The sequence below is a fragment of the Martes martes genome (assembly GCF_963455335.1).
Source record: "Martes martes genome assembly, chromosome: 10".
NCBI classification, from domain to species: Eukaryota; Metazoa; Chordata; class Mammalia; order Carnivora; family Mustelidae; genus Martes; species Martes martes.
In genome coordinates, this window is record NC_137898.1 from 39135561 (window position 1) to 39279739 (window position 144179).

Here is a 144179-nt window from a genome sequence, read left to right on the forward strand (position 1 = left end):
TATCCAGTCTTGTTTTGACCCCCTTCTCTCTACACAGGTTGATTTCTAATAAGCTCTCTATTCCTCAGACTGCATCTCACTGTATGCATCTGGAGAATCCATGGTGCAAGACGTGACTAATCATATTTCTCCCATCACCACCACCCCATCATCAACCACTCCTCCCACAGTTTTCCTTGTGTGTGAAAGTTGTTCAGAAAACAACAAAATCAAACTTTGGAAGAATCATCCTTGGTGACTCCCTGCCTCTCATACTCCACATATAATATTTTGTTTGCTATCTTTTCAAAATTACTCACAATTTTGAGTGGAACCTCACAATTACCTCCAAAAGTATCACACTCATCCAAGACACAAGCATCTCTCGCCTAGATTATTGCAGTAGTCCCCTAACAAGTCTCTTTGCACTAACAGAACAAAAGTGATCACTTCACAACATAACTTAGATGTTGATGTTTTTTGGCTGAAAACCTTACAATCATGGTAATCAAAACTGGGACAGTGCCCTCATATAATTTTGCCTTTCATTATTGGCTTAGTCTATCACATGATTTTGTGTTCTGGATAACTGAAGTTGCATTTGTGTAACAAAAAATCAAATTGACTACATGATACATAAGTCATATGGAAAGAGGGGATATAGTCATATAAATGAGGTCTAGAAACACATACAGATATGTGCTAATTCATTGACTCAGCTTCAGAATCTGACTCCTGATAACCTGAAAAGCAAAGATTGTAATTCTTCATTTCACAGCTATTTTTTTATATTTTTTAAAGATTTTATTTATTTATTTGAGAGAGAGAGTGAACGAGAAAGAGAGAGAACACAAGCAGGGGGAGCGGCAAGCAGAGGCAGAGGGAGAAGCAGACTCCCCGCTGAGCAGGGAGCCCCATGTGAGGCTGATCCCAGGACCCGGGGTTCATGGCCTGAGCTGAAGGCAGAAGCTTAACTGACTGAGCCACCCAGGCACTCTCATTTCACAGTTATTACTTCAACAATCTTTATTTCCTAGGTTAAAATCCTTATAGCTACCTTAGAATTAAAAATGGTATCTTAAAGATTTCCCAGAGGAAATTCATTAGTCCTAGAAGTTAAATGCTACATGAAAGCTCACAATATAATTTAATATGAGATCCAGAATTTAATCAAAATTAATGATTTCCATTAGGCAACACCTTGTCTTCCTGCATACACTCCCTATTAACAATGGATGCAACAATGAATTATCTGGTCAGGTTGACCTCTTATCACCATGGGCCACATACTTAAATTGATTATATTTTCCCCAAGGGCCCTAAGTCGTCATATACTTTAGTCTCATTTGTGAGCATCACTTTTTACTATCTAAATATGAAGTCAAGTTTAAACAATGAAAGTAAATAAAATATTTGATAATAGTGGGAGCTTAAACTAGAGGCCATAAAGAATCTATGGTGAATAGAATCTTCATTATTATGTATCATTTTTTGGCTATGAAATTGATTGACAACTTGAACAAAAGATTATATTGGCTGTATCAATTTAGTCATCTTTCTTTCTTAAAGCATTTTCTACACTCTACCCTAAGGTAAACAAGGTCACTAGATACTCTGATCTGGAATCAGTCCAGCTCATTCATCACATTTAGCCATTTTATCTACCTTGCTGTATAAAGCAAACAGGGGAATGATAGAGTTTTCATTTGATTAAGTGAAATGGGTGTTAAAATGATTGGTGATAATAATAATACAGAGAAGATAAGAGAGGGGAAGGAGCAGAGGGGAAGGAGAAAGAGGAGCAAAATTAAATTTAAATGAAGTCGCATTTTAAATTAAGTCGCAAAAACCAGAATTCAAGCACACATCAGCTTGTCTCCTAAAACAACTTAACCTTGATCTTACACAACTTTATTTATTCATTAGGGCATCACACTTACCCAACAGAACCTATTAAATGGTAGATATTTAATATAAAGTGAAGATTATGTTATACAATAAGAAAGTTTTTCATCATGGTATTTGACTTTTATATTAATAAAAGTATTAATTTTAAAATTAATTTAAATTTAAATTTAATTTAATTTAAATAAAATAAAATTTTAAATTTAATTAATTAATAAAAGATCTTAATAAAAGATCAAAGTACTGTAGTCAGAAAAAATCTAAATTTTAACTCCACTTAAATTTGAAAGTTAGATTAATGTATTTTATTTTCCTGTATAACCAGAAGAAAAGCATCTCTATTTATAATTTTACAAATGGTCTTTATAATTCAGCTCAGTACCTGAACTAATTTATCCTGTGTTCTAGTTCTTTATACTTCTGCTCTTCTTGCATTTATTCAACTCATTAAATTGACATCTTTAGTTTGAATTTCATTTTTTTTAAGGTCAGAGGCAAAACAAAGATCCTGTGGATCCTGTTGACTATTTTGAGGAGAAAATAGAAATCTCAACTTATTAATATCATATGATTTCAGATTATTATTGATTATGGGTAAAGTCCAACACGGACCAAGACTCAGATTAGATTTGCTCTATTAAATTAAAGTTAGATTAAATGAATGAATGATTGTGTTATCATTAGTTTTATCATAATCAACAGATTTTTGAAAAGGAAGTTCTTCTTTTACATTTCTAGAAATTAGGATGAATGAATTAAGGTTAATTATCAGGTGGTAAGTTAGGGGCAGTATGCATTATGGTTTGTAGAAATAAGCCTACCCTAGGCATGGTTAATGAGAAAGGAAAATTATATGCTGGCTAATTGAACACAATAATAAAAAATTCGTAAAAGGAAGGAATTCATAAATTAAAAAATTAAAAAATTTAAAAAAATAAACACATTTTAAAAAATGTGCTTATTCAATAATGCTAATCCTAATATGGAGGATATATAATTAAACCATTTTAAAAGTTTCAACCCTGGAGATGTAATTTGTTACTATTTTCACTAGGTATGCATTGATAATGACCTTTCTCCATTCTCCACCATTCAAATTAAGTTCAATAAAACTGTAGGCTAAGGCATTCCATGCTTTGGTATGTCTACAAAGGGTGAAATAGTGAGCCTATGTGTGATTCATGAGGCATCTGGCTCAAGCAATTTGTCCATAAGTTGCCAGGCAGATTCTTTGTCTACCATCTGCTCTCCTACTGTCTAGTCTTTTTTATTTTTCCAGTAATGATAGGCTAGGTGTTTCTGATCATGACTTAACTGATCTCTCTCAACTTTATCCCTTGCCTAATCAAGAAAATAAAATCTTTTTTTTTAATAAAATAAAATCTTTTACTCGTATTTCCTACTTGCTTTCTCTGTAGTTAACCATCAACTTACAGTAATTACAATAAATTCCAGGTCACTGCTGCTTAAGCAGTCTTTAACTGATCCTTCACAGGCTGACACAACTCTATACCATTTGTGTTATATGTGTATCCTTATTTGAGGATATTTGACTTCCTGGTGTTCTTAATTCCTCATCACTCATCCATATGGTTAGTGCTACTGATTCGGCAATTATTGTTCAAGATAGGATAAAATGTATTATGTGTCCTACAACATACTTACACACACACATTTAGATAGAGTATACCGAGATTTCTGAGTTGAATTCTGAAATAGTGTCATACACACACACACACACACACACACACACACACACACACCCATAATATCAAGGAAGACTGGCAAGTATATATAAGCCAAATATGTCATATTAGAGAAGTTACGTATAGGCTATATTCTACTAAATTGAGAGCATAATGTCAACATCTTTATGATATTCTGTCTACCCATCTTATTGTCTTTTATAAGTGAACTTTGAACAGATATATAAGTTCTTTATTTTTTTAACCTAAAAAATTCCTATTTTTCTCTTTAGTAGTAGAGAAATCTCATCTTTGACTCCATTTTTAAAAGATACCAAACAGGTAGTGGCTAAAATATTACATAATTCTTATGCTTTGTCTTTTTAATTTATCTTTCAAAATATTGGCCATCAAAAGGATTAACTTATCCCCTACTCTGATTTGGCTTAGACTCAGATTTTTATTCCAAAATGATCTTTTTAAGAAACAATGTAGTTTTCTTTAGATTATCTATATTCTCAGCTTTTCATTTATCTGTCTATGTTTATCTTAACCCAAAACTTACCAGTTAGGGGCACCTGGATGGCTCATTTGGTTAAGCATCTGCCTTTGGCTTGGGTTATGATCTTGGGGTCCTGGGTTGGAGCCCTGCACTGGGTCCCTGCTAAATGGGGAGTCTGCCTCTGCCCTTCTCCCCACGCTCCCACCCCAGCTTGTGCTCTCTTTCTCAAATAAATAAAATATTTTAAAAAATGAAAATCTTACCAGTTATTTTTTATTGTTAGAGACGATAAAAAGACCTATGAACTATTATTTTAGTCTCCCCAAGTTAGAATCATATTATTTAAGGAGCCATTTACTAATTGGAAACATGGAACTAAATTTCAAAGACCTTTTTTCCCTGTGATCCAAATTCCAAATAGTAAAAATAGCAAGGTTGAAGTGAGCAGGTTCTTTAATGTTACAAATGTCACTTTCCAAGTTAGTCTCTTTTTCAACATAAACGGGTAAGACCTTTTTTTTTTTTTTTTAAACTGCTGATTCCTTGAGTGCTTTGAAATGGAACCTGCCTATTCTGATATATCCATTTTCTTTTGCTTTATCCTATCAGTTCTCTGGTGCATAGGAAAGTTTATTTAGCCATCAGAATCTATCATTCTGCTCCCTTCGCTTTTCAAGGACACTCAGCTTCATGTGAGGCCAGTAGTATTCATAATAAAGACAGCCATTCTTGTCATACATTGGGTGCCTCCTTTTATGGAAGTACTGCTAGTAATTTTGGATATATTATTTCTAATCTTCCCAACAATCACACATGGTAAATATCAGGGTCTCCGTTTTATAGAAAAGCACAAAGAGGCTCCAGAGTTTGTATAACTAGCCTACAATTACACAGTTAATAATATAGACTGGATGTGAACCCAGTCTGTCCGTCTCCAGGACACATTAAATTTCCACTCAGTGGCAGCCTCATTTTCTTAGGTGATATCATTTCCATTCTTCACCTTTACCACCCCCTGTCTAATTTCTCATCTTTTTAAGCTACCTATATCCTATTTCTACCTATTTGGACCCATGTATCTACATATCCTCTATTGGCAATCTTAAATTTATTCAGTAAAAAATGTTCAGTAAAATATCTTCCTTGGATGGGATAGAAAGCTGTCTTCAGAATCAAGTCCTGTAATCTGCATTTATAATTCCGTGTACCCAGATATCATGTTTCCTGGACTACTGGTCCACTTTCTAGATTCCTGTCTTTAATCTAAATGGTAAATAACTCTGGATCCTTGGCTACTCACTTAGATGAAACGGAGAGCCTTAATTTTGAGCCTCATAACTCCTTGCTTCAACATTTTCTTCTTGATGAAAAAGAGACTGGAATAATGACCAAAGTTTTGACTTTTATGTGAGACATCTGAATTTGGAGGTCCATCTATGTTGTAGCAAATAGCGAGATTTTACTCTTTTTTTATGGCTGGATAATATTTCATTGTGTATACATACCATTAGTCTATCAATGGACACTTCTGTTATTTCCATATCTTGACTATTATAAATAATAGTCATGGTAATCCATATATCTTTTCAACTTAGTATTTTCATTTTCTTTGGATAAATACCCAGAAGTAGAATTGCAGAATCATATGATAGATTTATTTTTTAATTTTTGAGAAGCCTCCATACTGATTCCCATAGTGGTCACACCAACAGCCACCAACAGTGAATGGGATTCCCCTTTCTCCACATCTTTGCCAACACTTGTTATTTCTTGTCTTTTGATAATAGCCATTCTAACAAGTTAAGTAGAATTTATTCCAATGATGCAAGAGTTATTCAATATTTGCAAATAAATCAATGTGATACATCACATTAACAAGATAAAAGATAAAAACCATTATGACTACCTCAAATGGTTGCAGAAAAAGCATTTGACAAAGCACAACATCCATTCAGAATAATAATAAAAAAAAATCTCAACAAGGAAGTAGCAGAAAGAGAAATTAAGAAAACAGTCCCTCCTCTGGAACAGGGATCTGCTGCCTAGGTCCAGCTGGTGGCCCTAGTCTCACCCCATAGCACAGTCCCCAGCTTTGCTAGGGAGAACAATGTTACCTCCTCCAGGACAGAAGGGGTCCTGGGACTGGAGTTGTGGCAGGGTGCACATGACTGTGGCCTCTGGTTGGAAAGTCCCCAAGTGGTGCAGGATGGCTCCGGGGTCAGAGGGTGGTGGGGCACCCATGAAAGGGGCCATGTCTAATGGGGTTCACAAACTGCGGAGCCCAGGCAACAGAGTTGTGAAGCCGGTGGTGTCCAGCACACCTCTGGTGGACTTCTTGATGCAGCTAGAGGATTACATGCCTATGAACCCAGACGTAGAGACTAGTTACAACCTGAACCACACTGGTTTTGAGGTCTCCAACCCACGCTTAATTTGACTCATCTCCCTAGCTTCCCAGAAATTCACCTCAGATATTGCCAACAATCCCATATAAGCACTGCAAAATGAAGGGCACAGCTTCTGGCAGCTCTCCAAGAAAAAGCAAGGAGCACTAGTACACTGTAAGCATGGAAGACTTGACCCCTGCCCTCAGAGAGTATGGCATCAATGTGAAGAAGCTGCATTCCTTCACTTGAGCTTCCCAACCCAAATGTATTTGTCTGCCCCTTGTCCCTATGCAAGCCTGTTTTCACAAGAAAACTTTACTGTGACAGGCAAAAAAATTAAATTAAATTAAAAAAAAAAAACACAATCCCATTTATAATGGTACCGAAAGGAATAAAATACCTAGGAATAAACTTAACCAAGGAGGTGAAATAACTGTACGCTAAAAATTATAAAACATTGATGAAAGAAACTCAGAGTTTTGTCATGAATCAAAAAGTGTAGAGATCAAAGTACACGTTGAGGTATAGAAATGTACGATGCCATCTTATTTATAAAATGGAATAATGAAAGTATCATTGATACAAAGCCTGTGTCAATTTAGAAGGAGTGTCTTGGTCTTCCAGCAAAGTCTGGAATTTTGAAGTTTGAATGACTTCTTGAGATCATTTAGCATGGCTAATTTTCTACATTTGTATTATTAAAGATTTGGACAGTATGAGGTTATTTTTCAAATTAACCAGGAAATAAGCCAAGAATTTAGTTCTTCAAACCTTAGCTCAGTTTACTATCTAGAATATTCCCATTTATTCATAAAAGCCTAAACACATTATTTCTAGATCATGGATATGGTGCCCTCACACACATCTTAATAACAAAAACAAAGTTTTCACAAATAGGGTGATGTTATTTCTGACTATTTTTCAATATCTTCTGCTACATAAAACTGGTCTCCAATCCTCAAACTAATCTTTAAATTTTTGTCCCTCAATTATTTGTGCTTTGTTTTGTTTGTTTGGTTGGTTGGTTGGTTTGTCTTCTTGTCTTTCTTCTCCTGGGGAGGAAAAATTAGTATGGGATTAGTGATATAATATATACTTATATACTTATAAGAATTACCAATTATTTATTGACTCTAACTGAGATTTATAGCATAAAAAGAATAAAGTAATATAAATAAAAGTAATTATAATAAGTTCCAACTGATTAGTGACCCTTGAACAACACAGGACCTAGGAACACCAACATCCCCACACAGTCAAAACTCCACATATAAGTTTTGACTCCCCCAAAACTTAACTACTAATAGCCTACTAATGACCAGAAGACTTCCTGAAACAGTAGCTTACCATATATCTTGTACATTATATGTATTTTTATTTTATTCTTGCAATAAAACAAGCTAGAGAAAAGAAAATGTTACTAAGAAAATTTTAAGGAAAATATATTTATAATACAGTACTGTATTTATCAAAGAAATCCATGTATAAGTGGACCATGCTGTTCAAACCTGTGTTTAAGTGTCAACTGTATACAGAATTTTAACATCTTTCAAAACACTCTGATGAATTTAGTCACATCTAATTTTTTTTCATTTAATTTTATTTCGTTTCAGTGTTCCAGAATTCATTGTTTACGCACCACACCCAGTGCTCCATGCAATACATGCCCTCCATAATACCCATGATCAAGCTCACCCAAGCCCCTACCATCCTCCCCTCCAAAACCCTCAGTTTGTTTCTGAGAGTCCACAGTCTGTCCTGGTTTGTCTCCCCCTCCTCTTTCCCCCAACTCACTTCCCTTCTCTATCTCCCAATATCCTCCTTGTTATTCTTTATGCTCCACAAGTAAGTGAAACTATATGATAATTGACTCTCTCTTCTTGACTTATTTCATTCAGCATAATCTCTTCCAGTCCCATCCATGTTGATACAAAAGTTGGGTATTCATCCTTTCTGATGGAGGCATAATACTCTATTGTATATATGGACCATATCTTCTTTATCCATTCATCCCGTTGAAGGGCATCTTGGCTCTTTCTATAGTTTGGCAACTGTGGCCATTGCTGCTATGAACATTGGGGTACAGAAGGCCCTTCTTTTCACTACCTCTGTATCTTTGGGGTATACCCAGTAGTTCAATTGCAGGGTCATAGGAAAGCTCTATTTTAATTTCTTAAGGAATCTCTGCAGTGTTTCCAAAGTGGCTGCACCAACTTGCATTCCTACCAACAGTGTAAGAGGGTTCCCCTTTCTCCACACCCTCTCCAACAACATGTTGTTTACTGTCTTATTAATTTTGGCCATCCTAACTGGTGTAAGGTTGTGTCTCATTGTGGTTTTGATCTGAATCTCCCTGATGGCTAATTATGATGAACATTTTTTCATGTGCCTGTTAGTCATTTGTATGTCTTCTTTGGAGAAGTGTCTGTTCATGTCTTCTGCCCATTTATTGACATAATCACATCTAATTCTTATAACAACTTTGTGAGTCAGAATTTATGGCTTGCATTTTAACAATCAGGTAAGTAAATCTTAAAGAATGTTTACTTAGTGGCAGTGATGAGACACCAGAGCTCTGACCAAAGCCTGAGCACTTTCTAGGACTCGCCACCACTGTTTTTTAGTATCTTAGCATGTGTGCATCCCTCATCTCCTCATGTTCACGTTCCCTATGCAATTTAGACTTACATGCATGGATTTGGTTGACAAAACACAGAATAGCAGAGGGAACTAAATTATATTGTAATAATATAAATGCAGCACCATACCTCTTATCCAAGCAACTTCAATATTAGACACCACATAATTTATATCTTGTTAATTCCAACATGACTTGGTCCCTCTAGACAGTGACTATAACAATATTGCATTAACTATGAATGTATAATAATCCAAACTTGTTATTATACCATGCTCATGGTTCTCCAGAGAACCATTTCATTCCACAAACCCTGACCTTGCCTGCAGCCACTGAAACAGATTATTTTTTTTATTTTCTCTAATGTGGCATTACTTTGTCTTTTGACAGGGTTTAATTTTGGAAACAGGTGGATGTAATTTGGCATTCAATCTGTTGATAAAAGTTGATCATCAAGTACAATTGTATGTTCTTAATTTCATGTTGTTACTAAAATAAATAAACACGTAATAAATAAATAAATAAATAAATAAAGACTTTTAGGACTCATCCCATAAAATCTACAAAAAAATAAATGAAATAATTTAAGAGCTCTATTGACCAAATTCTCTTTAAACATTTGTTGGCAAGTCATTAATAAAAGAAAACTTGAGGGGTACCTGGATGGCTTAGTCGGTCAAGGTTCCAATTCTTGATTTCAGCTCAGGTCATGATCTCAGGGTCTTGAGATGGACCCCAGGATCAGGCTCTGTGTTCAGCGGGGAGCCTATTTTAGATTCTGTCTCTACCTCTTCCTCTGTCCTCCCCCATTTACCCTCAGTCTCACTCTCTCTCTCTCTAAAATAAATAAATGAATCATTTAAAAAAAAAGGTAAAAATTGAGAACATGCTATTAAACTACACTTTTTCCTCCATTTACTAATTTTAAGATTTTTAATGCCATCATTATTTGTGAAGACAAGATCTTGCCTCTGGCCTTATATTAAATGAAACACAACATAAAAAGGGCATCCAAAAACAGAGTGAATTTCCCAAATATGACAGTCCACAGAAAGAGTATTTCTGTTTAAAAAATTTTTTTTCTTTGTACTGCACTGACAACCACTGAAACACAAAGGGACTTCAGGAAATTTTCTGATGAATTGTAATTTTTAGCTAGCTTTATCTTTGATGCCAGAGTTTCTTTAATTACTTTTAAAGGATTTACAAAGTCTTTTCAACGAGAAGATGGTGTCGGTAATCCCCTAAATTCCCATTTAGATTGAGGTTGATTGTAAAAGTAGAATGAGCAACAAGAATCAATCCAGGATCTTCAAATGGAAACAGCAGGTTTTTCCTCTGAAAACCCATTAATTAACTGTGGGAGGCTTCGTATTCCATCCTGCTCCTGTTGGATGCCATCTCCCCCAACTTCATTAAGAGAAATGACTTGAAGAAGTTTCTCAGAATAAGAAATGAAAAATAAACTGCATTTTCAGCTTCTGTAGGAGACATCATATTTACCCACAGAAATGGTCAACAGTGATCCAACCAGTAACAACAGTGCAGGAAATTCATATAGAATAAATAGGCTTCTTTTGGTGAAAGTCTTCCTAGCACACATGTACCATTGTCAGCAAAATGTGAGGAGTAGAAGCTTCACCCATGGCAAAAAGAGCTTTTTCATCACTGGAGACAATGGGTCTTTCTCCTCCTCATCATCAATCATCATTAATCATCACCATCTTCATCATCAATCTTCATCAATCATCATTATCATCATCATCATCATCATCACCTTTACATCTTCATGACTAACACTTGCTGGACATGTTGCTACATTCTATGCAGTGTTCTGAGTACTTTACATACACTAATTCATTTAATTGTCATGACATTCCATGAGGTACAAAGCATATTATATCCATATCACAGAAGGAGACCTGAGGGTCAAAGAAAGAAACTAAGATGCAAAGGTTTCCATAGATTGTAATTAGTTACATTCAGAATTCAAGATATGCCATCTGACTCAAGAGCTTACCTCTAAATAACTAAACTCTCTTGACTCCGTGAGGTGGCTCTAGAATCAGACAGAAGTGGGTTAAAATATGAAACTCATCATTCATTAGTTTGGAGACATTAGTTTGAAGTCAAGTAACAGACATGCTGAGTCTCATTTTCTTCATCCAGAAAGTGAACAACTAATAATACCTATTTCACAAAGATGTGAAATTTTTTTAAAAGATTTTATTTATTTACTTGACAGACAGAGATCACAAGTAGGCAGAGAGGCAGAGAGAGAGAGAGAGAGAGGAAGGGAAGCAGGCTCCCTGCTGAGCAGAGAGCCCGATGTGGGGCTCAATCCCAGGATTCTGGGATCATGACCTGAGCTGAAGGCAGAGGCTGTAACCCACTGAGCCACCCAGGTTCCCCAAAGATGTGAATTTTAAATAAAAGAATTGTGAATATACTTCTGAAAGTTAGGATTAACTTTAAGATATCAAAATAATGCTTTAGTAATTAGTGTTGTATGTGTGCATGTGTATATGTGTGTGTGTGAATGTGACAAGAAGTGTTAATCAAATTTAATGTTTCCTCAGAGAATAATTTAGCTCTCTGAAAATCTTGGTGATTAATCAGGAGTCAAGAAGGCTTTTAATTTAAGTGTTTAATTAATTTAGCTAATGGGATAAACAATACAAGAGGACCTAAGAAGTGAGGCAGCTCAGGGGTCCATATTTTTGGTACCCTTAATTCTACTCCAGAACATCACAACCTTTTTTTTTCCCCCCTTTTTCGTCTTAGTTCCCATTCTTTATTCTCCCATATTCTTTTTATTCTACTTTTATTTTAAAGATTTATCAGGGGCACCTGGGTGGCTCAGTGGGTTAAAGCTTCTGCCTTTGGCTCAGGTCATGATCCCAGGGTCCTGGAATAGAGCCCCGCATCTGGCTCTCTGCTCAGCGGAGAGCCTGCTTCCCCCACCCCCTTTGCCTACTGTGATCTCTGTCTATCAAATAAATAAATAAAATCTTAAAAAAAAAAAAAAAAAGATTTACCAGAGTTGGAATCAGGGTAACAATGGAAAAGTCAAGTCTCTTCTCCACCCTGTCTCCATATACACACTTAAAGTCCTGAGGTAATAACCCTGAAAGATTTTCACCCACCCTGCAGATTTGCTCACAAGGGATTGCAGGGATATCATAAAGGAGCTCTGAGGCATTCTCCTGCCTTATTCAACATACAAGACTCCTTGACTCTCTGTCACATCATATTATTCTGCAGTGTTTGCTTCACACTATAAATTTGACAAAGATTACAAAGCCAATCACTTCTGTGACATTATATTATCATCAAAAACTGCTGAATGGCTCAAACTCAGGACAAGAAGATCAGGCAGAGACTACTGAATTCACTAGATCAGCATAAATGGAGAAGGAGTGGGTGGATATTCACCCTTAGCATTTTCCATTCAACCACCAGTGCCTCTGGGAATATGACATGTAGTTTGCTTTTCTGATTGTATTCTCAGACATCCGGAATTCCTCCCTCTTGATGCAAGACTAAGTAGTGACATCAAGACTACGGATCTTTATTTTTAAAGGTTTTGAAAATCATGTAAATTGTTCTGATGGTATGGGTTGGAAGTTCCTAAAACATGAGATTAACAAAAAAATAAATGATTTCTCCAAAAAGTTTTCCATCAGAAAATTTCTATTTTCAGCTTTGTCTTGAAATACCTCTCACTGTCCCCTTTCTAAAGGTTTGTTCTGTCAATTTTTTTTTCATTAAAACGATTTTGTGATTGTAGTTTTACTTGCAAATAAATCACCTAAAACCAATTACGTATTCTGTATGCATTTCCTCCCACAATCAATAAGATCGGTAGTGAAAGGGCTAATTGGATCTATTGGGGTTCCTCTTTATTTCAGGCTAGTTCCTAAAGTTAATTGTTTTTAGTCTAACTCTAAAATATAAATTTGCCAGAAGGGCATTTCTTTATAATCTTATTTCTTCTGAATAATCATGTAGCATAAGAAAATATCAGCCCGCCAAATCAATATAAAGCTTCTCAAATCAAAGAGGCAGTGGTGAAAGAATTTCTAGAAATAGGTTTTCTTAATCATGGTAGGTAAGTAGATCAGTTACATCAGTGCTTTAGAATAAAATTGTCTTCCTCCAAAGAACTAATGTTCTATGCTTTCAAACCTCCTCAACACTCTACTAAAGTCACCTTTTATTCAAAGCTTCCTCTTGTGGTGTGTTTATTAATAATATTTATGAATTATGTGTTTCTTACTGTGATCCAGGAACTATGTGTTATGGACTGAATTGTGGCTCTCCAAAATTCATAAGTTGAAGCTCTAACCCAGTATGACTGTATTTGGAGATGGGGTCTTTGGAAAGTAATTATGGTTAAATGAGTTCATAAGGGTGGGGCCTTAATCCAACAGGACTTGTGTCCTTAAAAGAAGAGGAAGAGACCAGGGATGCTACATAGAGAGGAAGGTCATTTGAGAAGGAGATGGTTCTCTACTGTGAGAAGATGGTTCTCTACAATCTAGAAAGAGAGGTCTTACCTGAAACCAATCCACTGGCATTTTGGATGTCTAGTCCAAAGAACAGTGAGAAGATAAATTTCTGTGTTTTAAGCTGTCTAGTTTGCAGTATTTTGTTATGGCTACCTTAGCTGACTAATATGTTCTGATACTGGAGAAGGTGTGATTATTACCAGCTCTTTGTACATGAGGCTTAGAGATGCTAAGTAAAGGTCCCAAGATCACACAACTATGTGAAGGACACATCTGGACAACTTTTACCACTGCATGAGAATGGACTAAAAAAGCATGTCCTTGGATGTTTACTAATAAGAATTGACCAAGATGGCCTTAATAGTTCTCTCAGCTTGACTGAACTTTAGACAGCATTCTTCCTGAAAATAGGCTGTGACCTCTCCATTTCTTAGAGCATCTGCTTTAGAAAGTTTGCAATTGTATATAATGGACACATTATTTGAAATTTTTTATGTATGTATGTATGTATTGTATGTATTGTATGTATGTATGTATGTAAATCTTCAACACTTTTACCAGTTTTATAATCAAGGAAAGTCTTTCTCAACAGCTTGGGAACCATCTTTTTTGAAATGTAAGCAATGAAAGAAATAGTGTCCCCAACTCCCAGTCTTCATGGATGGTTGGGACCTAACTTAAAAAGGAGCAATTACACTTGGCCTAACCAAAACAAAACAAAAACAGTTGCCAACATGGGTGGGACACCACATGCTTTCCACCTGCTGTTGACCAACTAACATCATGCAGTACTTTTTCCACTGGCTTATCCCAGCACTTCAGGGGGCTCCCAGCTTTTGTTTCAGCAAAAGTTGAGTTCACTGTTTCTCCCCTATTACATTTGTATCAAGGCTTCCTTGCCTGCTAAACTGTCTAGGGCAATTTCTGCATTGACAGACTTTAAAAGGACCCAGAAACCAAATATCTGGAATAGAATGTCAGCAAAATTTAACTTTTTAAAATATATGAAGAGGGGAGTGACAAAGTGGAAGAGGCTAGGACGCAGGCACCTGGAAATGTGTGTTCAGAGGCTGTCAGGAGTAATCATGCAGATATTTGGGTCACTGCAAAGTAGAGCAGGAAGCACCCAGTTTTTAAAATGTGTGCTTCAGTTTGAATTCCCCAGAGGTATACCCTAAGGCAAGGATTCAAGTGCAAGTAGCTTGTTCAGGATGTGAAAGAAACACCAGTAGTGGAGAATTAAGGCTGAGAAAAGGCAGCAAATAGAGATCATTTCTTCAAGCCAGCTAATCAGTGCATGAAGGTTAATCTCTCATGAGAAACTCTGGAAATCAGTGTAAAATGCACCACACAAATTGTGAAGGACCTGAAATATTTGTGCACCAGCTCTTGTAGACACTGAGGGTCAAGGGTGTTAATTATCAGTATTTCTCTCCTTGTTCTTTTCCTTATCAAGCCTTCTCCCAGACTCTAATAAATGTATCACCTCAAGGACAAAATATTAAGGAGAAAAAATTTTTCTAAGTCAAAAGTTCTCCAGAAGTTACTGTGTTTTCATATGAATGTTATGGCTTAACCAACAGGAGGAATTTCTTAGAATTATTTTATTTCCATTAGGAGGAAAATTAATGTCTGTTTTAGTATCTTGGCCACGTTATACGGTCTACTTACTTAAATCCTTTTGTATGGAGGAAAGACAAATCCTTAATAATACTTATGTTGTCATTAACACACTTTCATATACATAAGGCATGAGGCATAATTTAGAAAATGAAGATGAAACATAATGCTATTTATCATATGAAAATGTTCCAAATTAACTCTCTTGCTTATTACATTAAAGACCTTAAAGCTAACAAGCTATTTTGCCATAAAGGATTATATCTTATATGTACATATTATCTCCATATGTGCTGTCTATACATATACAACATATTTTTTTTTTCTTGGACAAGCAACTTAGGTTATTTTTCTGTAAAAGGGGGATAGGAAAATCTTACCCTGCCAGAGTGTTGTTATGGAAAAAAACTCACACAATTTGATTGAACATGACTTATCACTTCATCATCTCCTTTCTATCTCAACCCGAACCCAAACCTACCGCCCCAGATTCCAAGCACATCCTTTCCTCCTTCCCTATACATCACTGGCCACTTTTAATGGCAGTCTTGTCTTCTTTGGCTCTCAAAATATTTAAGTGTTTTTTTTTTTTTGCTTTTTTTGTTTTTATATGTATAGAAATAGATTAAATAGGAGAATCCCAGTCAACTTTTAAAGTAGGAGAGAAATAAATAATACCCCAACATATGTGGACTCTCTAGCTTACTCTCATATTTTGTCTCAAAGCATTAAACTCATTGCGAATTATTTTTCGCTCAAAAAAAAAAACAGTAACAGAACTTCTTTCCTTTTAAAAAATTTTTCTGTGGAAGGAGATGAGCTACAGAGTTTCATTCCATGTAAAATAGTTGGCTTTGCTCAAAAGAAACCCAGTTAAAAAGGAATTGCAGATATAAAAGGGAAAAATAACAACTTAACCCAATCTTTCAAAAATCTTCAGTGGATGATACTGACTTTTTCTTTTGGAAAAAATTTTAAAAATAATGATAATAGTGATTATATTGTCATCTTTTCCTGAATCTGCAATAGCAAAGTCGAGTTCAGAACTTTTCTCTTTTACACTAGGAATGTCAGCCATTTGACTTTCATATGTCTGCAGACTTGCAGCTGATTACAAGGTAGTTAAGTCCTGAGTAATTGACAGCCTTTCTTTTTCTTTAACTAAAGTAACCAACAGCCATTTACCTTTTAGAATTCAGAATTTGGGAATTATAACTAAAAGCTGTCAGAAATCAAAGGAGAAGAACAATCAGCCCTGAGGGGAAAAAGTGATCAATTTTATTTAAAAATTGATCAAAATCAGTATTGAATACTGAGAAATAGAGCCAGTTTTGTACGATTCAACCTAATACATGAAATAGACATACAACTTTTCATGGATCCATGCCATGACAGCAACCATTCTTCTATGGTGAAGTTTCTTAAAATCCATTAGTACAATTTACAAAATTCTAGGTCATTCTGTTAAGTATAAAATGTATAGCTTTTCATCCATTCGATAAATATTCATTGAGTGACTAAATGTGCCAGACCATTAAGAAAACAAACAATATCCCTGCTCTTGTGATGTTTAATTCTAGTGTATAAGAAAATAAATAAGAAAAATAAATAAGACATTATAACATATTGTAAATAGCAATAGGGGCTAAGGGGAAAAATGAAGTAGAGAAGGAGGATACTGTATATAGGAGTAATGGTTTCAGTTTTAAAGGTAGTTTCGAAAGGCCTGAAGGAAAAGTGAAGACCTAAAGGATTGAAGGGATGATGTCATGTAAATGTCTCTAAGATATAATTTCAGGAAAGCTGGACCATAAGTACAAAGGCCCTGAGGCAGGAGTTTGCCCCATGTATGAAGAAGCCAAGGTGGACAGAAAGGAACGGTCTATAGGAAACACAGGAGGAGAAAATTCATATGGTAGACCAGACCAAATTGTATCTTATGAATTGTAATGACTTTGATTTGTATGTTTTTAAGATTTTATTTATTCATTTTATTTTATTTATTTTTAAAAAGATTTTATTTATTTATTTGACAGAGATCACAAGTAGGCAGAGAGGCAGGCAGAGAGAGAGGAAGGGAAGCAAGCTCCCTGCTGAGCTGAGAGCCCGACGTGGGGCTTGATCCCAGGACCCTAGGATCATGACCTGAGCTGAAGGCAGAGGCTTTAACCCACTAAACCACCCAGGCGTTCCATTATTTATTCATTTTAGAGAGAGAAAGAGATTGAGCGTGAGTGGTAAGGGACAGAAGGAGAAGGAGAAAGAATTTGAAGCAGACTGCGGCGAGTGCAGAGCCCAACGCAGGTCTCAATGTGGGGTTTCGTGCGGAGCTCGATCCCATAACCAGGAGATCACAACCCAAGCCAAAACCAAGAGTTGGACACTTAACCAACTAATCCACACATTTTCCCCCTTGATTTGTATTTTATGTAAGAAATTAAGGCACTGGTGGCTTTAAGTGAAAGAATAACATATTGTCCATTTTGACAGTCTGACTCTGACTTCTATGGTAGGAATAGATTTTGGAGGCAAAATTGAAACGGGATGACAAGCTGGAAGGCTATTCCAATTTTTTCAGGAAAGAATGTTGTTGCTTTGACCTGGTGAGTAATGGAGGTGGTAAGAGTAAACAGAATATCTATTTGATTGTAAATGCAGCTGTAGGATTTCATCAAAGTACCAATTTGGGAACTGAGAAAAGGTGAGCAATTAAGAAAGATTCCAAGAGTTGGCCCGAGAAATAGGAAGAATAGTGGTTCAATTAACTATTTGTACAAAATTTTAGGAGGAGCAAAATTGGAATAGAAAGATTGTAAATAAGTTGATTGTGAATATACTGATCTGGAGAGATCTATTAGTCAGCCAAGAATTCCATATGTGGGTCTGGAATTCAGGGAAAGTTATTCCATTTGACATATATATTCATTAGCAGAAACTAGAAGAGATGACCTAGATATAAAACTATAAAATATAAAAGTCATGAGGACAAATAGAATATTGGGTAATATAAACTAAAAAAACATTTTTTTACATAGTAAACGTTTCTGCCAAATTTATTGTGGATATTTCTTTGATATTGAACATCACCTTGACATTCTTATTTATAGAAAAGCACAGGTCAGAAGAAGAGCTTACAAAGGATAAGAATAAACTGCCTACCTTGGAAAAAAAAGGCCTCTTCAATTCCCCTTTCCACTTCTAAGCTCATTGTTCACAAGTAAACTAAGACTCTAAGAACTCGATCTACATCAAATATCAATAAACTTCAATTTACAGCCTGTCATGCAGCCATTTGGTGGTTGATCTTACATGCACCCAGCTGCCTTCAGAGCTGAGCTTCTGTTTGGAGCAATCCATTGAATCACTTGACCTTTTTACACCTTTGAAGAATAAGGATAAATTGTTCCTTGGCCCACTTCATGGAGACAATGTGACTATCTATGGGGTTATGTCTGAAAAGCAATTTGGATGTTTCACCAAAATAAATAAATAAATAAATAAATAATAAAAAGGATGTTCGATGTTTTCAAAGCAAGTCTCTATACCTTCTGGCCAGAATCTAAATAGTGGATCCATGATATTGGATTATTTTTGTATATTTACACAAATTGGGAAACATGGAAAATCATTTGTTATGTGAATAAAGGAGACATATATCCTACTGTGGCCCAAACACAGCTGTATGCCTCTCTCAAAGGGTCTCTAATGAGTAGAGAATGATTTCTTAAGCATCCACTAGGTTCAAACATCTCTTAAAGAAGCACACGAAACCCTCATAAGGGCACTAACTCCGGAAAAGCACTCTCTCCCTTGTGTCCAGCTACACCCAGTTGCTCAGGTTATAAATCCAGGATTCATTCTAGTCTTCTTCAGCGGCCCTTTTCAATACACCCACAAGCGCTCCACTCTTCTTTTTCACCATCTTTTCTATCAAATCCCTTCTCTTCATCACGGTATCCGCTTTACTCAAGGCAGCCATTATTCCCTTGCCATGGTTTTCACATCTCTCTGATCTCCTTGCCTTCAGGCCTATGTTCCCCATCGCTTACGCCATCTGCACAGCCTATGTGGTCCCATTTGGTCTTTCCTCTAATACTTTCATCCAGTCCTATACTCTTTCACTCTCTCACTTACAGCCTTTGCTTCAGAGGTGCTGAATTACTTTGACTTCTCTCAAAGCATAACTTTGTTTCACAATCTGGGTATTGCAATGTGCTCTCCTTCCTTTTACAATGAGAGTGGGTATAGGGAGTTGTCGGGAGTCCTGGCTTCGAAATCAAGATGCTTGTACTCAAATTTCAGCTCTATCCTGTTCTGTCTTTATGGCCTGAGCTTGGGATCCTCATTAGTAAAAAAGAGAATATTACCTACCTTAAGAGCAGTTTTTAAGACTAAAGGAGATAATTAATTCACTTAGCACATATTAAGGAATCAACAGTATTAGTTTTTATTTTTATATTTTTGCCAAAATATAATAATCCTCAAATTGCTTATTTCCTTTCTGTGAAACCTTTCCGGCCACCCTGCTTACACTGCTTCTATTATAAAACTGATCACTCCCTTTTTCGTTCTACTTCTCTATAGTACATAGACAATAATTCAACCTCACAGGTGCTTGAAATGATTGTTTGGTCATCTGTCTTGTGTGCTGAATTATGAGAACTTCTTGAATGTAGTTGTTGGTCTTAGTTATTCCAGTATTTCTATTTCTGTGACAAATTCTGGCAAAGAATAAATACTTAACAAATATGTATTAAAGGAAAAACTTAAAAGTATTGTCAGGCTATCTCTGTCCAAAGATACCCAAGAGATACAGAATGAACCTCTCCTCTTTACTCCTGGGTAATGCAGGACACCCAAGACTTTCAGGGAAAAAATGAGCATTTTTTTTCCTTATTATAAGTGTTAATGTTCTTTTTCCTCACACTTTAATAACTTGTCTGTGGAAGATGGCCCTTTTTGTCTAACTTTTATTTTTGGAGCAATTTTTCTCTTATTTACCACTGACTTCTTTGTTGACCCACAAACCTAAAATGATTTGTTCAACTAAAGATTCCAAAGGGGGCTTGTGATAGATACAGCTTAGCACTTGCTGGAGGAACAATTTATATAAAACAGGTTAGGAGCTTTAAAAAAAAAAAAAAAGATCGTATTTATTTGAGAGAGAAAGAGAGAGAGAACACAAGCAGAGGGAACTGCAGAGGGAAAGGGAGAAGCAGGCTCCCCGCACGGCAGAGAGCCCAGCACAGGGCTCGATCCCAGGACCCTGAGATTATGGCCTGAGCCACCTGGGTGCCCCACGTTAGGAGCTTTTACTTTGCAAAATCTTTTTAGTAGCTAAACTATTTAGGAGCAATACTGATTATGAGTATGCTGGCTTTCCTGAACCTAATGGTATCATAACTTGAGAGTAAAAGACCAAAATGCTTTTATTTTTAGATGGAAGTATGTATTTAATTGGAAATATGTTCCATTCTCCATAATTAGATCCCAAAACAAGTTTCTCTAAAAATAAGATGACCTTAGTGGACCTCTATCGTAATTATTATAATTTCATTACCAAATACTAAAATATTGCTAAAAATTACTAAAATTAAAAAATTTACAAAATTTAAGTAAGTGAGCTCTTAAAAGTCCATTGATGTTTAATTCCTAAGGTCAATATTTCTAGCATTATGTCTAGAAAGCGTTTGTCTGTTGACTTTGCTGTGTGCTAAAAGAAATAAAAATAATGTGTCTTAGGCCGTGATCAAAAGATTTAATCATGAGTTTAGCTTCAGGCATTTTGCAGAATATTGAACTGGGTTTCTTACTACCTGCACATTTGTCCTTGGCAAATGAGTTAAAAATATCATCAATAATAAATTGTATTTGCTGCAATAATAAAACCTCTCAGTCCTATGGAGCCATATAAACACAAGGTGAAGGTGTACAAAGGTCTTCTCTGAGGCCTTCTAGGGGATTCTTGCCTCTTTCAGGAAATCTGCGAGCTCCTTAACAAAGCACCATCTCTCCTAAAGCAAGAGCCTTCTGTCCTGCAGCCTCCTAGTCTCCCATCTCTCAGTTGCTTTCTGAAGAGTCAGCACATCTCCTAGTGTATCAGGTTTTAAGACCTTGACTCTCTGTATTATCAAAATAGCTTGGGGGAAGAGCCTCCTGTTAAAGTTGGGAAGTAATTTTTTTGCTTTCCAAGTCAATTAAGTACCAATCGGAGATCCAAGACCTAGATCAGAAGTATTTAAAAGTTCAGTGTCTGAATGTATAGACAGCAGCAGTCAAAAGGATATCTGTTTCCTACAACCAGTAAGTTGAGCCTAGGACAGAAATACCAATTAATTTTTAATTGGGTTGTGCATAAGCGAATATTTTCAAATACTTTTATACTATTGTAATATCTTGCAATCACAGATTTTGCCTGTTTCAAGTGGTGTCTATATATGAGATCTTTGATATATGTGAGCCGTCAAATAAGAATGGCTGGTTACAATATCTTCTGGACTTCTACAGGACAAATTTGAAATAATCTGGCAAGAAAAAATTGAACATGTATACAATGCCTACATTTGCAACAAGATTTTAGAGGTAAGTATTATTTCTGGTACATCCTTTTAAAGCCAGGGTATACAAAATTATGTCATTCATTTCGGACTATAGCCCATCTTTATTGATGAGCATTATTTGGGCTGTTTTCAATTTTTTTGTCTTTTGTATAATATTGTGATAAACTTTTGTCTACAAATATTTTCATACATTTTATGTGGAATGACTTCATAGAAAATTAAATTCAAATATTAAGGAGAATCCAAATTTTCAGTTTGCAGATAAAATTGTTATATATTTTTAATAAAAGGGAAACATTGAAAACTGTAAACAGTATTAGAACTAACAAAATAGTTCAGTAAATGGCCTGCAAAACAGGGAAATGTGTATGTATAGAGCTTTTCTATAGACTATCAATAACCAATGAATAAGTGGAATTAGAAAAAAAATCCTATATAATACCAACAAACTATCAAATGAAAGCATATTTGGGGACTTTCATATCTTAAGAATGTTAAATTTTGGTTTCATTTCAAAGGAATACACTTAAATATTATTTATTAAGGGATTAACAAAGTCTCAAAAGAAATAAAGGAATGTACTTTCATACTTCAGATGGAAGTTGAAATACATGGTCTCTAATACCCCTTTGAGTGTTATTATTCTAGAACTCCATTTTCCATACCTCTTTGTATGTAAACATGAGGAAGCATGATTTAGAGTATTGTTGAAGGGATGCATTAACAAAACAGAGAGCAAAATATAAGCTCGAAATTGCCATAAAGTGTGCCTTTCTGCTGGAGGGACTAATAAACATGAATCATGGAATGAATTAGAATATCTTCTATAAATTAGTTTAGATCAACAAAGAAATACAATTTTTAAGTTAAATAACACTGGATACTTCAAATATACTTCCTTATTGTTTATCCTCAGAAAGATAGTTTCCCAAATTCATGTAATTAGTAAATGGAAGAACAAAATTCAATTCTAAATCTTTTCACTGAGCATTTATGTTTCTGCTCACAGTAAAACTATCCTCTACCATTTCCTAGAAGTTTTTACAGCAGTTTGCAGTAAAGTATATACTAGCACCATTACTGATTAATGTACATTTACATGGTAAAGAGAATGATGAGGAATGACATCAGGAGGACATCAAAACAGGAAACCCAGGATCCTCCCCTCCCTGCTTCCAACAAAAACATCAATTCAACAATTCATACACAAATAGCTTTGTGAAACATCCAGAAATCAGTTGAGGGACTCCTGCTCTCCAGGCATGCACAAAACCAGATACATCCAAGCCGACTACAAAATTTGAGATACCTTCCTACTAGAATTCTCACACCCCAGCAGAGCACAATATGGCTTCACTTCTGATATTTACCCAAAAGAACCAAAATCAGGTTCTTAATAATATTAGCACTCTTGCAATCATTGCAGCTCTATTCCCAGTAGCTAAGAGGTGGAAACAACCTTAATGTCCTTCTGTGGATGAATGGACAAAGGAAATGTGGCATATACATACAATGGAATATGTTTTAGTCTTAAAAAAGAAAAAAAAATTCAATATGTGACAACATTTCAATATGTGAACCTTGAAGGCAACACACTAAGTGAAATGTCAGTCACTGGAAAACAAATACTGCATTATTCCACTTGTATGTGGAATAACAAAATAGTCGAACTCATCGAGTCAGAGAGTTGAATGGTGGTTGCCAGGGCTGGGGGGAGGGGGCAATGGGGACATGCTAATTAGCATGCATAAAGTTTCAGTTACGTAAGATGAGCATGTTCTAGAGATCTTCCCTACTGCACCGTGCCTATAGTGAACAATACTGTATTATACACTTACAATTTTTTTAAGATGCAGATTTCATGTTAAGTGTTTGTACCACAATAAAATAAAGTTAAACTTTTAAAAACAGCATGACAGGGTGCCTGGGTGGCTCAGCAGGTTAAAGCCTCTGCCTTTGGCTCAGGTCATGATCCCAGGGTCCTGGGATCGAGTCCCGCATCCGGCTCTCTGCTCATCAGGGAGCCTGCTTCCTTCTCTCTCTCTGCCTGCCTCTCTGCCTGCTTGTGATCTCTGTCTGTCAAATAAAAATAAAATCTTTAAAAAAAAAGAAAAATAGAATGACAAAGTTTGGAATACACTATAGCAATCTCCTACCCCACCCTCCTCAACGCCAGTCTCCAACATCTAGAAACGGCCACTTTCTGTTTTCTTACCTTCTACTTCCATATTTCTTAGTAATATATATGATGCCATTACTGATTTTTGAATTTTAGACATTATGCATTGACTTCCAAGAATGTTGCATGAGAATTTAGCTCTCTTGTATTCCCCTACTCATACCATTTCAAAGCCTGTAAGCTTTCTTCCTCTATTTTTCAGTATAACAATTTGACACTTTTTGATCAAATCATTATTTCGTGTTTTCATTACTGCGGTCATGTAAATGTTTGTCACAGCTGGGCCACATTAAGAACTCTATTATATTTCTTTTCTTATCTTTTTGTTGTTGTTGTTGTTCAACTTTAATATTACATGGAGTTATTTATTGTCTTTCTTTTACATTTCTAAAACTTCTTTTGTTTTTTATATCTACAAATGATACATCTCAAGGTATCTGATACATAGTAACTTTTTATAATAAAGCAAGACTTTGGATCTTTCTTTGCCATTTTTAAATCATCTTATTCATTGCTCACAATGAACACATTCATTATGTAGAGAAGAACTATTTTATAAGTTAAAAAAAATAACTACTAACAGCTTAGATGGATTAAAGTAAATTGTCTGGGGTCTGTAAGCAGCAAGTGACAGAAGTAGTTTTGGCACTGGAGTTCCTGAGGCCAAAGCCTTTGTCAAGTTCATTATAACACAGCTGATTCTCAGCCTGGTATTTCTCCCTCTTCTGGCAGATTTTCTCATTAGCTACACGTGTCAGCATTGGTCTCTGACGTTTCTCGTCATTTACACTTAATACGTTGGGGAATTCACATTATGCACCAAATAATTCTCTGTGTGATTCTATTGGCAGCATAAGAGGCTCAGCGAATAGCCCTACTTTGATGCTTGAGCACACCTTACACCTTGGAAATTGCAATGGACAACTTGATTGGAATGAGGTGCTGGTCTATAATGAGTCTCGCTATGTGAAAAGCCTTCCCTGGGAATAGAAAAATTATTCATGAAGAACAAGAGCTCAGTGACTTTACACTGTCCTATCAAGTACTCTGAGAGCTGATTATAATCAGACTAGAATGGATCAAGGTAATTAAAGCTGCTACCAATAAGTATCAAGTCATTTTCTCCTTTAGAGTTGGAATATATATGCTTAGCAGGGAAGGCAAAATTTTGCCTCTGTCACTGGGAAAAACAGGTATTCTGGGCTTGGCTTGTTCAACTCTGAGTCATCTTGCTGTCACCACAGCACAAATGTGTTTTCTACATGAGCTTCTCCACTCCTGTTTATTTAGACCTTGTCGCTCCTTCAGGAACCAGGGCTTATTCCCAATTCGCATTATAGACTGCACAAAACACAGCAATAAAGACCAGGATGTCTAAAAGATTAAACTGTATGACAATGCTGACCACAAACCCAGCAGTTTTATATATTTCAAAGAAATATTTTTTCTCTGAAATCAGGTTGATTTTTTTTCCTTCTCTCTCTCTTTCTCTTTTTTTTCATTAACATATAATGTATTATTTGCCCCAGGAGTACAGATCTGTGAATCATCAGGCTTACACATTTCACAGCACTCACTATAGCACATACCCTCCCCAATGGCCATAACCCAGCCACTCTATCCCTACCCCCCACCCCACAGCAACACTCAGTTTGTTTCCTGAGATGAAGAGTCTCTTATGATTTGTTTCCCTCCCAATCCCATCTTGTTTCATTTTTCCCTCCCTATCTCCCACAACCCCTTGCCCTGCCTCTCAAATTCCTCATATCTAAGAGATCATATGATAATTGTCTTTCTCTGATTGACTTATTTTGCTTAGCATAATACCCTCTAGTTTCACCTACATCATTGCAAATGGCAAGATTTGGATTGGAAGAACAAATATTGTGAAAATGTCTATGTTACCTAAAGCAATCTATACATTTAATGTAGTCCCTATCAAAATACCATCATTTTTTTTCCAAAGAAATGGAACAAATAATCCTAAAATTTATATGGAACCAGAAAAGACCCTGAATAGCCAGACAAATGTTGAAAAAGAAAACCAAAGTTGGTGGCATCACCATTCCAGACCTCAAGCTCTATTATAAAGCTGTAATCATTAAGACAGTATGGTACTGGCACAAAAACAGACACATAGATCAATGGAACAGAATAGAGAGCCCAGAAATGGGCAGAAATGGGCAGAAGGCACGAATAGACATTTCTGCAAAGAAGACATCCAAATGGCCAACAGACACATGGAAAGGTGCTCAACATCAATCAGCATCAGGGAAATACAAATCAAAACCACAGTAAGATATCACCAGTCAGAATGGCTAAAAATCAACAAGTCAGGAAACTACAGATGTTTACGAAGATGTGGAGAAGGGGGTACCCTCCTACGCTGTTGGTGGGAAGGCAAGCTGGTGCATCTTCTCTTGGAAACAGTATGGAGGTTCCTCAAAAAGTTGAAAATAGAACTACCCTACAACCCAGCAATCTCACAACTGGGTATTTACCCCAAAGATACAAATGTAGTATTCTGAAGCAGCATAAACACCCAAATGTTTATAGCAGCAATGTCCACAATAGCCAAATTATGGAAAGAAACTGGATGTCCATCGACAGATGAATGGATAAAAAAGATGTGGTGTGTATATATACAGTGGAATACTATGCAGCCATCAAGAGAAATGAAATCAAATTTATTAGCTTTTCTAAATTTGGGGCAGTCAAGAGATCTGAGAATGCTTTGAATATGTATTAAATAACCCTATTCCAATCTCTAAATGCTTAGTCTCTAAATTATAACACATCTGTAAAATTACCCACACATGTGTGTCTATGTATACAGGTAAATATTTGTATTTCTCTCTCTATGTTCACATGTGAATATACACAGTCTTTGAAATATTATAAATTAATGAGAAGGGGAAGAAAATCATTATATGTGTACCAGGCCCTAACAACTCACATTCTTATATTTCAGCCTCAGTGTCTTGAGAATTAGACATTGCATCTGTTACAGAGAAAAAAAAAAATAGGTTCCAAATGCCAAATAACTTGAACAAATGCATGCAGATAATAAATAGTTTAGCTAGGTCTCAGCTCCTAGTCCCTCTGTCTCCAAAAATCCCTCTTTTGCCTATTATAGCCCATCACTACTTAAACTTCTTAAACTTATTTTTGCATATAAAGTTAATATATGTTAATTCAGTACAGGTATCTATCAATTACCTATCCACATCCCCAGAGGGTGAAATGTTGATGTAACATTTACATAGCATTTATGTGTCAGGACAAAACAATGCCTGGCATCCTCCATTCCTGGCAACAACATAAAATCTGTGATGCTTTACAAACTGATAAATATAAGTTAGTGTTGTGCTTATTGTATGAGAATGTGAGCCCTGAAGTTAAAGCAAAATATGGTTGTCATCTTGTGGTGGGATCCCCAAGGATTGTTTCAGAAGACATCATTCCCATCATAATGCCTCTGCCAGTGATGTCCCAGTGCCTGTGTGGATGTGCTGCGGGGGGCGGGGGGGTGTTACCCTGCAGAGGGATGAGCCCTTCACAACCCACATACAGGATCTTGCTGTCTGGCATCCATTCAAAGAAAACTTACAGATAATTGACTTCATTTTCAATCCTGCCCACCTTTCAAATTGTTGCTCTTCTTTTTTAAATCCAAGTAGGGAGAAATGAAGAAGCTAGAACTTAAGGCCTGCTAGGAACCACAGAGATTAATCACTTAGCCCATTATGTATGATGATAACCTACACTCCAGAGACTTCATAGAAATTCCAGTAACTGCTTTCTGAGGATGCTGTTTAGTAATTAGTGTTATTATAACAGCATAGGAGGGAATTTGGGATTTGTAGAGGGCTTTTGCTGCTCCTAGGACCCTAACGCTATAAACCCTGCTACTCAGATTGAATTGGTTTAGTTCTTAACATACTTGCAATGACAATTATGAATCTAATAGCAATGACTGTGTACTGTGTCTGTACTACACAGTTTTTGTGCATTATGTCATTTATCTTCACCACTAGCCAAGGTAGCTTAATTCCTAGGAGGTCAACACCATCTTTTCTACTTTCAGTTTTGATTAAAATATCCTTCCTATCTTTCTTCCTTTAACTTTTAACTTAGCAACTGGCCCTCAAATTGATAGGTGGCCACTAGACTTAACTAATTAAATAGTATAGTATTCTAATTAGGACTAAAATCATTATTCATTAATCAAAGGGCCTTCTGCAGAGTCCATTCATATTTTACAATTAATCCATTTGAGACCAGAATGTTGAACAAACATTTTAAATCAATCATGAGTTCACGCAATGCCCTGGTATAGTTGTGGCTAAAATTCAGGTATGAAACTAAACAGAGACAAGATGGCATTAATTCATCATTCCCTACTTCTCTCCCCCAAAGTATAACTTTCAACTCTAAGTCAGAGAAATATAGCAAGAAATAGACAAAAGACAATTCTGAGAGTTAAAAAGAGTAATTCAAATTGGTTGAAGACTTCAGGAATAGAGAGGCAGCATAGCAATCCATGGCGTCTTACATCCCCCCATCCTAAGGAAGGCAATCCAGATCCAATGTCTTCTGATCCTAAAACTAGCATTAGGAGACCACCTAGAATAGGTTCAGTCCTATTGGGGTTGAACAAAATTTCCTGTGATAACACCAAGCTGAACAAGCAAGGCAAATGGAAAAACAGAAAATCTTAGCAAAGAAATAAAAATCACTAAAAAAAAAAAAATCTCATGGAATTTATGGAACTGAAAAATACAATAACAGAAACCAAAATCTCCCCTGTTGGGTTCAATAGTAGAATGGAGTTCACAGAAGAGATAACCAGTGAACTCGAGGGCAAATCAATAGAATTTACCCAATCTGGGGCATCTGGGAGTCTCAGCCCATTCAGCATCTGCCTTTGGCTCAGGTCATGATCTCTGGGTCCTGGGATCAAGACTTGCATTTGGCCTCCTGCTCAGCAGGGAGTTTTCTCTCTCTCTCTGCCCCTCTGCCGTGCCCCACCACTCATTCGAATAAATAAATACAATCTTTTTTAAAAAAAATAGAATTTACTCAATCTGAACAACAGAGAGAAAATAGACTTACAAATCAAATGAAAGAGAATCAGTAGAACATTAAAGAGATCAAAAGGTTGTATATTTCAAGTCTCAGAAGAATTGAAGAATGTTAAGCAGAAAGAGTAGTAGGATAAAAGGTGAAAATTCTCAAATCTGGGTGAAAACCATAAATTCAGGGAGCCTGGCTGTCGCAGTCCATGGAGCATGAGATTCTGGACCTTGGGGTTGTGAGTTCAAGACCCATATTGAGTGTACAGATTACTTAAAAATAGAATCTTGGGAAAAAAAGGCATAAACTCAAAATGAATCTCAAATAACATAAACCCAAGTAAATCCATCAAGATACTTTATAATTAAGGTTCTGACAATTAAAAAAAGAAAAACTTGAAACCATGTGTTATACTGTTTTCTATATTCTGCTCCATTCTTAATCACTACAGCTATAAATCTTGAAATTCTAGAGTGATCCCTCCATTTTATTCTTTTTAAAAATTTGTTTTAACTATTCTAGAGTTTTTGTATTTCTATAGGAAATATACCAATAAAATATGATTTTGACAAAGGTGTAAAAGCAATTCAATGGAAGGATTTTTTTTTTTTTTCAACAAAGGCACAGGAGTAGCTGGATATCCTGGGATGGGGGTAGGGGACCTTGACTATCTCACAACTTACTCAAAAAACAGAAGACATTATGGACTGAAGTGCAAAATGTGAAAATATGACTTTTTAGAAAAATTCGTAAGACTTCTACTGGATCTAAGGCTAGGCCAAATGTTCTTAGAATTGACACCTGAAGCACAATTTATAAAAAGAAAAAAATGATAAATTATGACATTGAATTAAAAACCTCATTCTGAGAAGTCCTACAGGAATTTATAAAACAAGCTATTAACTGCAAGAAAATATTTGAAACTGCATTTCTGACAAAGCACCAGTACCTAGAATACCTAAAGAACTCTCAAAACTCAACAGTAAAAAAACAAATGATCCAATTAAAAATGAATAAGAAAATGTTTGAACAAGCATTTCATCAGAAAGGATATACAGATGACAAATGAAAACATGAAAGATGTTCAATGTAATTAACCATTGAGGAAATGCAAATTAAAGCCACAAGAAGATATCACTACTATGTTCCTATCAGAAGGCCTAAAATATAAAATAATGACAACAGCAAATGCTGGTGAGGATATGGAGAGTCTAGATTATTTATACACTGCTAGTAGGAATACAATAGTGGAGTCTCTCTGGAAAAGGGTTTTTTTTTTTTCTGTTTTGTTTTAAATTAAACATGTGATTTCCAAATAACCCAGAAGTCAAACTCAGATATTTACCCAGTGAAGTAAAAACATATGTCTGCACAAAACTTATATACGGATGTTCATAGCCAGGTTATTTGTAACAGCGCAAAATAGAAAAAACTCAGATACACTTCAGTGGGTGAGTACACACCACCATGAAATATAATTCATCAAAAAAAGGAACAAACTATTGATACACACAGCTCACTTTAATCTTCAAAGAATCATGCTGCATAAAAAATGCCAATTCCAAAAGGTTACATGCTGTATGATCCATTTCTTTAATATTTTTATAATGAAAAAATTAAAGAAAGGAGAATATAGTAGCAGTCACCAAAAGTAGGAGGATGGTGGTAGGTATGGTTATAAAGGGGGAACATATGGTGGAAAGCAGTCCATACCTTAACTGTATCAATGTCAATACCCTAGTTGCAATAGTGCGCTCTAGTCTTGCAAAAGGGGGAAATCTGGATAAAGAGCACATCTGCACTGTTTCTTCCAAATATATATTTATGTGCAATTACCTCAAAAAATTAAAAATAATTTAAATATTAAATTATATTTATACATATAATTAATATTTATTAAAAAATAAACTTTCACATTTCAATAAGAAACATTAACACAAACAGCTGACAGTCTAAAAACTTATTTCGATTCTAGCACATTTTCTAGATTGCAATTACCCATGACCTAGAGCGATGAGCATCTTAGAATGAGATATTTGATGCCACACTGCATTTTGATTCATTTGGTTTAAACTAAGGTTAATTGTGTCACTCACAAAGTCCCTTAGAAAGGACAACTACAGATTTGCTAAAGCCAATGGCCCATTAATGTCATCAGACCCCAGCCCTTTTCATCTTTCTTCTCTCCCACGTTCAGTGTGTCAGCTCAGTTCTTCTCTTGGTCATAATCGATCAACTAAATACTGGGCATTACAGGCCCACACACAACTTCTGTCTGTACAAGAAAGTAGTCTTTTCATTGTTTCTCTTTAATGAGTGAGAAAACATTCCCCAAAAGTCTCTTCCAGCAGACTTTCTGTTACATCACAGGGAAAAAAAGAAAAAAAAGAGGAGAGTAGAATTACCATATTTGCTTGAACTAATCAGTATCTCCCCTAGTTTTATAAAACACGTATGACACAAAATACAGACTTTGTTATTAAACAAATTTTGGACAATAAGTAGTGTCTACTACAAGTGAACAAAACTAACAGTATCTTTCTTCACTTGTAGGGAAGTACTGAATAAACCAGCTGTTAGGGGGTCCAGTCCAGACTCAGTTTCAAGGTCTCTGCCTGACATTGGCTAAATCCTACACCTTCTCTGGTTTTCAGTTTTATGATCATTATTACATACTGAAACTTGGACCAGTGATTAATGATCAGCAGTTTGCTGGGCAATTTCTTGGGTAGCATTTCACTTGGACAATCAGTAATGATAACGTTGAACTAAGAATAGACATAGATGAAAAATTGGAGTTATTTTTGATGCACTATTGTCCTTCCCTTTAATTATTAAAAATGATATTTCACATATGTCAATATTTTACATATTTCTGAGTGACAGTACTCTGATTTCCAAAAATGTGTAAAGGTTGAACTCAGTAGATAGATCCTCCTATATTAACAGTTTGTCAAACTCTAAAGAAATCAGTTGATTTTGAAGGGTCAAAAATCTGTGGTATGTACCATTTTGCCTAAGCAAAACGATGTACAAGTGATCTGAATTTTCAAATGGACCATTTATCACTTTCATACTGGTTTAAGCCCTAGCCTCAAAACCTTGGAACTTATTATTATTTACTGAGCATCATAGCAAAGCTATCTGATGCCAGTACATTAACAGATAATTCAATTATGTTTTTTGGTGGCCTACTCTCTACCAGACAGAAGCCTGAACATGGGAGATATAACAAAGGATAACATATGGCTTTTTTCTTAAAATAATTCATTGTCTAATGCAGGAAGACGAATAAGTACATTAAGTCATATTTCAGTACGATCAGGCTGATGATAGGAACTTAAGACAGTACCGAAGAGAAAGTTAACTCTCTCTGAGACCGTCACAGCATTCCTAATGTTAGACTAAGGATTCAAACTGAGTCAAGTATGATATATTTGAGGCTTCCAGGTATATAAAGCGTAAGGCAGCGCTATCACAGAATAAATCACAACTAGAAGAGACATTCATCTAGCTTCTTCATGTTAATGATCATAAAACTGAAAGCCAGAGAAGGTGTAGGATTTAGCCAATGTCAGGCAGAGACCTTGAAACTGAGTCTGGACTGGACCCCCTAACAGCTGGTTTATTCAGTACTTCCCTGCAAGTGAAGAAAGATACTGTTAGTTTTGTTCACTTGTAGTAAACACTACTTATTATCCAAAATTTGTTTAGTAACAAAGCCTGTATTTTGTGTCATACCTGTTTTATAAAACTAGGGGAAATACTGATTAGTTGAAGCAAATAAATCCACACATGCGTTTATCCTCATTATAAGCAGAATGTATTTACCCACCCGTGAAACTTGGGGCATGGCCATGTACCTTACTTTGTCCAATCAGATGACAGACTTGACTACATCAGAGACTTAAATTATGTTTCCATGATGGCTATGCTCTTTGTTATCTATCCTTTCCCGTGAGAAGAACACAACTTGGTTAACTGCTGGACCAAGGAGGACTAGAGATGCATAGACACAGATCTGAGCAGAATCTACAGCAAAGAGCCAAATAGTGATCCACTCTACCTATATCCACCCAAGTCAAGCTGGTTCACAAATGAATAAATAAGAATAAATCATTGTTTTAAGTTCTTTGGGGTGGTTTGTTATAGAGTTTTCTTATGGTAATAGCTCACTGATAAATCTGAGTTGGGGCTTTGCTAAGGACAGTGTGACAAAGAGAAAAGTAAGTGGTAAATACTTGAGACTTGAGAAGGGTTGCAAAGAGGCAATTAAAAAGATGACCTACGAAATTTAAGATTAATAAAAAGAAATGTATGGACATTAGTTGGTGTGAGTTAAACCATTCAACAAATAATTTTTGTTACCTACATTCCCAAAAGACTTTGGCAGATAATTTAGGAGAAACCTCTTGATTAACACATTCTTCCTCATTGTCTCCTTTCCCAAAGGACCTTCAGTGTTGTTGGAGATGTGTGTGTGTGTGTGTGTGTGTGTGTGTGTGTGTGTGTGTAGAGAGAGAGAGGGAGTTATTTATATGTTTATTTCAAAATCTCTTTAGATAAGCACCAAATAAAAGATATAGACCAACAAATACTCTAAACACAAAAAGGAAGATGTCATTGAGATCAAGAATGATTAGCAATAGCTTTCCATAGGAAGAGACCATGATCTTGGTAAGATTCAGGACAAAAGGACCATAACATATGATCTGATCCCTGCTTTCTTGTCCCTCCTTAGTTCTTCCAGGCCACTAATCCATGTTCCCAATGGCAGGAGTTAGATATCATTTCTTTTTCTTTGTTCCCAGCACAGAAAAATCTGAGTAGTGCTTGGACCTACTTTGAGGTAATTAAGGACACTTAATATCCCCAATTCCTAACACAGTTCCTAGCACATTACTAGAACTCAACATGTATTTATTGAATCAATCAATAAATCAACCAGTCAATAAGTGAAAAAGAATGGTAAAAGTTATTTCATTTATAAAAGTTATTTCATTTCAGCTTTGTTGCTGAAAGCAAAGTTTTAGTTAAATTTCTTTCATGAAAAATAATGTATATGACATGATGATTACCACAGATGCGTCACAAAACTGTTTTAAAACCAAGGTACAGTTCAAGAAATGAAAGTGATTAGATAATAAACAAATTTCTCTTACTGTTATCCAAAAGTAAAATAAATTTTACTCAGACACTATATAAAATACTTGAGGCGTGCCTGGGTGGCTCAGTGGGTTAAAGCCTCTGCCTTTGGCTCAGGTCATGATCCCATTGAACCCCATATCGGGCTCTCTGCTCAGCAGGGAGCCTGCTTCCTCCTCTCTCTCTGCCTGCCTCTCCGCCTACTTGTGATCTCTGCCTGTCGAATAAATAAATAAAATCTTTAAAAAAAAACGAAGAATACTTGAATTGTCAGCAAGTGCTTTTTCTCTCTGCTTAACCACTCTACATTATGAATAAAATGTTAAATATTTCCTGTGTTATCCACATCACCTGCAAATTGTTAACAATAAAATGCTGAAGAACTATTGGTCATCCAAACCTCTCTGAAATATGAAACCTTACATCAACTGTCAAACACTGACAGCCATCCTCAGTGTAAACATTTGGGAAAAAGGTCACAATAATGAGTTTCTTACACTGTGTCAGAATGTGATATTAAAACTGTACTCTTTACAGTTTGATGAGAAAGGATGTTTCCAGTCTGACAAAAGTGATTTCTTTTTAATGACAGAAAAGTTTGAGAGCTGGGGAGAATGAGACATAAGAAAGACAGGGAGAAGAGACAAAGACACTCATTGAAACGTCCTAGAATTGGAAGCTGTGCTGTTAATTCCCTCTATGATTTTGGGTGAGTCATTTAACTTCTTCGATTTCCATTACCCTGAGAGCATAAGATATAAGGACTGGATTGATGATTCCCAATGTTCTTTGAAGTTTTAAGATTCTATGATTCTCTGATCCATCTCCAGATTTATAACTAAGTAATGACAGGGAGAAGATCTTACTGCCAAAGCTAAGGTAGGAAAATTTAATTTTATTTAAATGTAAAGACCCCTGTCTTTTAATATATTGAAGTAGTTATGAGATATCTAGAGGGTTTGATTTTTAATGAAGATCACAGGTGATTTCTTTATGAAAAAACCACAGAAAAGTCTTGCCTTAAAAAGAAATAAGCCTATTGGCAAAGCTCACCTTGGCTCACAAAAGCACAATGTTTATATTTAAAAAGAGAATTATTCATGCATCTGATATTTGAGACCTTCCCTATCCTTTTCTGTAATGAGATTTCAAATATTCTGGTCTTTTAGACAGTCTTTCTAAAAGCTCAGTTTACTGTTTCTGTTTCAACTTTCTGAACCAACTACCACATCTTCAATTGTGAACTAGTTAGAGAGTAAGAAATTCATGTGTCTCTGGACACTGCTAGTTGCTTCTGAGCCTATACAACCATTATGTCCAAAATATAACCGTCCACCTCTAAAATCATGTATTCTAAAACAATATGTCAAACATCTCATATTTATTACTGTGATAAATAGAAAGATAAAGTCACTGTTTTCTATGTGGTGGTTTTTAACCAAGTCTGCAATTTGGCTCTGGTCCCTTCTCTTGAATCTAGCAGGCCTGAGTGACTCAATGTAAAGAAGAGAATGTGTTCTAAGTAACACTGGGTGTCTTCTGAGTCTAGGAGAGAAAAGGCCGTGCAATTCCACCTTGCTCTCTAGGGCTGATTGCTCTTGGGAAATTTTTCTCAAAGTCCAGCCATCGTGCTCAGGAAGTCCAGGCTGCATCATGATGCAATAGGTGATCCAATTCAGAGCTCCAGGTAAACTCAGCCTTCTGGTCACTCTGGCCATGTGCTAACTATATGGCTGAAGAAACTTCCTCATGATTTCTGGACCCAGCCTTCATGTCACCTTGAGCTTTGGAGTCTTCCCTGCTGAGGTCCCAGAAGTTATGGAACAAAGACAAGCCACTGCCTAAATTTTTGTCTCACAGAATCTGTGAGCCCAGTAAAATGGTTGTCTCGTGCCACTAAATTTTGAATGTTGGTTGGACAGCAATAGTAAAAGCACTAAATCCTAACTTTGTCTTATCTGCCCTCCACTCCAGATCACCATTATGCACTTTACCTTGGTTTTGTGTCTCCATCTCAAAGACTGTCTTCTCCAAAGAGTCTGTAAATATTTGGGCAGGCACGATGGAAGCTCTCTTTCAGGCTTCTCTTTGTTGGCTCCTCACATCATTTGACATTTATCATCCCTTAATAAAAAATTATTCAAATTTTATGAGGCATTTTGTAATTCTATCCCAAACTTTGAAATCTGAATATCATAAGCTTGGTAAGGGAAGAATAAATACTTTATCTTTCCCATTTACAGACTTATTTTGTTCTTCTCTATTTCTGAGTAGAACACGTGACAACAATTAGTTTTAGTTTTAGAGAAATGTCCTTTTAATAAAATATAATTTAATAAGCATTACGAAATGAATGATTTTTTTTTTTTTTTTTGGTCTGTAACAGGGCATTCAAAGGCATTGTGCCTTTTAATCTTCCCCAAGCACCAATTAAGAAAAGTTGGGCAGATTGGTGTATTTCCAACTCATATCCAATTCTATTTCAATATGAGACTTGCTAAAACTTAGTAGTAATATGCTTAAGCAGTACAATTAAGGAAAGACTAAAGAAAAGGAAAGGTACATAAATGACATGACAGATGATTCATGAATCATTTAATTTTTACCAAAAAATCTCCCCAAAATATTATTTTGTTTTTATTTCACAGTCACAAAATATGAAACTCAAAGCTGAATGACTTTCCCAAAGTCGTTCTTCAGTAAACAGGGAATCCTGAACTCAAACCTCAGACTCTGTAATTTGAAATGGATTTCACTTTATGGAGCAAAATTGTGCATACAGGGTCAGACCAAACATAAGGTGTGATAATGTTCACGAGGTCCTCAGCATAGACAAAATAAAAGCAATTATGAAGCATTTAACATTTATTGAGAGTTGTATTGTTTTATGTCCTCTACTAAATAAAGCATTCTTAGAGGTTCTCGTTTTTACCTATGAGGCAACTGAGACTTAGAAATTTGGAGTGACATCACCAAGGTTATAGAGCAGGAGAGTTGGGGAAGTAAGTTTCTAACCAACCATTCTGGCTCTAGAGCAAAAGTCTTTATGTTATGCTACCTTACACCTCTAGTCTTAAGGAAAAAGAAGAAAACGAAGCAAGTTTTCAGCTTTGTTGACAACTGCAGAGAATTATTTCGGTACACACAGATATTAATCCATTGTTAAAAATCATGTTCTTCAAAAAGACGTATTCCAAGCATGCCTCACACAATTACCTTTCTTATCTGTTCAACTAATTCCATTAATATAATCAACTTTCAACCTTGCTAATTGCAAGATGCAAAAGCTGCTGGTTTAGTATAAGGACTTTGAAGCCTCATGGCTTTTCTTCCTTCTTTATGCCTTTCTCTTACAGAAAAACCCTGATTAATTACATCTTGCAGATGTCACAAGTTCACAACTAACCCATCTTGTGGTATTTAAAACAATGCATTATGACTTTTTCTACTATACTGAAGACTTAAGGGCAGGCAAATGTAATCAATTATGGCAGATTTGAATCAAAGGATTTATTTAGGTATTTTTAATTAATGAAATACACAGATTCTCTAAAGTGGTCTCTACTCCTTTTGTAACTTCTGATTTTTCACTCAAGAAATCTCCGAGAGAGGCATTTATGATTCTTATACACAAAATAGTGTTGTAACATTCTAACCTCTCGCCCTTCCCCTGACTCCTCTCCCACATCACTTTGCCACTGTCCTGCTTCCTCTCAGTGCTGCCCCACTCTACCTTCTCATCAAGAGGAAAAGGTTTTCAAGAGTCTTCCAGATTTTCAGCATGTAAGAGAGAGCACATGTTGCTACAATTTCAGTCTGTCCTTTGATGGATGAAACAGTTACTCTACTCAGCAAAGGGAAATAAAAATAAAAATAAAAACAAAAACAGCAAATGAAGGTCAAGTATCCACAGCCCATTTTCTTTGTGGTTCTTTTACCAAGGAAATTGGCAACACTCCTGCTGAGGCGTTCAGTTCCAGATTCTGCATCTCAACAGGCTGCAAACAACAACAGAACACCTGCATAGGAAACTCTCTTGGTTTGCCTTTGCAGAAACACCTTTCCTGTTTGTCTGTGCAGAAAATAGACCCCTCAGTTTTTCATGCACTGTTCTATGCAAATAACCTCATGGAAGTGTGATTCATGATCTCTGGGATGAACATCTATAAAGCAGGCTGAGAGGGTCCTAGATGCCGGTCTCAGGGTTGAGATGTATGAGAAAGACCCAGAGAAGTTTGAAGTCACGTGCTGCTTTGGGGAAGAAGGGAAGGACGATGAGAAAGTCACCTGTGCGATGTCGATGCCATCATGGGAGATTCTGCCATTGTGGAAAGAAGTGAGCTGAAAAGAAGAGGTTTCAGCTGAGTCTGGAAGAGACAGTCCATCTGTGTGGGAAAATGCTTCTTGGGGTGACCCGGCTGAAGTGGGGACTGAGAGAAAAAAGAAGTCAATCCCACCGTTTGCCCTGAGAAAATGAGGTCGGCTCACACTACCCTCTCCGCCCTGAGGACTCCAGAATAAGTTGGAGTCTGTCCTAAAGTGATAAGGGGTTTTGTTGGGAGTTCAAGCATGGTTGTTCAGTGATTGGCCGTGGGTTTCAATTGGGTGTTTTATTTTTAGACTGTCTGCTATCTGGTTCTTTATTTGTAAAGTAGTAGTACCAGGAGAATGATGTGAACCCTGGTTTCCATGGAGGAAGTGATGGGCTTCTTAGAATAATCCTTTGGGCTGGTACAGACTGAAACCTACCACTCAGGGATAAGTAGGAACCATGCCTGGGCCCCTTGCTGAGGAAGGTATTGGCTAGCAGATCTTACCTGCTGGAGCAGGGTAGGGAGGAAAGTTGTGATTAGGCCACTTGAGGTCATCCCACTTGACCACATATCATAATATTCAGCCTGAATTAGCCATATACCACTGAGTTTAGAAGTTTGGATGCCAGAGACATTGAGTGATAACCTAATATCTTCTGACTCCCAGTCCTATTTGTGTTTTAATTCATAATTTACTTACCACTTGCTTTTTTAAAATATCTATATCTATATCTACCTATATAATTCTGTAGGTGTAATAGATATAGATAGATACATAGATTTTTTTTTTTAAAGTAGGCTCCATACCCAGCATGAAGCACAACACAGGGCTTGAACTCCCTGAGATCAAGACCTGAGCTGAAATCAAGAGTTGGATGCTTCACCAACTGAGCCACCCAGGAGCGCCTATAGTACTTGCTTTCTAAAAGGGTTTATAGGACATCTGGGTAGCTTAGTCCGCTAAGTGTCTGCCTTCAGCTCAGGTCATGATCTCAGGGTCCTGGGTTAGAGTCCTGCATTGGGCTTTCTGCTCCATGAGTAGCCTGCTTCTCCCTTCCTCACTCCCTCTGCCTGCCATTCCCCCTGCTTGTGCTCTTTCTTTCTGTGTTAAATACATAAAATTAAATAAATAATAAAAGGATTTATAGTGACATACCATAAAGTGTACATGAACAATAAAGTTACCAAAATAGAAATAAAGAGCTAACATTTGAAAAGTTATACAGTGTAGAAAATTTTTTCCATATAAAGGCATGAAATTAATGAAGCAAGATTCCAGAGAGCTTAACTTGCACAGACCTTTTCTAAGGTCCTAAAGGTGCTCTAAAGAAAATGTGTTCACATGGTTTTATGTTTTTGTCAAATATGCAAATATAAAATATTTTCCATGAAATCAAATTATGACTGCTTTTTATTTCCACTTCAACTTCTCTTATAACATTCTACTACTTACAATCTTCATGGGGGCTTTTGATATCTAGCTATTTGATATTTGATATCCCGGTGGACCTGGAGATAGATTCAATTTGGATTTAGTGACGTTTTCTGTACCTGCAGTCATATCTATACATAACTACATTAGCTTCCCTGATAAAAATGGCTCCTTGGACTTTTACCACTCGTTGTGCCAAAAAAAACCTGGGGAAAATGATATCAAGGTCAAGGGTCAAAAGTGACGTTGCAGTGTGAACATGCCCTACAGTGTGTGGCAGGTGGTAACAGAGTAGAGACAGGGTTTGAAATATATTGAATAAGAACTTGGGATTTTTTTCCCATATTTTATGACACTTATTTTAAAGAAACTTGATAAGTATTTTCACAAAATTGACAACAATCCTAGAGATTTCCAAGACGTCGCAAATAATAAGGGTTTTTTTTTTTTAGCTGAAAATAACTTTTCTAAACTATCAATTTAATTCCTACCTAATTCTGACCTGTGTGATTTCTATAATAAAGTTCTATTTTCCATCTTTATTTTGATTAATACCCTATCTTTCTGGAAATGGCTGGCTGGATATCTTCAAAAGCATTAGAATACATTTGGAATTTGATTTGGTCTGACATAAAATATATGTTCTGGAGATTGAAAATATATATTAAAAGTTTTAGGGGGACTCATGGAATATTTAATATATTTGTGTGTGTATGTGCCTGTGACGTTATTTTATATAGTGTGAAGAGTTAGTTTCAGAAATGCACATTCAATTTTTCCCAAATGAAAAGGCTATAGATATTTACAAGATATTGAAAAATTGTTTTCAATTTTCTTCCTCTGAATGAATATACACAAGTATTTTTGGTAACTAAACATCATCATGAATACAAATTGTGGCATTGTATAAGAAAAAAAATTGAAAGATAAATTTGAGACCTTCTGTATTGGGAGAGGGACATACCCTCTCAAGAGCAAAGGAGAAAACAAGGTCTGGCCATCCAAAAAGAAAGTTGTTATTATCCTTATGTGTGAAAAGTAAGGCAATTGTGTGGACAATAAAACTGATGATTATCAGCGGTACGATCTAGCAAGTGAAATAAAGCCCAGAGAGAGTGCTCTCTGCCTGAGGATTGAAAGAAACAGGTCAACAGCAACAAACTGCCACAGATTAAGAAATACAGAATAGGGCACCTGGGTGGCTCAGTGGGTTAAAGCCTCTGCCTTTAGCTCAGGTCATGATCTCAGGGCCCTGGGATCAAGCCCCACACGAGCTCCACATCGGGCTTTCTGCGCAGCAGGGAGCCTGCTTCCCCCTCTCTCTCTGCCTGACTCTGCGTACTTGTAATCTCTGCCTGTCAAATAAATAAATAAATAAAATCTTTAAAAAAAATACAGACTATTTTCAAGTATGATTCAAAACCTATTAAGTTACAGTAAGTCAATATAGGGCAAAATATTTCCCCATAATTTAAAATCCTGACATCAAAGAGCAACTGAAAGTATAAGCTAGTGCAATGGTAAGGTCATGTTTCTGAGTGAAAATCTTTATTAACAGAGAAATTTTTGAAATTCAGATATGAGAGAGAGAAACAGAGAGAAAGAATCCATCACGGGCAAATATAATGCAATGTAAATTAATAGTATATTAAAGAAGAACAATTAGGGGCGCCTGGGTGGCTCAGTGGGTTAAGCCTCTGCCTCCGGCTCAGGTCATGATCCCAGGGTCCCAGGATCGAGTCCCGCATCGGGCTCTCTGCTCAGCAGGGAGCTTGCTTCCTCCTCTCTTTCTCTCTCTGCCTGCCTCTGCCTACTTGTGATCTCTGTCTGTCAAATAAATAAAGAAAATCTTAAAAAAAAAAAGAAGAACAATTAATGGTTATTGCTGAGGTTCTACTAATTTCTCCAAGGTAAAAAATTATTTTCAAATTTCTCAAGCTACACCCTAATGTAGAAAAAGATCTATACTGCAAGCCTTAATTTTGATCAATTTTGTTTTCACACGGAAAATCTTCGGAGTGCATTCCAGGATGAACTGCAGTGAGAATGTATTTATATGTCTTCTGGATAACTGAACAATAAATGTATTAATACATAGGGTATTAAAATTTGGTCATAAAATTGGAAAGTATTACCAAAAAACATTTTTAATCATCATAACAATATGAAAATGTTAATATATACTTGATTTTTTACGGTTTTTATTAAACTCTAATAATAATCAAAAATTTTCCAAACAACACTTAAAAATGAGTTTGTGTGTTTGTTTTTTAAAGCCTACAAGAAAATTACCCTATGCTGATGTTTCTTATTAATTTAGTAGCTATACTCTCCACTCTCTCTACTCTGAGCCTGGGTGACTTAGCTGGTTAAGCGTCTGCCTTTGGCTCAGGTCATACTCCCAGGGTCTGGGGATGGAGTCCCATGCCAGGCTCTCTGCTCAGTGGGGAGCCTGTTTTTCCTTCTGCCTACTCTGCCGGCCACTCCGCCTGCTCACGCTTTCTCTCTCTCTCTGACAAATAAGTAAAATCTTAATTTAAAAAGATATATATATATGCATATATAAATAAAATCTTAATAAAAATATATATACATATGTATAAATGCATTATACAGATTTGTATCTGTAAAATCTCTTCTAGAGAAAAGGAAAATAAAGCATACAAATGGAAGGATAGTCATTCCTAAGAGATTCCTGTGTCCTAATCCACTGAGTCTGCGAATATGCTAGATTATGCAGCAAAGAGGATTAAAGATTGCACAAGTACAAGACTGCACAAATATTGAAGTAAGGTCCCTAATCTACTGGTCTCAAAATAGGGAAAATATCCTAGATTATCCAGGTGTGACACATATAATAATGTGAGTCCTTAAAAATGGAAGAGGGAATAAGAGGAGAAAACCAGAGAGATGGTAGCGAGAAGAGAGGTTGGCCCAATATTCCTAACTTTGAATATGGAACAAGGGACTCATGAGCCAAGAAGAAAGAGTGGCCTCCAGAAGCTGGAAAAGACAAGGCTCTCTTTAGGGTCTTAAGAAAGATACAATTCTGCAGACAGCTTGACTTTAGCCCAATGTGATCTGTATGAGATTTCTGACCTTCAGAATTGTAATATAATATATTTACAAGCTTTAAGCCTCCACATTGGTGAAAATTTGTTACAACAGCAACAGGGTACTGTTAGAAGCATAGGCAGTGACTAATATGCACAGACATGTATAGCAAAAGGCAAAATTTTAAGCCTGAAGTTCTCTGTCTCGAATTCTTTTTCAATTTTGTCAATGTAAATTCTTTAGTTGTATTGTTCTTATGGTTGTAATCTTGTAAAGGAAATGGCTGGCTTGAATTGAAACTTTCTTTAGTGGCATGACGGTATCCATTTTTGTAGTTATTTTTAAGGTAAACTGATGAGCCCTAAGATTTCTGAGGAACATTCTTTGAGGTTCTTTGATGTTTGAGGTGGTCATGGAGGGAATAAATAGGAACTCTTAATGCTTTACCGTCTCTCATTCTTTATTTCCAGTCACCATTCCAGCTGCCCAATGTTTGTGCATTTTATTGTTTGTACTTTCAGATAAGGTTTGTTTTAAGAAATATGTCACATACATAAAGATATAAATTGGAATAATACTGAATTTTTGAACTAAGCTACAGTTCTATGTCTCTTGTCTACGTTCTTATGAGTTGTCTGCTGTCCCTTATGTTATTTATTGTCAGATGCCTGCCTCCAGCAGATCTCTTCTGAGTAGACTGTTTCTAGCTTCAATTTTTGAATGGCTGCACACTGGGAAACTACATAATCGTACTCAGCACACGAGAGTCAAAGTTCTGAATGAGAGCCTACAGAAAGAAGCCACGCATTTAGAAGATTTTAAACATACTCAGAGACTTTTTCACACACACATGCCAAATAAATTCAATGACCATTTTTGTAACGATGCCTTGAATGGTTCTGCCTTGGAAAAGCAGGAAAGATGTCAGTCTTATTTGATACTGCAGACCCTGTTCCTGGCACAGGAAGACTAAGGAAACATTTCTATTGGGCTGGATTTGTGAGAGGGCTGACATTGCTAAAGCAGGGTTTGTTAAATGTCTTACCACATCTTTATGTTTCCTTATATAGCAATAGATCTGAATTTATACTCTGTATATGTAAATGTGATGTTCGCAAGCTATGTTCTCATTCAAATTACGTTTATATTTTTTAAATGTGTTTATATTTTTATAAATATTTTTAAATTTGTTTATATTTTTTAAATGTTTCCTTGGGCTTTTTTTTTGGGGGGGGAGGTAAACACATCCTTAAGATTTAATCAGCTATGGCATATCTTGGTCATTTGATTATAGATGTGCAATATTAGGATTGGATGATTAGAACAGGCTAAAAATGGATAATTAGAATGGGTACTAAAAATGATTGGGAAATGCAGTAAGGAAAAATATTTTTCTGTTTTTCTGTACCTTTGTGGTTGAACCAATCCTAAAGATTGTCCTGCAACAAGAAATCAGTGTGGGGACTTCCAAAGCCGACTATGTGGATGTAGATATAGTCATGTGGCTGTTGTTAGTTATATAATCTTGATGGAAAAAATCTAATTAAAAGGTTTTCACATATAATCTAAATTTGTGTGACCTCCATAGATTTTAGAATTCCTAAGTGCCAGGTTTAATATTTCAGATTCCCTTCCTTACAAATGTAAAAAATCTCTCTTTCAACAACATCCCAAGCATATAGCTAAGAGGGATTTGAAAATTTCTTTATTTTGACAAGATGATATACTTTGGGGAAAGCTATATTACTTATACATATTAAACAGATATTACCAATTCAGTGACAGCAAGATAATGCGTAACAGGTGCCAAGTTATGCAACTTGGCATTTCATTATGTTCTCTGTAAACACTGTAAGAGTATCACTTTATGTAAAACTTCATTGAGGTACTCTAGGCATATTTTCAAATGAACGCTAGATAAAGCAGCTTCTAGGCCTCTCCTGTTTCTTCTCAAGGTCAAGAGTTTGGCTTTCTTGATTGACTGAATGGATGTAGGCATGACTGCAATGTAGGCTAATCTCTAAAACATGAGAGAGAAAAACAGATATCATGTGAGGAGAATGAGAAATGCCTGCTTGTAATATGTCTCCCCTGTCTGATTGAAATTTCAACATTAGGTGAAGTCATTGTCTCTACAATCCCTCAGTTAATATATAACTCAACGCAAATATTTAGAGTACCTACTCTATGCCAAACACTCTGGAATCCCAGCCAGATTCCCTAGGAGATATTTCAGAAAGGCAGCATATAATAGAGACTACTGTTATCTTTCACCATAGGCTGCCCTCCACCATGACTTTGTCTAGGGGACTTTAATTCATGATTAATACACACAAGAGAAAATCTACCGCCTGATTTCATAAGATGTTCTAAAACAGTCAAATCTAAGCTATGGTGTTAGACATCAGAACAGTTTTACCTGAGAGAGATGGTAGGGCTTTCCTGAAAAGGAACTCAAGATAGCTTTTTGGAGTAAAGGAATGTTCATTTCATAGGTATATGCATTTGTCAAAACTCCCTGAACTGTAAACTTAAACTTATACATTTCTCTGTGGGTAAATTATACCTCAAAAAAAAAAAAAGTATCTTATTTCCTTTTTGGTAAAGGAAGAGACATAAAACCAAACCAAACCAAAATGTAATTACAGTAGGAAGAAAGTCATTTTGACTACAGAATTAGAGAAAGCTCTCATAATAAAAGTGAATTTTGAGGTGGTCACTAAAGGAAAATATTTAGTCAGATATTGATGATTGAGGAAATGGTAAGAACAAAATGACTTATTTAAAGCACAGGGAATCCTCAGGAAATAGGAGATCTGTTTTGTTGGGCAGTAGGCTAAATATATGATCACAGGAATGACTTGGAAAGATGTCACTGGATACTCTAAACATTAGGTTAAACCGTGTGGAGAACTGTGGATCATTTTCACTCAGGAAGCCTTAACTGAAACTCTACCATCATGCATTAGAATGCCTGGCATATCAAATTAATGATTAATGACATTAATAAGAGAAATTAAGACTTTATTTTTTAATTTTTTAAAGAGTTTATTTATTTGAGAGAGAGAGTGAGCAAGAGAGAGAACATGAGCAGGGGGAGCATCAGAGGCAGAGAGGGAAGCAGGCTGCCTGCTAAGCAGGGAGTCTGATACAGGGCTGGATCGCAGGACCCTGGGATCATGACCTGAGCTGAAGGCAGATGCTTCACCGACTGAGCCACCCAGGTGCCCTGAGAAATTAGGACTTTAAGTAAAAGAGGCAAAGAAGTCAAAATTCGTGCTAATGGGAAAGAGTGTGCATGTGATTGTTGAGTGTAGGGATGTGTGTGTGTGTGTGTGTGTGTGTCTAACAACTGGAGTAGTAGCAAATATTTGCATAGCAAGTACGCTCTGCTAGGTTCTGTGGAGAACACTTTTCATTTATTTAATGATTTAAACAGAATAGTCATCCTACGACTGAGTTACCTTTATAATCTTCATCTGAAAGGGGAGAAAATTGAAGTACAAGGAGGTTGAGAAACATGTTCAACGTCACGTGTCTGGTAAGTAATCAACCAAGTTTTGTTTCCAGGTAATGTGAGCATCAGTGTTTACAGTCCATCACAGCGATGGCACTATTCCAAGAAGAGGCACAGGCCAATCTCTTGGACAAACGTGAAAAATGAAAGGGGAAATTAGGACAGATTTTGAGTGGGGGCTCTGCTGAAACCAATGCACATGAATGAAGACACTCGGGTTCCCTCCAGAAGTATTCTATTCTGATCCCCTGGGTACTGGCACACACCATGGGGGGCTGGGCATCACTGCCATAACTGAAAAGTGGTCGACAGAGGGGGGAGTAAGGAAGCGATTCACTACAGAGATATGTCCCGTTCTGAGTGCTTGAAAAAGGGTGGAAACTCATATATTGGAAATCTTTTTATCCTTGTGTCAATTTGCTCACCTCTTCCAGACCTAAGTAAGTGAAACTGAAGCGTGCTGGGCCAAGAGCACACCTGGGTATCTTCACAAAAAGTTTAAACTCATATCGTGTTAGCCTTGGGTTTTGTGCAGCTTTAGGAGAAGTAGATGGAAAGCTGTTGAATGTGGCCTCAGTAGGTGAACCTTCAGTTCCCCTTCCATTATCTCAAGGTTGCTGCTTTGACAGAGCAGGTAAGAAAATATCTGATTTCAAATAAATCCTTGACGACAGTCCTGATAACGATATGCTTTTTTAAAAAAATGGGCCAAGTACATCATCCACATTTCTGTTTTATGTTTAGTGAAATAGAAAGTGACACAGCATTTTCAAAAGCATTACATTATTATAGAAGTAGATACATGCCATTCTGTGTGGACTAATAAATCTACAAGCATCCCTCTACAAATCTATAGCCACACAGAAGGCAGCAAACTTACTACTGACATCTGAAATCTTTTCCTGAAATAGCAGCCGTAATTATTAGAAAGAGGGGGGTGGGGGGAAAGCCTAATAAATTTGGAAGGACAATTGAAGATATAAGAAAGCTAGAAAAAATATTTTTATTTACCTCAATGAAACACATATTAGTTACAAGGGAAATTGAATGGAATGCTGTGACTTGGGTATTATAAAAATAAACCATAAGTTGAAAAGGTTTGAGAGATACGTGTGATAGAGGGTTAGCAAGAGGCTTTCTTTAAAAACCTCCAAAATATCTGCTTTTGAGGATTCCGAACTGCTAAACTTTCTCACTGGTATGGCTTCAATGCATTGGAGAATTCCCAAAGATTGTTTATCTACATCGCCCGTGTAAAGCCTAGCCATAGAAGTGTTAGCCTCCTTTCACAGGTTAATGACTCTAAATTGTTTTCACAGTCCTCTGCATAGCAAGTGGTACTTTCAAACTACCAAATGTAGTTGAACTTGGGTTCAGGCTTAATCATTAGAGGTGCCCAGTTAGAAAGCAGAAAAAGAAAATATGTCTTGCTATGTATTAGCTCTATACCTTCAGCAAGTCAAGAGGCTCAACTAAATGTGCTACCTCATCACCAAATGTACTGTATGTGCCCTGCAGGGCTATTTCAAATTATAAATGTATTTTAAGCACTGAATATATTCCAGATATAATTCTAGGTATTGGGTATACAGTGGTGAATAGGAGAAACAAAAGATCCCCTGCCCTTATGAACTGTTCATTCCAAAGAAAAAGAGAGAGAATAAATGAATTTTTAAAATGAAATGAATATATATATTCATTTTATATATATATAAAATATGAGATATATATATGTTATATATATATATATATATATATATATATATATACATATGTAAAATATGATACAAAAGAAATCAGGCAAGAAAATGGATTGCATGGTGATCCAAAAAGGTCCTCTGGTTGGGGTTGGGGCGGTAGCACCTGACTGGCTCAGTCGATGGGTAGAACATACAAACCCATCCCAGGTCATGAGCTCGAGCCCGATGTTGGGCCTAGAGCTTACTTAATAACAATAACAAAAAGGAAAAAAATAAAAATAATAAGAACAAAAAGGTCCTCTGAGGAAGTTACATATGAAGTGTCCTCAATAAAATCAATCTCAAATGTTATTATTGATATAAAACATTTGATAATTATAACATTTTATCTACCTAGACTATACAACCATACACCTTTCACTTAGCTGAGAAATTATGAGAACAAAAGAAGTTCTACTTGAAAGTCAACCTTAAGCTCAGTCAGCCAGGATAGACTGACAGGACACTGCGAAACAGCCTAAACGGTGGCCCCTGGAAATTATTAGGACCAAACCAAAGGTCAGCTCAATGGAGTGCCCAAAAGTGCTGTCCTCCACGTTCAAAAAATTTCAGATACTCTGTGGACTAAAATGCATTGTCTCTGACATACACTCCTCTGTGCCACAATTACTTCAAGGGGAATAGAGAATCATCATGATCCCAAGGACAAACTTGACGGTCCAAATCAGGGCATCCAGAAGAGGAAAGATGCATCATTATTAAAAATTTCTTCCCTGGGGGTGCCTGGGTGGCTCAGTTGGTCAATCATCTGTCTTCAGCTCAGGTCTTAACCTCAGGATCCTGGGACTGAACCCCGTGTTGGGCTCCCTGCTCAGTGGGGGAGTCTGATTCTCCCTCTCCCTCTGCTCCTCCCCTCACTCATGTTCTCTCTCTCTCGCTCTCAAGTAAATAAATAAAACCTTTAAAAATAAAATCTGCCCTGTGTATGTAGTGAGGAGTAGAGGTCATCCTGCTTTCCAAAATAGGATATTGCCTATACCTCTTTTCAAGAGACTACAAAATGTTGAGACTTTATCCTCTCAAATTCCAAAATAATTTTAAACAATATTGTTTATTGTGAAAAAACAATTCAATGTCTTTTCACCTCCCCCTTTTTTGTATAAAAGAAAAACATAGTGCTGCCCCTTCCAACCTACTTTTTACAAATACATAAAGCCTCTTTTGTGACATGAAAAGATAATGGCACCATTTTAATGGGACCAAATAATGCTGGACCAAATAATGCCCTTAAGTTACTGGTCATACAGCTTTGATAAGGATATTTGGCTTCCTCCCAACATGAGTACTAGGTTCCAAGAGCAAGCATTTGGAAGCTGGCAGAGACTGCATCACCTTCTATGACAGACTCAACAATCACAAAACTTTGCATCCACTGTAGATAATGGCCTTGCAAGACCCAAAGAGAGAGAAGATGGACCCCAACTCTTGGGAAAGAAGTACCAACAATATTTTTTAAATGAAGATATTAGAAAGTTGGAAAATATATCTATTTTTAGGTGCCTGTATAAAATGCACAGTAATCACAATGGAAATTTAATGAAATTCTGTAATTTGGGACATTATGAAAGTAAGCCATAAAGATATATATGCATATATATATATATATATATATATATATATTTCTGTATTAGGAGATGTATTATTGGAATTGGCTTATGTGGTTATGGTATCTTAGAAGTCCCGCTATCTGTCATCTGCAGACTAGAGACCCAGGAAAACCAGTGGTATTTTTTAGTTCAAATTCAAAGATTTGAGAACGGGGGGTTGATGGTGTATGTCTTGTTCTGAGTAAGAATGACAGAACCAGGAGCACCAATGTCCAAGAGTAGAAGACGGGTGTCTCAGCTAAAGCAGATAAGTAATTTGCCCTCCCCCACTTTTTTGTTCTATCTTGGCCCTCAGTGGTTGGATGATGCCCCCTGCATTGGTGAGGGCGATTTTCTTTATCAGTGATTCAAATGCTACTCTCTTCCACAGACCCGTATAGACACACACAGAAATAGTGTTTTTACAGCCATCTGGGCATGCCTTAGCCTCATCAAAATGACATAATAAAATTAGCCATTAACCACAACACGTTATAGGCTGTATTAACTCATGAGCATATGTTACTATATTTAGGAAGAAGTGAGCAAGATGATAATACTACATGTAGCTTTCATTTTGAGTGTAATTGAATAGTATGTGTTATGATTCTCTAGGATGCTAATACTGTTTCTCCTTTCTGATAAAAGAAAGTAAGTTAGAAAGCTCAGAAACCGAGTTTATGCTTGAATCACAAATATTCTGCTATAGCTTTGCATATCTTTTTATCCTTTGTTCAAAATTTTCTACTCTATTGAGCCTTTAGAAACACTTTTTAAATTTCCTTTAAATGTGGAATATTTTTTGTAAATATTGACTGACTAATGTTCTCAGTGTTAATCTGTTCAGGCATATTTCTGGAACAGCCCTGTGATGGTCAACATGGATATAAATTCAGAGGTGAAAACACATTTTTCTTACATTTTCACATTTTTAAAATATGTGGTTATTTCATTGATATAGTTAAAGTGTATTTTATTGGATTCTTCTGCTTTCAATGAGAAGTTACAAACAGTCACAAAGAAACTAATTTTTCCAGCCCTTAACCGTTTACACCAAAAGAAAATAGAAAATGTTCTGTTTAAATAGGCTTCAGATAGCTGTTAATCTTCAGTAAATCTCTGCATTTACCATCAAAGCAATATAAGTTAAGGACTTCAAGAGGCACTTGACTTTTTGTGGGTAGTCAATTAAAAAGAGACATGATTAACATAACAGTGAAGTATGATTTTCTAAAGAACTATTAAAAAAATAAAGCATTTGACTTTATTAAGCCAATTTTGTTAACAACAGTCTGAAAGCTTAATGCTCAGCTCAATTATTGCAAAAGTGAAAATGGATATTTCAGATGTCAGATCAAGACTGAAGAGTATAAAAAACAGCAGCAATAATTACATTGCATTCTGCAGTCATGTGCCAGAAGAAACACTTCCTAAGGAAGAAACATTTGAGCTCACTTTCAAATAGAGGAAAAAAGTAACCACTAAGAGTGGCATTCCAGGTACAGAAGACACCAGGGGACAGAAGTCCTTCTTTCACATGTACTTTGCTGTGTTTGGAAAATGAGCGATGAGGTTGGGTTTTGTTTTGTTTTAATCAACTCATTTTGGAACAAATGATCAAAAACATGACTATAAAATGTGGGACTGAAAAGCCAAACTGAAGAAAAATGAATCTTTGAAAAGTCAGAGTGGCATAAAAAAAGAAAAGCAACATTTACAAGAATAATTCACATGAGAATAAGAGACATTATGTTCTGTGATATTAAACAGCAATTATCTCCTCTGCTAAATAGATGATAGATGATAGATTGATAAATCTTACTGAATGTGGCAGTAGATTAAAAAAAGAAAGTTTTAAAAAAGAACCTAGTTAGGAGAAATTTTAAAGTGGAGAAAAATAAGCTTGGAATATATCTTCAAGCTTATTCCCACTCAATTTTGCCTTTCAGGGGCACGTGGGTGACTCAGTGGGTTAATTAACATCTGCCTGAGGCTCAGGTTATGATCTTAAGGTCCTGGAATGGAGCCCCATGTCTGACTCCCTGCTCTGTGGGCAGTCTGCTTCTCCCTCTCCCTCTCCCTCTGCCCCTCACCTCACCCTGCTCGTGCGCTCTCACTCGCTCTCTTGCTCTGTCGGGCATACCCTCTTTCTCAAATAAGTAAATAACATTTTCTTAAAAAGATAAAATTTTGCCTTTCAATCCAGTCTCAAATTGTCCTGACAAATTGCAATTCAGGTGATGTTGAATGTCATCAATCTGGGACAAAATATTTCCTTCCAGTTCCAAGGTGGGCAGTCTGAACCCTAGAGAAATATGCACAATTTCCTCAACTCTTTCCCACGTGCTGCTGTTGAGAAGCTCAGTGGTGAGACTGTCCTCTGCAGGCCATAATTGAAGATAACAGAAGCTACTATGGAGCTCTCCTTGGTACTGACAATGGAAAAAGACCAATAAAGCAGTCGGAAGGGGTGTGCTTTGATCTGCAGGGACCTGTTGGATTGGTCATTCAACTTCCTTTTTTGCTTCTCTTTTCTTTACTTTCTTTTTTTGAGGTGGAGAGTGTTTTTTATTTTATTTTCTGGCATATTTTCTCAGTCTAATTTTACAACATTTCTATTGGGTTTTTCATTTCTGCTATATATATTCTTTGTAATTTCTGCTGGCTTTTTCTGTTATGGAAATGTGACCTTAAAGAAATCCATTCACTTTCACTAATGCAATATATTTTCATATTTTTCTGATGACAATTATATTTATGCTCTAAATTATATTTAAGAACTTGGACTATTATCAGATTATTCTTATTTTGAATTGCAGAGCCACAGTCCCTAGTTCTGTGATTGAACTTAAGAGACTCACCTAATTTCCTTAAGTCTTACTTTTCTCACATGGAAATTTAATAACAGTAATTCCTCCAGTGTTTATTAAACTAAATTAAACAAAGGGCATACTGTCTTGAATCTATCTAGCACATGTTTGTGTGTGTGTGTGTGTGTGTGCATGTATGAAGACTGGAAGGGCTTGGGAGAAGACAGGGATAAAGGCAAATAGACAATAAACAAATCAGCTATTAATGAGAATAACAAATAAATAAAAAATATATGTAAACAAAAATTATATCTCATTGGGTTAATCTTTTTATTATTTTTGATGGTGGGTCTTGCCCAAACCAGGTTCCTACTTTGTGGCAAGATAGATTATAAGGTTTATTTCTTGGAATTGTCACTTAAAAAAGAGGAAAGGGCTTACACTGGAATCCAGAAACAATGTTACATATCCTTCTTTTTTTCAAGTGGACAAAAAAATGATGTGAAGCACAAAACATACAAGTTCTGCTCCTACAAAGTGATTTCCCCTGAGAATTTTCTCATATAATGAGATTTTTAATGTGTTCATGTTTTTTCAAGAATCAGAAGTACCTATTTTGTACTCTTTTATAAAAGTACAAAAAAAAAAAAAGTTTACAAAAGCCCTTTTTCTCCTGTTGTGAAATTTGTTGACCCTAATCTCTTCATTGATATTTAATTCTCTGCATACTGAACATGAACTTCTTTTTACTGAAGATGGTTTTTAAATAAATCTTAATATTCATGGTTGAAATACTGTATTGATTTCATGTTAAAACACAATATTTTCCATTAAAGGAACTCTGTAATGAAGTTAACAACAGTTATTGAAAATATATTTATCTTGGTCATATTTATGACTTTTAGTCCAAAGTTTAGTTTTGCCTCAAAATTGGCTACTCCTGTATACAAACTCAATTATTATTTTCAAAATTTCTTACTGACTTTGTTCTTAAAAGGTTAAGTCCTGTTTTTCATATTAAACTGCTTTACATAATAAACTTAAAAAAATTATACAATCAAAATAAAAACTAAAATGCTTGGACACATTGATGGCATTAAAAGTAGGTAATACAGTCCACAAATGTTTATTAAAAGTCTGCTAGGGTCCAGATACTGTTATAGACATTTTATAGGATCCATTTCATGCAGTCCTTGAACTCTGTTCACTCGTTTCGTTTCTATAATATACTCAAGGGGATAGTGATTACTGCAAAATCAAAGAGTGAAAATACTGATTTTGGTTTGTTACTTTTTAGGAATAACTCAAGAGTTATCATATTATGAAATTAGTACTGTATTTTCCTTAATGTGGCCAGAATTTATTGTATCAACTATAAGAGTCAGCACTTTTAATAGCAAATGACACTGAAGTATCAGAGGTTTAACATAATTACCGTTTACTTCTTGAAGTCATTTTTTGTCTAATGTTAGTATAGCCACACCTATTTTGTTAAGGGAACAGTTTACACAATGTATATTTTTCCATTGTTTATTTTCAGCCTATTTGTGTGTGTGTGTGTGTTTTTTAACTCAAAATGCATTTCTTATAGACAGGTCTGTAAATTGGATCTTCCCCACAAACCCCATTCTACTAATCTCTGCCTTTTGATTTGAGTGTGTTATCCACTCACATACAATATAATTACTGATGAGGTAGAGTTTCCTTTTGCTGTTTTGCTATGTGTTGTCTACATGTCATGTCTTTTTTGTTGTTGTTGTTCCTTTATTCTCTCATTGCTGCCTTATCTTGTGTCAAATAGATACTTCTTGTTTTACCATTTTATTTTTTTGTTGTTGTTCCTTTCACTAAATTCATTAAGTTATTTTCTTAATGGTTGCCCTGGAATTATAGTTAGCTTCGTGAGACGACCTAGGTTGGATTAATACTAAAGATTTTGATAGCATTCAGAAACTTGACTCCAAGTTAGCTCCAGTCCTTCCTCCAACCCTTCCAGTCCCTCCACCACATTTTGTGCTGTTATTGAGATGAGAATTACAGGTCTATACATTTTATTATTTTTTGCAAATTTATTTATTATATGTAAATTTATTTATTTATATGACAGAGAGAGAGAGCGCGCACAAGCAGGGGGAGTGGCAGGCAGAGGGAGAGGGAGAACCAGGCTCCCTGAGGAGTGGAGGGCCTGATGTGGGGCTGGATCCCAGGACCATGGGATCATGACCTGAGCCAAAGGCAGAGACTTAACTGACTGAGCCACCCAGATGTCCTTCATCTCATCCTTTAGTATTTTTTGTAGGGAAGGTATTCCAGTGACAAAATTTCTCAGGTGTTATCTGGAAATATCTTCCTTTCTTCTACTTACTTAATTTCTACTGTCTATAGAATTCTTGGTTGGCAGTTTCTCTCTCTCTCTCTCTCTCTCTCTCTCTTTTCATCCATCCATGATTGGATATTCCACTCCACTGGCTCCTGGCCTGCATGGTTTCTGATGGAAAGTCAGAATTCTTCAGGGGGATGCCTCATATGTAATGAGTCGTTCTCCTTACTGCTATCAAGATTCTGTCTTCGTCTTTCTCGTCTGAAAGTTAGATTATGATGTCTCCAGATACAGATCTATTTGAGTTTATCATACTTGGAATTCATTGAGCTTATTCTAAGCTCCTAAAAATATTTAGCTATTTAAAATTGTATTGGTTTTCAATAGCAGCTACAACAAATGACCACAAACCTAGTGGGTTAAAATATTTAGAATTATTGCCTTAGAGCTCTGGAATTCAGAAGACTGAAAAGGCTTTCACTGGGCTAAAATTAAGGTGCTAGCAGATTTGTGTTCCTTCTGGAGTTTCAAAGAGAGATTTCATCCCCTTGCCTTTTCTAGCTTATGATTATTTTGGATTCACCTGGAAAATTCAAGATAATTTCATTACAAGACTTTTACCTTAATTGCGTCCATAAAGTTTCTTCTGGAATGTAAGTTAACATAGTCACAAATTGTAAGGATTAGGAGGTGGGCATATTTGGGGAGCCATTTTTATTGAGTATAGTTGACACACAATGTTACATTAGTTTCAGGTGAACAATATTGTGTATTGACAAGTCTATAAGTTTTGCTATGCTCACAAAAAGTGTAGCTGCCATCTGTTACCATACATTATTACAATATAATTGACTATATTCCCTATGCTATCCCCTCTTTTCCCATGACTTTTTCATTCCATAACTGGAAACCTACATCTCCCACTCCCCTTCATCCATCTTGCCCATCTCACCAACCCTTCAAGAGCCATTTCTAAAACTGCTGAAACAATTATATCTAAGCCAATACTATCTCCCCAAAGGACTCAAAACTTTTGTACCTAAATTCATTTTGCAAACAGTTTTGTGATAGGTAAGAGAAAATTCCTCACTGAAAAATCAAGTGGTAGACTGAAATCTTAATATTTTCATTTGTTCATTAACCATGTTGCTATTATTAGACTTAGATCAGATTTCTGCAAAAAATGGATAGTAGTTACACTTTTAATCCTCAATGTGTCTATCATTGAATTTTATTACTCAGAATAGAGCATCTTTATAGTTCTTGAAACTTGTTTTCAAAAATTATTTCTAAAAAATATTGAAAATATTATTGTAACTTCCCCTTATTTGATTAAATTCAGGACTCCCTAGAAAAATTTCCAGGGGGAGTGAGGGGAACTTTTAATCTTTGAGACAAACAATTGTCCGAAATGATTATCCCCCTTTTTTGTAGACACAAATATTTAGATTTAAAATAACAGTTCATTAATCTTTTTTTTAATTAAAAATATTTTATTTATTTGACAGACAGGGATCACAAGTAGGCAGAGAGGCAGGCAGAGAGAGAGGAGGAAGCAGGCTCCCTGCTGAGCAGAGAGCTCGATGCGGGACTCGATCCCAGGACCCTGAGATCATGACCTGAGCTGAAGGCAGAGGCTTAACCCACTGAGCCACTCAGGAGCCCCAGTTCATTAATCTTAATGGCATTTTTTCATGAACTAAAACATATCTTAGAAGTGAAGAAGTATAATTTTCCAGGTTGTTTACCCATTCATTCAATTCATAAATATTTTGGGACATTTACAGTTTCCCCAGATACTATTGTAGATATTGGATGTACAACAGCTATAAATGTAGGGTGAATAGCAACAATATCACATATATGAAGCTTATTTTTATCAATAACTGAAGGTTAATTTAATATTAGGTCTAAATGGCATAGGATGTTTTCTATTATAAAGTTCGTACTATTGGGATTGAGGCAACTAAGGAGAACAGTTCAATATTTATCAGCAAGTCCAGAGTGGGAGGACAGGGAGGAAAGGCATCTCCAACTGAATGAATAATAACTGCAATTGCACTGAACCATGAAAGTGCAAGTATGTCCTTGAAGTTTCTTATGATCAATCATGTTTAGAGCATGGGGTGTAGGGGAATTGAGAGTGCAAAATTTAGAAAGCTAGAGTGACTCTGGCTCTCCTTTTCACCTTCCCTATCTAAATTCAGGCAGTAGGATTTTTTCCTCTTATCTTTGCTTTTTTTTTTTTTTTTCCTTAAGTTGTAGGCAGAATTCTTAGTTGGCTTTTTTTTTTTAAGATTTTATTTATTTATTTGACAGACAGACATCACAAGTAGGCAGAGAGGCAGGTAGAGAGAGAGGAGGAAGCAGGCTCGATGCAGGGCTCCATCCCAGGACCCCGGGATCATGACCTGAGCCAAAGGCAGAGGCTTTAACCCACTGAGCCACCCAGATGGCCCTCTTAGTTGGCTTTTTTGAATTTTCAACTCTTGTCATCATAATTGTCCATGGGGTCCAGCAAGCCCAAGACTTCCTATAGTGACAACCAGAGGCCTCAAAAGTCATTCCAGAGTCTATGGGGACATGTAAATCAATCAAATCTGGCATCTTCAGACCAATACCCTAAGTGCTCATCCTTACTCATTCAGTAACATAATAATAATTAAATGAGTGTCCTTTATTCAAATATTGAAGTTGGAAACTCAAAAGACATAATTTCTCCTAACAAAATTATAGTCAATTAGTTGGTTTTATGTAATTAATATCACAACAAATATTACCAAGGAGAATTTTACAAAATGCTCTGAAAGTAGATTGTAAGAGAAGCTACTTAATCAGGAAGAGACAGTGAGTAATTGAGCAAAAGATGACGAGCAATAAAAAGCTGTCCATGCTTAAAAAAAAAAAAAATCAACTGAGAAATGAAAGTGAAAGTGGGAAACAAAGGGAGTAACAAATGAGAAAATGAGAAACAAAGGGAGTTCTAGACAAATGAAAGCAATGTAATAAAAGGCCCTCAGGTGAGGACCTGAAAGACTGTGTGTCTGGGACCAGTGAACTAGGGGAAGTATGACATTCAGGTATGAGGTTTCTAATGCAATGTCTTCCTCTTCCACGTATGCAAATTCACACTATCTCTGATGGAGATCCCAAATAATCTCCTTCATAATCACATGTTCTATGTCCTCTGTACCCCAACATGTTTTAGTTCTTTGAATTTCTAAAGCCATTTTTGTCCGTATTACTCATTGCAAAATACTCACAGATACAGCCTCATATTTTCACTTATCTGTCTTCACTACATCTGGTTTTCCACTCAGATGGTCCCCAGAGAGCTCTGATCATGTCTCACATTTTTATTCATTGCCTTTAGCATCTGGCACATACTGCAATTTGTAAGCCCAGAATTTTCAACTAACACTGGCCAAATTTGTGGATTGTCATAAAGAAATGAGTCTAGGATTTACATATGATTCAATTGATTAATCTTTCAAGGAGTACTTATTGAGCACTCTCTCTGTGTTAAGCATTATGCTAAGCACTGGGGATGCAATGATGAATTCTGTACTCACCAAGCAAAAGTTCAGCATCATAACTAACCAATGAAAGGAATTAGAAATATATTAACCTGAGAGTAAAAGGGAGAGAGGACAGAGACACAATCAGTTACAGACCACAAATGGCTGGCCTTACTTTAAAGTTGGTAAGATGTCTCCCCATTTCTCATGAACACATGCTTGGAGTTCAGTGATCTCTGTACTTCTCACAGAGCAAGGAACCTGCAGGCAGGAATAGCAAAGTAACAGCTGGGGTTTACTGTCTTTTCCCTTATGTGCTTGAGGAGCCACATCAATATAAGTCTTTTATCTTTCAACTTATGTCTATTTTGTATTGACACTGTGCTAAGAGATAAGGATAAAACTGGGAAGAGAAAAGACAAAATCTACTCCCATCATGAGCTGGCACTCTGGTGGAGACAATATGTTGGTGTGCACTTGTTAAACTGACGCACATCCTGTTACTCATCTTGTCATTAGGCCTGCACCAAATGACTAAGGATAAATCTTAAGGTATGCATTGATCGTCCCTAATCTTGTCCAAGAACTAGATTCAGCATTTTGCTTCCTTCTGAAAAGCTTTCAATACTGTCAAGTAGTTTCACATTGTGATGGAATGAGTGAGTTGAAGGTCCTCAAATGTCAAACTCAGGACGTCACAGTGCCTAGAGCTTGAGATTCAAGCTCCTCCTTTGGGGATTTTCTCCGTGAACTGACCGCAGTTTTGTGTCCCTCAAAAACAGCTTTTCTGCCCACTCGCAAGGACTGTGGTTTGTAGACTTTGTAATTTTTCTGAAGAGAACCCTCAGAATCATTATAACATCAAGTTACCAATCCTGCATTGGCCTCTCCTACTCACTTCTAGAAGTCACAAGCAAATACATCAGTCTAAGCAAACCTTCCTAAATATGTCATTGCTTGTGGGATGCCACAAAGCTAATTTCAGAGTAAAACATGGTAAAGGGGTTTTCTTTCTCTCTGAGCAATGGCACAAGAAAAGAACTGGGTTCATAAGTAGAAATCCTAAGTACAGGTCATTAAATCCTATAAAAGTGAGTAGCCCCACACTATGTGGACTCTACCCATCCATTCAGGCTATTTATTTTTCTTTCTTTCTTTCTTTCTTTTTTTTAAGTAGGATCCACACCCAGTGTGGAGCCCCACATGGGGCTTAAACTCACAACCATGAGATTAAAACCTGAGCTGAGATCAAGAGTGCTAACCTGACATACTGAGCAACCCAGGTGCCCCTCCATTCAGGCTATTACACAGAACATATCAGGTATTGAAGTTATGAGTCTTGTGGCTTCAGAAATTCCCATGACTATGCCAAGTCAAAAAATTAACTTAAATAACTGAAATCATCTGATAACAACACTCAGAATCAGCAGAGTCTCCCATCCCCAGTGGCCTAGTTTTTCAATTCACACTAACTTTGATTCCTCATTACCTGGGTTCAACTTTGACTCTTATTTTTGAATTCTCTTTGCATTCCTAAATAACAACTCCTTGTTGACCTCAGACAGTCTGTGGGGGTACTCCTCTTCATTATCTGATCGTCAACAAATAGCTACTGAATGCTGGTGTAAATGAGGCAGAAGAGAGAGTCAGTGACATAGGAGACAAGATGATGGAACGGAAGGATACTGAGGAAAAGAGAGAAAAACAACTAATGGATCATGATGGGAGGCTTGAAGAAATCAGCAATCCCATTAAGCAAACAAGAATAGAATTATTGGGTCCCGGAGGAAAAAGAAAGAGAGAGAAAGAGTAACAGAAGGTGTATTTGAACAAATCATACTTCAGAACACTCCTAATCTGGGGAAGGAAACAGGCATTCAAGTCCAAGAGATATGGAGAATGACTCCCAAAATCAATAAAAATAAATCTACACCTTAACATGTAATACTGAAGATTGCAAATTTTAGAGATAAATTGAAAATCCTGAAAATAGCTTGAGGCAAGAGCTCCTTAACCTATAATGGTAGAAATATTAGAATGGTAGCAGACCTGTCCATAGAGAGCTGGCAGGCCAGAAAGGATGGCATGATATATTTGGGGTACTAAATGAGAAAAACATGTAGCCAAGAATACTTTATCCAGCAAGGCTGTCATTCGGAATGGAAGGAGAGATAAAGAAATTCCAGGACAAATAGAAACTAAAAGAATTTATGATCACTTAACCAACCCTGCAAGAAATATTTAAGGGGATCCTGTAAGAAAGAACCCAAAAGTAATATAGACTAGAAAGACAGAGACAATCTACAGGAACAGGGACTTTACAGGTAATAAAATGACACTAGTGATCTTTCAATCACTAGTCTCAATGTAAACAGGCTAAATACTCCAATCAAAAGACAAAGAGTATCAGATTGGATAAAAAAGTAAGACCCATCCATATGCTGTCTACAAGAGACTCATTTAGACCTAAAGACACTTCCAGATTGAAAGTGAAAGGATGGAGAACAATTGATCATGCTAATAGGAAAACTGGAGTAGCAATCCTCCTACCAGACAAATTAGATTTTTTTAAAAGATTTTATTTATTTATTTGACAGACAGAGATCACAGGTAGGCAGAGAGGCAGGCAGAGAGAGAGGAGAAAGCAGGCTCCCTGCTGAACAGAGAGCCCAATGCAGGGCTCAATCCCAGGACCCTGGGATCATGACCTGAGCCGAAGGCAGAGGCTTTAACCCACTGAGCCACCCAGGCACCCCGACAAATTAGATTTTAAACCAAAGACTGCAGTGAAGGATTAAGAGAGACACTATATAACAAGAAGATCTAACAATTATAAAAAATTATACTCTTAACTTGGGAGCAGCCAACTGTATAAACCAATTAATAACAAAATTAAAGAAACACATTGATGATAATACAATAGTAGTAGGGGACTTCCACACCCAACTCAAAGCAATGGACAGAACATCTAAGGAGAAGATCAACAAGGAAACAAGGGCTTTGAATGACACATTGAACCAGATGGACTTCACAGATATATACAGAACATATGCAATAGAATACACATTCTTCTGGAGTGCACATGGAACATTCTCCAGAATAGATCACATACTGGGTCACAAATCAGGTCTCAGCTGGTACCAAAAGATTGGGATCATTCCCTGCATATTTTCAGACCATAATGCTTTGAAACTGGAACTCACTCACAAGAGGAAATTTGTAAAGAACTCAAACTCTTGGAGGTTAAAGAGCATCCTACTAAAGAATGAATAGATCAACCAGGAAATTAAAGAAGAATTTTTAAAAATCATGGAAACAAATGAAAATGAAAACACAACTGTTCAAAACCTTTGGGATACAGCAAAGACAGTCTTAAGAGGCATATACAGGGCGCCTGGGTGGCTCAGTGGGTTAAAGCCTCTGCCTTCGGCTCAGGTCATGATCCCAGGGTCCTGGGATTGAGTCCCATATGGGGCTCTCTGCTCAGCGGGGAGCCTGCTTCCTCCTCTCCCTCTGCCTGCCTCTCTGCCTACTTGTAATCTCTGTCTGTCAAATAAATAAATGAAATCTTAAAAAAAAAAAAAGAGGGATATACATAGTAATACAAGTCATTCTCAAAAAATTTTAAAAGTCAAATACACAAGCTAAACTTACACCTAAAGGTGCTGGAGAAAGAACAGAGTTGGGGGGGGGCAAATCAAGCAGGAGAAGGGAAAAAATAAAGATTAGAGCAGAAATCAATGAAATAGAAATCAAAGATCAATAGAACAGATCAATGAGACTGGAAGCTGGTTATCTGAAAGAATTAATAAGATCAATAAACCCATAGCCAGACTTATCAATAGGAAAAGAGAAAGGGACTAAATTAATAAAATCATGAATGAAAGAGGAGAGATCATGACCAATACCAAGGAAATACAAACAATTTTAAGAATGCATTATGAAAAAAAAAAAAGAATGCATTATGAGCAACTACATGCCAAAAAATTAGGCAATCTGAAAGAGATAGATGCATTCCTGGAAACACATAAACTACAAAAACTGAAACAGGAAGAAATAGGAAACTTGAACAGACCTATAATCATCAAGGAAATGGAAGCAATAATCAAAGATCTCCCTAAAATTAAGAGTCTAGGAATGGGTGGCTTCCCAAGGGAATTCTACCAGTTGAAGAACTAATACCTATTTTTCTGAAGCTGTTTCAAAAAATAAAATAAGGAAAAAAAAAATTAAAAATAAAAAGGGAAGAAAAACTACCAAACTCATTACCTTGATTCCCAAACCAGACAAAGATCCCACCACAAAGGAGAATTATAAACCAATATCCCTGATGAACACGGATGCCAAAATTGTCACCAAGATTCTAGCTAATAGGATCCAACAGTACATTATAAGGATTATTCACCACAACCAAGTGGGATTTCTTCCTGGGCTGCAAGGGGTTCAACATTCACAAATCTATCAATGTAATACATCACATTAATAAAAGAAAAGACAAGAACCATATGATCCTCCCAATAGATGCAGAAAAAAGCATTTGAAAAAATTCAGCATCCTTTCCTGATTAAAACTCTCCATGGTGTAAGGATAGAGGGAACATACCTCACTATCATAGAAGCCATATATGAAAAGCCCACAGTGCATATCAATGGGGAAAAACTGAGAACTTTTCCAATAAGGTCAGGAACATAATAGGGATTTCCACTACCACCACATTGTTCAAGATAGTACCAGAAGTCCTGGGGCACCTGGGTGGCTCAGTGGCTTAAAGCGTTTGCCTTCGGCTCAGGTCATGATCCCAGGGTCCTGGGATCGAGCCCCGCATCTGGCTTTCTGCTCAGCAGGGAGCCTGCTTCCTCCTCTCTCTCTCTGCCTGCCTCTGCCTACTTGTGATCTCTGTCTGTCAAATAAATAAATAAATAATCTTAAAAAAAAAAAGATAGTGCCAGAAGTCCTAGCCTCCACAATCAGATAACAAAAAGGAATAAAAGACATTCAAACTGGCAAAGAAGTCAAACTCACTCTTCACAGATGATATGATACTTTATGTGGAAAACCCAAAAAACCCCACCCCCAAATTGCTAGAACTCATACAAGAATTCAGCAACATTGCAGGATATTAAAAAATGCACAGAAATAAGCTGCATTTCTATACCTTAACAATGAGATAGAAGAAAGAGAAATTAAGGAGTCAATCCCATTTATAATTGCACCAAAAATCATAAGATACTGATGAATAGACCCAACCAAAGAGGTAAAGGATCTGTACTCTAAAAACTACACTTTCATAAGAACACTTATGAAAGAAATAAAGGAAGATACAAAGAAATAGAAAAATATTCCATGCTTGTGGATTGGGAGAATAAATATTGTTAAAATGTCTATGCTACCCAGATCAATCTGCACATTCAATGTAAACCCTACCAAAATACCTTCAACTTTTTTTCACAGAAATGGAACAAATAATCCTAAAATTTGTATGGAACCAGAAAATCTGAATGGCCAGAGAATTGTTGAAAAAGAAAACCAAAGCTAGTGGCATCACAATGCCAGATTCAAGCTATAATACAAGTTGTAATTATCAAGATAGTAAGGTATTGACACAAAACATATATCAATAGAACAGAAATTGACCCTCAACTCTGTGGTTAACTAATCTTTGACAAAGCAGGAAGGAACATCCAATGGAAAAAGGACAGTCTCTTCAATAAATGGTGCTGCAAAAATTGGACAGCTACATGAAGAAGAATGAAACTGGACCATTTTCTTATACCATACACAATGATAAACTCAAAATGAATGAAAGACAAGAATGTGAGACAGGAACCCATCAAAATTCTCAAGGAGAAACAGAGAGCAACCCCTTCAATTTAAGCCACAGCAACTTCTTTCAAGACAAGTTTCCAAAGGCAAAAATGAACTACTGGGACTTCAACAAGACAAAAACCTTCTGCACAGCAAAAGAAACAGTCAACAAAACTAAAAGGCAACCTGTGGAATGGATGATATTTGCAAATGACACACCAGATAAAGGGCTAGTATCCATTTTCTATGAAGAATTTATCAAACGTAACACCCAAAAACAAATAATCTAGTCAAGAAATGGGCAGAAGACATAAACAGACATTTATCCAAAGAAGACATACAAATGGACAACAGACACATGAAAAAATGTTCCACATCCCTTGGCATCAGGGAAATACGGATCACAACCACAAGGATATGCCACCTCACACCAGTCAGAATGGCTAAAATTAATAGGACAGGAAACAACAAATATTGGCAAGGATATGGAGAAAGGGGAACCCTCTTACACGGTTGGTGAGAATGCAAGTTGGTGCAGCCAGTCTGGAAAACAGTATGGAGGTTCCTCAAGAAGTTAAAAATAGAGCTACCCTATGACCCAGCAAATGCACTAAGTATTTACCCCAAAGAGACAAATGTAGTGATCTGAAGGGGCACCTGCACCACAGTGTTTATAGCAGCAATGTCCACAATAGCCAAACTGTGGAAAGAGCCCGGATGTCCATCAACAGATGAATGGATAAAGATGTGGTATCTATATATACAATGGAATATTACTCAGCCATCAGAAAGGATGAATACCTACCATTTACATCAACTTAGATGGAACTAGAGGGTATTATGCTGAATGAAATAAGTCAATCAGAGAAAGACAAATATTATATAGTTTCACTCATATGTGGAATATAAGAAATAGCACAGAGCATCGTAGGGGACGAGAGGGAAAACTGAATGGGAAGTCATCAAGAGGGAGAAAAACCATGAAAGACTCTTAACTATAGGAAACACACTAGGATTGCTGGAAAGGAGGTGGGTGGGGGTATGGGGTAACTGGGTGACGGGCACTGAAGAAGGCACATGATGTGATGGGCACTGGGTGTTATATGCAACTGATGAATTATTAAATAATAATTTAATAATTTTAAATTATTATTTAAAATTATTAAATAATAATTTAATAATTTTAAATTATTATTTAAAATTATTAAATTATTAAACACTACATCTGAAACTAATGACTTACTATATATTGGCTAATTGAATTTAAATATAAATAGATAAATAAAATAATAAATAAATAAAACCAGTTATCTGTACTTAGAAAAAAAGAATATTCTCTATTGTGAACATAAAGAGTGATTCTGAATTTGATTGTTTAGCTAGCAGTTGTTTTCATTACCCTTCCTTTAATCTTTATTCAATGCCCTCATAGTAATTGCTAGAATAATAAAATAATGTTGTCACAAAGTCTCTTCTTTGGAATACCTTTAAACCTAATAATAAAATAAAACCAGGAAACAAAAAAAATTTAGAAAATGATCAATTCATAATGAACTTGGAGACTTTTTTTACATTTTTCTTCAATTACTGTCTTCAGACATACTCTGTCAGATCTCATTCTATTGCCCTTTAATGTAAACTTGGATAGGATTCATACAACACCAGCCACAACTAAGTTATTAAGTAATCAGTTACTAAGTAATTCAGCTTGGTTTATTTTTTCCTATTTACCCCAACTTCTTTTTGTTTTGTTTTGTTTTTAAAGAGTTTGTTTGGAGCGCCTGGATGGCTGAGTGGGTTAAAGCCTCTGCCTTCCGCTCAGGTCATGATCTCAGGGTCCTGGGATCAAGTCCCACATCGGGCTCTCTGCTCAGCGGGGAGCCTGCTTCTCGCTCTCTCTTTGCCTGCCTCTCTGCCTACTTGTGATCTCTGTCAAATAAATAAATAAACTCTTTTTTTTAAAGATTTTATTTATTTATTTGACAGAGAGAGAGAGAAAGAAAGCTCAAGCAGGTAGAGCAGGAGGCAGAAGCAGGGGGAGAAGCAGCCTCCCACTGAGCAGAGAACCCAGTCATGAGGCTCAGTCCCAGGACCCTGGGATCATGACCCAAGCCAAAGGAAGATTCTTAACCAACTTATCCATGCAGGTGCCCTCCGAACTTTTTATTTTGAAAAATTTCAAACCTATATAAAATTTGAGAGAATAGGACAATGAGCACATTAATACTCTATATTTGTATTCACTAATTGTTGATATGTTCCTATATTTGCTGTTTTCCTTCTCTCCAAATAAGAAAAAAAGAGAGAAATATTTTTCCAGAATTATTTTAAAGTTACAGTATGTTATTCTAAGTACTTTCATTTATATTTTCTAAAAACATTCTTTTATATAACATCATTTCAAAGCCAAGGAAGTTACCATTATCCAATATATAGTTCATAATATTATCCAAGTTAACTATTTTCAAGTTTTCCCAAAAATCCTTTTAGTTTTTTGTTTTTTTTTTTAACATTTTATTTATCCATTGAGAGAGAGAGAGCAAGAGCACAAGCAGGGGAAGGGGCAGAGGGAGAGGGAGAAGCAGGTTCCCTACCTGGCAGAAATCTCAATGTGGGTCTCAATCCCAGGATCTTGAGATCATTACCTGAGCTGAAGGCAGATGCCCTAACCCACCAAGCCACCCAGGTGCCCCAAAGTTTTGTTGTTGTTGTTTGTTTTTGTTTTAAATCCAGGATCCAAACAAGGCTATGCAAATTTCTATGATGATCAATATTTTTAAAATAAAAATAAACAAAATAATTATTTATAAACTAGAAGCTCTAATTTTTAAACAAAAAAGACAGAGAGTTAAAGTAGGGGGTCCAGCTCTAGGATCTATGCAACTATGAATCTGATGTTATGCATATCTCAAATGGATAGCCTTTTTAATTCAGAAGACAGTGCATTTTACTTGCAAGAATATCGACCATCTCAAACATGATTAATATATTCTTAAGAAAGAAAGAGAAACTTCATTTATAGTAACACATACCCTTTTAGATTAACATCAAGCTGAAACAACAAATCACAATGAATTACTTGTAAGAAAAAATTTATTCACTAATATTTTAGATTTTAAAATAATTTTATATTTCAATGCCCTGATTTTCAAAACTCACATACTGTATAAATCAGAGGAGTTGTTTTTTAACCTTTTTATTTTGAAATAATTATAGATACACAGGAAGTTGAAGAGATAGTACAGAGAGCTGCTATATACCTATTGACAGTTTATTCTGATAGGGAAAAAGATGGCTGACCGAACCAGCCAGGGAATTCCAGTCCCTGTCTTAAAGTCCTTCAGGGTTCTTCTTTCCTACCCCGTTTCCCATGCGCACCAAAAGTACCAAGTATGCGGAAGTAGAAGGGTATAAATCCCCCTCCCTGCTTGTGCTCGGGGCTCAGACCTTTGGAGAACAACCTCCTCTGAGTCCACCGGTGTTAAATAAACATCTGATCCTCCAAAGTCTTTGAGTGCTGCTTGGTTCTTCCGCCAGGATCCAGTCCAGGTTCCACAACAATTTCATTATTTATATCTTATGTAAATTGAGTACAATATCAAAACCAGGGAATGGACTTCAGTATAAACTGTGTGTATAGTCCTATATCACCTTCTCCTATGTGGTGATTTGTTAAACTATCACCACATTTAAGACACAGAACTATTATATAACTACAAAGATACCTTTTGTGTTACTCATCTCTCAAAGATTTTATTTATTTGAGAGGGAGAGCATGAGAGAGAGGGTCAGAGGGAGAGCAGCCTCCCCAGTGAGCGGGGATCGCAATGTGGGACTTGATCTTGGATCTCTGGGATCCTGACCTGAGCCCAAGACAGTTGCTTAATGGACTGAGCCACCCAGGTGCCCCTGTGTTACTCTCTTAATAGTCACACTCACTCCACCCCCTTCCATTGTACACCCATTTTGGTTTTGTGTTACCTGTTTATACCTGAGTGCAAGTTGTATTTATATTTTATGATTTTTAATCATTTTAGTTGTTTAACAGTGAAAATTAATATTTTCTATCTGCTTACATGTTCAGTTAAAAAAATAAATTTCAGTAAGAATTATTTGCAAATATTCTTAAGGTTGCAAATATTTCCAAAATTTTCATTGACAAATTGATTTTCTGAAGCTATAAAGATCTAAATTATCTCAAGTAATTCACATACAGACATATTTTCTACTATAACGAACAACTTTGGATTAAGGCAATAAATTCATTGGAGTTGTAACATTCAGCAATTATAAACAAAATTGTCTAGGCCACTAATTGGAAAATATAAATAAGGACTATCTAAATTTTCATCCATATATTCCAATAATCCTCTTTTTTAGTTTATCAGTCTTGTTTATATATAAAATTGTCAAATAAATAATGATGCCAAGGAGGTCAAATCAACACCTGCCCCAAAATATCTCTCCCTCTCTTTCATGCACAAAGACACACACACACAAGCACACACACATACACACTTAAACTCGTTTAAGCCTCTGCAAGCAGAAGATGAAAAATACAAATGTATCATATACATCAATTGCAAAATTTTCATATGAAGCTCAAGAAGCTACTGCAACATATCTCAATTAACAGCTAGTGCTAAAATTTGTCACACAATAGAAAAATTGATCGTTTCACCAGGCTACCTGGAATTTTCAACACTGTTTCAGAAATAATACAGTACAGAAAAGAGAAAAATGCATTTTTTAAAGTAAATCCTTGGTCCATGAATTGAAAACGTTTCAGATGACATAAAGACAACACATGTCTGGATCATCATTAAATTTTAAAAGTTTTCATTGTCTGATGATAAATCTACAGATATTGATAACACTAGTAAAATATCTGAGGAGGAATAGAAAAAATATTATTTGTTCTAAAACACAAATAAATCTATTGAGAATGAATTGCCCAAAGCAGTAATTTGATTAATTTGAAAGAAGTAAGATGTAATGGGAAACTTTGTAAGTGTACTGATGGAGCTCAGGAAATGACCCAAAAAATAGCATCTTTTCATTTTCACTCTGAAATCCTATGACTCAAGTAATATATATCTTTTTTCAGAGTCTTTCACAGTCATTTCTCTTTTCACAGTCCATATAACAATTGTCCTGTAAATTTAAATTATACATGAAATGATTGTGGTTGGCATAATTCTAGGATGACCCTCAATGGGGCACACTCTTACATAATCCCGTCCGTAGTATGTTTGTGGAATGTGTGAATATGATGAACCATCACCCTCATGATTATACCACCTTACATGGCAAAAGGGATTTTATAGATGGATTAAATTCCCAAATCTGTTAGCTTTAAAATAAGAAGATTATCAGGCAGAGGGCCTGACCTAGTGAAATTAACCCTTATATCTAAATCAAGGTTAGAGGCAGAGGAAGAAAATGATTCAAAATGCACAAGAAGGACTTGACACTTCATTGCCTGCCACATGGGAAAGGACCACATGGAAAGGAATGAGGGAAGCCTTCAACTGAGGAGGGGCCCCCAGCTGACAGACAGGAAACAGGCACCTCAATCCTAGAATTGCAAGGAATTAAATTTTGACAACAAAGATAAACCCCGAAGTGGATTTTTCTCCAGAGTCTCCAGACAAAATCCCAGCTTGGATGACATGTTAATTTCAGCCTTGTGATACTTTGAGCAGAGAACTCAGCTGTGCCATGCTGGCATACTTTCCTAATTTATTCTATTGAAATAATTTTCATTGCATTAATAAAAGGAATGAATACAAAATATACAAAAGGGAGCTGGAACACTTTCACAAAGAACAGATTGAAGTGACAGACTTTGTAAGTTGGAAATTCACCTTTGGCAATTCTATTTTGCATTGTAAAGTAAAATAAACAGACCACATATTTTTCAAACTTTTATTCATATGTTTATTATTCATGCTTTATATTTTTAGATTCACTGAAGATAAAAAGTGGCACTCATGTGAAAAGATTCACACCTTCCCTCATCCTGACATAGTCCCTGGGCTGACAGTACTTTGAGCTACTACCACTCTCCTCATAAGTTACAAATGCTACCTGTGGAATATTTCTTGCAAAGGAGGATTCAGCCTCAGTTTTTAAAAAAATGAAACCAAATGTGAAGTAAAGAATATATTTCATAATTCTGTGCCTACAATGTTTAAACTAATATTCCATAAAATTTGCATCCCATGTTTTTTCTTAGCCCCAAATCTAAATATAAAATAGCCCCAAGGGAAGCTGGAACTAAGCTTGAAAGGTAGGGTTTCTATATAGAAAACAGTAACTACAAGAGATAAGAGAGAGCAAATGGGAAAAGGAAACCAATGAAAGTCATGCATCAAAATAATTCGTGGGTAAACAGGCCCTTTGACCTTTATTTAGCTCCTGGATACTCTACATGAGATTATAAATAATCCAAAATTGATTTTTTTTTAATTTTTTGTTTTATTTATTTATTTATTTATTTGAGAGAGAGACAGTGAGAGAGAGCATGAGCAAGGAGAAGGTCAGAGGGAGAAGCAGACTCCCCGTGGAGTTGGGAGCCTGATGTGGAACTCTATCCCAGGACTCCAAGATCATGACCTGAACCAAAGGCAGTTGCCTAGCCAACTGAGCCACCCAGGCACCCTGCAAAATTGATTTCTACATACAGTGTTGATAATGTGTCATTTTTATGAAAAGTGTCAACTTTCTAAACCCTTATAATAGTATTTGGACTGAAAGCTTGAAAGGAAAGTGAAATATAATCTATCATGTTATTTCTGGGTAAGGAACTTCGATAATTTAAGAGAAGTTTATGAGATTATTTAATCTATTTTTTAAATTAATTTTGCTGTCTGTATATTTTAAAAAATTATTTCCATAGCCTATTTATGACATTATTTATAAACATGGCTGTGTGATTTTCATCATCTATACGCTTAGGATGGTTTGGTTTAAGATCTACATAGGTGGAGAACCAGGAAATCGCTTCAGGGATTTCCCAAAGTGGGGAGATTTCTGGATTTGCAGAGTTGCTAATGAATCCCTATAAAAACCTTGAGCCTTAAGAATACCTCCAAGGGATGTATCATCATCACTCTAAGTGATCAAGAAGACAAAGTAAAGATACAAAGAAAAGAGGATCACTAGATTCCCCATTAGAGGCAGACCAAAGGGATGATATTCAAGGTTTTGAAGAATAAAATAAAATATTAAATTAAGTTTACTTTTCCCTTTTTATATTTTTCAAGTAACTTAAAAAAAATTAAAATTACCTATATGGCTTACATTATATTTTTAGCAGGTAGCACTGCTCTTGAAACACAACGCAGTCTTATTTTTTTCTCATTAGAAATTCCAAAATTGTACTCATATTTAAAGGTTCTACTAATGATTAGTTGTTCATGTGTATATGTATAAATGTGCATGTGAGTTTTTGTAATAGTCTGTACAAAAGTTTCCTGTCCTAACACCCCAAGTCAGCTAGTATCCATAGCAATGTTACATTCAAAATTGTCTTTCAACCTGATTACTGCCTTCTTAATTATATTTCTGCATAGAAATGGATGTGTTTTTTTTTTTTTCATGATTAAAGTCTAAGCCACTTCAAAGGTTGTTGAACCTCATCCAGAGAAGAATCAGGTATAATCAGGTAATTTTTATGCACACTAAATTTTGAGTCCTCTCACTAATATATTACATTTAAGTTTTCAGTGGCCTTGAAATTCTTTTCAGCTAGTAAAGCAAATAAAAAAGCAATCTGCCTATGAGAAATAGATGCCTTACATATATGTTCAGCTTCCAGGGATCCTGCTGGGACACGAATTTGGAAAGGAAGTTTGGTGGGTACATAGTGTCACACTCTCCCCATCTGCCAGTTAGACATGTTTCCTGAATAAATCCCTTCTGCCATGGGAAACATTCAGGCACATTCTGAGGTGATTTAAGTTGGCAATTCCCTTCTAAAGTCCATATAACCCTCCCTTTAAAAGCAAAGTTCTGGGGGCGCCTGGGTGGCTCAGTGGGTTAAAGCCTCTGCCTTCCGCTCTGGTCATGGTCTCAGGGTTCTCGGATCGAGCCCCGCATCGGGCTCTCTGCTCAGCAGGGAGCCTGCTTCTCTCTCTCTCTGCCTGCCTCTCTGCCTACTTGTGATCTCTCTCTCTGTCAAATAAATAAATAAAATCTTAAAAAAAAAAAAACTATAAAAGCAAAGTTCTGGATTTCATGAGATTTGTAAATAAATACACAACAAAATTAACTTGGAAGTAAGTTTACCTGAGGATGAAAATGAATGAGAATCCAACATAATACATGCTTGAATATCTGTGTAATATCTCTCACAAATGTCTCTGGAGAAAGCCCTGAGAGTATAATGTTTTGTACCATTTCTCATTTCTTCTACGATTGTCATGTTTGCTTATTCATCAACTCCCTGAGTTCTCAGAAGCAAATTAATAAACAGAATTGCTCCAACAACATCCTCATGGCCCTTGAGTGCTGACTATATTTAATAATCTGTTTCATAGATCAGAGCCGGCTTTCCCCTCATGTGCTGAGATGATATTAGAAGAGCAGGAAATGCACAATGGCAGAAAATTATACCCTTGTATCCCCTGGAGGAAATATTGATCTGATATATAATCTTGAGATAGATATTTGATGGCTAATCAAGTATGAAACTTCACTACTTCCATCAACCAAATCTAATGGCAGAATTTCAGCTTTCATCTCTTCCCTGTGCTTGAATCATATTCAATATTGATTTACTACATAGAGCAATAAAATTGGATCATCTAATACTAAATCCTACTAATAACATTCCTTAATATTTATTATGTAGTCGTTTATCCAGAAATAAAGATCTTTTAAGAATGGCTTGCTTCCAAGAAAATAACTCTAGCTACAATATTATTAAATAGATCACATGTGGTTAATTGCTAATTTACAATAGTAGAATATTCAAAGATTTTTCAATTGGAGGAACTTAGAAATAAAAGAACTCTGTTATTCTCTCAAATCTTAAGATCTTAATAGAACACTGATCTGATCACAAAATATATCTCTGCTAGGAAGAATTTTAAGGTCACCTCCAATGACCCACACATTTGCATAAGTCCCTCCCCTTGAGCATAGGAGGGACCTATGAATACTAAGAGACTGTATTCCTGATTATGTTACATTATTTAGCAAAAATGAGGGAACAAACTGAGGGTTGCTGGAGGAGAAAGGGGTGGGGGATGGGATAACTGCTTGATAAGTGTTTGTTATGAGCACTGGGTATAAGACTGATGAATCACTGACTACCTCTGAAGCTAATAATACATTGTATGTTATGTGTGTATGTAACTTTATTTATATCTATTTATATAATGTATGTAACATTATGTATGTTAATTAATTGAATTAAATTAAATTAATTAATTAATTGAATTTAAATTTAAAATACAAAACTTTTAAGAATTAAAAAAAAATGAAGGGACTTTTAAGATATAATTAAGGTCAATTCAATTAATTCAAAAGTAGATAATCTTGCCTGGGCCGGACTTAATCAGACACATTGAAAGAAGGTTCAGGACTTCCCTTAGCTCAGAGACAGGAAGTTAGAGAGACCCTCTCTTTTTCTGTTGCTGGCTTTGAAGAAGCAAACTACAATGAGTTCAGTAACTTTAAGGAGATGAATTCTATCAACAACCACAGAAACTTGGACAAGCACCCCCAGCCCTAACTGCCACCACAGGCCCAGGGGTCACTCTGATTGCAGCCTGAGAGACTGAGTGAGAAGACACAGGCTGACACACTTGAACTTCAAAGTCACAAAAACTATGAGGTAATAAACGTGCTTTTCTTTAAGTCACTATGTTTGTGGTAATTCATTATGCAGCAATAGAAAAGGAGAACAGTATCAAAGGATTTTTTTTAAAAAGAAATCACCTAAAACCTTAAAATAAAACACAAATATTTTATCCAATTTTTCTCCTTCTGATAATCCCTTTTAAATACCTTATATATTTGTTCCAAATCCCTGTGTTTTCTGAAGCTTAAGATGGAAGAATTAGTAGTTTTCCCTCAGACTCTCCACAAACATGGTTTTCAAAGGTAAGGCCCAATAACCCATCGGAAGCAGAAGTTGCCTAGCAACCATCTCCCTCCACCACCCTGGAGCTGCTGAGTGCATCAGTTCCAAGAGCAACTAACTCACGGATCAATAATTAAGACAGAAAATGAAAACCAAAGGAGAAAATGTGAGCGCAGTCCTCCATGAGGTAAAATAGGATCCAGGTATTAAGAGGCAAAATTACCACAAAGGGCCTTTCTTTATTTCCTTTGCTTTGCCAAAACGCATGAATACAAGGACTTTCAAAGAGAAAACATCATTTCCAAATCCTCACAGATATTGTTGGGCTAACAATAAGGATTCAGCCCAGGAGAAGCTAAGTGTTGATCCAGGACTGAAGAGAGTTTCAAAATCATGTAGCCCACCCCACTCCCATTTTACTTGTAGGAGATTAAAAATAAATAATGAGAGAAAAGCAGGAATCAAAGAAAACATTTTAGCAACCAAAAATCAGAGATGGTAAGTGACTAATGCAAGAGTTAGGAGCATAAGTTACTAGAACCATCAATTCCAGATTCAGAGCCCTACCCTCTGTAAAATGCTACGGTAGGAAGAAGAGAGGATTTGGAAGAAGGTAAACTGAATGGGGTTTCCAGTCCTGCCACTTCCTGACTATGTGACCTTGGACAAGTTTCTTGTTCATTTTGAGTAACGTACTCATCAGCAAAATGTGGATATAATCTTTTACACAGTTTTAGTTTACATAAACAAATTTATGCAGATAAAGTTATCCAAACTTTCCTGGTATGTGCTAAATACTTATTATTTTATTTGCCCTTTTTTTCACCATTGAGAATTAAGATCTCCTTCAGACAGTTGTTTTGCAACTGCTAAAGTCCCTGGAGAGGATTCTGGGGAACCCTGGAACAACATAAAGTCAATGCAACAATAACCATGTATTGGGCACTAGTGACCATTTTGGGAATTCTGGCTCAATCCACAAAATAATTTGAGCATGATACAATTTAATACACAGTTGACTCCTTGAACAACACAGGTTTGAAGACAGCAGGTCCATTTAAACACAGACTTTTTATTCAAGGATAAATACAAGGATACATTTAAATAAAAGTATTTTCTCTTCCTTATGATTTTCTTATAACTTTTTTTCCTCCATCTGGCTTTATCGTAAGAATACAGTATGTAACACATATACACACAAAACATGTGTTAATCATTTTGTGCTATGGAGAAGTTTTCTGGTCAACAGTTGGCTATTATTAGTTAAAATTTGGGGATTCAAAAGTTATACATTTTTTTTGACAATGCAGGGACGGGCACCCATCACCCCCTCATTATTCAAGGGCCAATTGTATAATGAAATGTAAAATTAACTGGAGTTGAATATATTTCTCATACAAATGAAGTAACAAAAGATCTTGTTACAAGTAGTATGACAGCTTTTACTTACTGGTAGATTAAAATGCACATCAAATATATTTGAAGAATCTATTTTACCTGGTAATGACACATTAGAAAGAAGTCTTTACTGATATAATTACCAATATGATTTTAATGAGAAAACTACATATAAGATCTTACAAATTTACATTATCAAGTAAACCAAAAAGCTTCATTTGCATATGTTATGTAAACATAGTTTAACTCTTAGCTCATATTTGCATACTGTTTGCAAAAGAAACAATTTGGAGAGATTTAAATCAAAATCTGTTTAAAAATCAACCATTTACATTTCTTGATCTTTATGAGATGCAGCCTCCTTCCAAAGTAACAAAGATTAGTAGGCCTTAAGATTCTGCACATTTGCAACAGCTAAATATAAATTTGAATGTGAAACTTCTTAATGGCAAATCAAAAGGGAAAACATGGAGGCAGCCATTTAGGGTCTTTAGAGAAAGCACACAGGTTATTTTTCACCACTTAGATATCAAAGGAATGTTTACTCCGGAGCTCCACTTGCTGTAATTATTTTCTTCCTATTGGACATTTTAGGGATTATTCCTTTAGTATCCTAATAATAGTCATAATTGCAAACATTGGGTAGGACCTTACCACAACTAAGAACGTTACTAAAATTAATTCCTTTAAACCTCACAACAGATAACGGAGACAATATTATTATTTCCATTTTAATGATGACTAAACGAAGGCACAGAAATAGAGTAAATGGACCAAGGTCATTTAGCTTAATCAGTAATATTGATAAGATTTTCAACTGACCAATTAGTGAATTTGAAAAATGGTCAGTAATAGTAAAAAGAAAACATAATATTTAAAAAATATATTCACGGGTAATGCCTAACTTGTTTGCTTGCTACTTCCAGTCTTCTCAATGCAAAAACTTTTTTTTTTTTTTTAGCAGTTAAGAAACAGTTTCAGTTTTCTGATGCTAAGTAATAAACCATTTCTAAATTTCTAAATTTCTAAATGTTTCTAAACAACGACAATGGAATATTTTTCAGAATTCTGTGGGTTGGTTGAGCTTCACTGAGAGGGTTTTTGGTGCCATATATCACTGGCTGGAGGTACTCACTCACCTACAGTTAGTTGATGGCTGGTGCAGCCCGGAAATTCTAAGATGGCTTCTCTGGCTATGCTCATTCATGTGAACTCTCCGCATTACTGGCTTGGCTTCTTCACAACATGGTGACCCCCTAAGTCATTTTTCTTAGCTAGTGGCTGGCATGAAGAGGAAGGAAGCAAAAACTGCCAGTCCTCTTCTGGCCTGGACTCAGGACTCCTGACTTGCCATTCCCACCATATTGTTACTCAAAGCCAGTCTAGATTTAAGGAAAAGACAAAGAGACTCTACTTCTCTATGGGCAGGAGCAGCAAGTATGTATAAGGAATCAACATACTTTTGGTAACCATTTTCTGATATTCCCTGTCACAGACAAGAGTATATATATTTTTCCATCTCTTTTCATCTGACTGCTATCTTTAAAGTAATGTTTAAGATAATTAAATGTGGAAAACAAACCTAAGACAAAAGAATGGAGGAAGAAAGGAATAGGAGAATCTAAATAGCACAGACACTGATATATTTTAGGGAAGAATTTAAATGGAGTTTGTAAAAACCCCAATTTTTTTAGGTTTATATGAGATCAAGGGCATATTCTACACAGAGAAGCTTGGGTGAAGGGTGCAGGAAAGAAATGACAGTGGAGTTGGGGACTAAGAAACAAGATGGGAGGGAGAGTCCATTCACTAGAGGAATGAAAAGCCATGGGAGGGATAAAGTATGGAAGGCTTTGAATGACAGGCTGATGATTTAAAGCTGGCATTTTTGCCTGGAGTCATCCCTGGGCTTACTTTTTTAAATGTAATAGAACAACACAACCAAGGGAGAATCGGAAAGAAGTTACTTTTGACTCAGTTGGAGATGTCAGGTTCTTGTCAAATGTTTGATCTGTTTTTGAACATACATTTCCATGGTCTTGAAATGTGATGACAAGAGTTTTGGACAAGAATGTTCATGACACTGCCAAACTGAAATTCCTCTGGTGCAAATGCCTTAGGAAAGCTTCATGCCAAGAGAAAGAGTTCAAAACATTCTTAAGAGAGTGAAAATCTGCCATGTAATTCTGAAAAGAATCCTATTCCCAGGTTTTTTGTTTTGTTTTGTTTTTTGTTTTTTGTTTTTTAAGATTTTATTTATTTATTTGAGGGAGAGAGCACAAGTTGGGGGAAGGGCAGAGGGAGAAGCAGATTCACCACTGCAGGGCAGGGAGACCTCAATCCCAGATTGAGGATTGACGGGCTCAATCCCAGAACCCTGGGATCATGAACTGAGCTGAACTGAGCACAAGTTGGGGGAAGGGCAGAGGGAGAAGCAGATTCACCACTGCAGGGCAGGGAGACCTCAATCCCAGATTGAGGATTGACGGGCTCAATCCCAGAACCCTGGGATCATGAACTGAGCTGATGGCAGATGCTTAACTGACTGAGCCACCCAGGCACCCTATTCCTAGTTCTATGAAAATAAAAACCTGTCTAAACAAAATTACATGTGATGCCAATTATCTAACAAATATTGTCAGTTAAATTGATTAAGGTAAAAAATTAATGGCCTATTTCTTTACTAAGATGACCACAGGCTGCATTGCTCTACTCCACTCCCACCCCATACTCTCCACAGCTGCACAGGTATGCACCAAACTCAAGAACTTTGATAAAGTGTGGGTTGATTGAGTGGTTTGATGCAATTCTATATTTCTGATTGACTGAAGAACAAAGTCAGTGATCTGAAATAACTGAAAACAGGGAAACCTGAAGCTTTTGAAATATCACCTGAATTTTCTATGGTTTATTTATATAACAGACACACATGTATTTCTTATTCTGTATCTGGTACAATTCTAAATTATGGTTATAAATAGGAAAAAACAACCCTTGGAGGAAGATGCTCCTCTTATGCCCTTTATACAAGAGAAGAAACTAAGGAACAAAGAGTTGGCAAAATCTGTGCAAAGTCCGACAGAGCTCATGGCAAGACCAGGTTTCAAGCCCACAGATCTGGGCTCCCAAACCTGAGCCCTTCACTGCTATACAACTCATTATTCAAAGTGTCTTCTCAGTTTCCTCTTTAAAAAAACACTACATATGATATCATTCGCTTATTCAACAAAATTTACTGAGCTCTTACTTTGTGTCAGGCACCATTCTGAGTGATAGAAACGTAAGAGCAAACTAAAGATAGCAAAAAATCACTGTTGTCTTAGAATACATGTTCTAATTGGATGAGACATGGAATAAGTAAGTAATCTTGCCATATGCAAAAATATGGATGAAACTCGAGGACATTTGCTGAATTGCTGACATTTGCTGAATGAAATAAGCCATCCACAGAAGGACAAATACTGCATGATATGACTTACATGGGTACACAGAAGCACAGAGTAACAAGGTGACTTCCAGGGACCAAGGTGGGGGTTGGAGGAAGGAAAAACTAGGAAATGTTCAATAGGTATAAAGTTTCAGTCATGCATAATGATTCAGCAATAAAGATCTACTTTTTAGCCTTTGGCTATAGTTAATAATACTTTATTAATACTTAAAATCTATTAAAAGAGTATATTTCATGTTAAGTGTTCCTAACACACACACACAAAGTTATCAAAATAAAGAAAAAAAAAAGAAGTAAACCAATAAATAAATCAGTTCATTTCAGAGCCACATGAGCTTTGTGAAGAACATAAAATAAGATCACGTATTATGAGGGGTGGATCCCTTCATGTTAGTGGGCTGGAAAAAGTCTCTTTGTAGAGGTGACAATTGGGTTGAGACCTAAATAATAAGAAGAAGCCAAACAATCAAATAATCTTGAGAAGAATCTTCCAGGCAGAGAGAACAGCAGGTGCAATGACACTTCAGTGAAATGGACCCTGCTGGGCAAGGAGCAAAAAGACAGGCAGTGTACTTAGAATGGAGAGGGTGAAGGGATTTGTAACGAAAGAAGGTTGGAGACCAGAGCAGGCAATAGACCAAGTTACATCTTGGAAGTAATGATATAGGAGACTGGATATTAGTCTAAGGACGTGGATAAACCTCTGGGAGGATTTTAAGTAGGGGTGAACCATTTGAGGAAATGTATTATTTTACCTGCTCAGTAATCACTGTTAAAAGTCAAGGAGTAAGCAAAGTTATCAAAATAAAAGCGTGGCATTCAATTCTTTCCACTGTTAACTTTTAAGATATTATTTAAAGAATTTATTTTGTCAGAATTATAGCTTAATGGAATGTGGAGGAATAGTTACCAGAGGAATGTCTGTGTCAATGGCCGGTGGTGCGGTAGAAATGTGTCTGACTGCAGTGCAGAGAGACCACAGTTCCGCTTGCTGGGTTCCCGTGGCTCTCTTAAAGAGGCAGTACGTATGGTATGCTGTATGCCTCTGCTCTGGGGAGGGAAAGCCTGGGTTCAGACTCCAGTTCTGCCACATTGTAGCTCTATTCCTTTGGGTATTTGACTTGACCTTTTTAAGTCTCAACTTCTTAATCTTTGAAGTAGATTTGTAGTAACACCTTTCCAGGATATTCTTTTAAAAAAACCAAGAGATTAAAAATAATAATAATAATAATAAAAAATAAAAAAATAAAAAACCCCAAGAGATTGATTGATTGATGCGAGAAGGAGAGAGAGCCATGCCGGGGGGGTGGCGGTGAAGGGTAGGGGGATGGAAAGACAGTCTGACAGTCCGTTAGTTTGTTTTGGGTTTTTTGGTTCCTTTTTTGACAGTCTGACAGTCTTAAGCAGACTCTGTGAGGAGCAGAAAGTCTAATGAGGGGCTTGATCTCACAACCCTGAGATCAGGACCTAAACCGAAACCAAGAGTTGGACGCTTAACTGCCTACTCCATACAGGCACCCCACAGGATATTCTTATGAAGATTAAAAAAAAATGTTTAAAACAGCACCCAACATGTAAAAAGCCTGAATTAGAAGACTATAATAAAAATGACTTGAGAAAACCATTGTCCTGAGAAAGCCAGCATTCATTAAAACCTTTGAAGGGGGTTGTTTCTTTCCTCCCCATCTCCAGGACCAAGTTGCTGATTTTGCTGCGTGAGTTCACTTTCGGACTGTCTTGCCTTCTTAAGAGTCTTGTTCTTATTCTTCAGCTGTCTTCCTTCACTAGACATCACCTTAATCCCTTCATTCCTAGAGCAACTGCTGTAACTATTGACGGACAAAAACAAATCAACCCTGAACACAGTAGCAGTTCTTTCCTGGGTGCACGGCACTGTACATGTGGTCGGATGGCCCTCTTCAGTCTTGTAGCAATAGCGTCGGGAATGCAGCTCCCACAACTGCTACAAGCTTCAGAGTAAGAGAGAGCCTGAGGCTCCCGTGCGCTGAGGGGTCAGGCCTGGAAATGGAAACGGCCTGCAACACTTGTCCACATTCCATTTGCCTGAATCCCATCACATGGCCCAACCGCAAGGGAGGCTGGGAATGCAGAGGCACACTAACCCTGTCTGCAATGGTCACAAACAGAAGACTGAGATCTTCACTGGCGAAGCCCTAAGCACTGTCTGGATTTTTAAAAACAGGGTTATCTACTATTGAAAGAATATAAGAGTATAAGTCAGTCTCCCTCAGAGGTAGGATGAGATGCTGTTATGTTAGGTCTGACATTTTTTTTTTTTTTCTGTTGTAACAACCCCTTTTTGGAATATAATACTGAAAGTTCAACACTTTGCCAACTCAGGTTTCAATGAGGTTTGCTGTGTTTTTCTGGTGCAAATGTGGGCAACTCACAAGATATGCTAATTCAGAATTGAAAAGCCAAAACATTGGAGATTCACTATAGGGTAACGCAGGAGGTTATTTAGGAACAGAAATATTCCAAAAACTCACCAACTCTAAATATAAAACAAGTAACATATCCATCAACGAATCCAATCAAAATATGTTAAAAACAGTATCATTCTAGATGCATGTAAATGAAGTTATTAAAATGCAAATAAAATGAAGAAGTGATTGTAAAATGAAGAAGTGATTGTGGAATGATGTTAATGTTCACATATTTATACATTAGTTTCTATAATCTATGTATATTGTTGCCTTTTTCTCCCCTGCCTATGCCTTTTGCAAATGAAGCTTACAGTAGTATTTTTCAAACTACTTCCAAAGTGCATTACTTAACCAAAGAATATTTTTAAAAAATCATATATATATGTATATGTAGTCACAACTTAAGAAAGATGCAGTTGAGATTGGAAAGGTGATTAAAGGCTAACAAATGATCCGAGGGACGAATCAAATTCTATATGAAAAGAGACCCCAAAAAAGATGGACTAAATATTTGGGCTTTTTAGTAGGACCAGATGGGCTGACTGTGAAAGAAATTAATATTAACTAACATTTCTATGTTCTTGCAAATTTACAGAGCAGTTTCATGAACTTATATCAATCCATCCTCAGAATTACAACAGGCTGCTTGTGTTCTCTCAGTATGATGGGCGAGGAAATTAGAAGAAGTGAATTGAATTGGGAAAGACAACAGGGGTAGTGATGGGGCATGGCTCTGAACTGGATACTTGTCTTTTAAATCCCAAATTCTTCAATTATATTATATACAATTAAGAAAACACGGACTCCTCTTCTTCGCCAGAGAACTCCTTTCTTTAGTTTCTGTTTTCACTGTTAAATCGGGTAAATTCTTGATGATACTCTGTTTTTCTGTTTGGTACATACTTAAGAACTCTTGTGACTTTGTGAGACTTCTAAATAACTGACAAGACTGATATCTATTTTTTCCCATTACTTTTATATTCATTGATTTTCATACTTGGTGTCTATTCTGTAGGTTGTTTTTTAACAACAAAATGGTTTTACTATTTTTAGAGTTATTAGTTATCCTTAGTATAAAAAAAAATTAAAAGGGGCAACTCAGAAAAAAACAGAAGCAACTTCAAATACTAGAGAGTAGTAGGTATAGTATATTTGATGTGTATTAATTTCCTATCCAGCATATTAAAGATTCTTAATTTTAAGTTCTCCTTTGAACATACTCCCATACCAGCATTAATGAACCATGTGGATGTATTAATGCCTGGTGCTTGCTGAGGGTAAGTTGTGCCTAGGGAATTGAAGGTCATCGCACAGTGGCCTGAGTCCTAATGCTCCCCCGTATCTGGTCAGTATAATTAATGTCTTCATTGTTAGTAGTCAGCATCTAGCCTAAGACATTTACTTTTCCTAAGGCCCAGTATTTGCAGCTTTGCATATAAATAAAAACATAGCAACTTTGGAAATATAGGCTGCACACTACCAAGGGAAAAATCTATGCTTAATAAAGCACCAACCAAACTTAAATCTTTAATTAAGATTTAAATTTAAGACGTAAGTTTTCATTAATTACTTTGTTCTTCGGAAGTGTACTTTATATTTCTTAAGGTGTCTGGCTCATGTTTCCCTTATTGGTTTCTTTGACTTCCCATTCCCAAACTGCAAACTCCTTTATTTTTTAAAAAAAGATGTATTTATTTACTTGAGAGAGAGAAAAAGAGAGTGCGGAGGGGTGTAGGGAGAGAGACAGAAAGAGAGAGAGAATCTTCAGCAGACTCCCTGCTGAGTGTGGAGCCCAGACACGGGGCTCAATCCCATGACCCCCAAGATCACAATCACAGCTGAAACCAAGACTTGGATGCCTAACTGACTGAGACACCCAGGGACCCACGCAAACTCCTTTAATATTATCACCATCCCATAGGAGAGACGTGTAAGATGAATGGCATACAAGGGAGTAACCAAATTAACCAAAATCACAGACTCATTTCTGGAATCAATTCAAAAAGGAAAGACAGAGGAGGAAGCGTGGCTCTGTGCATATAGTTTCTCCTTCCAAACTTACAAATCAGGGAGGCCTCATCTTTGTGGAGGTCAGAAGTCTGGCAGGGCATGGCTGGGGTCCCTAATCAGCGTGTTACAAGGCTAAAATCAAAGTATCTGCCAGATTGAGTTCTCATGGGTCAACTCTGGATAAAAATCGACTTCTAAGTTCTTTCTTGGGGTAAGTTTGGTAAGTTTCACTTTCTTGCAGATGTACGACTGTGGCTCCAGTATGTTTTCTGACTGTCTGTTGGGGTCCCCCTTCACCTCTTAGAAGCCACTAGCATTCCTTGCCCCATGCCCTATCCATCTTGAAGCCAGAATGTACATCCTGAATCCTTTTCACACTGCAAATCTCTGACTTCCCAATCTCTGACTTTTGTCTCCAGATTTAAAGGGCTCATGTGATTAATTTAGACTGACCCAGGTAATCTGCCTATATTAAAGTAAAATGATTTGGGATCTTAATTATATCTGCAAGATCCCTTCAAATAAATATCTGAGTTAGTGTTTTGATTAAATAACTGGGAAAAAGTATATATACAACACGGGCCAGAAGTCTCTGGGGCATATTAGAATTCCGTCTACTGCAAGCTTCCCCACCTTTGCATTCTTAGCACATCATAGTTTGATGCCAAATATACTACACTCTCGACAACTTTACATTAAACTAATGCTATGCTAGGTTTGCTGTGAATGACAATACGTATGTTAATCTGAGACCCCTTCCAGTAATAGTCATGGGGTAAACTCAAAACAATAATCACAAAAAAGCCTATGGCTTGTAATACCATCGCAAGGTTCTCTCCAAGAGAGAGTAATGTTAGACCCTAACATCTTCCCACAAAAGTACTTTTTGGCCCAAATTTACATAAGCCATAAAAATGATCTAAAATGTTAAGTGGATGAGAGGGTTTAGTTATGATCATCTCAGAACTGTAAAAGCCAAACCACCCAGTTATTTTGGAAAAATCAGATTTTCCAATTTTCAGTCTGTACTTGTTTCCTAGTTTATATAATATAACTGAGGGTGGGCAGCGACGTTACCTCTTTCACAGGACTGTTGAGAAGACTGAATTAATTAAAAACGGCAGTCACAGGGCACCTGGGTGGCTCAGTCAGCTAAGCATCTGCCTTCAGTTCAGGTCATGATCCTGGGGTCCTGGGATGGAGCCCCACACAGGCTCCCTGCTCAGTGGGAGTCTGCTACTCCTTCTTCCTCTGCCTTCCTCCCTTCTTTGCTCTCTTTCTCTCTGCCAAATAAATAAATAAAATCTTTAAAAAAATTGTTTTTAAATGTCAGTCACTTAGGACAGGGCCTCACATACAGTATAAGTACTATGTAAGTCTTAGCTAACATTATCAGCTTTATGAAGATTCCTTCTTTAGATTTTTGAATTATAACAACCCCGTGACTACTATTTCTAGTAAGAAAGTCAGAACTACAAGGATACAGAACTCAAACTATGTTGATCTCAAGATATAACCTGAGATTTTATTTTTGTTTACTTTGACTAAATTTCTGATTTTAGTTCATTATCCCATAATAAATTCTTTCTCCTACTTGTGGAGTATTGTCTACCCCATCTACTTCAGTCCCGTCAATTCTAACAAGCAAATAAAATCTTAATGGAGAGTTTGTTAGGTAGGAAATAGTGGCATTTTAAGAGTACTTCATTTTTCCGTTTTTTTTCTCTTTCTTAACACAGTTCTTTTAATTATTGCATCTGATTTAAAGAATTTTGTGATTCTTTCTTTTTTCTTAAAATAATCCTAACATATATTTTTCCCGGGGCAGAGAGAACCATTCAAATCTAAGTTGATTTCTAAGATAATATGATTTGATATTGTTTCTTCTTTCTTTTTTTTTAAGATTTTATTTATTTGACAGAGAGAGACACAGCAAGAGAGGGAACACAAGCAGGGGGAGAGGGAGAAGCAGGCTTTCTGCTGAGCAGGGAGCCTGATTCGGGATCATGATTCAGGATCATGACCTGAGCCAAAGCCAGACACTCAACGATTGAGCCACCCAGGTGCCCCTTGATTTGTTTCTTATCAAAGACAGTAGATGGTCAACATAGATTAAGTGGGTGCATCTGGCTGGCAAAGTCAGTTAAGTGTCAGACTCTTGGTTTCAGCTTAGGTCATGATCTCAGGGTCATGAGATGAAGCCCCTCGCTGGGCTCACGCTCAACACAGAGTCTGCTTATGACTCTCTCTCCCTTTGCCCTCCCCACCCACCCCAGCCCCCTACCCTGCTCTCTCACTCACTCTCAAATAAATAAATCTGTAAAAAAAAAAAAAAATAATAAAGTGGCCCAATATTTCTCATAGAGATTTCTTCCACTCTGAAGTTATAGTTCTTATTATCTGTCCATTTTTGTTAGCAACTAAAAATGCCATTGCCTACATTGTTTACAGTTTTGAATCTTACTAGTTACACTGTAATGAATTTATATCTTGGTTCTTCTCAACTAGATAAGTACTAGCTGGATTCTTACCATCTTTTATGTTTCTGCATTAACAGGAGTACCTGGAACAGTACTTAGGAGAAACATGAACTTCAACTGGATTTTCTCATTTCTCCAATCTATTCTCAACTCCTTTATTTAAAAAAAAAATCTAATCCAAGTAAAATCTCCATTTCTCAAGTGAAGATCACTAGATTGTTTCAAAATAACTACGTGTTGTTGACATTTTTTTTTCTGAGTGAGAATAAACTTAAAAGAGCTGAGATTTTTCAATTTCCATATAGCTCAGAGACCTTTAGTGTTTTTCCCAAAGTGGGAGTGTTGGTTAGAAGTTCAGTTGCTAATGAAGTTCAAAAGTCCTCTCTTTTTTAGAGATGTAATCTCTTATTTCATTACTTATTTTAAAATAAGCTGCAAGTAACTTATTCCTTCTTTATCGTGTGGTTTTAAATGATTTGTTTATGTATTATAAATGTGACCTCCATTCCAACTATATTGATTTTGCAATTTAAGCAAATGATTTCATTTGTTTTGCTTTAAAAAAGAGATTAATTTATTTACAAAGCTTGAATTATAGTAATTGTTAGTAATCGTTAACGGAGATAAGGCCCATCTTCCTTCAGTGACAGTATCTCTGCATAAAGCCTTTAATTTCACCAAAAAATTATCAAAATCTCTAAATCTTTGGTATAAAAATTATATTCATGAAAGAGGACAAATGAATGCACATAGAGATGATGAATCAATGTGCATGCTTTTAATATGGGTAGGAAAAGACTTACTAAATTTATAGCTGCCACTTACTTAGAATTTTTTTTAGAAAGAGAGAGAGATTTTTTAGAAAAATTTTTTAGAAAATTTAGAAAAAAATTTTAGAAAATTTTTTAGAAAGAGAGAGAGAGCACAAGCAGGGGGAGTAGCAGACAGAGAGGGAGAAGCAGGCTTCCTGCTGGGCAAGGAGCCCAATGCAGGGCTCGATCCCAGAACCCTGGGATTACAATCTGAGCCAAAGGCAGATGCTTAACTGAACCACCCAGGTGCCCCAGCTGCCACTTATTTTGGATTAAAGTCCTGCTAATATCTAGGTGAGCTTAAAAGAGCAATCTTTGGAGGAAAATCCTTGCTGAAAATATAAGAGTACTTATTAAGTCCCTAATATCAGGGAATAAAGTGAAGATGGGGGTCAGATGAGTGGAAGCAAACTGACAGAGAATGGAAGCAGGTTAGGTCACCTCCACAAAATGATAAAATTGACAAAGGTATTGACAAAATAAGATGCACATACAAATGTTTATTACTTCCACATAAGCATACTCAGTATTTCGCCGGGACTTATGCTTTGATGATGTCTCAGAAAAACTAAACAACATCCGATGAAATAATCTGGCAAAAGGTGGCATGCAGGGCTGCCTGGGTGGCTCAGTCATTTAAGCGTCCGATTCTTAATGTCAGCTCGGGTCATGATCTCAGGGTTGTGAGATCAAGCCCTGCGTCAGGCTCTATGCTAGGTGTGGAGCCTTCTTGGGATTCTCCCTCTCCCTTCCACTCTGCCCTTCCTCCCCCCCCAACCCCCCCGCCACACAAAAAAGCTGGTACAGACATTTCAGGGTTCATACTCATATTAATGGTAGACTGTAGGCATTCATTTAATTTCAGCCTTCATTAAATAATAAGCTTGTGGGCTGGTAGTTATTGGGTCAAAGAGGCAGCCAGGGATGAAAGTTTTTCATATTAGAATTTTAAATATTTCCACTAACAATTACTAAAGGGATGATGATATCTATGTCAATGTCTAAAGATATCGTGACCCTCCAGGATAAACTGGCAACGTGTCATGCCAGAAAATGGATGTCAACCCCACCCCATAAGATGGGCATTCAGAGCTGGGAGTAGCCACCAGCCACCCCACTGGTATGAGAAGGATACAGGCTTTGAACCCTGGGGTTGACCAGGATTGATCACCATAGGCAATGACTTGTGATATGTCACCATGGAACACTGCAGAGGTCCAATTCCTTTTGAGGGAGGCTATATTTCTAAGAATGAGGCTTTTTAAAAACTTTAACTAACCTCTCAGTTCACGAATATCTATAGCAACGATCATGGCAAAGTTTTTACCTGTCCTTAATATTTTGAACATTTTTGTCATAGAGTTGAAATAAGAGTTTCAATTAGTATAAAACAATATTTGGCAATTTTAGCACAGCAATTACTAGATGAAAGTGGTATGATACATTCCTACTGGTGCCAAATTACAACCTACATGCCAAAGGACAAGGAGAGTCTTCCCACATTTGCTCAGTGATCCTTGCAGAAGTCCTTAATTATAACTAATTCTGCAATCACATTAGGGACCACAATTAAATGTACAGCGTCCTCTCTTTCCTCACGTACAAAGTATGGATAATAAGACTTACCTCCTGCATTTGCTGTGAGGTTCAAATATGCAATGCTTGTAAATTTCTGATGCCAGTGCCTGAGAATGCCTCAGTATCTACTTGATACTAAGAAAATGTTAGTGTTTTCTTTAAGTGCTTTCTCTGTAAAGTATGCGATATAAAGATAGAGAATTAGTGCTTTTTCTGATGAACATAGAAATAAAGACATTCCCTCTGGGAACTCCATAAAACCACTGAGAATTTTCAGTTCAGCTTATCAAGAATGACTTCTTTTTAAAATCAGGCTGCAACAAATAGTAATGCATATATGAAGTTTCCATAAGACCAGAGTTCTGGAGGTGTTCTTTAGAATATTTTATCTGAAACCAATTGCAAATATATCAAAATAAAAATATCCAAGACAAAAATGTATACTTACTATGTGTAACTTTTTATATTAAATTTTCTAAATTTGAGTTTTCAAGGGCAGAGTCTATGCCACATTCATCTTCATTCCCTGAATACATATCATGGGGAAAATAAATCATAGCACACCAAAGTTGTCACTGTATTTTATGGTCAGAAACAGCATCATAAAATGTTCATGATCTCCAGTCTCTGTTAATATTTTTGAGAACCACTTTTTTCTTCTTTAGCAAAAATAATCCCCGGTCCCCTAAACATTAGTTTTCTACCACCTGATTTGCTCTGGACCTTTGGATTATTTGTGCCCCCGGTAAGTTCAAAGAGCATGTCATTGGCTTAAAATATTCAAGAAAGAAACAATTTGAAATTACCTTACCACTTTTCTGATCTATTCATGTAAATTCAGTACTCTCAAATTGGGATGTTGAAATTGATCATGCTGAGCTCCCTCTGATCCCAAGATAATCTGCAATATCTGTAAAACTAACATATGTCCACTAAATGGTTAAAAACTCCAAACACTGTATTGGACAATTTTTTTAAAACATCCTTCTCCTAATAGTACTTTAAAGTAGAGAAAGAGAACACACTAGAGAGAGTTTATGCACTTGTTCCCAGGGCATCAATTGCCCTTGTGTCATTCTGCTGGTAAGACACTCATTTTCCCCTCCTATGACAGCTAGGAGCTTCTTCGGGAAAAACAGCTCTCGAGCTGTGATGAAATCAGACAGAAAAGCAACTGCCCAAAGCCTTGAATGTGAATGCAAGAGTAAGAAAATTAAGTCCAGCACAAGGGGAAAAAAATCAGTCACAGAACAGGAGTGGCCCACTTAGGGCAACCCAGACCTGAAATAGGAGGGAGTGAGCACGTGAAGGGAGGCACGTACAGCATCCAGGAGGGAGAAGTCCCCTTTCTCTGTGAATTTCATCCACTCATTTTACATCTTCTCACGCATAGTTTGCTTTGGGCCTGAGATTTCCTAAAATTTGTAGACAATTTGTGGCACTATAAGTTTAAACTATTTAGTGTATATTCTATGGTCTCAATATTCTGTGAGAAACCTCATTTTCAAGAGTTGAAATTTGTGAGATGTTTACACTGTCAAAAATAGAATTTAGGGGCTCCTGGGTGGCTCAGTGGTTTAAGACTCTACCTTAGGCTCAGGTCATGATCTCAGGGTTCTGGGATCGAGCCCCGCATCAGGCTCTCTGCTCAGCAGGGAGCCTGCTCCCCCACTCCTACCCCCGCCTGCCCCTCTGCCTACTTGTGATCTCTTGTCTATCAAACAAATAAATAAAATCTTTTAAAAAATAGAATTTAAAGATTTTTATTTGAAATAACATGTGTAAGTGCTAAGGGTAATGCTGACTGCATCACAAGTAATCAATAAATATTATGTATTATTGGGACGCCTGGGTGGCTCAGTTGGTTGAGCAGCTGCCTTCGGCTTAGATCATGATCCCGGTGTCCTAGGATCGAGTCCCACATCGGGCTCCTTGCTCAGCGGGGAGCCTGCTTCTCCCTCTGCCTCTGCCTGCCATTCTGTCTGCCTGTGTACTCTCTTGCTCTCTCTCTCTCTCTCTCTCTCTCTCTGACAAATAAATAAATAAATCTTTAAAAAAAAAAAAAAAAAAAAAAAAAAAAAAAATATTATGTATTACTATTCTCATTGTTACCATTCTTTATAGGATTGATTTGTAAATCCTTCATTGGTTCTTTTTTTTTTTTTTTTTTCTTTTTGGTCTGAGATGCCAGTAGGAAGGGTTAAAGGCTTAATCCTTGCATTGAACTACGTTTTGCTATTCATAGATATCTTTGCTTATTCAATATTTTTATTTGTGCAAGTGCTAACATAATTAATTTGTTATTAAAATGCATAATTTGCTTTAAAGAACAATTTGACTAATAGATTCTTCTTCTCCTACAGCCAATACTAATTTCATGGTTTGCAAAACTGCTATTATCTGCATTTCAGTAAACTCAGTACTATTTAAGAACCATCTGGCCTTTCAAAAGCAGTCTCAAAAATATATAATTTCACTTCTCAATCTACATTTATTATTTAACTTTAAGAAAAAGTCATTATTTGGGGAAAAATGAACATTTCCACGTTTTAATCAGTGTTTTTTTCTTTAAAACAGAACAAAACCTGGGAGATATTAAACATAAGTATTCTTACATTTTAATTTATTAACATTTTTCCTTGTAGTAAACAGCACAAAATTTCAATTTCTAGAATTTTTTCTGATGTACAGAATAATTTTCCTGCTAGTAGTATAGTTATTAAATTTTGCCTTTTATATTTATGTTACTTGAAAAATTGGGATTCTGATCTAAAGAACAGAGATATATTTATAAGACAAGAGAATCTGCCAAACTTCTCAACACCTGGTTCTTTCTTAAGTCCCAACACATCAGTTGGCACAGTAAAAATTCAACTGCTCATTAATTTAAACTCATATTGCAAACCTAGAGCAGGTTGGTGAAACCATCTCTCTCTTTCCCAATTTCCTTGATATTGACAGCATACCTACCCATTATGACCCAGTTCATGTAAGTCTAGTTGAATTGCTATTTTAAGAGAAAAATAAAAGGCCCACGCATTTAGTTGGTACCTGCTCTGTCAATGTGAAAAAATGTTCCAATTTTAAAAAAAAAAAGTATTCTCATGCAACCATTTGAAATGGATAATAAATCATTACTTTTCCATGTAGGAGAAAACTGAAGCTACAAAGTGCCAAGTGTTTTGTGCATGTTAGTAAGTAATGGACCTGGGTGTTATGGGTTAAACTACGTTTCCTCTATAATGCTAAATGCTAAAGTCTTAACCTTCAGTACCACAGAATGTGATGCTTATTTGGAAATAACCAGAAGTAATTAGTTAAGATGAGGTCATACTGGAGCAGTGTGCACCCCTAATCTAATATGACTGGTATCCCTATTCAAAGTGGAGATATGGTCACAGAGATAGAAGAAACATGCATGGAGAGAAGATAATGTGAAGAGATACAGGGAGAACACCATGGAAACATGAAGACAGACATTGAGGTGATGTGCCTATAAGCCAAGGGATGCCAAAGGTTTACAGCAACACACCAGAAGCCAGGACAAACAAATGAAACAGATTCTCCCTAGGGCTTCCAGAGGGAACTTAACCTGCAGACACCTTGATCTGGAAATTCTAGTCTGGGAGAAAATAAATGACTCTTTCTATTGTTCATGCCTCCCAATCTGTGATACTGTTATGACAGCCCTAGTAAATTATTACACCAAGTCTTTAAAGTTCATGGTTTCTCCTTGTGTAATTATTTGCTCTCAAACCACGTCTCCATTATAACTTGCTTTGTATCACAGGGAAACATTTTCATAGAATAGGACTCAACACATATGTCCTGAACATATCTAGTTCCACCAAGAGTGAGTCAATAAATACTTAGTATTGAAAGAATCCTCAAAGAGACAAATTTGTAACAAAAGTACATTAAAAATCCTCATCTTTGGGTCGCCTGGGTGGCTTGGTGGGTTAAAGCCTCTGCCTTCAGCTCAGGTCATGATCCCAGGGTCCTGGGATCGAGCCCCACATCGGGGCTCTCTGCTCACCAGGGAGCCTGCTTCCTCCTCTCTCTCTCTGCCTACTTGTGATCTCTGTCAAATAAAAAAAAAAATCCTCATCTTTAATATTGAGGAAGGGAGCTATGTCGATTTTCTACACTCAGGATCATTTCTACCTCTTTAGGATTGTCCCTCATAAGGACATCTAGAAACCTCGGAAACACATTTTTCAGAATTCCTTGATGCCGGATTCCAGAGTGGAATCCACCAATTTCAGGCATTCTCACAAGATTTGGAAAGTAGGAACTTTCTTGCTGCAGCAAAGGCAAACACCAGTAGATTTTGTCACACCCGGCATTTAACACCAGCTTCTGGGTTTTCTCCATGAATCCCACCTTTCTGCATGCTTCAATCACTCTGAAACACACTTTCATGACCTTGTTAACACTAGCAACATCTGGATCCTGTTACCGAGACTGAGGGCCAGTGGTGTTTGTTCTAATTCCTCTACCAGCCCTTCCAGTGTTATTCCTGTGCTACATCTCTTCTTGAACATTCTGGAGTGGTTTCTGTTTTCATTCCTGAATCTTAACTATTAAAGGAGTTGAGAGAAGTGCATAATAGTTTTGTTTTGTTTTGTTTTGTTTTCCTGATTAGCTTCCACTTAAAGAATCTCATCACTGTGCATCCAAAAATGAGCAGCAATTTTAAGAGATAGAAGTAACTCTTTTTCTTACAGTGGACCTGTTCACTGAGAAAGATTCCAGCATCCAGAGGTGAATCTCAACCTCACTTCCTACTTGACAGATTTAAGAAATTTAATGCCATGATGACTTCATGGCAGAACACAAATCCAGACAATACATTCTAGACTCTGCATCAGCTCCTTACATACAATGCTTGACTCTTTCCTCCTAGTGTGACAAAAGTTCTTTGCTTAAACTCAAATTACCTATCTATAGGCTGCCTTGTAAATATATACATTTGTGTTTTTAACATTCTCATTCTTTTTTCTCTTCCCATCCCCAAATTTCCTATTGTCAATTAATTCTTAACACCATCCAGTCAGTATGATAAAGCATGTGCTCAGAGGAGAATAAAGATCCATTAAACACCCAGTTGAAAATTTTCAACTTAGTTACTACCATAGTAAAATAACCAAACACTGAAATTACTTTTGAACTTGCCTCTAAGAAAGACTTTGGTAGTAAAACCATATGTGAATAAAAGGAAAAAGGGATCCATGTTGTTCCCAATAGTCAAAAAGCACAGTTTTACTTAATACATGTGATCTAAGTGGATTTTTGAAATAGATTCTTTCTAGAGATTCTAAAATAAAGTTAGACCTTCATCCTAATAGGTAATAAACAGATTTCAAGCATGATTTGAAAACAACAGTGTTTTTCCTAATGATTGTTGTTATTGTGGTAAGGGATTGGTGTTATTAACCTACAGTTAAAATGATTACCACGGCTCATTTTTTATCTCAAAAAACTTTTATACTATAATATAGTTTATTCCATGATTTATGAAATTCTAATTTATTAGATTATTTTTTCTCTATTAAACAACTCATTTAAATTCTGATTTAGTAATGTGGAACTTTTTTCTCCTTTTCCATCCCCTTCGTAAAAAAAAAATGAATTTTAAAATTGAAATATAATCACCTCTGTAACTTCAAAGATGAAGCCATTTTGCTTTGAAGGATTTTGATAAGTTTTTCTCTGGACTCAAATGCACTCTGACAGTTAATGAACCTAATTTAAGAGTGAACAGATGAGGGGAATAATAGAAAATTTGAAATATTGGTGACATGGAGGTGAACATCAAAAATTAATTGAACTTTACATTATGAAATGGTCATTTAAAATATAGTTTCTTTAAGTCCTAAAAAAATTGTTTTTCCCTAAGCAGAGAGAAAAATAAAGACTAATACATAATCTATTTGAATTCTTATTATTTATTATAATACCTAGGTGTCTAGGGTTCATTTATTTGTATAAGCCCAACATAAGAAATAAATCCCAAATGTAAGGAAATTAGCAAATCTGTCCAGTTTAAAATTATATTTATTTACCGAATATAATTATCCTCTTTAAACCTCTTTGTTCATCAGGTTATGCACTTTAAAATGACAGACAATATGCACTAAGTCTAGACACATATTTTTAAGTTGTCAACTTCAGCAAGTAGGCATGAATTGAACTAAAACTTCTACCCTACTTTTCTATCTTAATGCTGAATATTGATGTATCAAAATATTAGAACAGGGATTCGGATTAATTTCAGGAAGTATATACATTGTAATTATTTTTAAGAAATACAACTGAAAGAATATGATGAGATGGAATTCTCTTTAAAGAAGCACAGAATTCTCAGGGCACCTGGATGGTGCAGTCAGTTAAGTGTCCAACTCTTCATTTTGGCTCAAGTCCTGATCTCAGGGTTGTGGGTTCACATCCCACATCAGACTCCACATTCAACACAGAGTCAGTTTGAGAATCTCTCCCCCTCCTCTGTACTCTCTCTGAACTAAGAAAATCTTCTAAAAAAATAGTACACAATTTTCATTTTCTATTGACAAGTATAAAAATTAAAATGATTTTTCTGATGTCACCTGTAAATAATAATCAACATAGGAAATGTGATTCTTTGCTTTTAGACAATAGGGTATTTTGCTACTGTTCTCAGGTGTATCCAATAACCTTTCAGAAAGAAAACTGCTTGCCTAATAACAACATCCCAATTAGTTAAATAAGACTTGATTCCTAGGAAAAATAAGATGAAAAAATAATTTGACCTGTGAAAATTACTGATTTCTTATAACCCTAACCTAAATATCATTCTTTTCAAATTAAAAATTTTAGAAATGTTATTATCCAATTCCTGGGTTAACATTTTTGTACTTGAGTAGGTACAGATTTGCAGGTCATCCTATAGCTCCTACCTGAGCCAGAATATATTTTCATGCTAATACATAATGCTTGTTTTTTGCATTATTTAGTATGATAAAATAGGCTAAAATAGGGGTGGCTGGGTGGCTCAGTGGGTTAAAGCCTCTGCCTTTGTCTCAGGTCATGATCCCAGGGTCCTGGGATCCAGCCCCACATCGGGCGGGCTCTCTGCTCAGCAGGGAGCCTGCTTTCCCCTCTCTCTCTCTGCCTACTTGTGATCTCTGTCTGTCAAATGAATAAATAAAATCTTTTAAAAAAAGCAGGCTAAACTAATGGTTAATTATAAGAAATATTTAGTCTGAGAAGAAGACTGGTTTTACTTTTTGCATTTACTTAACTGTATGATGTTGAAAAAGCTATTTATTTCTCTGAGACTTAGTTTCTTTGCCATGTAAAGTTATTAGATATATCTGAGAGGTAAGTTTAGAAAAAACAAATGAGGTAAATTTCAAAGGTCTCAGGCTGGGGCTTGAGTGTTAAAGGAAGATTAAAAGAAATTGCAGAAACACCTGCTGAATAGTTGGCTCTATGTTCTACTTAATCCTATGGAAAATGACATTTCAAATGCGTTTGCTTTGTATAACACTTTAGATCTAGCACCTAAGTGTTCTTATTTGTATAAGTTTTCTTGCAAAGTGACTATTCTAAATTCTTGATCCATAGTTAAGTTTTTTTTTTTTTTTAGATTTTATTTATTTATTTGACAGAGAGAGACAAAGATAGCGAGAACAGAAGGAGAGGGGGAAGCAGACTCCCCACTGCTGTGGGGCTTGATTCCAGGACCCTGGGATCATGACCTGAGCCAAGGGCAGATGCTTCACTGGCTGAGCCATCCAGGTGCCAATCTTTCCTTCTTTTCTTTCTTCTTTCTTTTCTTTCTGCCTTCTTTACTTTCTATCCTTCCTCTCTCCCTCCCTTTCTTCTTTCTTATATGTATTTTTTTTAACTAGTGAGACCCCTGTCACAAGACCCATACCAGCCAGCAGTGGCAAATGGTCTTGCTGGGACACTAGTCATGAATGAGTTGACAGATTCAGCTACAACAATAATTTCCAATCTTGAAACAAATTAGGACTACCTAATGGATTTTAAGAAATTCAGATAACTTGGCCCAACTTAGATCTAATAAATTTAAGTGTGTAGGGAGGGTGAGCTAGGAATATGGATTGGAAAGTTTGGACCCACCCCCACCTTCCATGTGATTCTAATCTGGTCTGTGAACAACATTTGAGAACAACTGATCTAGACAGGTTTTTCTTAGTTACAAAATGTATTGCTAAAATTAATATAGAATATTAGTTTCTTTGCTCCTACTGATTTCCTTCTGACGGATGAGCCAATTTAGTTTCCAGCCCTCCACGAAAACAAACTGTCTGAGTTCATGCTGCAATTACATTTTTATTCTATACAATCAATAAAAATTAGATTGTGCATCTAATATGTCCCAGGCAGTTTCCCATCTACTCTCTGACCCCCTAAATTAATTGTTCTTCAAATTCTTAGACTTTTAGCATTTCCAGTGGTCATATGTACTCTTCCCCTAAAATGTAGAACACATCAAGTGATCCTTTCAAGTCAAACATTATATTTTCAATATGATAAAATGTGATTAAGGAGAACAACCCTCTCCTAGGCTGGACACTTGTCTCTCTGGGAATGTCTCTAAGCAGGACTTGTGGCCTGGGCCCTGCCCACATCACCACACACACACACTCCTCTCCTTCCATGACCACACAGCGTCAGGAGCTACTCTCCTCCCTGGCTCAGTACTGCATCTACTTCACCTTCATATACCCATGAAAATCATTTCTGGATGCTTTACCGTTAAGGATGATTGTGAGGAAAATCCAAAAGTACAATAAGCACTCAGAAATGCTAAACAGAGTGAATACTGAATGCTAAATGTTCACTTGCCAAAAGCAGTGTAGCTTCCGGCACAGAAAAATTCAGAGTCAGGGACTGAGAGGTTAAGTGTGACATAACTGAGAATGCAGTGAATAGAGTAAGTACCGTGTATTCAGTCATCTGTGTCTCAACTTGCTTCATGGAAATCCTTCATTAACAGATTTCCTCTATTTACAAAGGACAAGACTCATGGGGTTGGCATTTATGCTATTATAGCTAAGAATTCCCTCTATTATTTACTCAACTAATAACTTAGAAAAGAGAATCAATAGTCAAAATGTTTTGTTACAAAATTGCTAGCCTCAATTATTTTAGGAGCCCTGTGTTTCCTTAACACTCTTCAAAACACCAATAATAAGAACCCGACATCAATGGCAAATAGACTTTAATACACACACCGGCACCAAATAATTGGTAGAAGGTGTCTGGAGTGGGGTGTTGTGAAGGACTGTGAAGTTGTGTCCAGACTTTTCCGGATTGAGTGCCCAGCAAGGATGGTGATGTCTGCTGTGGGCAACAGATGGGGATGGGTTTATGCCAATCCTGCACAGAAGTCAACATTATCATACGATATTATAATCATCTGTTTATATGCCTGTCATCGCCTGGGTATTTACTACTTCAGGAGAGAGGCTGTATTTAACTTACCTTTGTATGATCAATAGCCAAGGCAGAATAGTTAACTTACTGTTCCATTTGATGAATGATTGAAAGGTAAGAAATCAAGCAGAGACATGGGTGGATTTCTGTTCTTTCTGAAGGTAAGATCAAGCATCTCTACATGTGATGACTGAACTACATACAACTCACACTGTTGTGTGCCAGTCTCAGCCTACTGATAACCAGTGTTGTGTTATAGTAGTGTTGTGGCTGGACTGGCCCTTGTAGTTCTTATGACTGACTATGAGGTGCCCTCAGCAATAACCATCAGGAAACTTTGGGAACAAAAATGTGTGGGGGAAGGAGTATTACTCGAAAGTTTTGGAAAGCACATGGCACACAGAGGACCACACAGTGATATCCCACCCAGGTGTGTTTGGGGGGAGGGGAGTGGGTAGAAGAACCCGGGGTTCTGCTTTAAAGGGCTCAAGTGTGTGAGGCTGGGGTTTCATGGATCCACTCTTAATTGGTGAGTTCTAAGCAAAAGAGCATACAGTTAAAGTGATAGGAGAAGGAAGAAACAAGTGGCTCAAATCGTCAGTTTCAGAAATCAACCAACAAAGGTGGGGTGGGGGAGAGGGATGGCTCTTCATCCATTTAGTCCTGTGGCTGGCATTGTGTTTATTTAAGCCATCCTTTGAGTAGATGTCTCTTTGAAGTGAAAGTCTCAGCAATGGAAGCTTATGTCAGACATTGCATTACAAACAAGAGAAACTAAGAGTCATGATTTATATTACACACACTCCCCTCTGTTCAACTCATTCTACCTCCTGCCTTAAAGGGACCAGGAATTATTTTCATTCTTCATTCAACTCTACTTGTGTGTGTGTGTGTGTGTGTGTGTGTGTGTGTGTGTGTGTGTGTGTTTTAAATCCCAGTATAATTAACAGTGTTTCTGTTTCTTTTTGAAATGATTTCTGTGATTTCCTAATCGAGGACTTATTATATCTGCATTTCTAATCTGTTGGCTCCTCATACTTACTATTAATCTATAAACACTTCTTTCTCCAGCTCTCTCTCTCACTCCTTCCCCCCCAACCCTGGCTTCTCATTTTCATTTTAATATCCTCTTCCAAGGTCAGGGTGTCAATAATTTAAAGACTGAATTAATAGTTTTAAATACATATGCATACATACACATATTCATATTTTTTCATTTCTTCGTACATATCTATTTTAAATAGCAACCTATCAAGGCACCTCAGTGTAAAAAATAACTTCTGTATTTCAATACATTCATTTATCATATAGTTTTAGAATTTAAGAAATCTGCAGGTGACTGTCCTTTTAGTAAATAAACCAGACTTCTCTTTTCTTCCTGCTTTCAATTACAGCCCACTCTTTATGCACACATGTCACTACTAAGAAAGGGGGGGAAAAGGAAGTTCTACTTGCTCATTTTCAGCTTGTTACAATTCCAGAAGAGGAGTTAAATTGAGTATAATGAAGATGTGTGATTCTTCAGAGTTTTGTTAAAGTCATTCTTATCACCATGGATGTGAGTAATTAAGACTTGGTATTTTTTAATGAGATTGAAATAATTAGCTAATAGCACAGAGGGCACCTGGTCCCTGAACAACCACACCAGTCTCTCAATCAGTTTTGTTTTGTTTTGTTTCCAGGCATTTACTCTTAGGAAATATATATAAGTCTGTACTGTAGCCTACTGTCATAAGAAGTTTCCAGTTCATTTGAAGAAAGAGCATCCAGGGGTGCCTGGGTGGCTCAGTAGGTTAAAGCCTCTGCCTTTGGCTCAGGTCATGATCTCGGGGTCCTGGGATCGAGCCCTGCATCGGGCTCTCTGCTCAGTGGGAAGCCTGCTTCCCTCTCTCTCTCTCTCTATGCCTTCCTCTCTGCCTACTTGTGATCTCTGCCTGTCAAATAAATAAATAAAACCTTAAAAAAAAAGAGCATCCACACAGAAAAAAAGAAATAATATGGAATTATAAAATAAGGACCACCATCAAATAACCTTGGAGCTGTCTTTGATATCGTCTACTTTATGTACTTGGTCATTGGTTGACCAAGTCTTGTTGAATCTTCCTGCAAAATATTTCTTGAATGCTACTCCTGTCCAGGTTGGTTGTCACTAGTCTTATTCAAATCTGTTATCTCTAAATTGATCTCCAGATCCTTTTCTGCTCAGTCAGTCTCTAGTCTCCCTAATTCATTTTCATAGTGAGGGTAGTGCTCTTAAGAATGTCATTTGCTCTGGGGGGGAAGAGCAAGATGGCAGAGAGTAGGAGACCTAAATATCATCAGGTCCCAGGAGTTCAGCTAGATAGCTATCAAACCATTCTGAACACCTACAAACTCAACAGGAGATCAAAGAGAAGAAGAGCAGCAATTCTATGAACAGAAAAGCGACCATTTTCCGGAAGATAGGGTGCGTGGGTGTGTGCAGAAGTGAAACTGAGGTGATATTTGGGAAGATAGACTGTAGGGGGAGGGGCCAGCTACCAGAAAGTGGTAGAGCAGCAGAACACAAAATCAGAACTTTTAGAAGTCTGCTCCACTGAGAAACGTTGCTCCAGAGGCTAAGTGTGGGGTGGAATGCTCACTGGGACAGTGTACCCCAGGGTCACAAAAAGACCAGGGATGTCTGAGTGTGGCAGAGCTCCCAGGTATCGGAGTGGGGAAGCCAGCTGCAGAGACAGAGCCAAGGAGTGTGCTCCAGCTCGAGGTTGCCATAAACCATGACCCAAAGCACACTCGGGCCACTGCTCTTCGAGCAGGGACCTCAGAAGTGGCAGATCTGGGGAGATCCCCTCATTCCTCCTCTGGGAGGAGTGGCATGGGAACATGCTACAGGAATCTGCTGGGTTTGGAGATTCCAAATGGAATCATGTGCCAGAAATAGAAATGCTCGGTCACAGGGCAGTTGAGCATGGAGTGTGGCCAGAGGCCAGGGAGACAGGAGTGATTAACTGCTTTTCTCTGAGGGCTCACAGAGGAGTGGGGCCCTGAGCTCTCAGCTCCTATGGGACCAGAGATTGGGAGGCTGCCATTTTCGTTCTCCTCCTCCAAAGCTGTATGGAAAGCATTAAGGGAACAAAAGCTACCAGAGAGCAAAACCGAGCAGATTACTTAGCCTAACCCCTGGCAAGGGCAGCCCAATTCCACCTCAGGCAAAGATATTTGAGAATCACTGCAAGAGGGCCCTCTGCCAGAAGATCAACAAGAACATCCAGCTAAGACCAAGTTTACCAATCAATGAAAACTGTGGATCTCCAGAGCTAGGGGAATGCACCATATAGAATTCATGGCTTATTCCCCATGCTCTTTTGCCTTTCAAAGTTAAATTTTTTAATTTAATTTTTTTCTTATTCTATTTTTAAAATTTGTCCTCTTTCCTATTTTAATGTTTTTTAACTATTCCATCTTATGAATACCTTTTTAAAAATTTTCATTGTTACAGTCATATTCTATCCCTTCAGTGTATTTAATCTTATTTTTTGTATACAGACAGGTTTTGCTTTCTTTCAAATTTTGGGATACAGTTTCTTCTAACAGATCAAAATATACCCTAAATCTAGCACATGGCTTTGTTCTAGTCTCTAGCCTGATCACATTCTTTCCTTCTTTTTTTTCCTCTTTTCTCAACCAACTTATTATCTTATCAATTCCTCTTTTAGAATATTTTTAAATTTTCATCTTTAAAGTCATATTCCATCCCTTCATCATGTTTACTCTTATTTTTACATATATATAAGTTTTTCTTTCTTTCAAATTTTGGGAGACAGTTTCTTCTAACAGACCAAAATACACCCAAAATCAAGTATGTGGCCCTGTTCTATTCACTAGTATATATATATATAATTTTTATTATATATTATTTTATTATATAATTTTATTATTATATTAATATATAATATTTATTATAGGTTATATTATATTATATTAATATAACATATATAATATTATATATGTGTATAATTTTTTCCTTCTTTCTTCTCCCCCTGATTTGGAGTCTCTTCTGATTTGGTTAGTGTATCTTTTTCTGGAGTCATTGCTACCCTTTCAGTATTTTGTTCTCTCATTCATCTATTCTTATATGGATGAAATGACAAGGTGGAAAAGCTCACCCCCCAAAAAAAAGAACAAGAGACAGTATTGACATCTAGGAACCTAATCAATATGGATATTATTAAAACATCAGAACTAGAGTTCAGAATGATGATTATCAAGATGCTAACTGGGCTTAAAAAAATCATGAGAGATACTAGAGAATCCCTTTCTGGAGAAATAAAATCCTTTTCTGGAGAAATAAAAGAACTAAAATCTAACCAAGTTGAAATCAGAAAAGCTATTAGTGAAGTGCAATAAAAAATGGAGGCTCTTACTGCTAGGATAAATGAGGCAGAAAAGAGAATTAGTGATATAGAAGACCAAATGATGGAGAATAAAAAAGCTGAGAAAAAGAGAGATAAACAACTAACAGACCAATGAGGGTAGAATTTGAGAGATAAGTGATACCATAGGATGAAACAACATTAGAATAATTAGATCTCAGAAGAAGAAGAAAGAGAGGGGCAGAAGATATGTTGGAGCAAATTATAGCAGAGAATTTCCTTAATTTGGCGAAGGGAACAAGCATCAAAATACAGGAGGCACAGAGAACCACCCTCAAAATCAATAAAAATAGGTCCACACCCTATCATCTAATAGTAAAACTAACAAGTGTCAGTGTGTTAGGGTCCGTGATCAAAGGAACGAGACTGATACAAAGCGAAGGTCAAGCAAAGCTTTATTTTGCGCCAGCATCAGAAACCAACCTGGCCGGTAGGGGCCGTCTCTTACGAAGAGGCGACCACGACGACCCCCGCGAGGCCGCTCTCCGGACGAGGCCACTCCCAACGATGAAGAGGCGACGACGACGACGACGACTATGAGGATGACAGCCCAATGACACAGACTCTGCTCCCCATGACGCTGCTCCCGGCGAGGCCGCTCTGGACAAGGCCGCTCTCTGGTGATGCCTCTCTGGACAAGGCCGCTCTGGACAAGACTACTCCAGACGAGGCTGCTGCTGACGAGGCTGCTTCCCAGACAAGGCTGCTGCCAATAAGGCTGCTTCCCAGACGAGGCTGCTCCCCAGAAGGAGGCTGCTCTGGCAAGGTCACTCTCATCGACTCTTACAGCTCTTATGGACAGCTCTTACTGACAGCCCTTACTGCTCTCAATGGCTCCTATAGCTGTCAGCTCTCGCTGACAGCCCTCGACAGCTCCTACAGCTGACAGCTCTCGCTGACAGCCCTCGACGGTTCCTACAGCTGACAGCTCCCGCTGACAGCCCTCGACGGTTCCTACAGCTGACAGCTCTCGCTGACAGCCCTCGACGGCTCCTACAGCTGACAGCTCTCGCTGACAGCTCTCACAGCTCTTGCTTCTCTGGCGAGGCCGCTCCCAATGAGGCTCACAGCTCCTGCTCCTACAGGGGACAGCTCTTACTCCCTGGAAGGAGGCTGCCCTGGCAAGGCCACTCCCCGGAGGGAGGCTGCCCTGGCAAGGCCACTCCCCGGAGGGAGGCTGCCCTGGCAAGGCCACTCCCCGGAGGGAGGCTGCCCTGGCAAGGCCACTCCCTGGAGGGAGGCTGCTCTGGCAAGGCCCCCCGACAGCTCTTACAGTTCTTACTGCTCCGGCGAGACTGCGAGAGACTCTCCTACTAGTCTCGCAAGCCAACTTTTATAGAGGCACTTTTAGCCGGGCTATACACAGGTAGCCAATGAGATTGCAATACACAGAGAAAACTGCACAGTCATGCTAGATCTGCCACAGCAAAAAAAAACCCTGCTAGGTTACACACGGGCGGCCAATTGAATTTCAATTTACCCTAGTAGATATATGCGTGCCCATCTGATTGGTTGTCTTCACCTGGCCTGACCCGCCCCTCTATCTAGGCTTTGCAAGGAAGTTCCTCTGGGAGGGGCAGGGTCAATCTAAGTTCACTGCAACAATATGGCTCCCCCTGCTTAAGTAAGCCCTTACAAGTGACAAAGAGAAAATCCTGAAAGTAGTTCTGGACAAGAAGTCTGTAACATACAATGGTAGAAATATTAGATTGGCAGCAGACCTATCCAAAGAGACCTGGCAGGCCAGAAAGGACTGGCATTATATATTTGGAGCACTAAACAAGAAAAATATGCAGCCAAGAATACTATATTCAGAGAGGCTGTCATTGAAAATAGAAGGAGAGATAAAAAGCTTCCAGAACAAACAAAAACTAAAAGAGTTTGTGAACACCAAACCAGCCATACAGGAAATATTGAAAAGGATCCTCTAAGCAAAGAAAGAGCCTAAAAGTAACATAGACCAGAAAGGAACAGAGACAATATACAATAACAGTCACCTTACAGGCAATACAATGGCACTAAATTCATGTCTTTCAATAGTTAGCCTGAATGTAAACAGGCTAAATACCCAAATCAAAAGACACAAGGTATTAGAATGGATTAAAAAAAAAAAAAGACCCATTGATATGCTGTCTGCAAGAAACTCATTTTAGACCCAAAGACACCTCTAGATTTAAAGTGAGGGGATGGAAAACAATTTACCATGCTAATGGACATCAAAAGAAACCTGGAGTGGCAATCCTTAAATCAGAAAAATTGGATTTTAAGCCAAAGACTATAATAAGAGATGAGGAAGGACACTATATGATACTTAAAGGGTTTGTCCAACAAGAAGATCTAACAATTTTAAATATCTATGTCCCTAACATAGGAGCAGCCTATTATATAAACCAGGGAATAACAAAATCAAAGAAACACATTGACAATAATACAATAATAGTAGGAGACTTTAACACTCCCCTCACTGAAATGGACAGATCATCTAAGCAAAAGATCAACAAGGAAATAAAGGCTTTAAATGACACGCTGGACCAGATGGAGATCACAGATATATTCAGAACATTCCATCCCAAGCAACAGAATACACATTCTTCTCTAGTGTGCATGGAACATTCTCTGGAATAGATCATATCCTGGGTCACAAATCAGGTCTCAACTGGTACCAAAAGACTGGGATCATTCCCTGCATATTTTTAGACAACAGTGCTTTGAAACTAGAACTCAACCACAAGAGGAAAGTTGGAAAGAACTCAAATAAATGGAGGCTAATGAACATCCTACTAAAGGAATGAATGGGTCAACCAGGAAATTAAAGAAGAATTTGAAAAATTCATAAAAAAAAAAAAACAAATGAAAGTGAAAACACAACTATTCAAAATCTTTGGGACACAGTGAAGGCAGTCCTGAGAGGAAAGTATATAGCAATACAAGCTTTTCTTAAGAAGCAAGAAAGGTTTAAAGTACAAACCCTAACCCTACATCTAAAGAAGCAGGAGAAAGAACAGCAAAGAAAGCCTAAACCCAGCAGGACAAGAGACATAATAAAGATCAGAGCAGAAATCAATAAAATAGAAACCAAAAGAACAATAGAACAGATCAATGAAACTGGAAGCTGGTTCTTTGAAAGAATTAATAAGATTGATAAACCCCTGGCCAGACTTATCAAAAAAGAGAGAGAGAGAGAGTGAGAGAGAGAGAGAAAGGACCAAATTAATAAAATTATGAATGAAAGAGGAGAGATCACAACCAACACCGAAGAAATACAAACAAGTGTAAGAACATATTATGAGCAACAATACACCAGCAAATTTGACAATCTGAAAGAAATGGATGCATTCCTAGAGATATAAACTACCAAAAACTGAACCAGGAAGAAATAGAAAACTTGAACAGACCCATAACCAGTAAGGAGATTGAAGCAGTCATCAAAAATTCCCAAAAAATTAGAGCCCAGGGCCAGACAGCTTCCCAGATGAGTTCTACCAAACATTAATACCTATTCTCCTGAAACTGTTCCAAAAAATACAAATGGAAGGAAAACTTCCAAACTCATTTTATGAGGCCAGCATATCCTTAATCCCAAAATCAGACAAAGACCCCATCAAAAAGGAGAATTACAGACCAAAATCCTTGATGAACACGGACGCAAAAATTCTCACCAAAAGACTAGCCAATAGTCTCCAACAGTACATTAAATGGATTATTCACCACGACTAAGAGAGATTTATTAATGGGCTGCAAGTTTGGTTCAACATCCCCAAATCACTCAATGTGATACAATACACTAATAAAAGAAAGAACAAGAACCATAGGATACTCTCAATAGATGCAGAAAAAGCATTTGACAAAGTACAGCATCCTTTCTTAATCAAAATTCTTCACAGTGTAGGCATAGAGGGTACATGCCTCAGTATCATAAAAGCCATCTATGAAAAACCCACAGCAGATATCATTTTTAATGGAGAAAAACTGAGAGCTTTTCCGCTAAGGTCAGGAACACAGCAGGGCTGTCCACTATCACAACTGCTATTCAACATAGTACTAGAAGTCCTAGTCTCAGCAATTAGACAACAAAAAGAAATTAAAGGTATCTGAATTGGCAAAGAAGTCAAACTCTCACTTTTTGCAGATGATATGATACTTTATGTGGAAAACCCAAAAGACTCCCCTCCAAATCTGTTAGAACTTATACAGGAATTCAGTAAAGTGTCAGTATATAAAATCAATGCACAGAAATCAGTTGCATTTCTATACATCAACAACAAGACAGAAGAAAGATAAATTAAGGAGTCAATCCCATTTACAATTGCACTCAAACCATAAGGTACCTAGGAATAAACCTAATGAAAGAGGCAAAGATTCTATACTCAGAAAACTATAAAGTACTCATGAAAGAAATTGAAGAAGACATAAAGAAATGGAAAAATGTTCCATGCTCGTGCTTTGGAAGAACAAATATTGTGAAAATATCTATGCTACTTAAAGCAATCTACATATTTAATGCAATCCCTATCAAAATACCATCCATTTTTTTCAAAAAAATGGAACAAATAATCCTAAAATTTATATGGAACCAGAAGAGACCCTGAATAGCCAGAGGAATGTTGAAAAAGAAAACCAAAGATGGCAGCATCACAATTCCAGACTTCAAGCTCTATTACAAAGCTGTCATCATCAAGACAGCATGGTACTGGCACAAAAACAGATACACAGATCAATGTAACAGAATAGAGAGCCCAGAAACAGACCCTCAATTCTATGGTCAACTAGTCTTTGACAAAGCAGGAAACAATGTCCAATGGAAAAATGACAAGTCTCTTCAACAAATGGTGTTGGGAAAATTGGACAGCCACATGCAGAAGAATGAAACTGGACCATTTCCTTACACCACACCCAAAAATGGACTAAAAATGGATGAAAGACCTCAGTATGATACAGGAATCCATCAAAATCCTTGAGGAGAACACAGGCACCAAGCACTTCGACCTCAGCTGCAGCAACTTCTTCCTAGAAACATTGCCAAAGGCAAGGGAAGCAAGGGCAAAAATGAACTACTGGGACTGCATCAAGATCAAAAGCTTTTTTTTGCACAGCAAAGGAAACACTCAATAAAACCAAAAAACAACTGAAAGAATGGGAGAAGATATTTGCAAATGACATATCAGATAAAGGGCTAGTATCCCACATCTAGAAAGAGCTTATCAAACTCAACACCCAAAGAACAAATAATCCAGTCAAGAAATGGGCAGAAGACACAAATAGACATTTCTGCAAAGATGTCCAAATGGCCAACAGACACATGAAAAAGTGATCAACATCACTTAACGTCAGGGAAATACAAGTCAAAACCACAGTGAGATACCACCTCATACAAGTCAGAATGGCTAAAAATTAACCAGTCAGGAAACTACAGATGTTGGCGAGGATGTGGAGAAAGGGGAACCCTCCTACATTGTTTGGTGGGAGTGCAAGCTGGTGCAGCCGCTCTGGAAAACAGTATGCAGGTTCCTCAAAAAGTTGAACATAGAGCTACCCTATGACCCAGCAATCGCACCACTGGTTATTTACCCTGAAGATACAAATGTAGTGGTCTGAAGGGGCACGTGCACCTAAATGTTTACAGCAGCAATGTCAACAATACCCAAACTATGGAAAGAGCCTAGATGTTCATCAACAGATGAATGGATAAAGAAGATGTGATATATATATATATATATATATATATATATATACACACACACACAATAGAATACTATACAGTCATCAAAAACACATGAAACCTTGCCATTTGCAATGACGTGGATGGAACTAGAGGGTATTATGCTGAGAGAAATAAGTCAACCAGAGAAAGACAATTATCATATAATCTCCCTGATATGAGGAATTTGAGAGGTAGGGCAGGGGGTTGTGGTGGGTAGGGAAGGAAAAAATGAAACAAGATGGGATTGGGAGGGAGAGAAACCGTAAGAGACTCTTAATCTCATGAAACAAACTGAGTGTTGCTGTGGGGTAGTGGGGAGGGATTGGGTGGCTGGGTGATGGCCATTGGGGAGGTACATGCTATGGTGAGTGCTGTGAATTGTGTAAGCCTGATGATTCACAGACCTGTACCCTGAAGCAAATAATACATTATATATTAAGAAAAAAGAAAAAAGAATGTCATTTGATCCTATTGCTGCTTTGCTGAAATCCTATTAATAATAGCCTTCCCTTTCTCTTGAGAAAACGTTAACATCTCTTTTCCATCTGGCCCAGCCTCCCAATGAGCCTCATCTTGTAACTCTCATCTTTGTTCCCTGAGATTCAGTTACCCTTTCTTTGTAGTTTTTATACCTACATTTTTTTGAGGGCAAGAACATCGTTGCTTTTCCCCCTTACATCCCGCACAGATGCTGGAACAATATCTAGTGATATTGGTGTTTGTCAATGTTAGAGAATGCTTACTAAAGATTTTTTAAAAGATCAGAAAGATAGTGGAAGGCTTGAACTTGAAATTGCAGGCATGGAAGACGCAGACATTTTTGCACTACTGTATCACAGGCATCACTTTGATCAAGATGTGATTTTTTTAAAAAAGGCATGGCTAACACAATGATAAAGATTATTTACAGGAGATGTCTTCCTTTAATTTAGTATAAACTTTTTATTGTTTAAATATCCCTTTTTTACTTTTAGTAATAGCTTCTATTAAGCGGCAATTTTACCTGTTCACAGAGAGCTGTGGAAGTCTAGGATTGTAACTAATGCATTTGTGTATCAGACACCGGACAGTTAGGAGAGAGTAAGGTTGTTCAGTGGGGACCCTTCAATGACGCCAGCCTGCCTAAGTTCAAACACTTTTTGCCACTTACTGCCTACGCAACACTAACTTCCAAATGACTTGGTTTCCTAATCTACTAGAAGACATAATAGTAGTAGTAGTAGTAGTACTAGTAGTAGTAAGAGTAATAGTGACAGTAATAATAATGATAATGTTTACCTCATAGAGCTCTTGTGCCCAGGGCAGAGGAAGTGCTTAATAAATTTTAAAGGCAGCTTAAACCAAGTTCTGCTTTGGGACGCCTGGGTGGCTCGGTTGGTTAAGCGTCTGCCTTCAGCTCAGGTCATGATGCCAGGGTTCTGGGATCGAGCCCCACATCGGGCTCCCTGCTCAGCAGGGAGTCTGCTTCTTCTCCTGCTTCCCTTGCTTGTGATCTCTCTCTCTCTCTCTGCCAAATAAATAAATAAATAAAATCTTAAAAAACAAAACAAAACAAAACAAAACAAGTTCTGCATCTTAAACCTCACTGTGCACCCATCCCCAGCACGAACCCTGGCACGTAGTCTTGAACTCATTATTTGCTTATTAACAAAATGAATCAATGAAATAAAGAGTGAAATTCTGTGGGTGAGTTGGGGAAATATTCATGCATCCTTTTAAGAGTGTTATGATAGTGGCCGCTCTAAGTCAGGCCCTGTGCTGAATGAGGCTATGAGGAAGAACAAGTGATCGGAGTTCCTGTGCTCAAGGATGTAAGAAGCTAATGAGGAAAATGGACAAATAGTAGGGGAAAGTTTGGCAAGGTGGGTCTTCTGAGAGAAAAAGGCACCAGACATTATGGAAACTCAAGACAGGGGAAGTAATTGAGCTGAGAGGTACGGTCAAGGATGATTTTTCACCTGAATTTTGAGGCTCGAGTGGGTGGAACTGGTCACAAATTTGAGAAAGAGAAGACACTGGAGGAAGCAAAGTTCTGGGGCTCAGGGAAGCAGGCACATTTGTTGTCACTGTGAAGTGTCTCTGGAAGACCCGGGGAAGAGCATCAGAAGCAGCAGGATATGCAAGTCTGGCTGCAATGGAAAACGGTTTTGTGGCATCTCAAGTTTTTACAAATGGTGAAGTCTTCTCAGAAAGAGAAAACCACCTTAAATAAAAACCAGGTACAAGAACAAGTGCACAGAATTTAAAAGAAGAAATCATAATATAAGCTGCATTTAATTAAAAGATGACAATACAAATCTCACAAAAGCCAAAAGTAATATAAGCCCTTTACTAATGTAATATGCTGAATGATACCTCCATTATCTCTTTTTCTTATAATTTTCAGCTAGGTACTCTTTACTTCAACAAAGAACAACTTCATAGCATCATTTATCACTGAAAGAATAAAAAGATAATTCAGTCTTTCTTCCAGCATCTATGATTGAAATTTACTTAGAATATTTTAGAAATTAGTCCCCTTTTTGTCGATATCCTGCCTCTGTCATTTCCTCTGTAGTTTCTTACTCAAGAGTTTCTTCTTTTCCAGGAGCAAGTCCTAGAGGAACTCCAACTTTTTCATCTCACCTGATGCTCCTCCATTCAGTTCAGACAGTTCCTCTCTGTACCATGTGTCCTGGAATGGAGGAAAGAGAAAATGGTAACCAGTCTGGTGGTTTCATGGCTTTCAAGCAAGGAGCAGAACATTATCTTTGTCTAGCATACTCCTTGGGCTCAAAGATAGGGTCCAGAAGTTTGATTAACTCTACCAAGGACAGAAGGTCACTGGGAGTTGCAGGAAGGCAGAGGGTATTTGAAGAGCAGGCAACCCATAAGTTTTACCACAGTCACAGAATTAACACCAGGGCAAAGAACGACCCCGACTAGGGTAGCCCTCCATGATTCTGGCATATAACTGGAACTGTCACTATCCCTTGCATATCTGGAAGAGAACAAACACATGGAGAGTTGGAAGGGGTTCTGGTAAGAAAGCTCTACAGCTAAAGTTTTATTTACTATGTTTTGGGGTTCTGGAGTTTAGATGATGTAGCACTAGTTCCTAAGGTGTATGGAAAAAGTAATATAATTTCTGTCTTGGAGGAGCTGATATTCTCATTGACAAATTTACCTTGTACACTTGCATATATAATAGCCTAATGTGATTTTGGGTAGGCAGCCATTTATAAATGTTAAATAAATGTCACAGACAATCAATGCTGTTGGGAGGGGAGGACTATTGATTCACATCGGGTGGTCAGAGAAGGTTTTGTAGGGAAAATGAGGCTTTAATAAAACTTTGAGCCACAAAGAGAATTTATGTAAACATAGGCAGGTGAAAAATCGTTAGCGCTATGAAAAACAACGTGAGAAAAAGCATGAAAGTAGGAATTGAACGTGCCAAGTACCATTCCAAGCAGCTACTCTTGAGCCACCAAGGAAAAAGGCTATGTGGACATCGTCAGTATTTATGAAGAAATAGTCCCGCAGGTTACCATCATATGTGGAATAGAGTTTGCTAAAATTTCATCTTCAGGCCAAGGAGAAACACAAAGAGAATGTTCTCTGCTCCTTGGAAGAAGATAGAAAAGACACCGATTTATAGAAGCAGAAGAAATAGATAGTCAAGCATCCCTGCAATAAATACACCTGGATATGTTAGCTGTGAAAGTTACTGTTCCTTTCTGGTGGGTGGGATCTGTAGCCTCAATTCCTTAGAACATCCTGAAGAAGAAAGTAACTGCACATTCCCTGTGAGACCTAAATAGCAATGAAGTTCAAAATAAATAAATAAATAAATAAATAAATAAATTATACACACACACACACATTATAGATATAGATATAGATATAGATATAGATATAGATATAGATATAGATATATAGTAAGTGTCGCCCCCTGAAGGCCGAATGTGGGGATTGCAACATAGATCCAGGTGCTACCTTAACCCCGTTCTGTCCATTTTCAAGCTGTTCACAAACGCAGGGCTGGATGATAGGGATTTGCATATTTAGCGCAATCGCATTGAAACAGGAATAATAGCTATTCAAATATGTACTGACAATCTTCCCTTAAATTATAATTTTAAAATGGAAAACAAGACAATAGAAGTAGATGTATGGGAAGGAAATAGCAGTTAATGCCAATACAAGCTTTGTTCTTCAAACACTCCTTAATTCTAGCATTCAAATCTCATCGTTCGTCCCTGACTTCACTGGCAAGATTCATCTTTTTCTTCCATTCAACAAATTTAAACCTGTGGAATCTGGAGTTGAAAATGTGTTTTTTCTTAAAAGGAAAGAACCTGTGTTGGTCTTATTAAACATCCCCAAACTTTTCCTTGAGAGCTACCATTTACTACATCTATGCACATTAAACATTTATTACTATATTGATCTCCCTCACTCCACTCCCTGTGACCTGCCCAGTCTCAAAGAAAAGAGGTCTGTACCTATTACTAAAATATCTCATTAAAAATGGACTTCCAAGTCCAAATGTCAATGTCAACACTTAACATTAACTTTTCTGATGGTCACATTCTTTTAAGTACACATTTAAATACAAGAAAAACACAGACACACACAAAAAACACTTTTGCTTATAAACTTTCTTCTTATAAAAATTATGGTTAACATTTACTGAGTGTTTTCTATGTCAGATACTTTGCCAAATGTATGACAAGTCTAATTTTATTCAGTACTCATAATAACCTTATGAGCATACATCATTATTCTCTGTGTTTTATAGGTAAAAGGAGATACAGAGAGGTTAAGAAAAATAAGCCCTGGCTATAGGGGACTGTGTGCTTACCCTTATAGCCATGTCTAAAGGAAGGGCACTTCATGGAAATGCAATGACTCTTTTTATTTTTTTAAGCATTTTTTTAAGGTTTTGTTTTGTTTTGTTTTTGTTTTTTTGTTTTTTTTGAGAGAGAGCAGAGTGAACAAGAAAGTACATGAGTGGAGGGTAGGGGTGGAGGGAGAAGTAGACTCCCCACTGAGCAGGGAGCCCGGTACAGGTGTTGATCCCAGAACCTTGGGACCATGACCCAAGCTGAAGGCAGACGTTTAACTGACTGAGCCACCCAGGTCCCCCAACACAATGATTCCTGATTAAATTGAAATTCTAGGATGACTAAAGACTCTTTTATTCAAGAGACTTCATTTTTTGATGGAAACAAGAAAGGAGGGTTTTTTATAAATATATAATTACAACCATTTCTTCTCCCCAATTCACCTCTCAAAAAATTATCCTATCTGTACTGATTAATATCTAACATACACAGATTATCTGGCATTAGGGAATCATGGATATCATGACTGAAGGAATAAAGAGTCTAGGACACCTGAGAGGTCCCATGAGTAAGTTCTGAGAAGGACAGGACCTCCTGAAAATTACTTGCAAAAGTTTGAGTGTATATGGATACGTGTGCTTTTCTGATTCTGGGGTTCATATTTTTCATCACCTTTTCCAGCGCTCAGTGACAACCCATTTTGTTAATCACTACCGTCCTGGAAAAAATGGATCACCAAAGTCGGCTTTTTAGCTAGACCTCTTAGGCTCCCCAGCTTAGGTGAGTTCTCTATTCACATATACCCCAAAGAGGTTATTAAAATCCAGAGTTCTCATGCCTGTGGAAGGTTCAAATTCCATTGTGTCCAAAGTGTAAGTTTTCCCAGCATCCATGTAGTAGAAAAGAGGATACCAGAACTTGAGTCAGGCCATCTCTAGAACTCTTTCCATCATGTACCATGTAGACCGAAAACTCAACATCTACATTTATAGAGTGGAGTGACAGGAAAATCACTGGCATCTGCAGAGACAACTTGTTTTGTTTTGTTTACTTTTATATCAGGGATCAATTCAGGTTCAAATCATTCCTTGCTGGAAGATCAATGTTAGAGAAAAGTTTAAAGCATTAGCCTGTAGTGTATATTTTTTTAAGCTAGATTTATTTTCAATCCCTAGGCACAGAGATAATAGGTACGATGTGTTTAAAGTTTTGCTGTATTATATGAAAATGATTCTTTCACTCACCACTATTCTTATATTTATTTAGTGTGTTGGTCACCATGTAGATAAATAGTTTTTCAAAGATGAGTTGCTTGGGAATGGGTGCCCAGTCTCAGCCTACTTCCTTAGGGGACAGATAAGGAGCAATCAGGTGATGCTATTTGAAACCAAGCTGCCTAGAATCCACTTCCAAGTTTATGTCCATTAAGCTCTCTGACTTTCCTCTTCCTTCTGCCTCTTTTATATCAAAGTAAACAGAAAATGTCGGGAACAGTAGTATGAAGCTTAGCATAGAAATATGCAAATCTCTTTTGAAGTATTATCTATTACTCTCACTGTTAGGGTGTCTCACTAGAAGGATTAAATCCACAGCTTGGAAGCTTTGTTTGGGGTACTTGAAATAAATGGAACATTACATATGAAAATGGTCATGGATACATTTTTAGTAGCTTGCCAATTCTAATTGAATCTATCAGGAGACACTTTAGTAAATGAGGCCTTTTGAAGAGGTTTGACAAAACATAATATTTTTTCTCCTTGAAAGGAAAAATAGTCCTATCCATCTCTTCCCCTAATTTATAGCTACGTAAAAAACAAAGCCACATATAAAACAACCGCTGTTTAAAAGTCTTCAGTAGCTACCTTTAGTCTGCAGGACTCTAAAAGTAGCATATAAGGGTCTAGTTTCACACTCTAGAAGATCCAGTAATGGCTCTACTCTGGTAATACCCTTATACAAGGGAAGAGGAGACTGTGTGGTCAAGGGGAGAAGACAATCTGTCACCCTATAGATCACTCAGGATCCCTAGGTTCACCTAATTTGTTGACCAAATGACCCTGAACTTTCTCCCAGGGCCTACAATGGCCTCTTCCAAGTTCCTTCCTCCTAAGAGTAAACTGTGCCACCAATTGGTGTATCTCTAGTCCCAGTGAATGTTTAAGAAGCTGCTGTTCGCAGGGATGTGGCCGAGCTGTGGGCTGGAGTGTCCACGTGCATGAACAACAGGCCTCTTTTGGCACAAGGTGGAATCATGTTGGGGAAAAAAAAGTCAATTGTGGACCAGCTCTTTTGTTGTTGGGCTGTTCTGTTGAAACCCAGTGGGGCCAACATTTCTAGATAATAGCCTAATCTGCCAGGCCATTATGAAGGTTTATATGGAATGTAAGAAGATATATATTTTATTTAACAGTGAGTTTGGATCTTCGGAAACTTTAGACACATGATACACGAGCCTCCATGTGTACTCTTTCCTTGGGTCCATTTAAGAGCAGACTGCTTCCTAATGAAACCCTCCCCATTTTCCCAACACCATTTCTCTTCAACACTGTAACTTCTGTTAGGTTGTGAACTTGCAATGTACTTAGCCAAAGACAAGTTCTCAAACACAGTATTCTGTCTTTAAGTGTTCTGCCTGTGCATTTGCCTTGCAAGTGGTGTGCACGGTCTTCCCCATACCTCCAGACTCCATTCCACCTTGTCCTTTAGACTAACACTTCTTTCAAGAAGCAGCACTAACATACCTCCTTGATGAATACCTCCGATTAGTCCTTTGCCAGTGTCCCAGCCCCCTGCTTTCACTTTCTGAGCTGTACCTAGGTGCTTCTTCCTTTGTATTGTCAGTTGTCGCTTCTTGGCCTTTCGGCTAAGATCAAGTGTAGTACATTGTCAGTTGTTCCAATAGCTTCATTAACCCGACCGAATTGTAGTTGTTAGTTGTTGAACACAGCTATGTGTTTTGAGGAATTCTTCTAATAGCAAAATCTATCTAAAATATCTGCTTATTAAATGAATCCATAAAAGGACCTGGAAAAAGTAAGATTCACCAATGGCAGGTTCACACTGGGGATGGGAGTACGAGGTGGGTGGGGGGGCTATGTGGAGATATTACTGATAGCCTGTCTGCCTAAATCACAGATGGTAGGTAATTCAACCTGGTGGAACACAAGTAAAATAAGTACTATGTATTTTATTGAATTTTGAAAGCTAAGTATAATTATTCTCTTGTTTTTACCTTCCTAGGTTTATGAGCACTTAGAATGTATGTACCAAACATAATTCATACTCATCAGTAAGTCTTATGACACAGAATTACATTACTCATAGCCAGAGTGAAGAAAAAAAAATTGAATCAAAAGGAGATATATCTACATATTAGTATCTAGCAGACTATTTGATACTATGCTACTTCTTTATTTTTCCAATAGTTATCACACAAAATGGAAGTGCTTTTTAAAAAAAAATATTTTATTTTTGGGGTGCCTGGATGGCTTAGTAGGTTAAGCCTCTGCCTTCAGCTCAGGTCATGATCTCAGAGTCCTGGGATCCGGCCCCACATCAGGCTCTCTGCTCAGCAGGGAGGCTGCATCCCCCTCTCTCTCTGCCTGCTTCTCTGCCTACTTGTGATCTCTCTCTCTGTGAAATAAATAAGTAAAATCTTTAAAGATTAAAAAAAATTTTTAAAGAAGATTTTATTTTTAAGTAATCTCTACACTCTACATGGGGCTCATAGTCTTATAACCCCAAGATCAAAAGTTACATGCTTTACCTGCTGAGCTGGACAGGCACTCCCAAAATAGAAGTGTTTAAAAAAAAAATATGTCTTCTTCAATTTCTTTCATGAATGTTCTGTAGTTCCTCAAGTACAGATCCTTTACCTCTTTGGTTAGGTTTATTCCCAGGTATCTTATGGTTCTTGGTGCTATAGTAAATGGAATCGATTCTCTAATTTCCCTTTCTGTATTTTCATTGTTAGTGTATAAAATAGCCACTGATTTCTGTACATTGACTTTGTATCCTGCCACGTTACTGAATTGCTGTATGAGTTCTAGTAGTTTGGGGGTGGAGTCTTTTGGGTTTTCCATATAAAGAATCATGTCATCTGTGAAGAGATAGAGTTTGACTTCTTCATTGCCAATTTGGATACCTTTCATTTCTCTTTGTTGTCTGATTACTGTTGCTAGGACTTCTTATACTATGTTGAACAAGAGTGGTGAGAGTGGGCATCCTTGTTGTGTTCCTGATCTCAATGGGAAGGCTGTGAGCTTTTTCCCATTGAGGATGATATTTGCTGTGGGTCTTTCATAGATAGATTTTATGAAGTTCAGGAATGTTCCTTCTATCCCTATACTTTGAAGCGTTTTAATCAGGAACGGATGCTGGATTTTGTCAAATGCTTTTTCTGCATCAATTGAGAGGACCATGTCATTCTTCTCTCTTCTCTTACTGATTTGTTCTATCACATTGATTGATTTGTGAATGTTAAAACACCCTTGTAACCCAAGGATGAATCCCACCTGGTCATGGTGGATAATCTTTTTAATGTGCTGTTGGATCCTGTTTGCTAGGATCTGGTTGAGAATCTTAGCATCCATATTCATCAGTGATATTGGTCTGAAATTCTCCTTTTTGGTGGGGTCTTTGCCTGGTTTGGGGATCAGGGTAATTCTGGCTTCATAAAAAGAGTCTGGAAATTTTCCTTTTGCTTCAAATTTTTGAAACAGCTTCAGGAGAATAGGTGTTATTTCTTCTTTGAAAGTTTGTTAGAATTCCCCAGGGAATCCATCAGGTCCTGGGCTCTTGCATTTTGGGAGGTTTTTGATCACTGCTTCAATCTCGTTACTAGATATTGGTCTATTCAGGTTGTCAATTTCTTCCTGGTTCAATTTTGGGAGTTTATAGTTTTCCGGGAATGCATCTGTTTCACCTAGAGGAGAACATAGACAGTAACCTCTTCGATATCAGCCACAGCAACTTCTTTCAAGATATGTCTCCAAAGGCAAAGGAAACAAAAGTGAAAATGAACTTTTGGGACTTCATCAAGATCAAAAGCTTCTGCACAGCAAGGGAAACAGTCAACAAAACAAAGAGGCAACCCACGGAATGGGAGAAGATATTTGCAAATGACAGTATGGACAAAAGGTTGATATCCAGGATCTATAAAGAACTTCTCAAACTCAACACACACAAAACAGATAATCATATCAAAAAATGGGCAGATGATATGAACAGACACTTCTCCAATGAAGGCATACAAATGGCTATCAAACACATGAAAAAAATGTTCACCATCATTAGCCATTAGGGAGATTCAAATTAAAACCACATTGAGATACCACCTTACACCAGTTAGAATGGCCAAAATTAGCAAGACAGGAAACAACGTGTGTTGGAGAGGATGTGGAGAAAGGGGAACCCTCTTACACTGTTGGTGGGAATGCAAATTGGTGTAGTCACTTTGGAGAACAGTGTGGAGATTCCTCAAGAAACTAAAAATAGAGCTTTCCTATGACCCTGCAATTGCACTACTGGGTATTTACCCCAAAGATACAGATGTAGTGAAAAGAAGGGCCATCTGTACCCCAATGTTTATAGCAGCAATGGCCACGGTCACCAAACTGTGGAAAGAACCAAGATGCCCTTCAATGGACGAATGGATAAGGAAGATGTGGTCCATATACACTATGAAGAATTATGCCTCCATCAGAAAGGATGAATACCCAACTTTTGTAGCAACATGGACAGGACTGGAAGAGATTATGCTGAGTGAAATAAGTTAAGCAGAGAGAGTCAATTATCATATGGTTTCACTTATTTGTGGAGCATAACAAATAACATGGAGGACATAGGGAGATGGAGAGGAGACAGGAGTTGAGGGAAATTGGAAGGGGAGGTGAACCATGAGAGACTATGGATGCTGAAAAACAATCTGAGGGCTTTGAAGGGGTTGGGGGGTGGGAGGTTGGGGGAGCCAGGTGGTGGGTATTAAGGAGGACATGTATTGCATGGAGCACTGGGTGTGATGCAAAAACAATGAATTCTGTTATGCTGAAAAGAAATTAAATATATATATATATATATATATATATACACAATTTAAAAAAAGAGTATTAAATAAATAAATGAATAAATAAAAATTTATAAAACCATAAATTTCAGACAGCTTCATTAGTGAGAGTTTCCCTGGTGCCCTTAAGAAAATCTTTGTTGAAATATTGGCATGCTTCATGGTCATATGAAATAGGGATGTATCTGTTTTGCTGTCTTTATATTCTACTTCTATTCCACAAATAAGAAAATAAAACCTTGAATAGATTAGGGAACTTTCTGAAGCCCCAACATCTGGAAGGAGGTAGACCAGAATTTGAACCCTGGCCAGCTGGCTTCAGAACTTGCCCTTTGAACCTTCATCTCCTTAGAGTCTTCTTACTTGTGTGTGTCTCTGTGTCCTCTCCTCCTCTCACTGAGATGACAGCCATTGGATTTAGTGCCCATCTTAAATCCAAGATGATTTCATACCCGAATCTTTAATTAATCACATCTGTAAAGACCCCCCCCCTTCCAAATATGATCACATTCCGGTGTCCCAGGTATATGACTAGTTGGAGACACTGCAGCCTCTATTTCAGCCAAAATCTTCAGGCAGATATCAAGTACAGAATCAAGAAACATTATGTCCCACAAAGTCCCTTGCTTCTTTCATCTCTAAAACGGAGAGGATATCAGCACATTCCTCTAGGACTATTGCAAAGACCAAGTGATTAGTTCATTTTTAATACATAAAGTCTGTTCCATAATAAACAATTAATACCTGAAGTTATTTTTTTAAGTGCAAAGGCTGAATTGAGATTTATTTATTTAGGCAGCACAGTGCAGTGAAAGAATTGCCAAAACTCTGAGACTATGTCCATGTTCCGTCTCTGCCACCTGCTCTTTAATAAGTCAAAGACTCCAGGAACTTTAAGTTCCTCATCTGAAAAATGAGCATCATTTGTCCTTGTTGTGGGGGGAGGGAAGGTGATGCCATCAGCTGCCTCCCTTGCATGCTCTCCCTGTGCAGGTCAGGCCCCAACAGACCTCCCTGCTCCTCAGTTACTTAGAGAAGGACACAGGCCTGGCGGGAGGGAGGCAAGGACTTGCTCAAGACCCAGGAAAATGAGCAGCACAGAGCTTCCTCTTGGATGGAAGCTGGGGATATGACGTCTGCCTGTCATGAAGAAGAGGAAGTAGACTCCAGCTTAATCACCAAGCCCAGAGATGCCCCAGGCACCCATCCACCCCTCGCCCCAGCACCTCACAGTCACACAGGGAAAGGTCCAACAAAAGTCCTGGCCTCAGGACACTGTTGCCAATGGGGAAGGAAGACATGCACAGCTGGGGAGCTGAGGCTGATCTTTCCCCAGAAAAGGGATAGAGTTGCCCTCAGGAGCCACCCTCCTCCTCCAGGAGGCCAAGGAAAGAGGAGGTGACACCCTTACTCTTGGTGCTCCATGTGTGGCCATAGGAGGGGCTCAACACATTTTTAATAAAGATATAAAACATAAATTAAGTACATATCTCTACCTGCAAAGCTTAAAGATATACAAATATACAAAATGAGAAGTAAATGAAAGCTGTGGGCTTCTAGGTGAATCTTGATTGATATAAGTGACATTTGAATGTTACTATGTTTCCTTAATATATCAATTTCAATTGTTTCAACAATTTAGAATTGATGTAACAGCAAATAAAACTGAATGCAAAATAACTATAAACTATAATGCATAATACAAATCTAAGGCAGAAATTTTTAGTAATAAATATACCAAATGCATCTTATTCTGTTTGTTTTTAGAGAGACAGAGAGAAAGAGTGTGGTGGGGGAGGGGCAGAAGGAGAGAGAGAGAGAGAATCTTAAGCAGGCTCCATGCCCAGTGCAGAGCCTGACAGAGACTCAATCTCAAAACCCTGAGATCATGATCTGAGCCAAAGTCAAGAGTCAGATGTTTAACCAATTGAGCCACCCAGGTGCCCCCAAATGCACATTATTATTAATAGCAATGTTTTGGGCCAGCTTCTCCAATTTATGAAACATATTTAGAACCCTTATTTTGAAATTGTCTTCAAAGTCAATTTACCATCCATGCTTGGAGCTCACTATTAAATTACTCTTTTAACTAACTAAGACATTATTTCTTTATATCATAAGAAGCAGCAGAAGCTAGTATACATTTGAGTATTTAATATTCACCTATTCTTGAAAAATTAATTATATACATAATGTAATCCTTGAAATAACCTGTGAAGTTGGTATCATTTTCATCTCTGTTTAGAGATGAGAATACTACATGAGGCTAGAGATATAAAGTAACTTTAATCAAGGTCACACAGCTAATAAATGGCAGCATGAGAGTTTCACCTCAGTTTCTCTCTGACTCCAAATCCATCTTCTCAACCACTACTCAAAGCAAATTCCTCTTCTTCTAGACCAACCTTACTTCTCTCCAGTCTCTTCTGTCACTTCAGTAGAAAATCTACTAGTGTTAATGTGGGTTGGAGAAAGTCATGGGTTGTAGAAGAAAACCAGAGATTAGGACACAGCCTGATGTCTGAGCCCCATGGAGTACATTCCAAACAGATTCAATTCATTATTTAATTCCAACCTATTTCTCAAGAGCTGAAATTCTCAAACCCTAATATATGGCAAATTTCTTTGAAGTTGTTTGTCTTCCTCCTTCTCCTCCTCTTCCTTGTCTATCTTCCACTTCCTCCTCCTCCCGTTCTCCTCCCTCTCCGTCTTCCTCTTTTTTTCCTCCCTATCACTCTCCCTCCTAAAATTTTTAAATTCAAATTTTTAAAAATACTTAAAAATAATATTTTTTTAACAACACTGATTGAATTTGTGTGATGGTGTCCTGTGGCTTGTACATCAGCAAGCACCTTTAAGTATGTTTTTAACACAGGATGAAAAGCTCAGTATTTAGATGGTCTAAAGTTTGTCTCTGACACAACATGACCCTCAGAAGCTGCAGGAATGCAGTGTTTCGTCTTCTCTTAAAATTGCTTTCACTGAACTACCTGAACTATCCTCTCAAAAGAAACATTCACTGAAGTATTTACTGCATTTATTGAGGATCTATTACACTGTAAGACATGATGCCTGATTATAAGAAACCCTAAGAGAAATTTCCCTTAGCCCTTAACATTAAGAAATCTTGTCCTTATCGTATATGATAGTCACTGATAAATGTACTCTTTTCTCCTATAAAAAGCCACATGGCTTCTGTCATTATATTTGATACGTTGGCCTCATCTTAACTTCAAGTTCTATTTTTACAATGAAATATCTTTTAATTGCTCTACTTCAGTTAGGTTATAAAATAAATGTTTAAGCTATTTTAAACAAGTTTTGAAAAGAGGCAGGATATTTATAAAAATTAAATAAAGAAATGCTCTCACCTCACTGGACCTATTCATTTATGAACTCTAAAGTATTATGAATTTCCTGAGGCCAAAAATCTGTATCCATTTCTCTTTGGCATTTTATCCGTTGCCTTTTACAGTGGTTTTGGGTTTTTTTTGTTTTTTTTTTTTTGTTTTTGCTTGCTTGTTTGTTTTGTTTATCTTTTTTTTTTAAGACTTTTTTAATTTATTTTACAGAGAGGGCAAGTACACATGGCTCCAACAGGGGAGAGGTTGTTGTTAAGCAGGCTCCATGCTCAGCAGGGCCCAAGTTCATGACCCTGAGATCACGACCTGAGCTGAAACCAAGGGTCAGGCACTCAACCGACTGAGCCACCTAGGTTTTACATGGTAGTTGCTCAACAGACATTTTCAAAATGGGTGTGTTTGGTTACAAACAGAAAGTACAAATAACAGTCCCCATACTCAAGTTAGGAAGTCTGAAAGAGAATAAAAAGTAATGTATGTGCCAACTTACTAATATTGGTCTCTATATTCTTCGGATGTCAATAGAATTTTGGAAGGGGACATATGAATAAAGACATTCTGGCAACTTAAAACTAGTAAAAAGTATTTCTCCAAATGTCATGTCTATTTTTATAATCAGGTTCCATCTGCCTGTGCTTGTCTGACACCCTAAAATGGATTTAATTTCTTTTGCTTTTATATCTGTGTTGCTTTTGTTAGTAGAGGTGGTTACGGGCATCTGCTCTACTTTACTTCGGAAGGTCACTGCACTGGAGACCACTGAATTATCATAGACATTAGCAACAATTTAAAAAACCCAGCAGGCATGCTTTCTGCTCTTTGGCCATTAAGTTTGGCTGGCTTGCCCACCAGTTCACAAAAGTGAGCTGTGACTGATCCAGCAGCTTCTAAATCATCTTACTCCACCACCAACACTCAGTGGGAACTGGGCTTTAGTTCTAGGTGTTCTGTTCACAACCCCACCTCCCATCATTTGTTAACCTGAGTTACAGTAGATCTTAAAATACCTATTATAACCCCAAATCTGTTTAAAGAAAATCAAAGAAAGATAAAAAGCTATAATAGTAATCTATAGTAGGTACGTTTTGTTTTGTTTTTATAAGAAGTCAATTTTCTGTTTTTATTTGGAGTCTGAGAAACTGATGTTTGGCTGCCAAAAACACACATCTAGCTGAAAACAACAGGAGCTTATATTATCACTACCTACAAGAAAGGTTGTCAGGGTCATAACACATTTCAACACACATTTTCATTATTCATTTTTTTTCTTTTTCTTTCCATTATTCATTTAAGAGTAGAGATGATTATTCTTCTGCTACATAATCTTTCTTAATTCTAGATTTTCTTTTAACCTCCATGGAAGAATTTGTTTTATCAAAATCAGGTGATATTCATCTCTTTTCTAATTAGTTCTTTTGTAAAAGGTAAATCAAGTTAAATATGTAAATTATCAACCTGGATACATATCCAGATCTTTTTCTAAAAGTTGAAAAGTAAATCTAATATGATAAAGGACAAAATCATTGAGGTTACGCTTTTTAAAATTCCCCCTAATGTTTATACACATGTAAAAATGTAAAAGAATGGACATATTATGGAAAAACTACAGCAAAGCCGTGTTTCCCTGGAAAACATTATCTAGCAGAGGGTGTTCTCATTCTTCTTCAGTTCGGAGCTGGCAGAGTGGCTATGCCCTCAAGGACTGGTTCTCCCCTCTTGTCCTGAGGAAGATGTGGAGGTCATGCCACCACACAAAAGCTTAAGCCTCAACTTTCCTACTGACCATTAGGTTAAAAACCTGAGTTAAGTCACAACATAAACCAACCACCCACACCCTGGGCCTGATAGGAAAGAAAGGAACTAAACTCTAAAGTAGCTGTAGGACCTGGTCAGCAGGTACCAGCGAGAGCAGGGAGAGCACACGTGTGTGTACTGGACTGATTCTGAGTGTGTAAGATCAAGGGGAATGGAATATTAAATTGGTTCAGGGAAGTCTATCTATCTGGAAGCACTTCCTGGTGTAATAGCATTCACCATCCTGGCAAGGACCAAGGAGAGGGAGGTTGCAAGCACACTGCTATGAAGACTCCTGGAAGGGTGGAGAAGCTGATGGTCCATGCCAAGTGAGAGGAATGTCAGATTTAGGACAGGTGGCAGAAGAGATGAAAGACTCAGAGCAGTGGGTGTGCTAGGGTGGATCTGCGATGTAACTCTTGTTCCACCACTAGTTCTAGTATCGTTCAGATGATTCTCACTGTGATCTAATAACACATGGGCTGACTTCCATCACTCCACATCATTGTTCATCATACCATATTATGCTTGTTGGTTTATCCAACAGGATCCTTGAGGCTAAGAACTCTGCTTTAGGCTCATTTATCTCCAACACAGACTAATGCCTGACACACGATAAGAAGCTAGAATGAGAATAAGAACCAGACATACATAGTCATAAAGCATTTACTATCTGCCAACTGCTATGGGCTGAATATCCCACTCTTCCCAAATGTTTATTTATTTTTAAAGATTTTCTTTATTTATTCGACAGAGAGAGAGAGAGAGAGAGCACAAGCAGAGGAGTGGGAGACAAAAGTAGACTCCCTACCAAGCAGGGAGCCCAATACAAGGCTTGATCCTAGGACCCCAGGATTTCAACCTGAGCAGAAGGCAGACACTTAACCAAATGAGCCACCCAGGTGTCCCCCAAATGTTTATGTTGAACTCCTAACCTCCAATGTGATGGTAATAATAAATGAAGTCTTTGGGGGGTAATTAGGTCATAAGGGTAGAGCCCTTGTAAATGGGATTTTTTTTTTAAAGATTTTATTTATTTATTTGACAGACAGAGACCACAAGTAGGCAGAGAGGCAGGCAGAGAGAGAGGAGGAAGCAGGCTCCCCACTGAGTAGAGAGCCCGATGCGGGGCTTGATCCCAGGACGCTGGGATCATGACCTGAGCTGAAGGCAGCGGCTTTAACCCACTGAGCCACCCAGGTGCCCCATTTTTTTTTTTTTAATAAAAAGAGGCATGAGTGAGCTTGCTTTCTCCTTCTCTGCTATCTGTCATCTGAGGCTACAAGAAATTAGCCATTTGTAAACCAGGAAGCAGGCACTTACCAGACATTGGATCTGTCAATATCTTGATCTTGGACTTCCCAGACTCCAGAACTGTAAGAAATAAATAAATTTTTCACATTTAAACCATCCTGTGTGTAATGTATATTTGTTAGAACAGCCCAAACTAAGACATTAATCATTGGACTAAATGCTGGAAGACAATAATATCCTTTAGTCCTTAAAGTCCAGGTAAGTAGCTATTATGTTATCTACAGTTTCTGCTTAAGGGAATTCAGACCATGGTTACAATGTTACTGCAGAACAGACATCTGAACACAGGCAACCTGACTTCAAAAAGAGGTGGGCTGCTTTCCCAGTTAACAGGTACTCAATCACTGTTGAGTGAATGAAACAGTTGGCATAAATCATTACATATTAAACATGGAGATCACATCCTTGTGATCAAAATGAGAATCTCTTTACTAGAAGACAACCATCTTCAAGAGATAAACAGAACCATAGTTTTTTTTTATAATTATATTACAGTTTAAAAGTAAACAATTTTAAAAATGAAGATACAGAGATTATAAGGAAAGAATTTTGATTAAAAATCACAAAACTTGAAGATTCCACCCATGGTAGTGAGATTTCTGGAATTAAAAACCTTAAAATTAACTTCAAAATGTGACACATTGGTCACATTTTTGTCAGTGTTGTTTTTATCTGGAAACATGTGTATCCTTAAAGTGTGACAGAAGGCAACATTTTATGTCTTTCTGATCTTGAGACTGTAACTAATGCCTCATTTTTGCATTACAGATACTCTCCTGCTCTAACATCAATTAATTAAAAAGAATACACATCTTCTTTTCCCAAAGACTGTACTACCTAACCCCCTATGGGTAGTAGAGAGTGAATGAATTACAGTTGAAATACTGAGCTTAAGAGTTCACTTAAGTGCTCACTTTTCACATTTCTGAGTTTATCCAAAAATAATTGCTCCTTTATTTTTTTTAAGATTTTATTTGTTTATTTGACAGACAGAGATCACAAGTAGGCAGAGAAGCAGGCAGAGAAAGAGGGTGAAGCAGGCTCCCTGCTGAGCAGAGAGCCTGATGCAGGGCTTGATCCCAGGACCCCCGGATCATGACCTAAACCTAAGGTAGAGGCTTAATCCACTGAGCCACCCAAGCACCCAATAATTGCTCCCTTAAAAAAAAGTAAGGATCACAAGTTTCTTCAAGCAATGAAAAAAGTTTTCTAATTCAGAATGAACAAAAGTGCTAAAAATATTTAGAGATCTTTCACAAAAACTATAAAACATATTCTAGCGTCATGCTAGACCTGACGAAGAACAAGGGTCAGTTCTTTCCGAGGAGGTCAAGAAAGGGAACTGTGGCTTTGACCAAAGACAACCTGATTTAACATCTCTTAGTTCTTTGATGGCCTCAGGACTTCACTAATTCATTTATAAATATACTGCTTTCACTTGGAAAAGATAAAGTAAAGCTTTTAACACTTTTAGTTAGTTTTTTAACTTCAAACAGACCATATAAAGAAAATAATTGAAACTCAGCCCTAACCTTTCAGAAAAACTAAAAGAGAAATTAAAAATTTACCTCTGGTCAAGAAAATTAAATTTCTTGGTCCTGATCTGCCTTCTTTAACAATTAAGGCCCAAGGTATTTTAAACAAATGATATTACAAGCAAACAAAATATTTTACCCATGAATATTAACATACATCAATGAAAATACATGGTAGAATGTATTTTTCAAAGCCATAGATTCTTAAATTTAAGTAAGATAATAAAAATGACCTAGTCAGACTGTCATATCAGAAGTAAAGAAATCAAGCCTGAAATTACTAAAACTCTCCATTTGGCCTGACTACCTCTGGGTTTACCCCATCAACCTGGACATTTAGTGTTAACATTGTGATACTGTAATTTATAAGAAATATAATTCGGTCTTCATCCCCTTTTCTGCCACAAAGCTCCTACAACCCTTGGACTTTTCTAAGTGATGAGAATAGTCAGGGTGTCTTGTTATGTTTATGATGTGAATTTTTGGACCATACCCAAGGATGAGGGCTGGTTGCCAGGAGAACCAACCAAGTGATTAGAGGTTTGGAACTTTTAGTCCCACCCCCAGATTTCCAGGAATGCGATAGACTGGTGGTTAAATAAATCACCAATGGCCAATGATTTAATCAACCAAACCTATGTCATGAAGCTTCCATAAAAACCCAAAAGGATTGGGTTCAGAGAGCATCTGGGTTAGTAACATGTGGCGATTTGGGGAGGATGGTGGGCATGGAAGCTCCACGCCCTTTCTCCATACCCTGCCCTACAGATGTCTTCCATTGGGCTGTTCCTGAATTACATCATTTTATAATAAACTGATGATCTAGTAAGTAAAATGTTTCTCTGCGTTCTGTGAACTGCTCCAGCAAATTAATTGAAGCCAAAGAGGGGGTTTTAGGAACTTCTCACCTGTCACAAGTTGGTCCAAAGTCTGAGGATTGGGGCACCTGGGTAGCTCAGTCAGTTGAGCTTCTGCCTTTGGCTCAGGTCATGATCTCAGGGTCCTGGGACTGAGCCCTGCTCAGCAGGGACTCTGCTTCTTCCCTTACCCCTTTTCACTCACCCTCCCCACCCCTGCTCCTGTATACACACTCTCTCTCTCAAATAAACAAATACCTAAAATCTTTAAAAAAAAAAAAAAAAAAAAGTCCGAGGATTACTTGGTGTTTTGTGGGAAGCCCTCCCACGTATATAAAACTGTAGGAATTAGGTTCAGGAACTTAAAAAGTGTTCTGTTTGACCACTTTTATTCAGGGCCTCTAGCAGCTTCTATGGACACGCACTCACCGAATGACTTCTGGAACACATTCTTCCTTAGAGAAAATAGCTAGCTACCTTCCTTTCTGGCTTACCCAGGCCTGGCCCCAGGCACATGGCTTAGCAGAACACAGGCAGGATTTCAACCCCTACTTGCCGATTAGTGCAGTGTGCATGAGGTACAATCATTCAAGCTGACTGAACTTTCATTGTTGACTATTTTATAGGAGTCTTCCTGTACTTCTCTTTTGTAGGAGAGGGAGAACTCTTCCTCTACCCTCAAGGTCTTCTAGGTGGATTGAGAATTAAATTTACATGAGACACGTTAACAAGGAGGAAAAAACAAAGTTTTATTATGTGTACATGGAAGACCGATCATGAAATTAAGACCCCAAGAACTGACTACAGACAGTTTTTGTACATTTTAGACAAAGAGACGATAAATTTGTGAGGAATTTATAGGATAAGGAAAACCGGTGTTTGAGAACTCTAGTTAGTAAGGAATTCTAAACAGAATTTGGCCCGAGATAGTAAATTAGTAAAAAGCAATAAAGTTTATTTTTATAGCTTTCTCTGATTTAAAGTCCCCATCTCTGGGGATAAGAATGTCTTTTTACTTCTTAGTATAAGAAGGATATTTTTCATATGGGAGATTTGTTTCCTGCTTGGAGGAGAGTATGAGTGTCTTTGTATGGGTTCTTCCTTTTTATTCTTTTTTTTTTTTTTTTTTTAATTTTAAGTGGCCTCTACACACAACCTGGGGCTCGAACTTATAACCGTGAGATTAAGAATCACATGTTCCACCAACTGAGCCAGACAGGTGCCCCTGGGTTGTTTCTTAAGTAACATTTATTTGAAATAACCAATATAAGAAATTGGCACATTCTGCGAGCTTTCCCTTGACCCCTACAGTTTTTACAAGAGTTGCTCTAGTTGACCCATCTGGCCCCTTGCATTTCTAATTGTGGTGAAGTTCCCCTCACAGGAATCTCTGCTCCCCCTTTTTCAGCTCCCAGGCACCTAGTGGCCCTGCAACTAAACACGCACCAATCATTGATATGACCATGGATATCCTCTGCCACAAAAATAAAGTTCAATTCTATAGCAAACAAAATCACTCTGCTAGAGTTACTCTTAGTTAACAGTCAATCACATTATTTTGACCAAATTCATACTATCCTTTTTTTCATTCCTCTCAATTTGATTAAATCAAAATGGTCAGATCAACATTACAGACATAACTTACACAGTCAATTCTTACTCTTAAAGTTATTCACTATGTGCTCAGGGAAACTATTATGTCATATTAGAATAGCTTATAAAATAAAGAATTGAGGGATGCCTGGGTGGCTCAGTCAGTTAAGCATCTGCTTTCAGCTCAGGCCATGATCTCAGGGTTCTGAAATGGAGTCCTGTGTCAGGCCCCTTGCTCAGTGGGAAGCCTGGTCCTCCCTCTGCCTGCTGCTCCCCCTGCTTGTCTCTCTGACAAATAAGCAAATTTATTTAATTAAAACAAATTTATTATTTATTTGTATCTCTGACAAATAAACAAATTAAATTTTTTAAAAAAATAAATAATTGAATTTATATAATAGCGGTTTATAACTTTAAAATTATCTTATAATTCCATGTCATGAAACTATAAAGTTAAACCCATTTCTCCTTTCTTCAGGTAATACAGCTATATTACATTCCTTTAGCACCCTTGCACATAGCTGTGGCCAAGACCAAATTCTGGTAAATGGAATATGAAAAAAGTGAAATAAGCCATTTCCAGACATGGACTATAAAAACCTCCCATTCGTCATTCCTTGATGCTCTTTCGTTTTCACTAATGTGACCCAGGCAAGAACTGGGAACTTAAAGGCCATTTGAAAGGCAGAAACACAAAATGGAAAAATCTTCAGTTTCAGAATCACATGCTTATAGGAGTAAAGCCACCAGTCTTTCAGGAGCCCCTGTTTTGGATTTTGTGTAAGCAAGAAATCAACTTTAACCATGTTTGAGAAACTATGTATTTTAAGGTATGCTCGTTACTGATGCTAACTGACTTGACTAACACATGATGTTCACTTACACTGAGAATGTCAGACTAGAATAAGAGAAGATCAGAATATCAGAATAGAAGGATAAGTATCTTTCAAGAAAGCAAGCAGAAACTTCTTAAAATGCACAAAATTACATATGTCTCAAGATGTTTTACTGAAAGCATATTTTTGAATTTTATAATTATTTGTAAATCGTCTAATTTAACCAAAAACCTTGAGAAAGAAGGAGGAAGCAGACAAACAAGCTCTAAAACACTGAAAAAAAGTAGATTTATTAGAAATTAAGAGGTTGTTGCATAGTGAATGGGAACTAGGACCCATTTCACTGGACACTATGGTAGGTTTAGGTGCTTGAAACCATTTTATTTTATTCTTAAAATATATTTTGAGATAACATTTTTACCCCAAATGTGTAAATGAGAATAATGATATTTAGCATATTTTCTATGCTAATTAAAAATGTGATGACATTTTTTTCTAAATTTCATTCCATTCAGCAATACTATGTAACACAAGTCTGAAATTGACAGATACTTTAAATTTTGAGATAGCTAAAATATTTAAACTCAGAAGTATATGTTCATCCTTCAATGAAAGGATATTAACTAAAAGATTAACCTTTTCATAAGGTTTCTGATTAAGATTCAAGTCAACACATGGTTATAGGAAATGGACTTACTATCTCAAATTTATCTTTATCACCTTTAGAGAACTTCATATTTCTAAATTCTGTATATTCAACATTTCATGACTTCAAAAGGAGCTGGTAAACTGTAGAAAATCAATGCATGTTTTCTAGTTGGGTACAGTAGTTTACAGGAAGACCATTACACTATGAATAATTAAAACCACTTCATATTTAAAGACAAGAATAAATACATATATACATATATGTATTTGCACATATAGATGCAATAAATATTTTAAAACAACCTTACTGATAATTTACACTGTTGAATTATTAAAACATGTCAGCAACTATTATCCTTCTGAGTAACTCAATTTCAAAATTAGGCTTTTCCCCAAAAAATAGGTCTAAATGACTGCATAACATTTTAAGTCTCTCTAATGTATTATGAATGAATTTTAGTCTTAAAGCATCAATAATCTGAACACAGTACTTTCAAGAATAAGTATAGCTTTATAGATCATTTTATGAATATGCCCACTTATTTTAATGTAAATGGGAAACATATACTTTAAGAAGACATTGCCATCTTCCATTACCTAAACTCAAGAATCACATCAACTATTTCTTGCCATTGAGTAATGTTAAGAACTGTTCTTTTTCTTTATTTTTAAGAAACACTGGAGAAAATAAATAATTAATAGGTTAATCTTTTAGTTAATATCCTTTCATTGAAGGATGAACATATACTTCTGAGTTTAAACATTTTAGCTATCTCAAAATTTAAAGTATCTGTCAATTTCAGACTTGTGTTACATAGTATTGCTGAATGGAATGAAATTTAGAAAAAAATGTCATCACATTTTTAATTATTAATTATTGTCAGCTCTTACATCCATACTTAAAGCAATTTTTTAAAAGGATACAGTAGATATGTACTTTAACCTTATGTACATCTTTTTTTGTGAAGTTAAAATTAATTCATTATATATTTGTCATTCTGGGTAAAAGACTGCTTTAAAGAAAACAAAGTAAACTCCTGCTTTTGACCAATGATGTCTTACTAGTCTCAGTGTTAGACATGAAGTTAAATGTTTATTACTTCTGCACAGTTAGACCATATAACAAATATCTATCAACTAAATGAATGGATTAGCTTAAAATGGCAAATATGTGATAAGACTTTCCAATTTCTGAGATTAATGGTTATAAAAAAACAACACAAATTTATCAAAAGGAGGAATATTTGTGCCCTCAAACTTACAAAGCCAAGACAAATGTCTATAGCATCACTGACTGCCAAGGAAAATATAAAATGTACAAAGAACAAGAACATTGCAAAAAGGCTCTAATTTTTAATCTTATGATATATATATCAAGAGCTACATTTTATTTACTTCTTTATACCCTATTATTATTCAACAATCTGCTACACTTACTCTGTGCCAAGCTCTGGAATAACACTTCTTAGGAATTATCTTATGTATTTTTTCAGCTCCTTCTGATGAAGTTATTATTAAAATTACCATTTTCACAAATAAGAAACCTATTTACTTTGCTTCTTAAACAAACAGCTCTCAAGAATTTTCTATGTGCCAGGCACTCTTCTAAACATTTCACAAGTATTAACTCATTTAATTCTCAGAGCAATCCTTTGAGTTAGAGATCATCATTACCCCCATTTGCAAATGAGGAAACAGAGAGAGATTATATCAAATCCCCAAAGTTCTACAGCTATCAAGTGGTGAAGTTAGCATTCAGACCCATGCATTTCTGGATCTCACATGAAGGACACACAACTAGTAATTAATGGGGAAGAGTTCTAAACACAAGACTACCCACAATACCAGACCGGGAACAAGGCGAGCATGGCCCCTGATCGGAGGCATGCACTTCCCAGGATCTCTGAGCCTTGTCCTGAGGCACACTGCTCCATAGGGCACAAAGTCCATGAGGCTAAGGGGAACACTCCTGGAAACCCATCTCCGGTCCTCCTCAACCATGCACGCACTTCCAACACAGACAACCTTAAACCTGAAGAGTGGTCAAGAGCAACTTGCAGAGACGTGGACTGAGTGTGGATGTGCAGGCTGAGACAACCACTCAGCCCTCCCCTGCAACAGGACAGAGAAGGGACTACAGAAAGAGGGAAATGGACACGTCTGGAGGCCAAAGTCTAGAAGCCAACGGCCAGGTCCCTCTGTTATTTATTCGGAACTCTATGATAACTGAATATTTTCAATAGAAACCTGTTCCTGCAGGTCATTATGAAGGCATATTTCTTCAAAACAGAAGGAAAGGAAATATTTATTTAATAATTTATAACTCAGAAGTTTTATGATTTATAACTTTCAAATATTTAGACATATGTCATTTATACGTCCATTGATTTCTCTTATCCAAAAATCTTACAAATTAGGGAGTACATCTATTTATCTAATTCCAAAAAATGCACATTCCTAATCCTTTTGCTGTGCAATTTTTTTTTCAAAACTGATGAAAACTATGTAGCCCAAAATAGCAGTGTACATGTTAGTCATATTCTTTTTTTTTTTAAAGGTTTTTATTTATTTGAAAGAGAGATCACAAGTAGGCGGAGAGGCAGGCAGAGAGAGAGAGGGAAGCAGGCTCCCTGCTGAGCAGAGAGCCTGATGCGGGGCTTGATCCCAGAACCCCAGGATCATGACCCGAGCTGAAGGCAGAGGCTTAACTCACTGAGCCACCTAGGCGACCCAACAGTCATATTCTTGAGGTGAAAGAAAGGAGTATCTCTCTTCAACTGCATTTTGTTTTTTATTTGTCAGGTCTTTATAACTTGAAGCTGCACAGAAGTTCATTCTAGAATTGATGAAATGCAGAAAAATCTTTAAGATTAAGAAAGGGACCCAATCGTTGAATATAAACAAAAATTAAGCAATTATGGTATTGTTAATTGTATATCTGCCAGTTATTTTACCAGCAAGAGACAGATTTATTTGGGAATAAAAGAGAACTGAAATCCAGGACAAACAAGCTGTTGCAAAACCATAGACAAGTCAGGGGAACGAAGGAGAGGTACACTTTTTTTAAGGAGAAAGGGGGTGAGTTGGGAAGGTTTCTTGCCAAATTAGAACTCCCAAACCAAAAATAATCTTTTCAATAAATGTTAATATATCTCCATTTTGAAAAATGAGCTTTGAAAGGCCTAGTCACACATGACTAAAAATGATGAACTCTTATATACAGAGCCAAACTAGTAGATGAAAGCGGTAATCTTTGGGACAGGGAATACTAATACAGAAAGTGTTTAAAAAAATTCTTAAAATCCAACTAAAAAGTTTTCCATTAGGTAATTTTTAATAGCTTTTCTAGTAAAAGAGCATTGTTTTATGAAGTTAAAATGGAAATACTTATCACATCTCACTCTTAAAACTTTCTCAGTTCTACATATGGAGGCCAACTGGAATGTATAAGCAACCAGCAGGTTTTCCTGCCCTTAATGTCTCTTATCAGTATGCCAATATTACATGTATTGTTCAACTGACTAGTTAGAGACCTCTTTATAGGTAGGAAGGATGCCTCTCTTTTTAAGTTTCAGTCTTTTGCAAATCACACTTCTGTGATAAGTCAGAGGTATTTAAGAATTATTGACAGTGAATATTTAGTTATTGTCATTTAGCACTGAAACCCAATGGAGAGAAGTTAATCAACAAAATTGCTCACACAACAAAATGTCTGCTTGGGAAAGGAGAAAATGCAATCTATTATTTGAATGGCTTGCTATACTCTCCCCATACTATGGATGCTTAGATAAATACTAGAGACTATAAATTTTCAGGTGGATTTTGCTTAAATATAGACAATAGCCAGAAGAAAACCACAGGCATGTATCATAATAAAATTACATTCTGTTACTCAAAGGAACATTTAGGAAAATAGATGGTTGTAAAATTTTAGCATAGATCTCTAAGAAACTATTCTTATTGTAGTATGGTATAATTTGATTATAGAATGTCAGAATTGTTTAAAAAGGGAAAATTACATTTATTTTGTTCAGTCTAACTCTAAAACATTTTAACTAACTTTTTCCCCTATTGAACACAATATTTCATAGACTATTTAATAGTCTAATGTGAAGAGTAATGTTATCAATATTTCTGCTCATTGGGGAGAACTGTTTTCAGCTTAAATATAATCTAAAAATACAGTTTAAGAGCGCCAACAAGAATACTAAGTGGATAAATAAGGATTATAAATAGCTACACATCACTTATAGTCTGTTTTGGCCATCAAATAGGTTTAGGTCAAGGACTTTAGGCCTTTAATTCTTCCACCAGTTTCTATGGTTCTTAAAATTATGCCTCAATATTATCCATCTGAGTAGTGAGGAGTCCACATGCCCACTGATTTCCATCCATAATCGGTTAAGTGTTACAGCATGAGGTGTTAAGCCTCAATTTCAAGTTTCTCATGCTCGGGTAGTATTCAGTAGATGTTGCATATCCAGCATCAGAGAACCCCAGAAGTTAGTGTATCCATGTCAGACTACTAGGTTATCCCTACATGGTTGTCATTTCAATGATTGAAATAAAGGAAAGACCAAGAGAACATGACATAGTGCTCTAGAGCTGTGCAAGTCAAATACCCAATAGCCATCTGAATCTTAACATGTCTAAAAATCTATATTATTTATTTTTACCCAGCTCCAAATATATTCATGCTATAGTTCTTCCTGTCTTCATAAATGGCAACCCCATGCTACTAGTCGTTCAAGAAAAAATAGTAGTAGCCTTAATTGAAGTAGGCATCTTGTTAGCTAGGCTACTGAAGTGGAAAATTGAGGAAATGTGATATTACTACATACAAAATAGGTCATATTTATACCTATGTCAACATAATTTGGTTTGATAAAGTATGACAGAAAATACATTTCTAGAAATCCCTCCACATGCTAAACACTCCTCAGTATTTAGAGAATATCAATGGAGACTATCTCTTTTAGGAGATTATTTGAATTGAAGAATGGACTAGAAAAATAAATAGTAATGAAAGACTGACAGAAATTCTGTGTGGTAGACCTCTCAGAATGGTGTCAAAGTAAAAATGAGAACAAGTAGCCTACAAGCAAATACACAAATTCAATACGTAACTTCTACAGCATAGATTTTTTAATCATTTCCTACCAATAACATGGAAATATACTTAATATGATGCTATTAAATGTTAAACCATATTTACTAATGAAACTTGGTGTTTCATGTATATCAATTTAACATTATTTGATTCAAAACCTGTTAAAAGGTGTCTCAAATCTCTCTTAGTTGTCTACAATCAAATTTTATTGATTTTCTAGTAATTGCTCTACTCAACTACACAATTACAATGAAATATGTGTAAGTGATAAATTATTTAATGATTTCAGACAAAACTTTTACTAATATTTAAGTCCCCTCCTCAATAATGATCTCCTCCAAAGTTATTGGATTTTTAAAATGTATGTTTTCCAATGAAGTTTTATTTAATGCTTTACTAAATTAAAAGGCTAATACATATTTATATAAATTAATATTAAATTTTAAATTAAATATTTAAAGAAAGTCAACATTTTATTTAATTGGCTTAATTAATTGTCATATCAAACAAGTTTATAAAATAAAACCATTCTCAACATTGAACAGTCAGCGTCCATTTTGCGGCCAATGTAAAGAATTTGTATCTTGTTTCTTGCACATTACAGTTAGACCAGCAAATACACAGACTTAAGAGTCATATGAATTACTTAATATTGCAAAATATTCCTTATATAGCCAAGTGCAAGTGTTCTGAATATAACATAAACTTGTGAATAACTCTAGAAACATAAACCAGAACATGGAGAGAAACAAGGAAATGGATATTCAGCAGTTTTTGCAGTTTTTAATTATGCAGGAATTGATTGCATTCATGCTACCTGAAAGACAGAATTTGACAAGTTAATTTTTCTTTTCCCTATGTAAGCACTAATGTCTTTCCAATACTTCTTGCACTCCTTTCAGCAATGACACCATCTTCACATATAGTCATCCTTTGTTTTAAAGACATTAAACAAGTATTTCCCTGGGGCCTGAAAAAAAGATGTTTAGGGTTCTAAAAGCTGTTCATTTTTGAGTGTTTGTGATAGGTCGGACTGGAGCAGGACCGTTCCTGTCCAGTTCTTGGGGTGTATCCACAGTGAGGCTTGTCTTGCTGGGCATTGGCGATTTCTGTGGACATCTGCGGTGTCTCTTGTTATACAGAACTATGCTGTGCATTTCAGTGTTCTAGAATTTCTGATCCCTACCTCCCCAAATCCGGTAACATCCACCAATCACTGTGAGAACCATAGAGCCTTTTACACATCTCCAAAATGTCTCCTGGGTGGAGATGTTGCTGCTATTGTTATACACTCCCCTAGAGTCAGATGTGTGAGAGGTGAGCTGGCACAATTTAAACACAGGTAGGCATGACTTCATTTGAATCTATGGGCTTGTTAGATTAAGCAGCATTTGGTGCATAGCCCTAGAAAGGTGAAACAGTAAGCAGAATATTTGGACAACAGAGGAATTCTGCTGCATAGCCTCCCATGCTTGATTTTGATTTTCTTTTCTTTCTTTCTTTTTTTTTTTCTACATAACAATTTCTCCAAGGAATTACAACTATTAAGTGGCACATTCACCTTTCTTTGTATTCTTATAGCTGCTTATCTATGTTGGCCAACAGGAAGGATTACTACTGGTAATCAGGGTGCCTGGGTGGCTCAGTTGGTTAAACATCTACCTTTGGCTCAGGTCATGATCTTGGGGTCCAGAACCACGTCGGGCTCCCTGCTCAGCCGTGAGTCTGCTTCTCCGTCTTCCTCCACCACTCTTTCCCCACCTCTGCCACTTGTGCTTTCTCTCTCTCTCAAATAAATAAATAAAATCTTTAAAAAGAAAAAAAAAACCTTTAAAAAATATGTAAGTACTGGATAGCAAGACTGTGGCAAATACACTCTGTTCCTGTACCTATGATACCTGAGACAAAGCACAGGTGTCAGCATCCAAGTACTCTCCTGCTGAAAAAGATGGGTCTTCTCTGTCCTCAAAACACATTCCAGACACCCCCCAGCAGGCGAGCTGACTTGATACAGGAGATGAAATCTGTTTGCCGTCCTCTGTGTACATAAAAGTTAAGAAACTACTAATGAGGCCCCGATTTAATTATATGTTGTGGTTAGGTTGATTTTTATAATCTTCAAAGTCTCCACAAAAGGTAAAATATAATTTTAGACACTCTTGAATCACTACAATATAGATAAAGGACAGTAACAACAAAGACATTATGGCCTGGCAGAAGAAGACCTCGATTTATCTGAGTATGTGTTTAGTTAGCCAGCTTTCTATAAAAATGTCTAACAGATTATTTACAGCAAAGTTATTAAGATATGATAATATTCAGAATAGCATAATGTGCACCTTGCTAAAAGCAATTTTTTCTTCCTAAGCTTATGAATCTCTTGACATAAAACAAGTAGAAATGAGAATTTGAAAAACTTCTTCAAAATCTTCTAAAACTTGATTTCTTGATTTTTTTAACTATGAAATTAAATAATAATTGATTAATGAAAGAAAAATTGGAAGAGTAATGTTCTGATTCAAAGAAAAACACGTGGGTGGCTTTTACATATACTGACTTAGGGCCAGACGCACATTACATTTGCAAAGCAATACTATTGTCTTTATATACTGCCAACACCTCCAGCATCATACAAGTTTTAAAAACATTTTTTGAAAATACAATCTTTTCTAGGAAAAATCACAAAAATATACAGCAGAAGTGATATAGGAATTTATAAATTTTGGTTCTGTTAGTCAACAACTAGGAATTCATCATAATGAACTAATTGAACAGAAAGCTCACATTCTCACACATCCACACACATACATAGAAGCCCAGGATCCTTCAGTAATACAATCTTAGCATAAAAATATAAAAGTATACTATAGATATAAAATAAAAATATAAACATATATAAATATATACAAATAAGTATATAAAAATATACTATAGAGAGTAGATAGCAGATAGAAAACAACACAAATGTTTTAAAAGAAGGAATAGCCTAGTAAATTATGGAATAGCAACACAGAATAGGATTGGAATTCATAATTATGGAGTTTCTCAAGAGAAGGAAATGTTTACAATAGGATTTCAAAAGCAGACAAGCCATGTGCTTAGTGACTACAATTCTGTCAACTGCATTTGCATGTGGAGAGTGAATAAAAATTCACGTGTGCTAATAAAATAATTTTATTTGGATAGAAAAAGTAATTTGCTTTTTGTCTCTATAGATCTCTAATTTGTTATACGAAGATTCTTTTAATGATAAAAGAAACTGCTTCACTAAATGAATATTAAAAATTTACATGCCAATTAAGAGCAAATATATAGAAAGAAAATGTATTTATACTATGGTCAAGAAAGAATACTTGATGTTGTTTCTACGTTGGTTTAATAATCATCTTGATAACAGTTTATATTTAAATACATCTTCAGGGTGTCTTAATTGGAGACTAGCGTGCATAACAGAGTTTTGTTAATATAATAAAGAGACTGGAATAATAAGATTTATACAAATAGGATTTTTAAAATGGTTTGTTTATAAGGGCAAACAGCCAATAGTAAAACACCAAAACAAAGTACACCATGAAATATTAGCCAGCTAAAGATTTGAAAAGCAATCTTAGCTACTTTTATCCACTCCCAGCATTCAATAAACAGAGAGAAATATTACACAATGTCCCTTCATAGAACTTTGTGAAGTAGCTCTTATCTATGCAGAAGTGGAATGTGATGCTCAGAAATCACTCAAGCTTTGCAAAACAAAAAAGATTAAAATTCAGAGAAGGGAAAAATGCAATTAAATATTTGTACAACTGAGTGAAGAAGACATCTGAGAACTCAATAAAAGCTCAAAATCCTATTTAAATATCTAGTTAGACTCAATTATTTTCTCCCCCTTGCTATGTCTGCAGTTGTTGAGGAAACAGCTCATCACCATGGTTCTAGAGACTACATCTTAATCGCTTGTAATCCTTGTGGTTGCACCAAACCAAGTCATATAAACCAAAAGATTCTGAAGTTTTGAAAGAAATTAGATAACAGATAGAAATAAATCTATGGTTTAGATCACCTAGCTTAAAGCACCCAATTAGATGAGAAAAACAAAGGAAGATAGTGTTCTCTACATTTTCCATTTGTGTCAGATTTGACCCCATCACAAGAGAGAATGTAAGTAATTATGGAGCATTCACTGGAGTCCAGAATTTCCACCTCATTGTTCTTCCATTTCACAGTCAGAAAGCTGAGCTCAGTCATTTAGCTTGTCAAGGTTGCTTTCGCTTTGAGAAGATAGAATTGTCTACCGCCTCTTTCCTAATCATGTTTTTCTCCCTTTTCTTTTTTTTTTTTTTTTAAGATTTTATTTATTTATTTATTTAAGAGAGAGAGAGAGCACGAGCAGGGAAGGGGCAAAAGGAGAGGGAGAAGCAGATTCCCCACTGAGTGAGGCACTCTCCCAGGACTCAGATTTTGACCTGAGCCCAAGGCAAATGTTAACCAACTGAGCCACCCAGGTTGCCCTCCCTTTTCCTTTTTTTTTTTTTTAAATCCCCCTTTGTCTTAAAAAAATGCAAGGATAAGAATCATACAATAAATTTAATTAATAGAATAAGACTACCAATTAAGTCTTCAAATATTATGAGACATTTATGAACTGAATGACAATAAAAAAATTTCCTGCATATCTGAGACTTAATGGAAAGCGCCAAAGAGGTACTAGCATTTCCTTAATATTTCACTATTAAGTACTTAATACTTCAGTACTTAAAGTATTAATTTAAGTACTTAAATTAATTAAACTTACATTAATTTAAGTACTTAAGTACTTAAATACTTAATTAAATACTTAATCCTTTGTAGCAAACTATAGGTACTAATAACATGAAAAAGAGGATACCTATTGCAACATGTTCTCTCTCTGGCAAAAGTATATTCTAACTATGGAATGTGGTAATGTATCAGCTAGAAAGCAAAATTAAAAACATAAAATATTCTTAAAAGCACTGAGGATCATCCATCTTCCTATCCATCTGGTCATTCCTGGCACATGATAACAACAGCATCCACAATATACCCCAGAAGCATTCATTTGCTAAGACCTTAGCAGATGCAGCATGGCTGGGCCTTTCCTTAATCATTATTAATTTAATTTGAGGGAGATTAAAGTTTTTCTTATCATTGCAAGAATGGGGAGAATGATGTGATTAATTATGCACATTCACATCTATTCAATTAGAATCATAATACTGAAATAACTTTACAAAGCAATTAATTCAACTCTTTTCTCTATAAATAAGAAAACAGAGACCCCCCCAAATTTTTGCCATTATCTAGTCACGAACTATTAAAAATCTGCATTAACTATTCTTTGAGGCTGAGACACTGAAAAAGTTTATTATAATGCAAATATTTTCTAGAAGGCATAATGTGTGCACAATTAAAGCTAATTTAAACTAACACCTTAGCTGAAAGGTAAGCATAATATAAACTAATACTTGAGTTTAATCGACTGAGCTACAGTCAACCAGAAAAATCACGAAAGGAGAGAATGTGGAATGCAAACATTCTAACAGGAAAAGCAAAGGGAACATCAATGTGTGAAATATGCAGCACTATCAACAGGATTTGCCATCACTAACAAGGTTATACTCATGTACATTGCTTGCTAGAGCAGAAAGACTCTAAGCATAAAGAAAGAAACAGCATCTAGAAGGGAAAATGAAGAGCAGTTGGTCAATAAGGTAAACTACAATTTGTACCTGGGAATAAGGTTAAGACACCTCTAAACTTGTATGTCAAATTTTGGTAAAGACAACAGTTTCCCTCTGGTCAGTGTGTTTCAGATTTTTGGGAACCCTCCTATTTTCTGTGAAGTTTGTGTGTGTGTGTGTGTGTGTGTGTGTGTGTGTATAATATATATGGCACAGTGATTTAAGGACTTAATATGAGGCTGAATCTAAAAATATTTCCAGTGCTGTGTTTGTTTGTTTGTTTGTTTTTAGTAATCAGCATCATTACAGCTGGTAAGGACTTTGAGTCAAATTTTCATTTGTGACTCTGGTCTTCAGAAGATGTTATAGACCTATTTCTCCCTCCTTTTCTTTTCTACATGTAACCATAAACCAAGCAAATAAATGCAAGAGGACCAAAGGAGAAATCTGAAAGCTGGTAAGGCAAAAATGAACTGGATGAGACTGCAGGACTGGAGAACACTGTTGCACAACATCATATGTCCCTCCACACAACAGAAGACCCACACCAGTTGTTTCCTGACCCCTACTCTAGCAGTAAAGGTTGAGGTTGGCTCATTTGCTAAGTAAGCTCATTTCTCCTGGAGAACAAATGGGAATGACCAACAGTAACCAGGAGGGTAAAAGCTCTTCTATTTGGGCCTGAGAATCCTTACATCCACCAAAAAATATAAAACTGAAGGGTGGAATCAGGGGCAGGAAATGGCCAAAGCAAAGGAAAATTAAAGACTTTGTCACTAGCAGAACTACTCTTAAGCAGTGACTAAAGACAGTTTAAACAGAAAGGAAATGATAAAAGAAAGAATCTTAAAGCATCAGGAAGAGAGAAGAAACAACAGAGCAGGAATAGGGGTACATGTTATACATTTTTTTTCTTTATGAGTTTTAAAAATCATATTGCATAGTTGAAACAAAAATTAATACTTAAGATAACATTTAAAATTGGAGGAAACTAAGAAGATCTACATGAAAATGAGGTTTCTGCATTTCATTTAAGTGATAAAAGGTTGTCACTGTAGACTATTTTAAGTCATAATGTACACTGTAATGCCCAGACCAACCATCGTGAAAAGTATACAAAGAGATACACTTAAAAACATTGTAACTGGGCACCTGGGTGGCTCCATCCACTAAATGTTTGCCTTCCACTCAGGTCATAATCCCAGGGTCCTGGGATTGAGTCCTGCATTGGGCTCCCTGCTCAGCAATGAGTCTGCCTCTCCCTCTCCCTCTGCCCCTCCCCCCACTCCTCTCTCTCTCTCTCTCTCTCAAATAAATACAAAAATAATTTTTTTTAAAAAACAAAACAATGTTAGCATGAAATGTGTAGCTTTAAAAAAATAACTAAAGATAGAATAAAAAAAACTTGAAGTAATGTACAGGAAGACAAGAAAGGAAAAACAGAGAAGAACTAGACAAAGAGAAAGCAAAAAATAAAATCATAGACTTAAGTACTAATATATCAATAATTACTTTGAATGTAAATGACTTAAATATATCAATCAATAGACAAAAGTTGCCAGAGTGGATAAATCTCTCTTTCTCTCTCTCTCTCTCTCATACACACACACACACATGCACACACACACAAACAAACTCAATTATATGTTACTCATAAGAAACTCAGTTGAAATATAACAATGCTGTTAAGTAGAAATAAAAAGATGGCTGCTTGCCTCTCTGTCTACTTGTGATCTCTGTCTGTCAAATAAATAAATAAAATCTTTTTTAAAAAAGCAGGATTAGCTATATTAATATCAGTTAAAGAGACTTCAGAGCAAATAAAGTTATTAGATACAAAGAGAGACATTAAATAATGACAAAATAAAAAAGAAGTTAAAAAATCCAAATCATAAAAGAAGTAAAATTGCCTCTATTTGTAGATGACATGAGGTTATGTAGAAAACCTTAAAGACTCCACCAAAAAAACCTGTTAGAACTAATAAAAGAATTAAGTTGCAGCATACAAAATCAGTATACAAAAATTAGGTCCATTTCTATACACCAACAACAATCAGAAAAAGAAATTAAGAAACAAATCCACTTACAATGGTATTTAAAAGTACTTAGAATAAATTTAGCCAATGATGTAAAAAGCTCTATACATTGAAAACTATAAGACATTGATGAAAGAAACTAAAGGAGACAAAAATTAATAGAAAGATACTAATGTTCATGGATTAGAAGAATTAATATCTTTCAAATGTTCATTATACCTAAAGCAATCTACAGATTCAATGCAATCCTTATCAAAATTCCAATGGCATTTTTCACAGAAATAGAACAATCTCCAATTTGTATTAAACCTCAAAAGACCCAAATACTCAAAGCGATCTTGAGAAAGAACAAAGCTGGAGGTGTCACACTTTCTGTT